At 38.5% G+C, this 133,213-nt stretch overlaps 3 protein-coding genes across 4 annotated transcripts; 1 reads left to right on the top strand and 2 right to left on the bottom strand.

The window, feature by feature from the left end:
* Nucleotides 1-16,164: 16,164 nt before the first annotated feature.
* VPS50 (VPS50 subunit of EARP/GARPII complex) lies at nucleotides 16,165-97,182 on the bottom strand. Of its 2 annotated transcripts, XM_088533462.1 has the most exons (29): nucleotides 97,111-97,182; nucleotides 93,845-93,913; nucleotides 85,396-85,518; nucleotides 84,814-84,885; nucleotides 81,462-81,515; nucleotides 78,369-78,439; nucleotides 77,883-78,000; nucleotides 77,759-77,794; nucleotides 74,945-75,027; nucleotides 69,354-69,396; nucleotides 66,321-66,419; nucleotides 63,517-63,657; nucleotides 58,226-58,361; nucleotides 54,493-54,590; nucleotides 53,367-53,461; nucleotides 52,566-52,664; nucleotides 50,244-50,334; nucleotides 48,590-48,766; nucleotides 45,319-45,437; nucleotides 43,962-44,068; nucleotides 38,961-39,082; nucleotides 37,985-38,041; nucleotides 35,208-35,288; nucleotides 23,906-24,054; nucleotides 22,836-22,932; nucleotides 22,530-22,688; nucleotides 20,653-20,774; nucleotides 18,123-18,312; nucleotides 16,165-16,903 (listed from the first exon to the last, which is right to left on the bottom strand). In XM_088533462.1, the coding sequence occupies exons 1-29, from the start codon at nucleotides 97,141-97,143 to the stop codon at nucleotides 16,784-16,786; spliced, it is 2,961 nt and encodes a 986-aa protein (XP_088389588.1). In that variant the 5' UTR covers nucleotides 97,144-97,182; the 3' UTR covers nucleotides 16,165-16,783. The 2 variants fall into 2 exon arrangements, with proteins under 2 accessions (XP_088389588.1, XP_088389589.1); XM_088533463.1 differs by lacking the exon at nucleotides 37,985-38,041.
* A 2,850-nt stretch (nucleotides 97,183-100,032) lies between these two features.
* HEPACAM2 (HEPACAM family member 2) lies at nucleotides 100,033-127,254 on the top strand. Its single transcript, XM_088533517.1, is given in 10 exon segments — nucleotides 100,033-100,054; nucleotides 100,057-100,101; nucleotides 105,191-105,541; nucleotides 106,245-106,529; nucleotides 111,317-111,613; nucleotides 123,810-123,935; nucleotides 124,020-124,044; nucleotides 124,169-124,206; nucleotides 125,592-125,665; nucleotides 127,138-127,254. Coding segments are annotated over 10 exon segments (1,380 nt in total).
* On the bottom strand, nucleotides 117,199-121,644 carry LOC148592836 (uncharacterized). Its single transcript, XM_088533516.1, has 2 exons — nucleotides 120,985-121,644; nucleotides 117,199-117,279 (listed from the first exon to the last, which is right to left on the bottom strand). Exons 1-2 carry the CDS (start codon nucleotides 121,642-121,644, stop codon nucleotides 117,199-117,201), a joined length of 741 nt encoding a protein of 246 aa, XP_088389642.1.
* Nucleotides 127,255-133,213: the final 5,959 nt, after the last annotated feature.

Below are 133,213 nucleotides of genomic sequence, written 5' to 3'. Positions count from 1 at the left end.
TGTCTGTATTAAAGTCCAACGCTCCCAGGAAAGGCAACTCCATTTTAGACACAGAAATGATGCATTTCCAACCCAAGCTGTCTCTTACCAGCCCTCCTCTTCAACACATAGTCCTGTAAGTTGAGACAGCATCTCAAAATATCAAAATGTCTAATTTGAGACCTTCCTCGGAAGCTGCAAGAGCAGCACCAAGTTTTCATTTGACTGGCTGTGAAAATGAAGAGAAATTCTCCACATTTTCCTTGAAACAGTGCTCTTAATCCACTGCTGGTCTCTTTTGTATCTATCTAACATAAAATATCTAAGGTATATACAAGATAAAAGATATGTAGCAGATATGAACATATATAAGATATATATATAAAAGATATATACAAGAACCAACAAATTGAAAGGTAGAATATTCAAGCCCAGCCAAAAGAATACTTTCCGCATTTATTTAGCTAAAACCTCAGGATTCCTTGTCATAATGAGGTCAAAAAAATAGCCATAGGCAAAAGAGAAATGAATATTTATACAGATAATGAAATATGGCTTTCAGTGGTTAATATTATCTCATTTTTAAAGGAACACAAACTCAGCAAACATTATCTAACATTGCTGTAGGGAAACCCTTTATCTTCCTCCAGAGATGTGACACTCATGTCTCTCAGAAATACAGTGTGGTTAATTGTACAGTATGAGTCTGTATGAATACCCTTCCTTCTGCATCAAGAAAGAGATATCTAGATTTCCATTTTGCTTCAAGGAACTGTAGCATTTTTTTCTTTTGGGAGAGATGTTTTCCTTTTAAGAGCTCATAGAGTTAGGAATCAACTGCAAATTTTCTCTGGAAATATCTTAGAAAACAGAAGACACACCTTTGGTCACCTCACCAAGAAGCATCACTCGTTTTCTTTTAGGGTAGTTCCAAAGGGGATGCACAAATTAAGTTTGGTTTAAATTATAATGATTATCACTTATGCCATTTTTGCACTCCACATTTCCCTTAATGGGAGTCACAGTTCCCATAGTTTCTTTATGGGAACTACGAATGTTGTGAATCATTAAAAATGTCAATTATTTTTACTAAGGTAGGATCAGTAACTAATGATCTTAACTAATGACAGGAGTATTTCTACCTTCAATGTGAATTTCAGTGTCTCAGAAACTGTGCAGTTGTAGTATTGCAAGTAAATACACCTCGCAATTCTTTAAATAGGAATACTATTTCTTCAGGCATTGTAAAATATTCTGGCTGAATACATACAGTACACTAAACTATGAAAGGAATAAGGAATATGTTAATGGCATTATTAAGACTAGTAAAAGCATCACTAACTATAAAACTTGCTATAGTTCTTTGAGCTGCACTTAAAGCATCCAAGTTCAAGGTGTAGAACCTGAAAACGCATTCAGTCCTGAAGATACATTATGACAGGCTGCTATATTTTTTGCCAGAAAATAACTTAAAAAGCTTAAATTTCTTCCAGTAATTATGTGCACAATATCCCAGATAAGCAGATAAGCAGCAAACTTTCCCCAGGCTCCAGGGCTATGACACACAGTGCAGTGCAGAAGAACCTCTCAGAGTTAAGGCTGTGATCATCACCTTGCATCTCCTTTGTCCTCCAGCTCTGGATATTTTATTCTAAAAGTGAAATATGTCTCACCCTGGATTTTTTTCTATGTCTCACCCTGAAATAGGGGCTGTGCCACTGGCTTCCATGCCTCTGGCATTGGTACCACTTTGGACCTCGATTTTAAGAGGCACAGCAGAAAACCAAGAACTCCATGATTCAGAGCCAAGCAAAACCAATGGAAAAATGCCTGTTGACATATTCAAGCTTTGGATCAGGTCCTTATTTGTTCATCTTTGAATGACTGTGGTTCCAGAACATGGATTATGGGTTAAACATGTCTGACAGTTTGTTTTAGATAACTTGATTTTAATTTTGTGCTGAGTCAGTCTGTAATTCATACTTCAGAAGTAAATGTTTTTACTATGTTTAGATTGTTTGGACTTATGTCATTTGCCTTTGGTTTTATATTAAATGTAGCTAACATCTCTTTGCTTAGTCTGTAATCTGACAGATGTTATTTGATCAAAACTGAATGGAAGAATGTGGGCTAGAAGTGTTCCACCAAGTAATACAGACACCTAAAAATCAACATTTTAGAATATTATTGAAAATGAAAAGATGCAATGCCCCACTCAGCAAACCAAACCCCAGCTAGATGGATGACAATTGGCTCATAATTTAAATAATATTTACTGATTTTTTTTCTGCTTGTTCAAGTTTTTCTACCGAGATGCAGATTTACCAAGGAGGAGGTATTAAAAAGGCTACCATGCACCTTCCCAGCCTACCCATCCTCCTCTATCAGCTGGGGACAAATAGGACAAATATCCACTCCACAAAAGATGTATTTGCATTCACCTAGCTATGGTTCCCCACTCATACTGTCCCCTTGCCCTTCTTACATCAACAAGAGTCCTGATGGTACAAAACCGAGCTAATCCCTGCACAACCTCCTAAAATCAGAGCAAGAGACATGCCATGAAGTCCAGTCTGTTTTTTTGCTTGCCCAAATAATTAAATATAACAGTTAGTGAAAAGTTTTGGTCATTTGTTCTCTTACCAGATAAAGGGAGCTGGGCATCTTCAAACACTGAGGGGTTGAAAAGAACCATCCTAAAATATGTGCAGACTGAAAAGAAAGGGAGGGAACTTCCGGCAAATGCAAGCATTTGCAAAGGAAAGAACTCACCATGCACACAATAAAAGATAAAAAATAGACCTTTTGCTGAGCCACAGAAATTATGAACTAAAATTTGCCACAGAAAAGTGGCACATGTTTGCAGCATGGAACATGGAGGTGTTTCATTTGCTGTGCTGATCACACCCCTAACTATACTTGAGACATCAGGGCCTGATTTCTCTTGTTGCCTGGAAAAAATAGATGAGGAAAGTTTTAAAATGGCTTCAACTTCCAGGTGCAAAATGAAAAACTTTTAACAAGGTCCATGAATGGCAAACTATAAATGACAACGACCAGCATAAAGCCAAGGAGGGCAGCAGTGCATATGCAGTATGAGAAGAGAAATGGCTCTGTTTTGCAGAAATTGTCTCTCTTACTTCTGGCTAAATTGAAGAAGGTTACGTTTTTGTATCTGGAAAGTGACCTGCGGAAATTATTATCAAAATGCAGTGTGTGAGTCCATTTGCCACGGTAAGCACTTTAATGGAAGGTATTTTAGAGGACAATGTAAACAGCGAGGGCCTGACTCTGATGCTGCTGCCCTCATTTTTGAGTTTAAAGGACCTACATCTGATTTTTGCCCACAAGAACTTCAGTTAGCCCTTCGCCTGCATACTACTACTTCCTACTACATTAGGAAACCTCTTGTGTTACTCACACTATAAAACAGTGATCACCTATCTCCTTTAGCTAGACGCATAAATGTGTCTGTAGTGCTGTTCTTTTCTTGCAGAGCACGTTTTCACTGAACTGGCTCTTTGCACAGGTCTAGACACCCAAAGGTGTTTAAGTATTTGACCATTTGTCTCCATTAAGGTTCTTCAGACTGTGTCTTACTTGTCCTTGGACCCTGAGAGCCCCATTGGTGGTCTTGCACGGAGCACAGACCTCTGAGTTTTATCCTCAGAGCCCAGCCTTTTTCCCTGTCTTTTCACTGCTCTCTAGCCTCGTTCTCTGCCTAGAGGGGCTCTTGGGGGTCCTATATGGACATATGGCATGATCTAGGCAAAACTCATAACACAGAACTAGGGACTCCACAATGCACAGCTATGCTGAAGATCCAGATCACTGCCTCTGCTCTTGTTCAGGTTTACCTCCTGGCTCATGGCAGTTCCCTTGTTTTCCTGGGTGTATTTTAGTGGTGTTGCACGTTGCTAACATATTTTGCAGTGAAATGTTTTGAAGACACATTGTTAGATCTAACACATTCTCACTTCAGTGATTCAGCACAGTACCTAAATGAGTGCTAAAGCTCATTGCTTGAACGGCTCCACTCCTTCAGCACACTTTTCTTGGGGAAAGGCAAAAGCAAACATGTAAGCACTTTGCTGCTATTCCTCTTTATGCTGAACTTTTTTTTCATAAAATGGAAATAGGAAGGAACAATATGCTCTCAAATAATATAATGAGGGAAACATGATATGAAACATTCAAATCTTACACAAATGTAGGTGTAGGAAGTAGCTTGCATAAAGTAACAAAATACTTTTAAAGTAGTTTACACTTTTGAATTTTAGCTTGTAAGGAACCATATTTTTTATTTGAGAAATAAACAATATGAAGCTACACTAGACTTCAGTATATTCTGGAGAAAGAAAGATCCCCACGGATCTGCTGCTTTAGCTTTTGTTGTTTGATGTCTTTACCAAGCCCCAGCTCCCAGGGCTAGTTTCTCTCTCTGTGGCCCCACAGGCAGCTTTACTCTTAAATCCAACAAAAGACACATTATGAGCGGAAACATAAATCACATCATTGGGATCTGTTTATTTTTGGTGAATATCTCAAAACACCCAAACAACATAAGAGAGAAATGGAAGCAAAGGGGTAAACATCCCTTAACATAATATTATATATGATATTATACATACATAATATTATACAATATTATTATATATTATACATGTACAAATTTACTCTCAAATTGCAGACTGACCTGGAATTAAATTACAAGATGCTGAATACTATCAATCTGTACCCAAAAGAGGAAAAAAACACCTGTGTGTGAAATAGGTAAAATACCACCTTGATACAGAGGTCACAGTATAAGGTACATCACTCTTAGAAAATTATATAATGCCAACCTACTTAATATCAAAAAATACTTTATACCAACCTATTCCAGACCTGAATAAACATGCTGTTAGGAACAAACTGGAACCCCAAGGAACACGCCATGGCAATATTCCCATTTTCAGTGGCACTGGCAACAAATTTTTGCAACAGAATTTCTCCCTTTGGAAGTCTAAATTATGTTAGTGAGAAATCTGCAGATGCGAAGACTGAGATTCTTCAGTACTGCTTTCTCCACCTAGCACTAATCAGTGCTGCATTCAGAGCCAAGTCTTTATTAAAATGCTATCTGAAAAGAATGGCTTGTATACAGGAGGCTTGCTTTTTTATTTCTTTCAAAAAAGCACCGGGGGAAAATGAAACTGTATGGGGGAAATCATTTATCTGCATTTCAGTAAAAGCTAGCACCACCATTTTTATGGTAGATTTTGAAGCTAAGTAGCAAAATCACAAGTACCTGGAATGCATTTGACTGGAACTGATTGCTTTTCTCTGCTGAAAGGGACTGCTCACCACAAGTGACATGTGAGTAGAGAGATCATTGCACAGAGAGCAGAGCACGCAGTCCCTACCCATCTGACACCTAATTATCCTTCAATATATCATGCACAATTAAGACCATCTCAAGAGTTACAAAAACTATTTATTCTGGTGTGCCTGAAGTTCACAGCTGAGTCTGTCTAAGCCCTATAATGTAGCTTTCTATACAACCAAGCTGTTCTCAATGTATTATACTAAGACTGAAAAGCAGAGTTCAGATATTTCAGACCAGTAGATGTAGATTTTGCCATTACTGCTTACAGGCTTTGTACTGATCTGGCACTGCAGAATCTCAGGGTCTGTCTTGGCCTGAGCTGATTTTAGCTCAGCAAATGCCTACTAGTCAGGTAGCATGGCCTAAATTTGCTTTAGTTGTGATGTAGTTTATAGTTCTAGCAAGCAGCTATTCTGTGAGCATTGAACTGTCTATGAACTGCTCAGAATTATGTTGGTGAGGAAGAGGGCAGATGCAGGATGATATTTTAAGTTCCAGAGGGCTAATACAAATCACACTGGTCAGTCAGGGGCCTCCACAGGAGTGCAATTTTGCATTGTTCAGGTAAAACCAGTTCTAGAGACAGCAAAGAGAATAGAAACACTGAATAGTTGGGGATCAATGAACTGAAAAAGCAAATTTCTTAGCACCCAGTTGTGCTAAGAAAACAGGTGAAAATAAAATCAAGGCGAACAGAAGCAATGTGGAGGATTTCTTACCCCACTAGATTCCTATAGGAAACATAGAAGAAAAAATGAATACGCTTTTCTTCCCAGCAGACACCACAGGATGCTGCAGCTCACTGTCACCGCCCCGACAGGCGCTGTGAGACTGCTGCCCTGGGATGCAGAGGAGCTCTTGAAGGATCAGCATAACTCCAAGCACTCTAGCAAGCACTTTTAACATTTTAACTGCATCACTGAGGGCTTTCAGTATTAATTTGAATATATGGATTATGAATATACAGTATTATAGCTGAAATAATAATCAGTGTTACTATTATACTCCAGAAACTTTTCATTAGATGAACAACAAATTCCTGGTTTCACATATAAGAGTGTGTTCTGTTTTTGCCTATAAAAGAATGATGCTGACATCTACAATCATGTGTCAGGACTTGCAGGGTTCAGGTTCCACCTTTGTAGCATCATGCTACATGGGACATGAATTTCCACGCCAGAATCATTTATGATTCTTTATTACAATCAACAGCAAGAGCATATTCACATACTTGAGTGACAGAAGAGCCAAATCATAGAATCACAGAATGCTTAAGATTGGAAGGGACCTCTAGAGGTCATCTAGTCTAACCCTCCTGCACACGCAGGGTCACCTAGAGCACGTGGCACAGGACTGCGTCCAAGGGGGTTTTGAAGATCTCCAGAGAAGGAGATTCCACAACCTCTCTGGGCAGCCTGTTCCAGTGCTCTGTCACCCTCACTGTTAAAAAAAATTTCCTTAAGTTCATGTGGAACTTTTGGTGTTTCAGTTTGTGGCCATTACCTCTAGTTCTGTCAGTGGCCACCAGTGAAGAGAGGCCAGCACCATCCTCCTCACTGCCTCCCTTGAGGTACTTATAGACACTGATTAGATCCCCTCTCAGCCTTCTCTTCTCCAGGCTGAACAGGCCCAGCTCCCTCAGCCTCTCCTCAGAGGGCAGATGTTCCAGGCCCCTGATCATCCTTGTGGCCCTGTGCTGGACTCTCTCCAGCAGCTCCACATCCCTGTTGTACTGTGGAGCCCAGAACTGGACACAATACTCCAGATGTGGCCTCACCAGGGCTGAGTAGAGGGGCAGGATCACCTCCCTCGACCTGCTGGAGACGCTCTTCTTAATGCACCCCAGGATCCCATTGGCCTTCTTGGCCACAAGGGCACACTGCTGCCTCATGGTCAACTTGTCGTCCACCATGACACTCAGGTCCCTCTCCGCAGAGCTGCTCTCCAGAAGGTCGGTCCTCAGCCTGTACTGGTGTCTCGGGTTATTAGTCCCTAAGTGAAGGACCTTGCACTTGTCTTTGTTGAATTTCATAAGATTTCTCACTGCCCAGTTATCCAGTCTGTCCAGGTCCCTTTGGATGGCAGCGCAGCCCTCTGCGACTATCGGATACTCCTCCCAGTTTGGTATCATCAAGGCTCAGAGAGTCTGAGTACAAGCTAAACACTCTTTGCTCCAAGCAAAATCCTCTTTTGAAGCACAATGTGGAAACTTTTTTGCCTGCACTACATTTTGCATGGTAGCTCATAAAGGGGACAAAGTCCACAGCAATCTTGTGATGCTTATGACTACCACTGGGCATACCTGAAGCAGTGAAGAACCGTGCTGAATATTAGAAGTCCATGAATTCTTGTAGAGGTCCTAGGCACTTTTTTATCTTTAAAAGATAAGGTATAGAGCATCCCACCACTCTAGGAAGAGTGAATGAGTGGCAGGAAAGGATTCAACCAGAGATGATCTTTCTGAGACCTCTTCCGAGCTGCAGTTGAGCAAAGCCCTGCTCTCCACCCCAGCCAGTGTCTCTGCACACAAGAGCTTTGGCAGAGTCAGCGCAGGAAGAGCAGCCACTTGTCCCTTCGAGTTGATGCAGCTGTGCCCAAGTGCAGGAAGGTGCAGGCAGGGAGGCTGATACCCAGCGGGCAGACCCAGCATTTGGCTGCAGGCACCGGGAGCAAAAACACCAGGGAAAGGGAGCTGGGAGCTGGGGAAACAGAGGGAGCAGAAGGAAGATGGCAGAAGAAATTGAGCTTAATGATGAAAGAAAAATGGTAGTCCTTTCAAGCTGCTATTAACAAATAGTCATTCATGGGTCTTATCACATGTTAATACTTGTTCCCTCTTGCCTTTATTATTCAGATTTTGCTCCTCATGCTCCAAAGAACAGTACACAATTTTTTACAATGAAAATTTGATATTTCAAAGAGATCGTTTTAACCACAATGGCAAAATAAAGGAAAGGAGGAATCTGAAGCTCTAATACATGCAAGGTGGACCCAGGTATCAAGAAACAGCCGAAGGCCCCAGACAGGTGCAGGGGTTGCTGAAGCTGCTGTCCTGGGACTGCCTGGGGGTCAGGCAGTGCTCGTGCCCCACACCCTCCCCACAGCATCCTCAGCTATTTCAGATATAAGTTGTCTGGAGCACGAGTAGACAGCACAAGACAAATTCCTGTGGTCTCCAGGAACTGTTCTAATAATCAGAGTGTGTAAAGCCCAGCAAGGCATGCATAAATCTAACTGCTGGGTAGGTCCGAATCAATAAACAAAATGTTTTCTTTGGCCATGATTTGTCATATACATTACGTACTTAATTAAGTAAATGGCTTTAAGATTTGACACTGAGCGTATCAGACTCATATCAGTCCCTTTTGTCATACAAAAGAAACATCAGGCTCTAACCACAGGAGTGCATTATTTTTTCTCCACAGATTTGTATCTTTACAGCGCTGTTCCTCCACACGATGCTGGTCATTTTTCTCTTTTCAGAAGAAATCAAGCTCTAGCCTCACTGATGCTGTGAGTTTCTCCTCCCCTTCAAGAGGATTTGGGAGACGGCTGCAGACACCCTCTCGCTGCATTAATCTGCCTTGCTGCTTCTCTTAGTTCTTCCCTACTCCTCCATCTAGCCCCAGTGTGAATAAACACCTCAATGGCTTTGCAGGAATTAGGAAATTAAAGTACTATGGAAGAGCTAAATACTGCAACAGATGCTACTAAGGGTTTAAAAATATCAGATCAATGCTATGAAATCTAAGGAATATGCTATTTTTTAACCTGCAATTAAAAGTAATAAATAAATAAATAAATAAATAAATAAAAAGGAAAAAAAGGAAAAAGGAGAAATTAAAAATGAAATACAAAACCTAAAATTTTTGAAAACAGCTTTAGAACAATTAATAAGAAATTAAAATAGAAGCATGAAATCAAAGAAACAAAAGCAGCAAGTTATTTTTGTACATCTTGAAGTCCTCTTGATCCTGTCATTTCCTCCCAGAATTAAAGATCATTTTGAAATATAGACCACATTCTCTTCCAAGATAAAAGCTAGGACTAATTGCCCTCTGTGAAAATATCTCCACAGAGGAAGAGGAGCACAGGTTACTGGGCAGTGCTAGATACCTTCTTCTCTTTTGACTTTGCTAAAAATAGAGCCATAGAAATGTGCTCAGTAGCCCAAAGGACAAGCACAGGGTTAAATCTGAGCCTTCAGATTGGTGCACTAAGAAAATCCATGTTGAAGGTAGAGAACCAAATGAAGCTTCTCTTCCCCACAACCCATCACATAAGCTGAAAAAAAGGAATAGCAAAGGAAAAAAAAAAAAAGAAAGAAAGAAAATGTATAGTCTGTTTTAAATCAATGACCTGAGGTAATTGTTCTCTTTGACTCTCTTTGAGCACGGATTAGGAATGAACAACGCCTTCAGCACAGAGTTCCCGTCCCGCAATAGGTCCTCAATACTTGTAGGTCTCTATGGAGTAAAAACAGCATTCGATTTCCTATGGAAAACAGCATTTCTTTCTGACCTTCTTAACAGTTTTAATTTTTAAGGCTTGTTTCAGTTGCTTTCATATGTTTCTAAACTTTCAGTAGATTGCCAATAATACGAGCACTTACAAAGCCCCTTCCTCACTTATTCCCCTTCATCTCTCAAGAGTTTTTCTCATCAGTGAGAATTCCATAGAGTCATTACTATCACTTATTTGGGTCTCCTGAATCACACAGGCCACAGTATCTCACTATACAATCCCTTCATTGAGCCTTTTAACAATTAGTTAAAATTAAAAAAAAAAAGTCTCTTTAAGGAAACCTGATGATCTCTTTTTCAAGATTTCACGAAACAGAGACTCTCACCCCTTCCTTTAGTCTGTTTTCTTCTTGCTGGTCATGCTAACTCCTTCAATGTGAACTTTTCTTACAAGATAACTGTCTGGTTTTAGCTTCCAGCCAACATTGTTTATTTCTGAATTGGATTAAATGCTGCAGCATTTAGGATGCTCTCCATTTCCCGTACTGTTAGACCTTGCTCAGGTTTCCTCTTAGCCCTCTTCGGTTAAAGTCAAGAGGTTGAATCATTAAGGGACAGGACACCAGGCACAGAATTCCAGCAATGGTCTCATTGCTGCTGCTTGCAAGGGCAACAGCACTGTCTAATCCTACTTGAAAATCCATTTTTTTGTACAAGCAGAACTGTTTGGGATGTTTGTGTTTGGGATATTAGTGTAAATATATACTATTGTGCTGTAACAAACAGCACCGTTTGCAAAGGCAGTGGAATGTGCACAGTTTCAGGCAAGTTCACGGTTGGGGAGCGTGGCTGAGTCAGAGCAGAGCATCTGACACAGCGGACTGAAGAATTAGTCTGTCTTCTTTGTCCATGAGCTATTGTAGGAAACAAAATAAAGGCGATTCGTCAAAGTAATCCTTTCTCTTTTGAGGTTATCTTGCTCTTACAGACTGCAATGGCAGTAATGAAATCGACAGTCTTCCTCCAGAGCAAAATGCAGCCTTTTCCTAGCACTTTGTGGCATCAGTGTATTTCCTTCCCTCTACACGTAATTACTTGGATCAGTACCATTTTCAGAAAAATAGACATTCTAAAGAACAGGCAATGCATATGCACCCATTCTGCAAGTGATTTTTAACTCATACCAAGATGGGTATCTAATTCACGGTGAAGAACTGAAGTTGGCAATTTTTTTAATTTCAAAATAAAAGGAAATTTTGACTGCTTAAATAAAATACCTCCTGGGCCTTTCAGAAGAAACTATTCAAAGTATTCTTCATTTTCCTTTATATAGGTTTGAAAGAGAAATAATGATTCAAGATGAATACTGGAAAGTAGATAGTAGGGTAATTTACGAGAGCAGAAGAGAGAAACCAGAAGGACTATAGTTCCCTCTGCATGGCCTGTGAGTGAGAGAGAGGCCATGTTGCTCACTAGGCCTCCTCCTCTCCTTACTTTGGGATAGATCTATGGGGACATCCTGTCAAACAGGAAATTATTCTCCCTTTTTCTCATCCCACTGTATGCAAGTCTGGAACCTCCTTACAACAAAACTATCAAGTCAATATGAGAAGTTTTCCGTTTTGCTGCTTTTTCCCAACTTGTTCCCCAATCCTTTGCCTCTCTCTGGCCCAGGTGTGTATTGGAAATATTGTCCCTGAAAACTCACGATACTGTTTTGACTGATAGCCTGACAGCTCCAGGTATGTTGGACCAAACTGATACCCTCAGTCTGCCCTGCACCAGCAGCGACATGAAGATGCTTTTGTAGCTACAAGCCAAGTCCCAGTGTGTGCTAAGTAGCCCCTGGCAATTCCCCAGAGCATTTCATTTAAGATGAAACAAATTTGCACCTTTGCTTATACTTGTGTCCTCTCATCCATGCCTCGGGAGCAGAGCACAACACTTCAGAGTAACGGCCACATTATTTAAGCCCTGCTAATGTAACAGGCCCCTGCTTTTCCTTGCAATTCACTGAGATAGTTACTGAGACAGAGCAGAACCTCAAAGAGCCCAAGACTGGCCTGACCTTTGGCTACCGCAGGTCCATGGAGTATTAGTAGATGTACAATCCACAGGTTTGCCCTAGATCCAGGGCAGCTGGTAATTGCAGAAGTTTCTTCAAGATATCCAGAAAAAATACGTATGCATCACCCAAAGAACAGCCTCTATTGCAGAAATTTTGAGCAACACAGAGACAGCATCAGTAACCACCTCTTTTCCTCTCAAAATAAAGGCTCTGTGAATATTTGGAAGCAAAACTGTTAAATAATACAGAGACACAGGACAACTCAGGATTGTGGTGTGTGAAGCAGGGAAGGGAAGTGTTAACAGCATCATAGCCGTACCAATGGCATTACCATTCACTGCAGCAGTTCGAAATAGAACCCATTATAAAACAACCCTGAACATTCAGCTGTTGCATCATTGGGGCTGCTTAAATATTCACACAGCTCTAGAGGAGACAGATGTTGGCAGCTCAGGGCCAGGAAGCAGCTCCTGGTCAAACTCATCTACATCACTGACATTTTCCTAAGCTTAAAAATAGTTATGAAAACTGACAGGTGCTTAGTACTGTGCTAATACTTTATCCAGCAATGACAATTCTAAAATTTATTAAAATTTAATATTTTGAGGGATCAGCAATCTGTCCCAGGGAGCCACATATTAATCATACTGACACACTGTACCTGTTTGGTCTGATCCTGCCTGTCCTCCGACCCCTGTTTCACGTGTTTGGCGCAGGCATTTCCCCAGGCTGGCACCAAGCACAGCCACCCGGGACCTCTGCGTATGGGCAGGAGCTCCCCTATGCTCCAGCAACAGCATCTAAGCAGATACTCGCAGTATTTTCACAGACTAGACCTCTCAGTCAATAGACTTGCCCAACCACTCGATACCAAATGCACGTGTATGAGGCACAAAGATTCAGCAGCAGTGGGTGTAACGACTTAATTATTATTATGAAAACCAAGTTCTTAATTCAGGCCTTGATTATTATCCTGTCACCACTGGGCATCAGCTACTCACACAACGAAACACCCCTACAGCAACAAACCGGGCTTAAAGATCAGTTAGTAACTGAAGTGGTCTCAAAGAAACCAGTTATTACCTGCTTACCATTAAAGTGCTGCCAACTATTAACACGGCCCTCGCGTTCAGTGTCAGACTGTATCATTGTGTTCCAAGTGTGTATATGCATGTATACGTATATGTACAGGCAGGAATTGCAAAGTGAACCGCTTTTATGGTGCATATGCTCCATTAAATCCTGCAGCACTCAGGAGATGATCCTGCAAGTTGATCTCATTTTCATTCTTATACAAGGATACCTTATACGTTAAGACTGAGGTGAGATTTCTATTTTATTCTTCACTGAAATGCAGGGCATGTAGCTAATTAAAATTTAGCCATAGTATTACCCCCCAACACACAGAATAAAAAGAGGAGGTTATTCATCTTCTCTTTAGCTTCTAAGATTCGTGCCTTATCATACAGCATGTCTCCTCCCCTCTGAGGAGAAAGAGCTCTGGCAGTGAAGAAACATCCCCTTCCAAAACATCCTTAAATAGACAGCAAGAAAGAAAACATTGTGGCTTACGAAAGGCTTTATTTCCATCCTCGCACCATAGTCAGAGTGTCTGATACAATGTTTAGTTTTTATGCTATGCTCTTTCAAGCACTGGCTAAAAATAAAGTAGATGCCATACACCATAGATCTGCACTTTTTCACCACCTCTATTTGAATCATTTGCAATATAGCAGGTGCCTGCTGGCATTTGGCAACAGCCATCACATGATCACATCTGATCACCCTTCGCCTCTTTCTCCCTAAAGGGGCAGGGAAGAAAGAAGGAATAGCCAAGCAGTTTTTTTTACACATGTGCAGACTTTCACCCAAAAGGAAGAAACAAAGGACCCCAGGGCAGTGAATAACCTGGAATTTAACTACTCATCTACAACATGGACAGTTCGCTACACTCGGATGAGACACCAGCTTCTGATGTCAGGCTGCGCTACGCATTACTCCATCACTTGAACCAGCGCTGGCTCCAAGATGCTCTTTCCTGTCAACAAGTCTCTGCTTTGAATAATCATCATTATTTCACCAGAGCAAGGACCTGAATCTTACATCATGGTCACAATACCTGATCAAATCTCATCCTGTTTTTGTCCCAAGAGATGGCTTCTCTGTAGAACAGATGTGTCTGACAGTAGCTGACTGTACCAAAGCCAGTTGTACACTCATCAGGGCAGGTATCCACTTGGCCTAACCAAGGACTTGAAAAAATTCACCTGGCTCTGCTCCAGCTGAGTTTGGTGAGTATCACTCTACTTGTTGTCTGGGAAAAAGGATTTTCAAATTCTTTATTAGGCTAAAGAAGTACTGACCAGTGAATTGTACCTCTCTGTGGTGCTGGTCAACCTTCTCAGGGACTGAAGGAGGTATCTTCCCTTATTAGAGTATTTCCTAACTTTCCTTTAAGAGATAAGGGATGTTTTAGGCCATATTCTCCTCCTATTTTAGCAGAAGCAGTGTAACAGATGTCTCTTATTCCATAGGAAAACGAGGAGGTAGAGAGATGGCCACATCAATGGCTTGTGAATAATTCTCATACTAGAGGATGGAAGCGCACAAACAGATCTGTAATTCTTCATTCAGTTGAATGGTTTTGGTCTTGGTAATCAGTGAGAAACAAGCAATATGCAGGCCATGTAGTTACACACAGCTTAGCAGGCATCACCAGTCCTGGTCAGGGTAGGTTCTTTTGGACAACAACAACTGCTGAAGAATACAAGAAAGGAGTTTAAACAATTATTGCACAGGTTCAACACCACATCTTACATGTTCTTTTATTTGAGGGATAATTTAAAAATGTAAAAAGTAAAATACAAATATACTGTAAAACAAATTTCCCCGACTATGATTCATGCAAATGCTAATCTTCTTTGGTTCTGCACCCCAATCAATGCTTTAACTCCTACATTTAGCTAAGCAATTGAATTACAGCAACCTCGTCAGCTAGGGACAGATTAAGCAGGTACTCATTCACCAGAACTACGGTAAAGACATTTAAATTTGTTACTTAATCCATGAGAATGAAATTGGAACAGATTTTACAGCGAGAGTCTCTGACGCAGCTCTGCTTTCTCCAGGAGCTCTTGTTCAAGACCTGACTTTAGGGCAGCTGCACTGACGTAAGTGTCCATGCTTGCAAAATGAGCTAGACTTTTCTTTTTTTGAATCTCCTTTTAAACAGAGCAAAAGTGATTCACCTTCCCCATACACTTTAGAAGTCTACTAACCAAGTTTTGAATGGAACTCGGAATAACAATGTGGTCAGTACAAAATGGACCCAAACTTTGGTTCATGTCTTGTTTCCTTTCAGATATGGATGAGCAAGGAAACTGAATGCTACCCAGGCAAAACGCAAATTCTGTCACTCTTCCAAAATAGTACACAGATGGCTTTCACTGAACCCTGGTGTGCAGGCTTTAGTTCTGGAGAAACTGAACTGTAGAAAAGAGCAATAATTGGGGTTCCATGGGGCACTTTTCTGTTTTTGGGTGCTGCTCTCCTTTAGGAAGTGCTAATGCTATCGTATTCAAACTGAAGGTGCAGAAAAAAGCATAAACCTGAAACTGAAATTTTCATGTTGCATATGTTAATGCATTGTAATATGTAAATTAAATGTATTCTCTCATTGCTAGCCTGATCCCCTTTAATGTCTGTAAACTGCCAAAATTCTATTCTGCAGTAAGAAAACTGAAACATTTTATGACTCAAAAGATGCCCAGAGACAGAACAGATCTTGAGAGAATTAAAAGAGCCTTAACCAATATTAAAGTGTTTGCTCTGTTTAGTTCAGAGTGTTTGGGGATGTTTTCTGCTTCTGCCACTACAACATCTGAGCAAGTCTCCAAGCATCTTTTGAAAACCAGCTCTGCAAAGAAGGTAAAAGGCCCTTGAAGGGCAGATTCCTCAGCTGAAGTCTGACCTGAAAACTTCAGTAAAGTCTCTGATGCTCTGACAAAACAATCTTTAGCACAAATCCCCTGCTAAGCAATTCTGATTCACTAAGGATCACTCAGGAAGTTCTCAGCAGTGCAGCAAATAGTAAGATTACCTTGGTAGTAGCCCAAAATATCAGCCAAAATTCATCATTTCTACTCACTGGCATTATTTCTGGGGAAGAAGGAAGACTGGCCAGGGGATCGAAAGAAAGTGACATGAAAGAACATGACTCATTTCCATTGCAAATGACAGTTTGCATTGCTGCATTACACAAATAAAGGCTCACAGATCAAAACATATTAGTGTACAATATTTATTACCTTCTTATAATCAGAAGTCAATTATTTTGATCTGACTAAATTAATTCTGAAATAAACATACATTTTAAAATACATACAAAGATGAGAGGCTTTAACATTAGAATATTTAACTGAAGTGCATTCTTAATCCACATGCAAAATCCATCATTCAAAGATATTGTACATTTTCTTTCACTTTACATCGGTCCATAATAAAGCACAAAGTGTAAGGACAAAAGCAGAGAAAAAAAACAAGAATCACATTTTCAAGTAGCCCTTTTATTAAAAAGAGCATCAATTATATATTAGGCCAATGTGTTTCTCTGATTTTGATTTACAGTATACAGTTTTGCAAAATATACAGCCCACCAATGATACATGAAGAGTAGCCCTTTACTAAGGGCAAGTAACAAAAGAAACACGAGATACCACAGAAAAAAAATCTACATATTAAAAAGTCATATTTTAGAATATTATGCCAATTTAGAACATTTCCAATGCTGGTAAGAAAGGTGATGCACAAAGTTTTTTAAGAGAAAGCCATCCTTAGTCCATGAGAGATGTGTTTGCATACTCACATGAACAGAAAAAGGTTCAAGTCACAAGTACTTTTCTCCAGTTATCTTTTAGGTCTGTCTATATCATCAATAGCAGCTAGCAGCTTCTGTCTTGCCTTTTTGTTGATGTGGGATCCCAGACAAACATTCACCAGATTGGTCAACTGCTTCGTGGAGTATTCCTGGCCAAATAAAAGCAGAACGTATTATGGCAAACAACGAAAATTCCAGACAAACTACAGGTACAAAAAACACACACAGACATAAACTCTGTGGACTTCTCAACTGATAGAAGTAATCAGTACACAGGGAGATATTTTAAATGACAGTTAAGCCAGGGCTGGATAGTTTTCATAGTTGAGTCAGGCAGGGACAAAACACTATTTTGCTACATGGCAGGTAATAATGGAAAAGGTCTACAACTCCAGCAGCCTTGGACTGCGTTCACAGAAACTTAATTCTGCGAATACTGGCGTATCTAAAACCATTCAGGATGTATTTTCCACTCTTTTGGAGATGTGGTATGAAATATATATACAAATGAGGTAAGCACTCAGCATAAAATTATTTTTCCTAAACAAACTGTGACAAAAGTTGATGATGATGATTTTTTTGACTTCTCATTTCCAGTAAGCTTCTAAATACTTCTCTCTTCAGGATCTTTAAACAACATCAATTTTCACTACACGATAAAAAAAAAAGAAATGGTAAAAAAAAATGCTAACAGAAGAACTCTTAAAACCTGTCAAAACACTGCATTTGCCTGTTCAACCTCTATACTTAACACTACCCAAAATGCTGCTTCCACCTGTGGCTTTAAACAAGAGCTTTCAATGTTGGCCACCAAACAGCTCAATCTCTTTGATGGCTCCAGGTGCAACAAGAAAAATAGTATGAAGGAAGCATTTCTTACATCCCTTTTTAGCTATGTTTAAAGTAATCCCAAATTACAGATTTCAAAATGCTCCACTTTAACAGGTGTAAAAACAATACAAAGAAATTTGTTTATTTATACTAAATTATTACTTTACTGGAGGAAGACAAAGTGACATAGCACACTGCATCTCAATGGCACAGAGAGCTCTAGTTCTCCAGATCTTTTTGACACTACAGGTAGATTTGCCTTGGCTTACTCACCCTCCCCGTTATCAGGTTCTGAATCTGTACAAATACAAAATAGCTTCAACTGATAATAAATACAAATGTACAAATATACACAAGATATATGTTCATATTATATCCCATACAGACTGTATTATATTATATCCCATACATATTGTATTATATCATACAAATATATACATATGAATATATTCACTCTTAACACATGCAAATAGTGATGATATGGAGTTAATAGCATCTCCCTGACAGACAGTAAACAAATGACCCTTCAGTTCTTACCCTATGTTCTTTGATCCAGCGCTCCATGTCATTTTCTGTTAGGTAGTATGCTTTAATGTAGGTCTCCACAAATTCTTTATCTGGAATAGGTCTAATATCTGTTAGCTTTTCTAGTTTCATTAAGAATTGCTGAAAGTCCAGTTGCATCAAGGCACGTCCTTCATTGCTGCATTTCTTAACATTGGCATAACTGCAAAGAGGAATGAATTAGATGGTAACAACTAGAATGAAATAAAAATGAATCTCATTCTTCAAACCTGTTTAACTCAGTTCTTCAAACACTCAGGAGGAACCTAATTGTAGCTTTAAATTAAAAGCTGACAAGAAATCACAGGATCACAGAATGGTTGAGGTTGGAAGGGGCCTCTAGAGATCATCTAGTCCAACCCCCTGCTCCAGCAGGGACACGTAGAGCACGTGGCACAGGGTGGCATCCAGGCGGGTTTGGAAGATCTCCAGAGAAGGAGACTCCACAGCCTCTCTGGGCAACCTGTTCCAGGGTTCTATCACTCTCACAGTGAAGAAGTTCTTCCTCACATGGAGATGGAACTTCCTGTGTTTCAATTGGTATCCATTACCCCTTGTCCTGTCCTAAATCCTTTTAGGGGGTCCGCTGCAAAGTTATTATTTGCATCACCTTTTAGCCCCACTCATAGAGCACTGCCCCACTGTAACCAGAAGAAAAAAAAAAAAAAAAAAAAAAGGAAAAAGGACAGAAAAACCTACACTAAACAACTTACAAACAGAAGTGGGTTAAAAGAACAAGCCAGTACGTCAGGCAGTGAACTGATCATCATTATAGCACACTCAAAGGCAGCTCACATGGCAGCTTTAGGAAAGGTCACCAAGAACTTGCTGAAACTGTGAAACTGAAGCATTGGAGAAAAACAGAAAACTATCTGTTCAAAAACACAACCACCAGAGGATACACAGGGCAGCACTGGCTAGTCGCTGACGAAGGATGATGTTTTAATACCAGCCGCGGGTGGACTGACAGACTGGCGGGTCGTAGGTCTGAGTTCAAATGACAGGAGACAGTAGTTGAGCTTAGAGAAGGGTAATGCCAGGAAGGATTACAGTGAGGTGGTAGGCAACAAATGAGGAAAACAATCTCTGCAGGTTTTGAAATGGGAAAGAGATTGCATTTACTAAGATGGACAGGCAAAGACTGCAGTAACTCAGACGCTACAGCTCAGCTGCAGGCAGAGAATAAAAAAACTTGAGTTTGGGCCACAGCGTCTTGATAGATTTAAGCCAGCCCATCCACTGGCTGCTGCCAGGACAATCCTATCCCAGAGTCACCACTCCTCCTGTACATCAATGCAAGAACAAGATTTGTCTTCCATTTGTTTATGTAACAAATTTGTTCATTTGTTTATGATCCTAATTATTATACAGTCTCAAAATTGTAACAACAGATGCCTTGCTATACAAAAGAAGAGGGGGAAAAAAGTTTGAAGGGGCCAACAATTTCTTTTATTCTAATTCATTTGATTTGAGACATGATGGAAAAATAGAAAAGATTTCATAAAGGCATGATATTTGCATAGGGCATATGCCATACTAAGGAATTCCACAGCTAGCAGAAAGTCATGGTTGGATCTGATCTTCCCTAAGATAACCCTGGTATCTCAGAGAGTGTAGAAGGAGAGAAGAGAAATGGACCTGAGGGGATAAATAAATACATAAATAAATAAATGCTCTACAACTGTAGTGAAAGCTGGTGGTCCCTAATAGAGAGCTAACAGATGGAGGAGGAGGAGGATGTTGCTGCAGTTCTGGACTTGAATCATCATCAGCAGAATGGGACAGAAATAATTTGCACAGAAATGTGGAAGGAGTGGATGAGAGCACATATTTAATGATGCAAAAGGAAGGTGTGATGAGAGCGAGGGCAGGTAGCAAGGGGACCAGAACAGAAGCACAAATGCAATTTTTAAAGGCAAGTTTCAGGATACAATGCTGACTCTGAAAATCCTGGAACACTGATGAAGAGGGAGTGATGACCTAGATGCAGCAGTCCCTGACCAAAAGGCTCAAGTCTCTGTTTACCAAACCAACTAGAACACCTCTCTGCTCCTGATCAGACAGAAGAATTTCTATTTTACATCTACTGTAATGTAAATTTTAGAGTTGCCCCCCACCCCCTATCTTTCTTCCTGGCAAAAATAAAAGCCATGATCACAGAGATGTTGACAACTACACTTTCTTAGCTGCACACTTGAAAGAAGTAATTTAAAGGCAGAAGATTCTCTGAAAGAGAACTATGCAGTTTTGAATACTTCAATAAAATTCTGAGATAATGTACTCTTCGACAGTCCCCAGGTACACAACAAGGCACTTTAAGATTCATGCTTAAAGCTTCAGTGAAATAAACCTCTGATGGCTCTGTTAAGCCTTGGTATCATTTGGGTTTCCTGAACTCACCAGAATATTAGAATCTGTGAAATTAGAACTTTTAATTCCCTGAAGTTAACACTGTCATTAGGAATATATTTACCCAAGATGGAGGCTCTCAGGAACTACCTACCCTTCCACAAGGGTTCTGTTGGCCAAGCGTATGCAGTGCTCCCACAGGATGTTTGAGACCGGCAGTGGGATACGGACTCTTTTGGACACCTCATTCAGCCTTCTGTTGTATTCTTCAAATTCCTGATGAAATATCAAAGATTATTTCCTTATTATAAGAGGCCCTAGCGGGAAAATAAAACGGGGGAGAGGGGGAAGCAAACCAGAAAATGTACATGAAAGAGCAATGAAAAAAGAGAGCAAAGTAGAGAAACTTAGTAAGTACAAGCTACAGAGACAGGCTTAATGTGTAAAGTAGAAGACAAACCACTTTCTGCTTTACCAATCATATCACCTCAGTAATTTTATTTTAAAATACCACTCTATTCCACAGAGATGCAATTCTCTCAAAATTTAATGTCTCTGAAAATTAACAAAGTATTTATCCTTCAAATATAGTTTTCATTGTCTCACTCCCTAAATTCACCTTTAATTTTTAGAAAGCCAAAATATAGCCACTGAGGAAAATCTAGTGATGGTGTCTGTATTTCTCTACATTCCTGCCCCATCCAGCTTTCAAAGAGAAACTCAGAAATATTCTAGCTACTTTTCATTCCTCAATCTTTCAAACTAGACAGTTTCCAGGTGATTTAAAAGCAGGTAAAAACCCTGTGAAAATAACAATAAACAACAAAGTTAACAAGCTTAACAGCTCAGCAGCATACAGCTTAGCTAGATAACAACGCAGTCTGAGGGAGGGCTCCTGTTGCTACCTGAAACATCAGTAGGCTGGATGAACTTGAACCTTTACTATGAGTGACAACCTAGTCATTAATTACGGCTGTGTCACTGTAGTGATTTTGCAACTTATACAAAATGAAATAGAAGTCTCCTGGCAGTCTCCAGAATAATGCATCTATCATAAAAACAGTATGTTTGTTCAATAAAGTGCTTTCATTCCAAGACTGTTGATAATGAATTTTTGAGGGGAAAAAAAAAAAAAAAAAAAAAAAAAAGAAGAGCAAGAAGAAACCATTCAGAATGGAACAGAATGGAATTTCAGTAGCCAATTTAAACTGGTATCCAACCAAAATAATTGGCACTTATCAAACAGGTTTTCTGAAAGATGAATTTGGCAACAGAAGCCAGGGTACCAAAATGCCTCGCTTGAATTGGCATGAAACTCACCCTTGTGAGAATGAAATTCTTGAATAACCTCCTTTCCCCAATTTACCCACTTCTTTATGCACTAGGATTAAGTGTGGGATTTTGTATGCGTGTTCATATGGCTAAATTACATTAAACATTTTGCTTACATCTGACACACTTGGAGATCCAGGCCACTCAGTAAAACACTAATTATTAAGTAGCAATCTAAAACTTATACATAGCAAATATTATTAGATGTACAACAGAGAGGTCAAAATGGTTTTAATGGTATTCACTCTTGCTGTCCTGAAGCAAATTCATCAGCAGTTGCACATTCACAGAAGGGAAAAACTACTATCACACAGACCAAATGCCATGAGTACAAACTCTTTAAAGCTTTTTACAGAAGGGTAATCACGGCAATGCAGTTAATACATCCTCTATCAGGTTCTCCCTTCTTTGCACATACTAGCTCAAAACAAAGGACAGTTTTGAGACAGAACAGAACATTCACATCACAAAAGAAGTTAAGGGTCTGTGTGCTGCATTTCAGTTCTTGAGATTAAGATTTTCGGGCTTTCTGTAAATACTACAATTATACCATTCTAAGGACTGTCATATGCATCATTAAGCCATATATGATATTATATAAGAAGGGATTCTCCGAAAAATTGGTTCCCTGTGCGATAGTATTACAGCAATTTGATGTTTATTTGAGCTGTAGCACACCATTTCCCAGAAAGTATTCACCTTTAAAAGAGCATCTACATATATATTGTGCTGTGACATGATTTCCTTCACATCCCATTTCACAGTGGCCATGAGAAGCAGCATCTGTTCATAATCAATGGCTTTAGCAGCGACAATCCAATAAACTGGTTTGCGTAGTTCACTGGCAGTTGACACAGTCTGAAACAGAATATAAATAAAATTCAATTCAGTAAATTTCTGGCTAATATCAGCAATATTTAACAACAGTGTACAAGCATGCACACCATACTGTACAAGTTTCAAAGTTTCTTTCTAAAAATTAGCTGTGAATTGCACAATTCTGACCTGAGAATAGAACTGCTGAAGAAAAGGTTTCTTGGCAGCTGGCATCACTGCATCAAGGTGAGGCTGAAGAAACTCAAACTGCTCAGCCAAAAATACCCTTTGAAAGAAAAGAAATTTCACCATAAGCAGAATGCAGTATCTTTTTCTCTATGGTTAATATTTACAAATTTTAAATGTTGCAAACGAAAATGCTTTAATGAAGAGACTGTGGCTTGAATAAAATCAATTAAAACTCCTGTGCAACTCAGGAAATACTGGAGAAGTCTGCTCAAAAGCCTAAGAAAGCCAGTGGGAAATTGTTCCATAACTTCCATATTGTTGGGCAATCAACACTAACATTAATTAATCCATGTCAGGATTCCAATATCAACATTTCTTAATTAGGTATTTATTAGGCAGTCTTTTAAATCTCAATTTCTACCTCATGGGGCAGGATTTGTCATTAACAAAGTAATATATTTCTAACCAAGCTAAAACGAATGCCAGAGAAAATGAGCTCCTTAGAAATGTTTTTCTACACAAGACAAGATTAAAGATTAGAAGATCCTCCTAAAAATGAATTTCAGTCTGGTCTTATTGTTATTCTGGTGCTTACTGTTATTCTGATCAAATAAAAATCACTTTTTACAAGATTTTTTTCACTTCTTTCAGTGTAATCTCTTCTTCACAGGTAAACTTCCATGCACTGGAAAGGACATCTGAAACCAGTATGAACTTATCAGTACTGAGTCTCAGCTGTCAATATTTGAGTACTTACTAAAAGGTTTAAATGAATCGTGCAGATTAAATACTCCACTAGCTTTCTTAATACCTCCTCCCTGATAGATTTATTCTTGCACTGTCACAAATTACTGGCCAAAGTACTTAAAAATGTTACTGCACTTGCAGGTGGTCAGGGCCTACAATCTATTGAATAAAAAACAACCCCCCTTTCACTCATTTTTAAAGAAAAGCATTCAGAAAAAGGATTTTTTGACCTCCCAAGAAGACTTCAGTTTGTAACCACAATCTTTTAAACAATCCACAGCTTCAAGTGGCCACAAAAATATGCTGTACAGCAAAGAACTTACAAGGATTCTGTGGCTACCACTCTCTCTGCCAAACCATATAGCGAATTGCCAGATGTCAAAACTACGAGATGACTGAGATGTGGGCTCGGCACCTTCTCCTTTCTCTCTTCAGCAGCTGTGAGAGTTCCAGTGGGATCAGCAGAGACCTCCTAAAGCAAAGAATTTACCAAACAAATTGAAAAAGCTAGAATGGCTCAGCTGAGCAGTTTCAGGTGACAGATAAAGTGAAGGAACAGTCTAAGATGTGATTTAAATCAAGCCTGTTTTAATGGAGATCTCAGTGGTCCCTATTTGAACACTCTTTGGTGTTCAAATAGCTGAAAAGACAGTTCAACTAGAACGGTATCTATCTCCGAAAAAAAGAATAAACTTACAGCTTAATAGCCCATACAAGCTTTAACCCAGCTGCTGACTGGGAGAGAAACTTCTCACCTTTGGTGACAAGCTGTCCATGCAGACAGCAATCACACAGATAGACAAATGAGAGGAATATTACTTGTACGTGGGCTTTACTGCTTCTGTGAGCTCTAGCTGACTGGGACTAAATACAGCTCACGCTTTTAAACAACCTTAACTTCTTACCCTATCCTGCAGATACCTCAGCTGCAGAAAGTAAGAAAACATTAATTACTCATATAATGTTTACTGCTTACACACACATATCTGTACATGTACATATGTATACATTATGCACATATTCATATACAGATATAATAAACAAAAATCCAAAGTCTGAACAAGGAATTACCTCTTCCAGATGATCATGCCTTAGAAAAGGTTGAGGGAACACTGTTATACGGACATAGGCTACCAAGTTCACAAAAGATAAAATACATAATGCTATGTGAGCACACGGAGAGCACTCCCTGACCACTCAGCACAAACCCATCTGTGCTAGCAGACACACAAAAGCCATCAGTCTCCAAGGCAATGTAGAAAAAGGTCCCAGCACAGACTTTTAATGCCAGGACAAGTTTTTTTTGCTGCAATGCAGCACAGTGCTCATCAGTGCTTCCTTCTTACCATGCAAGTGCTCAGTCTGCTTGCAAGGCAGACAACTCTCCTGCTGTACAGGAAATCCAGCTAAGTGACTGAGAACTCTAGGTCTGAGGCACACCGCTCTGTAAAAACTTAACATGGGTTATAAAATGCCAAATGCTACAATATGGAATAGATATAAAGGCAGGCATGGCATATCAATGTTTTCTTAAATAAGAGCCTTTTATCTCCTGGAAGAAATCAAAGGCTAGTCAGCTGCTAAACTAGCCATCAGCCTGTTTGTACAGAATGGAAATAATTTTGGTCAACACAACATTGACAAAACAGTGTTTTAAACAAACAGACACACACACACGTTTCTTCAAACTCCAGATATATAGTTTCCCAGTTTATGTATTTTGAAGCAAGGAAAGAAAATGTAAATAGCATGACAACAATAATGTTTAAGCCATTGCATATATGGTTGAACTCCAAAATCAGATTTGCAGCATTTTCAGATTGCTGTAAAACTGAATGAAGCCAAAACCACAATAATTTACAGGGCATTTTCCCCCAAAATTAGAGATAGAAATAAACTGAGGGAAAATTGTGGTTAAAGGAGCAGGGGGAGCAGGAAGAAAAACAGATTTAAACTGACCATAGGGGTCAGGAAAGGCACCACAACAGAGAAGACTGTAATGAGTAACATGAGAGATAATAGAATAATTGTAATGCACATTTTTTCAGATACTTTTACCCAAGAAAGGGAGCACACTTAGCACCAGAAATTCTGGTGGAATTAATTCATTCTAAACGTGAGGATTGAGATCATTTTTTCCTGTAATGCGATTGCTCAAGGCGACAGGGACCTGGATTTGCTAACTCAGAGGAGCTCTTGCAGTTCTATGGCTCCAGAAGATGGCAAACACAAACATGAATACAGGCTGCAGAAGATGGCACAAACTGTGGAATGGGAAAGCAGCGTTCTGACTTCTGAATAGTGAGCACGAAGAAAGCACTTCCAGACGTCAGAATAATTCTGTAGTAAGTCACAAAGCACTAAGTTGCAAAGCAGATAAAGTCCATGAAGGACCCTTCTTGGAAATGTTGAGATTAAAACCAAAAATTGCTCACTGAGCATCATCATGAATCAACAATCTGTAGCACTAAAATAAGTAAATAAATGAGAAGATAAGGCTTCTGGGAGATGATCAGGGCTAGTGCTATCACATAAGGCTGCACCGAGAATAGAAATGGTCATAATGGCTTTCCACAACTCCAGATGTTTCCTGAAAAATGAGTTTTCTTTACTCTGAGCTGCGCTGATATTCAGTTGGATAGCCCTGCAATTAAACTAGACAAACATTCAATCCAGCAAAGTTAGTACTTGGGAAAGTCTCATAGGAAAGCTAACCAATTGGATAAAAAGGTCTGGTCATTTGCCAAAACAGAAGTAATGTCTTTGAGGTAGGAATCTTGCCCAATTAGCTTGAAAGATGCCTCGCACATCCACGAGGATAATGCAAACAGGCAGAAATATCTAAACTTGTGGGCACCACTATCAAAAATACTCACTGAGCCTAAGGCATCATTAACATATTCAAAGTGCACTCCTTATCTGTCTTTTTTTTTTTCCCCATTTCATGTCGTTACCCAAAATAAATAATGAAACAGAGATCACTACTAGAAGCCTTGACATTTTTACTGAAGTAAACCAAAGAAATCCCAAGCCACCAAACAACTCTCTATTCCTAAGAGTAACACTGAGTCAATGATAAAGATTTGAAGAAACTACATTTTTCTGGAATATCATTACAGATTTCCAGAATCATTACAAATTTCAATGCAAAAGAACTACTGTTTAATCTTTACACACAGAGTCATTTTGACAAAATAGGTCTGTAAATAACATAACAAGTACCTCTGTTTCTTTCCAAGTCCAGATTATAAAACATGTAAAAGCAAATAATACTAAGGACCTAAGTTTATACTGATTTTGAGTTAACATTATCTGACACTTCAGTATCAGAATAAGTTTTATACATTTTTAACATATTTGCTCTCTCTGGCGTTTCCATGGATGTAAATATCTCGTGACCCTTTTAAAGGCAGAAAACTTGCACACGTGTTGCACAAAGGCACAAGGCACTTATCAGAAAGTGGCTGTGAGAGATGCTTAGGTTCAACTAAGGAGTCAAACTCTGGTTCACATACAGTGGCCAAACAGTATGACTTAACTTTTATTCTCATTACCAGGTCTAACAAACCGATACTGCAAAAACACGTTAATAGTAATAAGTAAAAACAGTAAAGACAGTGTGCAAATACCTAAGGGAAAAGAAAAAGCACAAGATTATACTGGAAAAGTGAAACACAATGCACGTGTGTTTTACTGCTGTCTTCAGGAACAAAGGTGATCAGATGATGGAAAACAATAAAGGAGCAAATCTTCAGGATGGAACACGGCACATTAAAACTATTAAAACAAAAAAACAAAACAACACGCCCACAGATGTTTTCCAATGGACAGGATTTGTTAAAGGCCAGTAAAGACGATCTGCAAGACAATCCCAAAATGACAGCAACTACCTTTGAACACAAAAAAAGCAGGCAAAATCCTAAGAAAAACACAAGTAGGCAAAATAGCACCAAGCTCTAGAGGAGATTGTATACATGAGGAAATTAAATAGCAAATTAAATAGTCCAATTTCAAGAAAGCAAAGTCAAATCACGCCAGGAATGCGCAGCAGTACCTAAGAGCAGACATGCAGGGAGCAATACCAGAGCAGAACAAACTCGCTTTGCTTCTCTGTGCATCAGTGTAGCAGGTCTTCCTGACACACCAGCACTGGGATACATCTCAGCTGCATGGCCTGTACAACATCCTCATAAATTAACTAGGCCCAATATAGATATGATGAAACTGCTATGTATGTGTGGAATTCATAAATGTACAAACTATTTTCTTCCTCCTAGCCATATAGGAACAAACACGGTGATTGTACAGTCTCTAGTTTAAATAGTAGATTTCATTAGTAGCATGAAACTCACCTGAACTAGAAACAGCTCAGCTGTGCCAGGCACCATAGCACAGGTTAAACAACATTCCTGGCAGACACCTTGCAGCAGGCTTAATCTCTTCAGCCTCCTCTAGTCTAACTCCCTCATATTGTAATAAAAAAAAGAATTGAGCTTTCTAATGCTACCTGACTGGAATACACAGGTGACAATTATTCATATAAACTGTTTTGCTACAAAGGGCTGATAACAGCAGGATACAAAAACCTGTTAAAGCAAGCACAGGACTGCTGTACCTGCTACCAATAATATGCTGCTAACAATAATATGAGCTATGGAGTGTGATTTAGGAAAAGCATTTATCTCATGTAACATTTACCTTTGGAATAAATTTCATCTAGAATTGTTTTTTCAGATGGAAAAATATGTTGAAACAGCAGTTCAAGTAGGACTGAATCTAGGGCTGAAAGTAGATATACACTGGATGCACCTCTCAGATCTCTCTCTAGTATTTCCTGTACTAGAGCTTATGTGTTTCAAACTGAGATCCATGGTGCTCTGTCCAGCTTTGTACAAAGTCATTTAATCCATGCAAAAGCTGTCCTAGCACTGCAGTATGGGGGCAGAGCAGTGTTACAGCTCCACAGTATACAGGAGATTTTAGAAAGAAGCATTCCAGGTTCTTCTTTCCCAAATCTGTTTAGTTCACTTCAAGTGAAAGTTAATTTCAGAGCCTTCTGGAACCAACAATAAATCAAGTCATCCTTTTGCTATGGCATCATTGCAATTTATTGAGGAAATGCTTGAGGGTAAAGAAAACAATCTAATAGTAATAATAGCAGGACCTAAAAGACTTAGTTTGAAATGTCAATATCAATGAACAGAGAGCAGAGGGGACATATATAATGAAAATAGATGGAAATTAAGCTGTAGTACTTATTCTCAAATTGTTATATGAGAAGACTCAAGTAATTGCCACAGAGCCCATTATAAATCTATATTCTGAACATGGAACATAACCTGCCCTGCATATTCTTTTGCTGTCCCAATAGAAGAGTGAGATACAAATGCACCCACACAGGATCTTCCACTTGAAATGACCAACATAAATGTTATTTTAGTGAGCACACACAGGGAGACTATTGATTTCAGGCTAGTGAATAAACGAGCCAGCCGGAATCTCTCGTTACACAATGGGTTGGAGTACAAAAATGTGGATGATGATAAAATAACATTTCCTCAGCATAATGAAAGGAGTCAAGGCAAATATTTATTAGCCTGGAGTCTTTAAAAATATATGGTAAATTGTCAGCAAGGGTCTCATATCCAAGTGATGTAATTTCACGGTGTATTCCCTGTGCTGTATATAATAACAATTTGGTCATTATACCTTGGCAGATAACTGCTTACTCTGAAGAACTTCACTAATAAATAATAACAATAAAAACGTGTGTATAAAGAACAACTTACTGCTTAAACCTCCACATCTCAAACCCTAGGCAGAACCTAGTGACAAACATATATTAAACCTTTCAACTTAATGGGAAAAAGGGACTCTAAACTAATTGAGTTAGAAGTAGCAACTATCTAAGCTAATTATCCAAGTTACAAGTTTGACACACATTTTGCAAGAGATTTTGCTTTTTTCTTTTTATTTTAAAGGGGCTTGATCTCTTAATGAACTCAGAATTATGTATTTATTTCAAAGTTACCAAAATATCTTGTGGCTGATTATTCGCAACCAAGATCTTAAAATCAGGCTTCACCGTATCTAGTACTTTTTGCATAAAAGTTCAGTATTAGAATTACACTTTAATATGCATATGAAAGAGCAAAAATCATTCTGATTTTGCCCTGAGCAAATAGCTCTAAATAGCTCTAAATCCTACAGAGGAAATTCTGAACTTAAAGGAACTTAATGGAGCTTCAATATCAGAGTATCCTGCAAGCGCTCGGGTAATTGCCAGTCTACAGCCACGATGGCTGGCTCTGGAGTGCCAGCACCTCTACTAAGAACTTGATGTGCACTGATGGAGGAGAAACAAGGAGACCCCAGATGTCTACTCCAGAGAGACTCCAGCCTTACAAGATAACTCCATCAGCTCTTTATGAAACTGTAATTGATAGTTTCTGCAACATCATGACCACAGAGAACAGCAAGAAAATAAACACTGATCAAACTAAAACCGCTCACTGCACTCAAAAGCTGCCTGAAAACAGCTGCCCTAACTCCTAGTTAATTGCTAAAGATAAAATAAAATGATCCCTCAAAATAATAAATAATAAAAGTCAGACCTTCTTAAGTTACATGCGAGCAATAGTTCTTGGAACTATGTTGAAAATGACAGGTAAAAGCCAACTGTAAGTGCACACTGCATTCAAGGATAACATTGCTTTTGAATATAAATGTGCTACAGTTTTAAAATTACACTTTTCAGAACTCCTATTATTTTTTAAATTTAAAGATGAGTATTTTCTTGCTTATAAAACAGATTATCTTGACTACCTGGCCCCTAAGGAACCTAAGTCAAACACTAAACAGCAATTTTTTGGCATTAAAAAATTACCAACAACTAGCAAGTTTATCTACTACCTCATAGGCCTGTATCTGCAAGCATTGCACACTGTTAGATAACTGTAAAAATGAACAATTAAATGTACATCTAGAAATAAACACAAAGTGATCCTCTGTAAAAATCACACCCATTGCTCCGTCCACAAGAATCTAAACCACTGTTTTACAAAAGGGTAAGCTGATTACTCTGGATGCATGTGTTTTACTGCAGTACTTATCTAAAGATGTATTTTCAGTAAGGGCTGCTGCTAGTTCTCATTTGACAATCAAACTCTGAAGAGACACTTCTTCTAGTATTAGAAATCAGCTCAAGTTTTGGGTATCCAGCAGAAAAAAACAGTCTAAAATTTGATGGTTCAGTGACTGCCCAAAGGGAGATGAGCAACCACCAGGAACCAGAAAGCTGAGTCAAAGAAATAAGCTGCAAGAGCCCAGGTTCTGGTCCCTTGACAAGCAATTCACACAACACCTTAAATATTGTCTTTATATAAGCGGTACCAAGCTTTTCAAAGACAAAAATCTAAAACATGCCTTTCCTTCTTTCCCCTCCTTTTGTTTTTTTTTTTTTCCTTTTTTCTCTTTTTTTTTTTTAATTAAAGAAAAACGTTGCTTCTGTTCCAGTCTCAGACACTGGTCTTCACCAGGGCTTTTTGGAGCAAGATTCTGTGCTAGGCACTATTAAGAAACCAATTCAACCACCTTGACTCTCCAGGGCTTAGCGCTGGCATCAAACAGGACCTAGCAGGTTGCATGTCCACAGCAAGTAATGCGCTACTGGGCAGGTACTCATCTAAATCTCTGCTCCTGGAACAAGTGCAACTGAACCTTGCCATTCCACAGCATGCTCGTGGTTAGCTGGGTCCAGGTCAGGATGGGCTGGAAAGTCAGGCATTAGGAAAAAAAATTACCTTCCTCATGTTGTTCCTGATTTGTACAGCTCAAGAACTCCCCCATTTTTTATCTCTGTCATCAATTTCTAATCTCCTGTTATTGCTAGGAGTGTATAAGGGAAAGAGCCCAAAAGCAGAAGACAGGATCTAAAATGCATTAAACTTTATACCAGTGATATCTTCCATCTGTTCTTCTGTATATTGCATTGCAATGCACGTATACTCTCCTGCAGAGAATTATTTTCCGCTGCTCTAAGATAAAGTGACTCTGACCAACTTCATTGTCAATCTCAAATTCATACAACAAAGCAGTAGAAGACTGCAAGTATGAGCAATACAGTGAAATATTTCTGAGCATGTCATGTTTACCTGCCTCAAATATTTTACTTTGAAAGTAGAGCAATCACTTAAGGTAGGTGTTTGCATACACAGGCTATTCAGAAACAATACTTAGGTTACAGTACTTCTGCGATCAAGTCATATTTCCTGAGCAGAAGTTGTTTAGGAGATGAATAAAGCAGGTAATTAGAAGTTTTCCTTCCAAATCAACCATCATCTTTGACCACAGTCTGATTTATGTCATGTACCTACTCTAGGGTAACTTACTTGTCTTGGTGGATTAATATGATCATCATTACTCTTGCAAACAGTACTCTTGCACACTCCTGTTAGAAGCAACTAACACAAGAACTGAATATGCAGAGACATCTCTATGCATCCGGCTCTGGGGAACTGTCGGAGACACAAGCAGCTCAGAACCAGCCCCCTGTTTCGGTATGTTTGCACTAATCCTAACAACACCTTATAGCGAGGCTGAAACCACAGGAGTTTTTCCTCCCTATTTCACTGCTCATCTTTGTTTTTTTTCCTTTAATACTTCCTCCTAGTATGCATGAAACAGTCTATACAATCCTATTTACAGACAAACGAATTACTAGCTCTATTGCTGTTGCTTTTCAATTCAAATTCAAAATGAAGTATTAAATTCAAGCTTGTGAAGACTAATTCGATTTCAAATCTGTAAATGCTTTTGGAGAACTTTTCAGAGAACTTTAGTTAAGAAGCAATAACCTTCCTTTCTCCTTTGCTGTAAAGAAGGCTGCAGATTGGATGCAGCAGTTTTGAGGAAGAAATTTGAGTGCAACTGGTTTGAAATCAAAAAAATACAGAGAGGGTAATTTTGCTGATACTACATAATATCTCCAAATTAAAAAAATGCTTGTGTATCAAATGAGGGATGAGGGCACACTTATATCATAATGAAGTGAGAGTTTCTGAGATTATTGTGTTTTGTTTTTTACATTAATATTTTTTTTCTATCAGTGCACGAACAGCATATGGACAGTGAATACCATATATCAATCGAGTTGCCACGTTATTGCTTGTGGTGAATAGCAGAGCTGAACACACGTTCCCGTCTCTGCTATTCCCTGCTCTCAGCCTAGAACATCCATCTCAACTACCCGTGGCCTGCTGTATTTTACAGGGCAAAGGTGCCTTTGCTATAAGGCAGTGCATGTGTGATAGAGAGCAGAAGTGATTCAGAGAGGGTCCCCTAGAGCAGTGCTCAGCAGAAGGCAGGGGCACGTGTTGTGCATGGAGAGATGCAGGGAAGAGGAGAGGAGTCGTGTTAAACGGCTACATCTTCCTGCTCCGGAGCCATGAGTCTCAAGCCCAACTCTCTTTCTCAGTGCTCAAAATGAAAACCGAGATCTGTTTCCCCCAATTTCACTTTTCTTTCTCCTTCACAAAGGCATCTTAAAATTCAGCCATATCATATCAGGTGTCTGGTATAAAATAGATAATTGATGAATTAACTGAATTAATTAATGCCAGTTCAACCCCAAACAGGAATGACAAAGTTTACAGAACACTATCAAGGCAGTTTTATTTATCTGGGGAGATGTGATCTGTATCGTCCAGCTTTTCTCTTTCACCTTACAGAAAATATATAATGAATAGGCCTTCATCCTCCTGGCATATCAAGAAAACAAGAGACCAAATTCCAAGAGGATTGGCAGGACCGTAAGTATTCCAGCCTAAATCACCAAGGACTCCTGGCAATGGACTTCAGAGACCAAGCTTCACAGGTAAATGAAATTCTGCCAGGACGTAAATCACATTTTAAAAATAAAAATCTTATTAGGACTCTCCATGTGAAAATAAAGTAGTGAGAGCAGCTGCCCTTGGGAACTGAAATATGGCAGGATGGATAGCCCTTAGCAAAGCCATCACACACCAAAACCAAAATTCCTGACATGGCATGAGAGCGAACCCCGCAATGAAGCACCAAGAGCATTTTCAGAAAGCAACTGGCAATAAGCTATGCAGAGAACTCAGCCAAGAGCAATCCATGCAATCACAAAATATTCATTTTATGACACGGGTAAAATTAATCCTGACCTTCACAAATTATTAAAAATTAGCAATAAAAAAAAATATCCAGAAGTCTTCCTTCTCAATAAATCAAACAGAAAATATATGGACCTCCTAAGTTCATAAAACATCAACAGGCTTCATGAAATGCCTTTAAGCTAATAAAGTTATCTAAGATTTCTTCCTCCTTTCAAGTCTTACTCAACTTACATATGCATTAATTTCAAATGACTCTAAAACTATCTGGAATAGCACTGTTAGAGAAAAGGAATTATGCTATTTTCCCCAATTAACCCCAACAAACTATTCAAAAATTTCCTCATCTGAAAGAAATTCAAAACACTGACACTTTTAAAACTTTTTCTGTAGTTCTGACAGTGTTTTGCATTTAAGAACTTGCCATTTTTAAATGACCTTAAGCTCCTTTGTTACAAGGTCGTCTTAGAACTACTCTTTTTGCCTCTGAGATCAATGTCAAGATCCTTCTGGTATCACAGAGGACCAGGGTTATTATTTACCTTATGCTCCCTCTACTGACTCTACAAAAAAAATGGCCCCTAAATCCTCTAAAAAGCTGTTCTAACAAAGTCATTTAGAATGTAACTGTTCTTCAAGGAGTTAAAAAGGCATATAATATAACTCTGAGGAATGCCAGCTCCTGGTGGAAGTCAGCAGAGTCACTTAGAAGATTCTGTCTTAGAAGATAAATCCTTCTGTATGGTAGAACCCCTGTTATTAATCATTTTAATCACTGAATATACCACTAGAGAGGCCATTTATGATACTCTTAGGAAAATTCTCCAAGTTTTATATTTAGGTTGAGAAGAAAACCTACTAAATTCAGTTTTTGTACTATTTAATGTTCCTTTATTAGCTTTCCTCCTCCGCTGAATGCACATCCTACCTGAAATTTTGTTTACCCTTTGTAATGTGCTTTGAGGAAATAGTAATCTATCAGTCTGACACATCACCATATTTCCTTCTCCCTTTTTGAAATAACCCATAAAGAGACCAATGAGATATAATTTGTAAAAAAAAAAAAAAAAAAAAAAGAAAGAAAAAATCCACTCAATTCAGAAATAACAAAGAGCTTAGCATACTACTACTACAATCTTACAAAGCAGATAAGCTTCACGACAACATAGTGCCTTCTTTTATTACATAAAACATAATATCTTATAGAATTAAAATACAGCATTTCGTGATTACATGTAGTAAAAGTTTTATTACCGGAGCATAATTACATTGCGGAAGAAAGTGAATTTTGTATTAGTATTCTTGTGTATAAGGAACCAGAGTCTTCATACAATAACGATGTCCAAAACACACAATGAAATTAAGTCTTTGTCAGAGCTGGCACCAAGTGTGGGGATAGACAAAACCAGTACACCAAATGCAGTGTACTTCCTAGAGTTTCAACACAGATGTTTGTTCTGCTGAGCATGAACAAAATGCAGGTACTCACGAGATCAATCAGGCTCTCCTGGATTCGGTTCAGCGTGGTGCGTAACCTGCTGCTACTGAGGCCCAGGCCTGTTGATTCAAACTGGAAGAAATATATCCTATTTAAGTTTGGAAAGGAAAAAACGTTGGTTCAAGCTGCACAGCAATACAATAAAACTTCGGTTTGTAAATACTGGTTACAATTTACTCACAGCAAAGTTTCAGCACATAATTGCAACCATACAAATATAAAAAGAAAGTCGACAGAGGTCACTGCACTTAACACAGCACTTAACGGAAAGAATGACCTGAGTGCATTTCATGAAGATGACACTTCACTGTTCATACCAATAAGTAATCAGCATCCTTTATGGTTATAATTCTGTGCATTTGGTCTCTTAATTCTCCCATTCCGGAGACCAGCCTGAAAGTCTCCCACTGGATCAAACCACCCAAGTCAAATGTCCCTGGCTTCTCCCTCTCGAGCGATACAATTATTTGTAAATCCTCGTTAACTACCTAAATTGCATATGCAACATTATATGTTTATCTTCATGTAACAATCATCACACAATGTTTATCTCCTAAGAAACGTGCCATCTTCATGCTCATGGCTCAGAAGTGTTATGGCGCACATGTTCAGCTGGGATAAATCAATCTAGCAACAGGGATTTCCATGTAATTGCAATGACTTATCCCAGCCAAGGGTCTGATTCAGCATATTTAACTAACACAATTATTTATCTTCTACTTCAAATTACAAAAAAATATAAAGAACAAACTAACAAAACAAAGGAAGTGGAAATGGGTCAAGTAAGAAACACACATTTATGTCCAGGCTCTCAAGGTCTGGAATACAATTCTGGTATGTGATTCACACCAAAAAAACATATTTTGCTAACAATATTTAGAGCACTGCAGTCCATTGAATTAGACTTCCTTTAAAAACACTGAACTATGAAGAAGGTTAGTGTCTTCTCCCCCTCATTCCTTTATATGGAAGAAAAAAGGAATAATTTAGTTTCCTATTTACTGTATCTCACTTCAATGACCTAAGACTGACATCTACCCTAATTTTCTTCCAAATTCTATGAAAATTTATGTTTGAACTAAATTCCTCTTGGAAGTGCCAAGCCTCTTCCACTGAGGGTCTAAAACCTGATCTAGAAGACATGAATTCCTACCATAGGACCTATAGTAAACAAAAAAGAAGTGTTCACACTTGTTTTCTGGTGAATAAAACTATTTTACAAAAATAACTTGTATTTTTCTTCACATCTTAACTATAAAAATATCAGATGTGAGATGCCTTTTATTTTGCAGAAGAACAGGGGAAAGCCAAATCTTTTCTTCTTTTAAAAAATTCACTCTAAACTTCCAGTTATTTTCTTCCTCCTTGGGGTATTAAGGTATCAAGTATTCAAACATGGTCTGTGAATTCAAGATTGCCTATTCCCCTTGTTAAGGCACAAACAATAAAGAAAAACTTTTTTTCATAAGAAAAAAAAAAAGCATAAACTTTTCCTAAGAAGAAAACCCTTTCTATAAGAAAATATATTCAGAATTAAAAATGTATTTGCAGATTTCAGTCATTATATCTCATTTTAAAAAGATTTGTTTCTGTACCACCAAAACTCCATAGCTTAGTCTGCCTGCAATCTATTGCTCTTCATATTTTTCAATTCCTAACTTACAATAGTTATAAGTAACTTTCAATTAGTTACTTTGATAGATTTAAAAGGGAATTTTGCATTTGAAACATATACAAAAGTAATGTAAATTTAAATTCCCATAAAATAAAACATTGAGAACTCCAGACTGATCACACGATTAAGCGTAGCCTGAAGTGTGAAACGTGCGTAAGAAATAAAAATTTCCTTAGTATTTTTTTCTTCAAGGACAGAATTTTATGACTTCATGTGAAATACCTCAATGCAGTACTAAACCTTCTTACTTCTTGAAAGTTTTTGTTATTCCTATAGGTAAAATAACAGACACCTTAATTCTACAAATTGATGACCTAGCAAGCCATGCTTAATGGGAAACCAAAATATCAAAGAATTGAAAGAAAAATTTTACTAATCAGCAATTCCACATGACTCTAACTAAAAAGTGCTTTCTGTAAAAATCTGACCCATTAATTTTATAAATATTATAATGTCTTGTCAAAAAAGAAATCCCTCAAATTTATTCTGCTAAGTAAAGACTATTCTGTAGCATGTTCACAAATGCCTTGCACTTTTCTGAGTAGTTATTAAATGTATTATATTTTCCTATTAAGTCGTTCTATAACTTGAAAACAGGAGAAAAAACAGCCTTAATTTGCATCGCAGAAATGAAAATGGTATTAAATGAGAGATTTTGGTGACAGGGATGTGAAGCTGTTACTAGTGAAGAATGCCAAATACTAAATGCATAGGGGAATCATCCTAAAATGTTCTGGAAAGAGTAATGACTTGTCAATACTAAGTTCTGAATCTTGTTTTTCAGTGAATTGACCATGAACTGTGGACAATTAATCACTTTCCTTATATATGCGCTAATGCTGGATGCATTTAAATGTAATAGATGCTTTTTAAAAATGTCAGTGGTCTAAATCACATACCATCAACCATCTCTGATTTTAAAAAGTTTAGAAAGACTATGGGAGATGAGGACATTAAAGCAGCATTACAAAAGGGTTTATTACATTCATAGACCCTTTGTAAGCTTTATGTTTCCTATGTAAAAATCATCTGTCAAAACAAAAACTAGATGTGCTACAAAAACATCACAGTTGTATCCATCTGCTGTGTTTACCTGCCTAGCACTGTGTTGTTCTCTGTTAGAAGCAGAAAGTGAAGAACTCGCTACGGGCTTTAAAAAACACAAAACAGAAGGTGCAAAAATAATATGAATACCAGAACACCTTATTAAGTCTAAGAAAATCAATTATCTTAAAAAAAAAAAAAAACCACCCAGCTTCGAAACACAAATATATTGCAAATATACTTGTCCCACCAAAGAGAGCAGCTCAAAACCATTCTGAAACGTATGCTGAAAACCCAATCCGACTTGCCAACAGATGATGATGAATTTGGAACTACATGAGATTACTGCTTATGGAGTAATTTAGGTGCCAAAGAAGGAGAAAGTTTCTACACGCGTATTTTCAAAAATACTTTAAGACATTTCTGCTGAAAGTTGATCTATGTTATGTAGAGACTTTGCCAACCAGCATTTATTTCAACTACAGGATCATCCTCCAAAAGAGAAAACAAATTGATTTCATTAATGTAGTTAGTTTGACAGTAGAATACTAGATGTGGGACAGTGCGCTTCAAACCTCTTAAACTTGAGCTGCTACTCAATACAGGCCCCCTTCTCCTTGTCCTCCTCCTGCTACTCTTATCTGAGCTAGAGAAACACATATAAAAAATAAACAGCTCTTCAGGCACCAAGTCACCACCCTTTTTCTGCCCACTCTCTTGCTCCCCAGTTTGTGCCTCTATTTTTGATAGTGCCTGTTGTCTTCTCTCCTTTCAAGCTGGAAAAAGATTACAGAATGTGCTCAAAACAACAGGATTCTCATCCCGGTGATAATGATGCTTCCGGTACTTATTCCCCCGAACACGGATCTAATCAGCCTTTTCTTACTCCTGCATTCAAATCCAAGCTGATGCCACAGTTTTTCCGGTGGGAATATATATTTGATAGTATTTTAAGTAAAGAGATGCCCTGTATTATTATTCTGTGCATACAGTGACAATCTGAAACAAATTATGTTTCTACCTACCATGTCATTTCGGCCAAAAAATGTATAGACTGCATATAGATAGTAATCAAAGAGCTGGGACATGAAGTGGATCACATCAAATGCAATGGGTTTCAGAATATTCATCATCTGCATGTATTTCCCTTAAAAAAAAAAAAAAGGCAGTAGGTCAGTTTTCTCAGCAGAGGTGCTACAAAAACAGCAGCGAGTTTGACAAATCCAAAACAAGCTTTACGGAGTTTATCATTTATCCTTGAATATTGAGTATAGCAACTTAGGAATATTTTAGAAATTAGGAGGTTTAAAAACAAAGTGAGATACAATGACTGAAACTATATGTGTATGTTAACATGTATCTAAGTGACTTAAATCATTCTTGTACCAAAATTAAAAAAAAATGACACACTAGTTCCTTCAAAAATTTCATTTTTTTCAATAATAACCACCCATAAATATCCCTCTTAGGGATAAAGAATAAGTTCTCGATTTATAACAAAAGTTATCAGAGATGACTGGAAAGTAAAGAAACTGGGTGGAACAAACTGGAGGATGTCAGTGTCACAGAGCCATGAAGAGGGCTGATGAGAATTAAGGATGTAGCAGGCAAGTGATTTTAGCAGAGAAGGTTCTACTGTATTTAGCATTATAGATTGGGAAAATTGAACAGTTCTCAAAGGAGAATCAAAGAGCTTATTTTGCCCTGCAAAAGTGACATAGAAAACTTTCTATAAATCTGCTTGAAACTAGTGGTTCTCCTTCCTAATATATAAGCGAAAGGATGCTACCACAAGATAGAATGAGTATAAATTCATCAAGATCAAACTGAGACTGAAAATTTAGAGGACAGTTATTCTGTAGTAGGTTTACAAAAAGGCAGTTGAAGTAAGAAGTGCAACTAGTTTGAAACGTGCACCTGGCGTGTTTCTAGAGGGACAGAAGATGTCCTGATAAACAAATTGTATTACAGTCCAACCAATTTTAGAAGGAACTGGACCACTCTTTGTTTATTAAGCTTCACCTTATTAATTTTCTATTTCAGTATTTGTCTCTGAATGTCCTAGCGTAGGGCTTGGCACATCCAGGCTAAAGAATAAATCCTCCTCTTCCTTTATGCTCCCTTTATGCTTCCCCCTATGCTCCTCTACACTATTCCAACCTCAGTGTCTGCCATGCAGCTGCTTGCAGTTTTAGAGCCTGAACTTTCCTAGGCCCAGCAGCAAGGAACACAACCCACAGGCTAGCCAAAACCTGACATGCCTTTTGTCCTGTTAGAGTTTAAGAACCAGAAGGAATATATAACTACCTTTGGGTTATTATAGTAACAGATGGCAATTTCTGGAAGAAACTGCAAGCGCAGCTCATTCAGTATGTTGGACGTAACAGACAATTTACCAAAACGTAACATTCCACACACATTTTGAAGTGACAGGTTTGGAAAAAAATTGTACAAGGGTGTCAAAATCATTTCTTTTTCCTGTAGTCAACAATACTGTTTTTCAAAGATAATATTGTGTTTGGCAAATGAATTTATTAATTGAGACAGATGATGATGCTTCATGCAAACAAACGGAGCAACAAAGCAACAAAATAGGTGTTGTTAGAAGGTTATTTGAATTTTTTAAAACATTTACTTGTCCCCTTCAGTAAAGATTACATTAATTTGACAAATACATGATACAGCTAATCGCTATAGGCAGAATCAAGCAATAACTTGACATGATTACTTTACAGGTGTCTATATAGCTTAGACTGCCTGCTTGAGTACTGTGCATCAAAGCTCCACTTTGCTAAAAGGTACAATTACACTTTTTTTAAAGCATATATTTTGGTGTGTGTGTTTTTTCTTGAAGATTTGGCACTGTTACAATATTTAGTATCTGGCAATAACTGGTTAACTGGTTACTAATTGCGTGCTTATTAATGCTTGATCTACAGGGTAGTAGTATACCTGTATACCAGCATTACGAAAAAACTGAAAAGCAGATTCAGAAAGTTCTGCTTGTTTTCCAAAAGGGAAGAATTAATGTAGCAAATCCCAGGACAGATCAGTGTGAATATTTAGAGATGTTTGGAAAAGGATGACACACTATGAAACCAGATGTCATCTTCATATGTGCTGTCTCAATACTCTGTATTACTACACGCTGATTTTTTCCACTTGCTCTTTGTTCTAAACTGGTTTTCCAAAATGCATGCAAACCATACACATAAGGATGCTGTGCCATATTCTGAACAGTTGTATTTCCAAATATCTGTGCTGCTGGCATAAATACTCAAGGTAGTCTCTTGGGCACAATCCTGTGCTCTTCCAAAGGGGTACACACTATGCATCACCCAAGTGCTGTCTTTGTAAAATCTTTTGATGCCAAGAACATTTCTCTCTGACTACATCACTCAGCATCTCAAGACAAGCGTTCCAAGAACATTTCCTCCTAGCTGCTTTCTCTAGTAGCATGCCAGCTTCGAACTTCTATAGGTTGTTCCTTAGTTCCACTAAAGCTCTTGCTGGGGGTGCAGAAGGGTGTGTGAGAACATTTCCAAACAGGAGTAATAGCCTAAACCCATGCTCTGCTAGAAATCCCCAAGAAATAACTGAAAATACTGTTCAGATTTTTAGCGGCTCAAAGTAGCTAGACTTTCTAGAGGTTCTCTCTAACAGTGTGCTTTATTTTATTTTGTTTTTCTTTAAAGTAGGTAGCATTGCTTGCACTTCTTTTGCTCTCAAACACAGTACGTACACTAGAAGACTAAGCTATATAAAACTGACCACTAAAAACAAAAAGGTATCACTACCTCCTTAAAATTAAATATTTGAATTTCAATATATCTATGGTCATACATAAAACTCCTTTCCCTAGACATTTAACAGAGTTTATTCTTCCTTTGTATTTTATGTCAACATACTAGGGTCAGATCACTTGTTGTTGTTGTTTCTTCTTTCTTTCAAAATCTTCTTTTACTCGACTGAGCAAATCAAATCCTCATGTTCACCTCACTCCAGACTTTCAAACCTCTTTTCCTTTATGATTTGTTTTTAACCAAGTTCAGTGAGCTGATCCAGCTCAACCAACAATCACATTGATGCAACATAAAGAAGGCAGGAATGACAGCAACAAAACACAGCACGGATAAAAGCATGGACATTACTGCCACCAACGCAAATCTCTGTTAAATTACAGCCTTATTATCAAGGAACAGAACTTTTAGGACTACAGGCTTTCTGCTGCCTAGGACATATCTATAATATTTCCTGCAGTTGCGTACAGCCCTGCTTATTTTTATGAGACTCCACATTGTTGGTACCGCATATGCAATTCACTTTGCCCAACTTTTGTCTTGTTTTAGATCTAAAAATCAGACACCTAGCCCAAACTGGTTGCCCAAATTTCCTGTGCAGAATGAAACAGCTCCAGACGACTAACGCTACAAGAGCGATGCTGAGATATGCATACAAAGATACCTAGGGCAGGAAATAAAATCTATTATCCTCCAGAGTTGCCTAGTTCTCTCCAATGACAGTGATGGGATCCTAGATAATGAGTTTAGATTATACTCCTTCACATGGGTGAAATTAGGCAGTGCAAATATCACGCTATTTTCCTAGCCAAGCTCCTAAAAGAGTTTGAGCTGAAGCATCCGTGGCATTCGCAGAAGAGACATCTGTTAAAAGATGTGGTGAGCATCCTGCCCCAGTGTAATAACCAGTCGAGCCATGGGTTGTATACCGGTGATTGAGAAGTGGCAAGTAAAGACATATTTAAGAGGGAAAGGAGTCATCCAAACAATTGTAGATCCATTAGTCTAATTTGCAGGATGTAGGTCATTAGATCCAGTTTTGAAGATGATATGGCAGTGACAGAAACATAAATATGGACGTAAATCTAAGATAAAGCAAATCATGGATCTACCAAAGGTGACCTGCACCAGACCAAGATATACTCTCTTTAGAGAAGCTATTTGATTATCTGGACAAGAGTGATACCGCAAATTTAATTTATCTGGACTTTAGTCAAAGTATTCATTTTATAATCTTGCCCAATAATAAGCAAAGCTGGAGATATTTTCGAAATGAGAAAGGGATCACAGAGGAAAAAAGAGTGTGCTGAAAGGGGAAATATCTGAAAAAGCTATAGTGGAGATCCCAACTATTGGCCGCTTCTCACATTTTCATGAATATCTCTGGCACAAAAATAACTGTGTGATAATGCAAAAAATAAGGAAGCATCATCAAAAGAGAAAAGGACTGACATTTCATACAGGAAGAACTGAAGGACCTTGATGACTGATGCAATAAAAATTGGACGAAATTCAGCACCACAAAATGCGAAGCTGTGCATTTGGGGACCAATTAAAAAGACCCACATTTTTCTGCTATAAACTAGAAGCTCGTCACTTGAAGTAAAATGGAAAAAAATGAAGGACCAGCTGGAAGTGTAAGCTCATTACAGAAGGACTGATCTGCCAGCACAATGAAGCTGTGAGAAATCTGAAGAGGTGCAAAAGGAAAAAAAAAAAAAACGTACTTCAGATCAGGAAGCCGTGACACAACGTAGCAAGATCTCACCCAAGTACTGCCCATGATTTTGATAAGCTTGTAACAAGAACAGTAAAAGAACTGAGCAAGTAGGGGACCTTAACCTTGAAGGATAAATACAGAGGATAGGAAAACAAAGGCTGAAAAGATAAAGGATTACTTTATATAAAAACAGCAGGGTAGGTTGCTCAGGGAATTGTCCAGTTGAGCCTTGTCCAGAAGCTTCCCAGGCAACTAGGCCTCTTTAAATAAATTGTTTAATCTACCAGGATACATTAGCAACATAAAGCACTGATCTATTCCTTTTCTATGTCCACTAATTTTAAGTATTCAGTATATTAGACTATCTAATAAAAATATTTTAAGTATTTTATTAGTAAGTTATAAACACTTTCGGAGAATGGAATTAAGAGTCCAGGTATAAGTGCTGTAATGCATAGGTTTGCATTAAAATAAAAACCATATATTCCTACAATTGTTCTACTTACCAACAAGTCTTATTACATTCAACGTAGTATTAGTTAGGATAGGTGCATTCACTTTATTGAGATTATAATCTGATCTCTTTCTGGTCCTCAGGGTTTCTCGAGAAACACTTTAAAGAAAACAAAACAATGTGACTGTCTAGGATATGCAAAAATATACCAATGAAAAATCATGTAACTGAAGAAAAAACACATTCCACTTTCCCCCTTCACAAGATGGTATGTCTCTCAGATATTATTTTTCAATTCATTTATTGATGCCAAAGGATAACTGGGTTAGGACTCAAGCATTTAAAAAGAGAAGCCTGGTCTAGCTTGCTGAAAATAGTGCGAGAGAAAATAATTTGAGGTCTTGAAGTTCTGCAGGTCTCTATCTGGCTTCAACAACTGTTTTTATCACTGTGCCTCAGGTTCACTGTTTATGGAGTAAATAAAATGAAAGAAGTGCAAGTCATCAAGAACAAGGGGCGGATTAGTGAGCCACAGGCGAAAAGGATTGTCTGTAAATAGAAATAACCGGAAGTTGACTCCAGGAAAACATTAATATTGAATCTAGGAAAATATTAAAATTGAATCTAGGAGAAACTCTACCATGCCTCAAAATGGTATTTTTTCCAAAAATTCAGCATATTTGAACAATTCTACAGAAAATAACTACAGACACTGACTGCAGTTTGCCTGCATCACCTATTGAACTTCCTTGAAATTAAGGAGTTTGTGGCATAACTTAGGTGATGTTTTTCTAGTTCTCCTACAGACCTCTACATATAAATAATGTTTGCCTAGTTCAGAAAGTTGGATCTAGTGTTTAACTTGTGCAGTGCCCTAAAAATAGATCTGTAGGTCAGGCCCTTTTCAATGGCGAAGAGTTGGCTTTTGTTTTTCCTTCTCAAAATGAAACAGAACTTAGAAACTCCAAATGTCTGCCTGCAATCTACGGCAGAATTTAAGATATTACCTGTAAAAGACTCTTTTCTACAAAAGCAGAAGCCCAAACCCCCAGTCATTCCTTTGCAACAGAAATTCACACATGCACAGAGACCTTCACTTAACACCTCATGCTCACTAATCAGTTTTCTACTACCTGCTACAGAGAGTCCTAATCATCCTTCAAAACCTTGCCTTCCAAAGTTGTTTTTATTTTCCCTGCAATAGCGAGGAATAGTTTAAAGCTCTCTTCAATTCTGGAGATTTAACTGCTAGGACCTTCTAACTATGCAGGGATCACAACAATTTTTTGATTATTATTCCATTATCACAGAACAGAGATTAGACAGGAAATGAACTAATTAATTAGGCAGGGATCAGAAGCATGTAAATAAGTAGCACAAAAGATCAAGTACTCGCACAGCCTACTTACCTCTTCACAGGAGCATCTCCTGTCTGCTCATCCACATAATCTCTTTTCAGCTCTTCAGGAACATCACTGTCACTATCGTACTCCTGATATGCACTTTTTTCTTGCTCATCTGATTCATACTGTAAAATGAATGCATTGACTGCCATTACTTTCTTTATAATAACTGCCACCCTTTAAAGGAGAATTTTGGTCACTGCTTGACTTTTATCCTCATTGGAATAAACACAGGCTGACAGGTTGCTTACAATGTTCATTAAAGAACATAACGGGCAAATTATATAAACATAACAGCTAAATTACACAAAGACATATGTAAGTGTATTTCTAAACAAACTTCTATTCTCAGATGTCATGTAAGAATAAATACGTGCATCATCCTGTTCCTCCAGATAGTGATACTTTTTTTTGCATTGACTCTTTATCAAATACTCCTCAAATATCTGAATTTTTATTATTTGTCTTTGCAATTTGAAAAAAAAAAATATCCCAAGAACTACATTATTGTTTCACAATTAAAAAAAAAATTCTCTACCTGAGAATCTTCCACTCAGCCTATTAGAGAGCAGAATAGAACTGCTTTTCTGCCCTTATGTAAAGCAGAGTTCAAAGTAATTACTGTTCAAGTGCTGCTACAAAAATATGATTATTTCTCATGGCTACTAGATAGGGACCGCATACTTTCTTTTTCCCCCCCACAATTTTAATGCATATATTTGCTTCACCTGTATGCTGTTCTACTTACAGAAACAGCAAGAGCAAAGAGCAAATCTGTCCATTCTATGTGTGATACAAACTTTGTACTATACATGACGCAACAAAGAGGCACAGAAAAGAAGGCATAGGTTTGTACAACCCATTTGATGTACCTTACCTAGCTGTACAAATAGGAACAATGCATTCTATCATTTTAAGAAATTAAGGCTTTAAATAAGTTGTATCAGTGGAATAAAATCAGTAGAGGCTATGCTGATTTTTTTCAAGAGTTATTAAGTTTTAATTGCTTAATATAACAGCCAAGTAGGGCGTTTTTGAGGTAGAGGGGCTGAACACACACTTGTCATGTGACGGTTTTTGATTTAGGGATTTTTGCTATTGGTTGTGGGGTATTTTTTATTTGGTTTAAAAACACATCCTATATATAATTAAAAGCACATGATCTTGATATTTGAAATACTTATGTAATTACCAATGAAACAACTATTTCCTCTTTGGTAGAGGAAAAGCTCATGCATCATTTGCTTAACTCGTTACAGATGCTGCAGAACTTACTTCCAGAATAAATCCTCTGAAAAATGTGATTGCACAGTTAAACTAACCATGCATACCTGCCCTCAAATGAGGCACTTTATCCCACTGAGAAACAAGAGTTGATTTTAATGACACCATTTAGAAGAGTAGGAAGCTTAAGTAGTTACAGACACTTTAACTGTGGCCTTAGCCACGGTTTTAATTTTCTGGTACTTTTTTTCTCTACTCAACTGTTAAATGGAGGGAAAGTTGCTTGAAATAAATGAATTGCAGTAATGAAAGCTTTTATGCCTTTTAATATCTAGGAAAAAAATGAGCACCACAGACTACAGAATATATAATTCAATATAGGATTCCCATGGTAGGCATTTATAACTGCATCACTATCAGTTATAATTAGTTTTACTACTAATTACTAATTAATTTACTACTAATAATTAGTTTTACTTTCTATTAGTTGCTACAATTAGTAATACTTAACCACAATTCCTTTAAAAATGTGTTCTTTATTGCACTGTCTAGGTGCTTTCGACATTGTATTCAATTATTTATAAAAGTCTTCCACAAGCTTTGTTTGGTAAAGCATTTATCAGAGGAAAACAAATGCTTTCTGCTCTATGATGAGAGCCAGTTTCTCAGTTCCTGCACAACTATCAGCACACTAAGCACATCCATCTGGCTCCCGACACATCTACACTTGGAGACAGGCCACAGAGCTCTGCATTTTAACTTTTCTCCCCTACTGCAGTCAAATGAAAACTACTACTGAAGCAGCTTAGGTTATATATTTATTAATTCATTTATATTTTTGATTTATTTATATTTTTATTAATGTGTTCATATTTTAAAAGGGAACTGTCCTTAGGGTTGATTACAGACAAAAGAGAGTTATAGTTTAACTAACTTGGATGAAACAGTAGCAGAAAGAATTACAATCACTAATAAACCTGCTGTGATTCAGTTAAAACCTAGTGACACTGAAATAATATATTGACTACCAATCAGTAAAAGTTAGTAGCTCTTACATATCTAGTGTCTTAATTTTGAGTTTTAAATGAGTTTTACAGAGAAACATATTTATTAGGAACCCTAAATCTGCTAAGCTGTAAATTTGAGATAAAACTATTGTATATTTTAAAATGTAGATAGGTAATTCATACCTATTAAATACTGTCTTTAAACTGAAGAGATCTTATAAATTCATTTCTGAATATGCAATCTGCCAATATATTTTCAAGGTGCTAAAAGGAATTCGGTTATCCTGTGGCTACTACTAAAAATTATTTCACAAATATTTTGGTAACCAGCCCAAACAAGCACGCCGGACAGTGATAAGAATTATCAAAGCCCAAGTGTTAAAGTAGCTGTATCACAAGTAAGACATTTTACCATTTTACGGAACTATAGAAAACGGACAAGAAGTGTCTCACTGAACCTTGAGAAATATAAATAAGATGGCTGGATCTACAACCTTACTTTTAGTTCTCCTGAATGGCAACAATTATGCTGTTAAAAAGATTTCCATATTCTTAAAAAGAAACCCTGCCAAACCTACTCAGTTGCTTATACTCTTGTCATTCCATTTTCAGTGTTATTTAGGAACAAATAAAACTGTAAAACCTTTGCCCAAAGTAACATCAACTTAGAATGCTACATCACCAGAAACTAATCAGTCAAGAAAGTTGAAACATAAAACAAATATAAAAAAATTATCCTCTATTACCTAACAAATTATTTTTGTTTTTATTTAAAGCTTTAAGAAACAAACGTAATTATTTTCAAGATTTCTTTCCACACACCGGCCCTTTGAAACAGCCCGAACCCCTGCAGAACACACTTCAGTTTTAAGCAGGAAGCCTGGCTTTCTGGCACTGTTGTAAAATGTGAAGCAACCCAGAGGAGTACACCGAGATCTTACATAGCATTTCAGTTGATGAAACCTCATATTAAGATATCACTGGTGAACAGTATAAATGAGTATGTAGTGGGAGCTCAGTCTGCTTCTTCCTGAGGTGTCCCTTACCCCGTTGGACGCCAGCACGTCCTCCGTCTCGTCGTCCTTGCTGTCGGCCTGGATTTCGAAGGGGTTCCCCCCGCTGCAGTACTGCTCAAACAGGGTTGCTGCTGCTGCCAGCGCGGAGGGGGGCTGCTTGCTGGGCGACACAGATGGCGAGCGCGGCTGCTCCATGAACTTGAACTCCTATTAACACAAGGAAAGTGCAGCTTTAATCACCACCAGCTTCAGTATCCTTATGACTAAGACTATAAATTCCCACCTTAACAACAAACTTCTGAACAACCACGCTTACACAGCATTTTTTAGCCATCAAAAAATATACTTTTTGTACACCCAGCAGTTAACCTTGAATATGGTGTTTTACACAGCTCGTCTTTCTTTTTTTTTAACAGCTACCACCTACAATAAGCAATGTCACCTGCACCCTGAAAGTGTTCATTTTCCAAAATGTAGTGTTTTTGTTTGTTTTTACAGAAATATAGCATAATATTTTCATAAGGAACAAAACAAGACCTAAAAATCTAATAAAAAATCTATGCTTCCTTACACAACTTAATTTGTAGTTTACTGAAGATTTTTTTTTTTAATACTTGATTTTTAAAAAGTTATTTCATACTTTTCAAAATATATTACCCATTAAATTTCTGAGGATTAGGTGAGCGCACATATACTTTCAGAGTCGAGATAATGAGCAGGGCACACGAGAGCATTTGTTTCTAAAAACCTGAACTTGCACTACTCAACTGACAGAATTTTTTAACTATTAAAATATTTCTACTATTTATCTTGGCGAAAATATGTATTAGCACTCACCTACGTATCTGATTAACAAAACATATGGAGCTAAACGGACAGCAATTTTAGGTTTCAATTGATTTAAAGCGACTCATGTACTTTCTGCATTTTCCTGCTGCTCAAGTCTCATTTCTCCATTAAAAATGTTCCTTCTTTTCCTACTGGATTATAGGTCCTCCTCCCCTCCTTGCTACCTCTGCCCCCAAACCTTTTTGCCTGCTTTTACAGCTAACTCTATGGAAGCTGCAAAATTATTTTTTGCTTGGCCTTGCTCAGCTATATTCATTTTGGACTTCAGCAGTGACTTTATGTATCCATGTCTCAGATATCTCCATGTCTCAGAACAAGTGAAACATACTCAGCACAGGTTAAACTTTACACCCATCACTTGTCCCTTTCAGGGGAGCTTAGTCACAGAAATCATCTCCAACTTTTTGCAATTCAGCCCACATGACCTACATTTCCTTAAACACACCAAAACTAGTGCAAACTAGTACAAACATCTTACTCTCAAATAAATAATTTAAAATTGAAAGACTCCCATTTTTCTGCTACAGTACCATTTAATTATTTCCCTTGACATATCTGACATATTAGCAGCAGATTACTACGTGAAAAGTAATAAAGGCTAATATTATGCTTACAATTCTTGCATCTTATGTAAATCTCCCTCTGCCTAAAACAGAGATGTTACTTTTCAAAAGCATGTGATCAAAAGCATTATCTGAAGATGAAATATATGCCTTCTAATCAACCATTAAAAACATTAATTTAATAGCTCATCCACCTTATTACTTCTCAAAATACCTGCACTCTGAGTTGTTAAAATACCCATATATTTGTATGTGTTATTTGTGGAACGTACATGAAGCTGCAAAATACTAAAACTTGATTTAACAGGGCAAAGTTCCCAAGTTTCATTCTCCAAAAACATTCTCAGTTCTTCAAGGCGGGTTCTGAAATACAAATGAATACTGTTAATCAGCAGTAAGAGCAAAACAGAGTAGACCGAATTATTTAACAAAATATCTTCAAGAATTACACAAGTCACACCAGAAAATGGATACTTAACTTATTCAAGTGGCAAACCACTTGAAAGCTGCGTAATTTTATAACATCTCTGGAAAAATTTTCAAAGAATGCTGACCTCTGAAACTTGGAAACAACTTTTTGCCTCAAAACCATTCAGAAATATAGATGAATGTTTGATTGTGCAGTACTATGCAACAGCAATGGTTGTAAATCCCCTAAATTGAATTTATTTTGTATCTTTACTTTGATATTAACACACACACACACACAAAAAAAAGGGAAATATAATCAATTGCTTCTCTGCATTGCCTCTGGAATGTTTTCGATCACCACAAAAACCTCAATTTACCTGTAAACACTAACATCTTTATTTAAAATCTTTTTGCCGTGTAAGCAGGAACTGATATGAAAGGGCAACAATAAGGGCTTATTGCTGTTGTCTGTTCTTCTTAATATATATTTTACTATTTTGTTTAATGTGTAGCTGTTGATAAATCATGCACTGGGATCTATTCAGGCAGTGAAACTTTTCAAAAATACCACTATTTTAATCACCAAAACAAAAATTTTTGCACTCAGAAGTACACTCAGTGTTGTGGATTATGCCTACATTTTTATGTATGTATTTAAATTTACCAGCTAAATGCAAACAGACTTAAAGTCTGACTTTCAGAGGCACTGAATACGTACATAGCCTGTAAATCTTCCCCCAATAAAGCCAGCAGGAACAACAAGTAAAGTAGCTCTGAAAAACAAGAGCTACAATTAAATCCTTTAGGAAAAACCTTTCAAACATAAGCAGGATCTCCCTGGTCAAAATAGTATTTACTTAACCAAGTAGAGTATTAGATCAGAAAGCAGAGGCCTAACAAGATCAAAATAGCTTTTCCAAGCAGATGAAAGCTGCTAGAAAAGCAGCATGCAGCAGGCGAGGAGGAGGGAATTTGAGAGCGCTTCATTCTGAGGTGTCCTGAACAGCTTGGGCCATAAGAAAGCACAGCTGCAAGCTCAGTCTCCAGAGGTTACACAGTTCAGAGTTCCAAAATGTTTTCCAAGAAATAAAGGTAAGCAGTATCTCATCTTAATTACTTCATTGCCTCACAAGAGGCAATATGTATCCAATTAAGGCTCAAACTTTTCAGGCAACTGAAACTGAGGTCTTCATCAAATTTCTGAAAAGAAATCCTATACGCAAAGTGACAGAAGAAAGGCCAAGCCACATCCTTAGCATCTAAATTTAGAAACTTTTTAATTTACTCCTGTCATAATTTTCATACTTTACAAATGTTAAAGTTTCAGACCAAATAGGTTTCGATGTGTTAATTTGCTCTGCTATAACAGCTCCCATACAACGGGACAGCTCAAGACTGGGTCTGTAAAAAGCACTCAGAGCATGGAAGACTGTTCTATTTCTTCCTGTATCTATCTAGTTATTTACATACAGAAAGAAGATAAATGTTAGATAACTAGACAGAAAGGCTTGTCAACCATCCAAACCAAAACCCTTGGGAAATTAAGGCAATAAAAAAAAAAACAGAATAGTCTTGAAAGTGTCAGCTGTGCTGCCACAAACATGTATCATATCTGAGGCCAGAGACCAGTCCAAAGTAGACTTGACTGAAACATAATCAGGCACTGCCAATGAAAAGAATTATGAAAATGTGACTCAAAAGCATGGACACATTTCTACATAACTTGATATGAGAGACAAAACCACATACCTAAAGTACCTCAGAACCACACACGTTCAACTCCTTTTATGTAAGGCATAGAAAAAGAAATTTATAATATTTTTTGCCAAAACAATACAGACTTCAGAAGCATTCATCATCTTCAGAAAGAACTGTATTAGGTATTCAAGAAGACAGTTAAGAGCAGTCTGAAAAAACTACTGAAATTCCAAACAACGCTTTTCATCTTTATCCAACTTGCTTGCTGTACAATTGCAGTTTTCCATAAATACAGCAGAAGCAAAGGCTTCTCCAAAGAATTGAAGTGTTCAAGTCCTCTTCTCATCATGAAGCATATCCCACTATATGACTCTAATCTGCAAACCTCAGTGCAGACATCTTATGCAGTGCCTCTGGAAACCATTTAAAACTAAAAGCGACAAAGAGTCATTAAACTCATCCAACTTCATATACAGTACTCTCACCTGTGGTATGTTTTGAAATAGTTAACACTTTGTTTTCTGATAGATTCTTGTAAAACTTCAGACTTACTGCCACAAAATTCTTCTCCAACTTGCATCAGCCTATAATGAGAAAACATAGTTTAGAATATATCTATTCAGAATAGCCTGAGCAATACTGAAAAAAAAATCTAACACAGTAATATTCTTCTTCCAAGCAGAATCTCAAGTCTCAATTATTACCAAGTGAGTGCACTAATCTCCATAAAAAGCACAAGAGCAATGTTAAGTTGCAAAGGCCACACTCATTCCATGAAAGTCCATGTCACACTCCCCCTCCATATCATGAGACCCTACACACATAGGAACCAAGAGCCATAAGCAAAGCAAAGCAAAGCATATGACTGTTGGGTCACAACAGGTTACACAAGGTTATCCATCATTTCACTACCAAAAGTATCAAAAACTGTATAACACTCTCTGGGTTAGCAATGCCATAACCTTTTGCTGCTGTTGACATTAAAGCTGTTGCGTATGTTGAAATGTTGAAGTTGGCTAATACTGAAATCATATCAGAGCCAACTTGACCAGCAAAGCACTTTGTTTCCACTCCACTTCAAACACATCCTTGGAGCAGGAAGCAAAACCAGAGATTGACATTCATGCACAGAGTCCCACACAAAGAGGAAACGCTCCTCACACTGTACCAGAAGGTAGGAAAAAAGTTGGCATCAGGGTGTAAACATCAGCTTTAGTTAACCATGCTGTCTTAGAGGTCAAGTTGGTCCACATGTAGTAACTGGCCTTATGAGCACATCAGTGTACCTGCTGATAATATCAAGCACAAATATGAAGTCGTCATATTTGAAGCTAGACAGATCTGTTCCCAGGAGATAAGTTTTCACTTTCAGCTGAACATCCTGCAAAGCAAACATTTTAAAATAAACATTGAATCCTTCTTAAATGTCCACGCAAAAGTATGAGTTCTTGTATAAGTAATACTCTCAAAACAGAAAGTAAAGGCACAAGGCTCAAACGCCTGGTTCATTAGTACTTCTTCGTTTGTCTGCATTGTTAATTTCCTTTTGAGATTTATGGCAGAACTCTGCAATGTAAATAATTCTCTGTTGACTTCCTTAGCTAGTAATGTAATCCATTTCTTTTAACACACCGTGATTCAATGTCAGTCCTAGGCTCTTTACAACCATTGGAATAAAATGGACCTTTTGTATACATTTCTGTTAAGTAAAAAGATTACAGCTTTATCATTTGAAATTTGGGATCAAATCAAACTGATCTAGCAATCAAACTAGCAATGTTACAAAACCACGCAAGTTCACAAGACTTCAAGTTCTCCCTAGCTCTGGCTATACCAGAATGGCTATAGAAGATCACTTTTAGCTCTGAATTTCAGTACCATTTTCAGTTTTCTATTTACTCAGACTTTTTTTTTCTCCATTTTTCCCTTTCCACAGCTCCCACAAGCTAAAACAGGCTGTGAATAGTTCAGAGATGCTACAATTGTAAAGGAGGAGGGGCCTATAATATCCTTACATTCTTGGCAAACCCTAATGAACATTAGCAATGGGGAACTAAAAGGTGTGCAGCCAGCTTCATCAGCAGAACCCAATCCAGGTATCAGACGATAGAAATTAATTTCAAGAGGCCTGAACCAAGCGGGAAAACAAGCAGCATGACTGTGCTGTGAGAAGCACACGGGTAAAAGAAGAAAGCAGATTGCTGAGAATCACATTACTATGATTTGGTGTCTTGACTGGGTTCATATGCAAAGCGACCAAGTAGTAACTGAGTCATGGAAAAGAAGTTTCCATGGTTTCAAAACAAATCACTTAAAATCCCTTGAGAGATCTCCTTAAAAAGACTGTCCTGAAAATAACTCTATTTTATAGTAGGAGGAAAAAAAATACATTTAAGACAGCCAAAAACAAACCTGCCATATTCGTGAAAGCCCGTGTTCCAATTTCTTTTTTACATAGCTGCGGTCAAAACTGCTCTCCTCAGTTCCAATCACATTGTTGCCATCTGAAACTGCAGTTGGAAGGTATTAGAGATATTTCCAAAGGCCTTGAAATGAATTCTATTTTTTTAGCCACAATGAAACTTTTGCCTTAGCCATTTTCATAATACCCATTATGAACCCTCCAGAACTCCATTGCTCTGAACTTTTGAAAGGAACAGGGTACATACAGTATATACTAAAGCAAACCAACGTATGTAAGTGACATATCCCATTCAATAATATCAAAGTAAGCTGAGAGAGTAATTGATATTTGTAACTCAAATAAAAAAGATAAACATTAAAGCGAGCACTGGTTATCCTCAGCCACAAGATTCTCCAAGATACTCCAGCCCTATAGACAAGAACCATGAAAAACCGTAAAAACAGGATTTTTTTTTTTAAATTTGCTCCACAGTAAATTCTGGATGCAGCTCTGAAGACACACTCTGGAATTTTTTTCATCAACTCTGCACGTAAGGCAGTATGCTCCTGTTTTGTTTTTTTCTTTTTCACTCCCTCTCATCCTACGCCTATGTACAACTATACATGCCTCAGCTTTTAAAAAAAGCCTTCAAACATACAATGTGTGGTGTGCAATCCTCATTCTCCCCATGGAAGAATTGTGTTTTTATTTCTATATAAAAAGTGGTAATATTTTATGTAATTTGTGACCACACATTTACAGGTATGCTTGAAGTCTACAATGGCATTTAGTATCCTGCAATTTGCTCCAGTCCACGCCAGACCCCATGATAGCTCTGTCTTAGCAGGCTGTACGCACAACCTTTCCCAAGGATGAGTGGAAGAAATATGTATTAAGTTCTTTACCTACAGATTAAATCTCCTCAGTATCAAACACCCAAAGCACTCAGCAATTTGACATGAAAGACGGACTTTTTAGCTGTAGAAAATATTATACTAGAGTAATGCTAAGAGTATAGCCCTCCCCTCCACCCCATTCCCCGCCCCATCATTCAAAAGGTTGGAAACAGGGAAGAATTAAGATTGTCTGCAAAATCATAGTCCTGCTGTGCGGCTCAGACCTGTTTTCTTCATCTCTTCTGCAACCCTCCAGCTGGCTTTCGGTGCTTGAAGACTATTCCCTGCCTTATTCCTAGACAACCTGATCTCATGTCTCCTACCTCCATGCCCTGGCTCTGAGCCACTCCTTTACCTGACTCCTGATCCCAGCACCTACTCTCATAAAAACCTCCTCACAGCCCCACGCTGTCACTCTGCTTTTGTACCAGGCTATCTCCTCTCTGTTGCACACCCCTCCCACGAACAGGAGGCAGAAAATCACGGGGACCTAGAGGAGTGCTGCAAGGTAACTGGAAAGCAGGCTGGGGGCATCTTGCTTAGCCCAGGCGGCAGCACACACTCAGATGTAGATGGAGATTAGTTTTCCCCTAGAAATCCTCAATGCATTTCTCTTGCTGTTGAAAAATTAGCATTTGCACATGAAAGAGAAGGTGAATGAAAACAGATCCTTAGGGTATCAAGGGAAAGACAGTTCTGATGATGAGCTCGATAGCAAGTCTCTGCCTGTAACTTGATCCTATTTGGAAAGCAATGTCCAACAGACTCTCTAAACAGACATAAAATCTCTTGGCGTTAGGCTATAATACTTGAGAGGTGGAATCTTCCTTAACCTATAGGACTTCACAGTCATGTAGACACATCATTATGATACTTATCACACACTCCAGGAGTTTCATCTCTGCACTCCTGGTTATGATGGGGAACATGTGAATGCTACCAGGAACAATCTTCAAGCCAAACTGAAATGAATCTGTCCATGGGGCTAGATATCATAAACATAGAAACAATACAATACCATACATATAGACAGAAGATTAAAAGGTCTGGTATTTTCAACTGAATAATTCTTCCTCTCGGTTAAAAACATTAAAAAAGCGGAATTTCAAATTCCGGGTTATATTAAGGATACGATTAAATTTCTTCCAAGCAGCGAAACTGGATTCAATTCCTTCCTCTTAAAGTAATTGGGATTACTTCTGCAAGCAGACTCTCAGAATTTACCCTAGTTATTCAAAATGAGCAAAGAAAAGGTATTTGATGCAAAAACAAAACTCAAATGTAATTCTACACTGAATCTACTGTTGCAGGGTACTGAAAAATTTTCGCTATGAAAGAAAAGTCATAAAACAAATATTAGTCAGTTCATACATATATTATAATTTAATATCTGTAGCTAAATATGCTCCTCTCCTGAAGGCAATAATCCTGACAAATATATTTTTCCAAGACTGATTTATTATGTAAGATTAAACAAAATATAAACAGAGAGAATAACTCAACCAGAGACAAACTAATCAGATTTATCCTTTCTCTGAGTATCTGAGGAAATAAAAACAGCTACTTTAGTCGCTGCATACTCTTCAGGGGCTTCTGTGACCTCCTCTCCTGTACACTCAGGCAGACAGAAGCCAAGCCTAAACCTTTGACATAGTGTCAAGATTCAGACAAGAGTCCTTGCCTCAACTGAAGCATCATTTATTCCCTCACTGCCACTTTGTGAGAATGGCTGGATACACAAATCCACATGGATACTACTGTTCAACAATAGCCCCAAGGATGTTTTCTGTAGTAACCTTCTGGTGCTCCAGTATTAAGTTTATTAAGAGGCCTCGCTCCATTCATTTACTGGACTGTGCAGCAGCTAATTTCACACATACAGAAACATATAAAGCTATCATAGAGTCATTGAATACCAAGAATTGGACAAAGATCCACCAGCACTTCAGATTTTTGCTTTGAGGAATTTCAAATGGCAGAATATATAAATATTCATGACTTCACGTAACGATAACAATCAAGAGCATCCCAGAGTTATTTTTCCAGATGTCCATTTTGAACCTATTTCTTTAAAATCAGTAAAAGGCAGCCATCAGTAAAAAACAAAACTTTCTTTTTGTTTAATCTTTGCCAGATAGGGAAGAAAAAAATATATTTGTCATCTAAATTCATTCTTTGAATATCAACCAGATCTTGCAAAGACTTCTATGCTGTATTATAAATGGAATGTTTTGAAATGGTTGGGATGAAAATGGCATCTCTCATCATTCTCTTTCTGCTTTTCAGTTAAACTATTACAGTTATTCTTGATCTATTAACATTGTTACCAACCTCTGTCATCAGGATTATAGAGTTAGGAGTTTAAAATGCTATAGTAATCAAGCTATTTTATTTATTTTTAAATCTTCTGTTAAACCAGTCTTAAGAAAACATGCCCATTACATTAATTTCACACAAAGTATTACAAAATGTGAAAATCCAACTCATCGGGACAGGGCCCTGCACAACCCAGCTCAACTCTGAAGTTTGCCCTGCTTTGAATAGGGAGGACAAATTGACCTACAGAAATCCCTTTCAAAATTTTCTTTGATTCTGTACTACAAAAATAAAAATATGCTTTGACCACGACTAACTGTACAAAAAAAATTTCTAATGAGCAAGTCTTCTTTTCAGAAGGGCAAAGTTCATCTTCACATCTGTAACAGGCATCAAAGCCCAAGGACGTACGACACACATGATGGAGATGAAGTGCAACATCCTTTCCACAACCCACGCAGCACTACTTCTGGATAAGTTACACTTATCTGAGCACATCAGAGGTTCTACTTGCAAAAGAGTCTCTTACCAGAGGACACGGTTCCTGCCTCGTCTTGGTCGTGCTCCTCGTGCCACTGCATCGTTCGGTAGTAGCTGAGCATGACTTCCCAGAGCGCCTTGCAGAGGTCGGCCAGGCAGGGAATGTAGCTGTCCGAGGTGATGTGCTGCACAAGAACAAACGCCAAAGGGAAACCACTTGCAACTGAGCTCCTTTTCTATTTTTTTTTTTCAGAGGAAAAAATAAACCATATAAAAGCTGCCCTATCTATACAGCTGAGCTGCTTAATCTACAAGTTTTCTTTTTAAAAATATTTGAGAGCTGCCCAACCCCTGATGTCAGCCAGCGTATCAAATACAGTCTAGAAGTGCAAAGCCCAATTGTTGGCATCTCATTTCTGACCGACTCATGTAATTATCCCTCTTATCTCCATGCAATAGAGAATTTAAAACAGAAACAAAACTGTTCTAATAGTCAGTATCTCTCACGAGCAAAGAGGGTGCAGCCACCCCTGAGATGTACAGGGACTACTTCAATTCAATAATACCAATATCTGGATTTCAGCAGTACGTAATAGTCATTGCTGCTTGATGCCCCATTTTACTGTTGGACAAGAGAAGTTTGGAAGAAGAAAAAAAAAAAAAAAAGAGAAAGATTGACATGACACTTGCCCTACCTCCCCAAAGAGCCAGCTATAAATATACATATTCACGGGACAAAGATAATCAATATTACTAAGAAGATAAATATAGAGTGGAAATTCCTCACATGAAACTGCCAGATAAAGGGATGCATTTGCAGATGGGTCTTGCTGGGTAAAGAAAGGCATGGGAAATACATTGCTCCTGGTTATCACTGTCCCACCTTCTGCCAAGAAGTGCAGCCTCACAGCTGTGCAGACTCAGTCCATTTGGGGCAATGCAATTTCAGTTACATCATTCTCTAAATGACACCAGAGTGGTCTGGAAGTTAACACTTCAAATTAACAGCTTTGCAGATTAGCGTTAAATAGCCTTCTGCAAGGCTAAAAAGAGCTTTTATCATGTGGAAATCTCCATTCAACAAACAGTGTCAGATTGTTTTTTTCCTTCATTAATGTTTTCCTGACATTTAAGAACTAGTGGACCTACTCAGGATGGCCAAGGAGCGGGGCTTGGATTAGATGATCCCCTGAGGTCCCTTCCAACCTCCACTGTTCTGGGATTCTGGGAATTCTGCCTGACAATGAACAGTTCTATAAATTTGACATAGAGGCCCTGCTTGCTAACCCAAGGGTACATATAAGAAGATATAAAAGCATTAGTTATGACACAACGCTTCACAGAACGAGAGCTTCCTTAACTATAGTGGCGTGAACGCAACCACTGCCGTAACCAGCCAAAAGAAACTGTACAGGAGGCAAAACCCCAGTCAAATCTATCACCCCTCCCAACTGTCTGCTCAATCACTGATGCAGCTGGGGCTGAGTACTGTGTGCCCCTCCTCACCAAAGAACTGCACCAAAACCTTAATAACCAAATGGATATTAAGTTTAATTGATAATAAACATTCCTCCTAAATGCAGATGCACCACTGAAGTCCTTCACACTTTTCAGCTTTTGAATTAAAATATATATATATATATGTGTGCATATATATATATATATATACACACACACACATACATGAAGTACACATCTATGTTTTCTATTCAGTCATACTCTCTTGTTTCCTAAACCTACATATACTCCTGTTCAAGCCATTCATCTTCTCCTACACTTTGCTTATGATTAAGCACTCACAAAAAACATTCTTTAGCATTAATAGGTGTCACTAGCAAAAGTCTCTGAAGACCTAATACTAATCATTATGCTTTTATAATCATTACCAGATTCTTTTAAAGAAACTGTTATTCTGGGTCTCTCCCCCATGAAACCAGAGTATATAAATTAGGCATCCTGGATACACCAGAAGAAAACAGATAAAAACTCTTCCCTGTTATTAAAAACACAAAAACAAGCAAACAAAAAAAAAAAACTACAAGACAAACTAAGAGTGGCACTTTTTCCTAAAACGAAACCTACACCTTTCACTTGAGAGTAGATCTGCACTGATTGCATTAATCGCAGGCACTACATACCTTTGCTAAACGAGGAACAAATTAGGGGAAGTTTATCATTTAAACAATAATCCCTCCTGCCATTTCAACACCTGTTTCAATAATTTCCTCTGCCAACTGGGTAGGTAATGGCACTGTTACTGTTTTAAAGAAACACCTCATTTTCACTTGTAGAGGAAAACAACAGTTTGGACCACTCAACTATAGGAATACAGTAACAGCCTTTTCAAAGCTATATTCCTTTGCTCTAAAGAAATATTTCCTAGTTCTTTAAATATTTTAATACTACTCCCAAAATAAGGAATTACACATTACCAAAATGATATTTCATTTACTTTTCTAGAGGCTGGTAGATATAAGGTAAATGCATTTAATAGATCTACCAATATATCGGTAGGTATAAAATAAAAACTGAGGTTCTCCAGACCACTGGACTTAAAGATATGTTGAATTCAAGGTGGTTAACAAGCATATACAAGAAAGGATCATCTATTAAATCTCAAGATAGCTCCATTTAGATTAAGGATATAAATTTAAGAAAAATTAACTCCTTATGTTAGAATTAAAATAGAAGACAAAAAAAAAGAAAGGTTAAAGATGAAACAGCAGAACTCTACCCTGCTTCAGGACTTAATTCAAAAGTAGAAAATACATAGAATTTGAGGTATGGTGAATTGCTAGGACAAGAGAAGCTCAACAAGGAAGCAATGACTCAAACAGCATAGGCATATAATAAATAAATAACACAGACAAACAAAAAAAAATCCCTACACTCCACACGCACAAAAATACATATGAGTTAATGAACTAAATGGCTTCATTTAAAAAGATTTTTTGGGAAACACAGGAGGAGGTCTACCCGAAAAGGAAGACTAATTTTATATGACTTCTGGTGTTTAATGAGGGTAAGCACTCCACAGCCACTTGTACATTAAGAGCATCCTGGCTTGACAGTGGGTTGATTGCAAAGGGTCCTAACTCAAACTAGATAGAAAATAAGGCTGCTATTTTAGTCTTAATATTTTATTCTCTCACAATTAAATATAACAGGCGAAAGACTAGGGGTTTTTTTCCTCTGTAGGAAGTTGGAGATGGAACTGCTGTGATATTCAGTGCGTTGATTTTCAAAGATGCACTGCAACCTGGTTACTGTACAGGTCCCACTTATCTTAAATGAGAAAAATACCCTATAAGCTGTTTCGCATCAATAACAGCATTTCAGAAGCACCAGACCCTAAAGGTTGTATAAATCAAGGGTGTGAAAAAGAAGAAGAAAAAAAAGTTGCTTTTGAAAATTAGATCTGAAAATCTTAGAATACCGAGTCCATTAGGGGAAAAGGAAGCCTGAACACGCAGCTTACAATCTTGTGCCAAGTCTATTTATTTTTTTTCTCTCTCCATCATAAGACTGCAATTGCTGCATCACAGAGTATCTGCAAGATCTGGGCAATATCAGCACCCAGAGGCAGAAATGATGAAAAAAAACATACAGTTTCCTACAAATCCTGGATAATTGAATTGAAGCTAATACCTGATATCTGTCCTTACCTTATAATTTCCCTTTGTAGCCAGTCCCTAAATACTTAATTGTTACAAACACACTAAAGAAATTTCACTAAGTTTAAAGGAAATTACTGCAGTATTTGTCTTATGCATCTCATGAGGGTTTTGCAGAAGTAAAAATAAGGAGAAAATACAACAAGGTAATAATGTTACTAAAGCCATGGTGAATCAGAAAATGTAAACTTTCCTGTAATATGAGAAATCCTTGAACACTCTGAAGAGCAGGGATCACACAATTCATAATTTATAAAATGGGAGAAGGAGCTCATAGCACTGTTCCCAAATATAAACATTTGGGCTTAATGTAATAAACATTAACAAACCATGGCAAATAAAAGGGTTTTTTTTTTTTTTAGAAGTATAAAGGAGAAAAACTTGCTAGAACTGTACTTCAAAAACTGTAAAAAATGAAAATAAAAACCTCCTCAAAATTTAGAGCAGACTAAAGAGAAAACTGCAGAATGGTGAACGGAAATCAGTGGGTTTTTTCAACTATTTTTTTTTCTCAATGAAGTGCAATACCTGGAATTTTACTAATTTGGTTCATTAACAGCTATGTCAATTACTCCCAATAAATTAATTTTGCATGGCCCACTTTCCCTCATATAAAGGCTCTTGGATTCTGCAAGTCTTTGAAGTAAAAAGGGAGAGTGCCTTTAAAATAAAGTGATTTGCAGTGCAGAGGCATCGTTTACTAGTTGAAGCTGTGTAATCCCAGGAGATCCAAGACATGACAGAAGAGAAGATTGATCAGAATATTAACTTTAATCTCCATGTGACTCTACTTTGAATTAATAAATTGTGACTGATACAGGCAAGATATGGAGTTGATAAAATATGAAAGTATTTGATGGTTTAGTCTGTGATTGAATTATGCTTCATAAAGGACTCTCAACATTGATTTAAAACTTAACATTTTCTATGTTAGGACCACCTAAAATATCCCATACTCTCTCCCTCCACTCTCCCAGATTTTACGAAAAATTTCTCAGGGTGTAGCAGTAAGAACACAGGTGAAGGAAACTGAAGAATGAACAAAACATGCTACTCAATAGAGCATTTTTTTCTAAGAACAAAACTTAAGGAAAAAAAAAACAAAATACATAGATGCAAGAAGCAACATTTAAAATCTATATTAAAGTCATGGTTATAGTCAGTCCACAATGAGACCATCACCAGACTTCAGCCATCTTCACACGATAACTGTCCTTTACTTTGATACCAAGAGCACAATAAACCTAATACAAATTTAGAAATAATGGGAAGTCTCTAATTCGGTAAATATCATTACATTAAGTCTTACTTGAAAATAATATATTACTGAAATTGGGAGCCTAAGTCTAAAGCTACAATAAATTTCAACAAATTTCATGGCTTATACTGATCCCAGCAACTTCTTTCAACTTCTTTCTTGAAGTAATAGTCTCCTGTTCACATCCTAAAATTTATTTTGTATTTATTTAGAAGGTACGTGCACTAATATCAGAGCACGAAGAATCAGATTAATCAAAGTAACATTACACAGTGAATAACCTTTCTCGCAATTATCCTATAAATTAAGAAACTGTAGTTTTTTACTGACTGAGTACTTAGTAGTGTAAAAGTATCAGTGTGGAAAAATTCAGATTCAAAAATATACACATAGGCAAAAATCACATACTGTACAGAGATCTTTATACTGTAGCTTCTGAAACTTGGTGTCTGTGTTTCCTGCACAGAGCTCCACATATCCAAGGACTACTTGAAACACGGTGTTGTGAATGGCTTGAGTGAAGTGCATATGTAGTTGATCCATTGCTGTCTGAAAGAAAAGGAAGGAAACAAAATCAAACAGTCAAGATTCAACTCGTCATACGTCACAGCCTTGTCCCTCAATGGGAGGACTTCGCAGTGGGCTGCACGCCAGGATCTCCCCTCGAGCAAGGGGCTCTCTCAAGGAGGCTCCCTGGGGCTGAGAGATCCTTGCCACATTCTAACAGATTCGTGGTAAGTGGCTATAATGTGCTCTCCCTTTGAACTTGTTAACTTTACTGACGTAACTGTGCACAAAATCCCTTAGTCATAAACAGTCGACCAGGCCTGGGACTAGGATGGGATCCGGCCGCACCCAGACTCCTCTCAGGAGGAGTTTGGAAAGCGAGCGGGTCCAATCTGAACCTGGTGACTCAACAGGAGGGTCTCCTTGATAATTCTGTGTGTATCTTGAACCCCCATGCAATAAATAACATGTGACCTTGCCACAGAACTGCGTGAAACGACTTTCCATATCAATAAAACCTAGTACTATTTCTTTCCCCCAAGTGAAGTGCAGTTGTACCACCCGCCTCCCCCGTAACTCGTTCTGTGACACCCAGCCTCCCTCCACTACTACTGACCAGGTTTCTGGCTTCATCACTAGTAAAATGTCACAATCACAATCAGGAATGCATCAAAAAGCAATTGGTTAAGATCAATGCTATTTTCCCTCCAAGAAACACTTCCAACTAAAAGAATATTCCCTTTTTACTTAGCACCTAAAAGCACAATTAAAATTCTTTCATATATTCATACAGATTTAATATATTCATTTGGCATGACCAGTTTTTTTTCCTTGAAGGACATACAGGCATGTATATCACACCAATAAATTTGTCCTTACAGAACTCATGCCCACAATAAGAGCTAAATATAAAGTTTGTTTAGTAAAACCTTCTTTCAGAAGAATAAAGAATAAAAAGTAACAAAATGATAATTTAAGCTTTTCCATAATCAAGCCCAAGTTTCAGGTCAGGCTGTTTCCTGAATTTATCCTTTTGAAAAAATTGTACACAGTTCATTTCAGACACCCCGCATCTTCTCCCTATTTCAAAAAAACACATTCAATACAATATATATGATAATTATTAAATATTATTAAAAATATGTAAAGTCACATGTATAACACAATCAGTATATATGCTGTAAAAGAATTGATGAAAAAGTAGTTGATATTCTATAGTGGTAGGTATTGGGTCCTACAGATTTGAAAACGTTCTGTTTCACTACTTGCTACTTGATATTCTTCTCAGCTATTAACAAGACAACTTCATTTTTGCCATAAGAAATGAACAAGCAATTCTGCTTCTATCCAATTCAGAACACAATTGCAAATAATCATTGTTTTACCCACTACTCTAAACTTGAATTAGTCAGACAAAGAAAACAGAATGACAAATGCAAACGAGAAGAGATTGAGTGCTGGAGTTTTTCCTGTGAATTTGTTTAATGAGAAGGAAATGGGAGAGACTTCAATCATGATACAATTAAATTTTGTTGCAGAGCAAGTTCAAAATGCACCTTTTAGTAACAATGACAGGAAAGGCAAAAACAAGCCATGCTACCATGGAGAGAAAGAGCAGCTAAAAATCCCCATGAAGTGAAAAATAATACTGATCTTATGCTTTGTTCAGAAACTGTTTCTCTACAACAACAATCTGCCTTTCTCAGCATATAGATTTCCTTTTAAAGTTTCTCATTCAATACATAGATCTCATATAAGGTAGTAGAAAGGAAAAGCATAATGAATCTTCTTGACATTAGTTTGCAATCTTCAGGCCCTTCAACAATTTTACACGTTTTCCAAGCAGGGCAAGAAATCAATTTCTCTTCCATCGAAAAGATTCACTGTTATTACAGTGACGCCACAGAATATGAGCCCTGCTTCACCAGAATGGTTCTAATTAGGAAGAAAGAGCCAACTAAAACTCTCTGGAGGAAAAGGCAGCATAGCACTGCTCTCCTGGTATCATCATGCCTATAGCCTCAACTTCTTGTCCAAAATGGTCGCTGACAAGAACTGCCACCAGGGCCTCCTCTTCTCCAACCCCCTTTGCCACCACAGCATCCAGGTAGCAGCTGCCCCACCAAGTACCTGCTGCGGAATGCCAAGGGGTCTCTCCTCAGAAACCACCCAAAGCCTCAAGACAGGCATCAAAAGAGAACTACATCCTACAGAAGAGTTCAGACCTACTGCTACTTACAATAAAAGCTGCAAGTTCACAGAGGTGTGGACTAGGACATGTCCACACTATACCCCTGATGTGCTGTGCTACATCTTACTGCCAGAAAAACAAAACAGAAAAACCCACTCCTTTCATCTTCAAAGTTCTTGGTTTCGGTCACATTCAGATACAACACAAAACGTGACTGCACACATAGACTTTGCAAGCTTGACGCTGTACATGACTCAGTAATGAGGACCTAGCTGAAATAAAAAAGAAAAAGCACTCACATGTCCAAATGCAGCACAAGTTAACATTATAAACACAGTACAAATACAAATTTGTTACAGATAAGCCACATCTAACAGTGTATGTTGTAGTATAAAACAATATAAATGTAAATGCAGTATTAAATGTTAAAAACTATAAATATCAATTTCCACATTTCACATTGTTCCCCCATGACTTATTTCTACGTGCCGTGACACAGAACACGAGGACTAACCTGTGTTTTCCCAAGTAACCTGTAAGCCTGCTGAACCTTGGTATAATGACTGACGTCAAAGTTCTTGCATATTTTGGAGAGTGCTACGTCCAATTGTTCCTATGTAAACAAAGACAAAAATGTGTCAAACACTTAAAAACTAGCTAAATTATACACTCACAAATTAGTAAAGGGCGCTTGTTTAAGCAATGCTGACAGTAACGTCCATGATATAGCGAGGGCTGTACACTATACCTCTATTTTCAGGTGCTCAAATGTGACTCTTTCAGACTGAAGTACTGCAAGCTGCGATTCTATTCTGTCAGCCAAATGGCTCCACCGTTCCCAAAAACAAAGGTGACAAAGTGGCATTTGCTCCAAGAAGATCAAATACCATAAGATGAGAGCTCCTGGACTTATAACTTGGTGGAACCAGTTCACTCCTGCTAAGGAAAATCCGCACTAGACCAAGTTACAAAAACTGCAGAGGAGGAAAGAAAACTCTCCATAGGGGTTCCACCTTAAACAAGTCATTCATTGAGGCTTCAGAAGCCTCAGACCGTGGGCAAATGGGAATAACGTTACCTGGCTAACAAGTTGATCGTGAAAAAGAACAGATCACCTAGGGCATAGTATACCAGCACAACAAACAGCCACAGGAAAAAAGTTAAAAAAAAAATCAAATAACATACACACATGCACACATGAAATTATTAGTTTTGTCATCAGAGCACTGTCCGAACAAAAACACCTAACAGTTTTGCAATAAATGATGTTCATCCACTGAATGAGAAAATAAAGTAGGTCCAAGTATTTAATAACTAGTTAATAGGTTTCTGAGAATTTGCCTGTACAACTTAATAACATAATTTGCACTTTGTTCCTGTAAAATATTCAAGGAGAGACAGCTTAACTCCAGTTATTTTCAATCAGCAATGCAAGAAAAGAATCCAGGAATCAATATGAACCTAGCAGACATTTTTTTCTCTTTGCTAGTCGCTAAAACCACTTCAGTTACTAACTTCACTTCACTTATTAACTACTCATCTGGCAATGTAATCTTGCTCCTGCAAGCAGAATCCACGCTCAATAAGCTAGTTTAGTCATTACCAACTTATAATTTATTCTGCTGAAAAATATTCTTGGTATTACTTGATTAAAATTAAAATCCACAGATATTTTGTGGTTCAAGATTTGGTTCTCTAAGTCAGTATTTTCTTTGAGGATGAAAAAGGAGACTAGAGTACAATCAGAAACTACGCATTTATCTTTCTAAGCAAAATGGTAAAAGGACACAAAGCTGAAGAGTCAGAATTGCTTTAAAAGGTTAACATACACTAATTTCAAAATATTATATTTTTTCTTCCCTTATTTCATGCAGAACAGCTGCACAAAGACAAAACAAGGATATCACACTGATCAAAGAGTTCTTAATCAGAGTACGCTCATCCTTTCACACATACTTTTCTGTGATCCTTTCTACTACAACCATCTTGAATATTATTTGTAACACAGTTTACGAGTAATATTGATGTAAAAAAATGTAAAGTACCCGGGGCAAAAAAATGGATCTAAGCATTCAACTACTGAGAAGAGTAATTAAAATATTACCTAGTGGAATACAAGTCTATATGAATTGGAGTATATATTTGCACAAGATCACTCTATGAATGTCAATATGACCTGACACTAACTTCTCCTGTATATTTGGTGCTAATCAATTCCACTAGAAAACATACTTTTGAGGAAGGGAAAAAATCGTTTCTACAAATTCTCAAGTAATAAACGTCTCGGGTACAACTATTGAACTAGCTCTGACTTGCTTACACCAATGAACACAGCTCATTTTACTTGATTTTTGTGCAGGCAGAATTTGTTCTGCACAGCTGTAACTGAAAGGAAGTGCAGATGCATGTCTCCTTTTAAGCAACATCAGCATTTGCTCCTAAGGAATAAATGGCAAGTAAATTAAAGGAATGAGAATGAAACCCAAGTGATAAAATAATCTTGGAAAAAATGAGTTTAATGGCTAGCATGGGTGAGATTACGGGATGAAATCAGTCATATTATATTTTTGAACCAGCCACAGACTGAGTAGAGGCACTTATCAGTGATACAATAAAAGATAGAAAGCTTTGCAAGGGAGTGAAAGGGCAGAAGCAGAAATAAAGGAAATTTTTTAAAATTCCAATTGTACATGGGATTAAATGACAAGGTAGAGTAATACCTGCACTAATCTGACTTCCAAAGAGCACACAAGTAGAGGAGCAAAGATCTGCTGGAATAGTTCATCTAGTTTCCTTCATGGTGTTGTACTATACATGTACATGTGCTACTTACACATTATACACTTTTACATTAACAGATTTCTTAGAGTTTGCCACGCTCAAGATCAAAATTATTTAGTAATAGAATTAAGAAAAAAGAAATTCTTCTTGATAAGGCTGTTCCAGAATCCTATTGTTCAAGAAAGGCTATTTTTTAAACCATCTAAATCCAGCTAGAAACTTACCATTGTACACTCATTTGTTTTGTGATGATATTGCCTACAAATTTAAGCTAATTCTATACCTTTATGGGATTGTTGCAGTTATTCAAGTCTCTCTTGTTAAGCCTCAGCATTGGTCCTGCCCGGAAGGTTGCTGACCTCTAAAACTTCCAGTGAAACTCATCTCCTGCAGAGCTTAGCCACGCTATGGGCAGGAGGTTTGCTGCTCATGGTTACTTTTCACAAGTATTTAGAAGGAGTATACCGAATTAACAGGAGTTTATGGACTGAAAACCACTGTGCACCTCCAGTATTTCAAATGCTACGTGCCTGCTGTATTGGACTGCTTTATCACTAAGCTCTGGCACCATAGGCGAGCTGGTCTCAAGTTCGATACCATATTATACAGCATTTAATATTTCGTCGCAAAATGTTGAGTAAATGGCAATGATTACAGCAGACCAAAGAAAATATACTCTACCCGCTAATAACATTGCATTAAAACATTTGAATATCTAAACATTAAGTTACTAACATATGCTGAACATCAAATTATTAATTCTTACCTCTATTTGTTCCAAAGTGTCAAGCAGTTTTGAATTCAACTCACTATTAATGAAAAAAAGAAAAGTTTAAAATCAAACTGCCAATCATATTAAAGTTTCTTGTTTATAAAAAAGCACATTTTCTTCCTACCAAGTCACAACACAGTCATCATGTACCACTAATCTGCCATTATTGTGTCAGATTAGCACCACCAAACTGCTCTTGCTATTGAAGGGCACTTATTTGCGTTTGCAGTACTCTTCACACTTGAAACTACCTTATATTGACAGCAGGGTAAAAAAGTCCCAGGCAGCACCCCATCCCTGCTAGCATCTACCCAGCTGTTCAAAGTTCACAGTCCCCAAGAAACTGCTGCTCTAAATGTTTTGATTCTGCACTCAGGTCTAAAGAAAAACACACCCCAAAAGGTCAGGGCTGTCAGGGCTTTGTAAACTATGGTAGAGTCGTTTTTATTCATTGCTCCGGATCCTTTATAGAAAGTATAGGAAAAATGATTATTCAACTCGCAAAGAAAAACAAGTCAGAGCTTAAACCTATACAACTCTCAGAAAATCTTTTTAAGACCATCAATTCATTTGTCTGAGCAGTATTTGTTATAGAAAGACTAACAAGAATAGCTACCATCAGAGAAGCTATTTTGGGCAAAGAAACGCACAATGGTTCCTTCCCAACAATTAGCTTTTAAGATTTTGGAACACCAGCTGGAAAAAGGCACAAAATATGGCTAATACCTTTGTTTGGAAGGGTAGAAACAACACAAATAATAGCCAGGATTTTCTGTTCAGCATGGACAGGAAATAGGTTTGATGGAATAACAATACCTATATCAGACAACTTTTGTGCTCTGAATCTTCTCCCATAGGGCCTAGAGTAACTATGAAGAGATTCTAGCTGCCTAACTTAGCTCTCTCCATTTAAGTGATACACCCATTTTTTGTTCTGTTATATATCTTGGACAAAAACAATTTAAAGAATGGTTTAAATAAGGAAAAAAACTTTAAAAGAAAGCTGTTATTAACCTCCAAATCTGGTACTCAAGAATTTGTTGTTCCGTATGCAGAAGACCTCCCAGCAGACTGCCTCCCAAAACAGCTTCACACTGCTCAACTAAACTCCAGGAGCACTTCGTGTTATTCCAGTAAGCATCAGAGTACACAAAGAAACACCCCTGTTTCCACCTTTAGAATTAGGCAGAGCATACACTATCACCTCCAGTGTATAATAATCTAGCCTACATCAACTAGTCTAAAATACAGAAGCTACTGACATTAATGAAAAAACATGTAACTCATAGATGAACTGTGCATAGACTGAACAAATTAAGCAGCTGTACTAGCATAAATACTGTGAAAATTTACAAAGCCCTAAAGAGCAGGAGGTATCACAGAAACACAAGACTACATTTGCTTCCCGAAACAATTGCTTTCACATGAACATGCTGCTGCTAATCTCGTGTTTCTTTATCTTTTCTAATTAGAGACACACCTGGATTTTTCAGCTCTGCTGGGCACTTACATGTCCATGCACATGAAGAACTTCCTCAACTACTGAAATGTAGGGCTGAAAATCTTTCCAGGCCCCTGAAGCCAAGACTTCATTATTGCTGGTGATCCCATTTGCTTGATTTCATTTGCACACTAGTATAGCTCCTTATAAAAACCAGCTACTTACTGCCACTACTCTTACAGGCAAGTCTCAGCTTGCAATTACTGCAGCAGTACAGCACAGTTTCTCTCGGGGCAGCACATCCATTTACACCCTTTTTGAAAAATCCTGAAGTGTAACTGCAACATGTGCTGAACATGTTACATGTCATTATTATGGTTTTCCATCTGGAAGATCTCAAACATCCTTACACAATCAGATGGTTTCCTCCAGCAGGGATTAGTTTTACTCCTAGCTATAATGGGAATGAAGCCAAGCTGAATAAAACATGGAAAGGTTCAGTCTACAGTGTCTCAGAAAAGCAAAAGTCACCCTGATTCAGACTGAGCACTGAAAGACTCCAGTTGGCTCCATGCTTAATTTCATGCAAGTGGTACACTAACAACTTCACAAAGATCCATTTATTAGCAAGTTTATTTTGTGGCATCCTCTTTCAGGTTTCAACAATTTAGTTTTGGGGTTGTTTTTCTTTCTTCCTTTCTCCCCATCTACCAAAAAATAGATGGGAACTTTGGGACAGAAAGGAAGAATCAACTACAGAATGACTTAGACAAAGCATGAGAAGATTAGGTAATTTTTAAAAGAGGAGAAGGACAATAAGAGAGAAAAAACAGCATAATTTTTCAATAGCTTGTGCCACTTTGCCAGTGTGTCAGACACTCCAGTCAGTTTACTTTAAAACATATTTCACTCTTTCATAGTTAATATAATAAATGCCCAATACAGATGTTTGCTCTATGTAAGAACATAAAGAGTCCCAAAGATACAAAACTCCTCAGCTAGGACAGTGACCACAAAAATCATACATTCACACGAGGAACCTGAAAAACAGAAATACTGCTTCACCACGTCCCTATCTCTTGAAGCTATTAAAACAAAACAACAAAAGAAGGGCTTGTTGGCATGATAGATCACCTGGGGACATGGGAGATCTGGACAGACAGGGATCTGAGCTGTCACTGCACAGTTCCTAGCAAAACAACCAAGATCTAAGCTGTTGTGGAACGATCCATGTTTCCTTTCCTTCAGGAGATGAAGGACTGGAGGAATTAAAATGATCTTACTCTACATGAAACATAACCAAAGTAAAACTGCCACAAGTTTCTTGGCCATACTTATGAGACCAACCATGACTGTGTATCCCTCGTTCAGGTATTCAAGTAAGCAGTGATATGTGCAAGTGATTCCAAGATGAGGGCCTAAAGTTACGGAGGCCAAACTGCAAGACGGAAACAGGACCAGAAAATTTCATAAGAAATGTTGCTCTCATCAAGTTTTGAACAGACCTGTAGAAATGCCTTGTCTAGCTAAAACGGAATGCGTTTTCTAAGCCACAATTATTCAACTAGTGCTTGGACATAATGGCACATCATTATTACAAAAGTCCATTTACCATAATTGAGACTTTAATTCGAGGCATTCATTTCATTCATAAAAAACCTATTAGAAGTGATTTTTTTGCATCATCTTCCCATACAAATCTGAATTAGCACATTTTTAGAAGGTACATCCACTGCAATACAGAGGAAGGAACATTTAGACCCAAATGCAATAGTCAAAGTGGTCCTATTACCTGAGATTACATTTTCCTAAGGGTTTTTTCAAGGGAGCCTACTCACATCAGAACTAATCAACAAGTAGAATGGAAAAGACTTCTTCCTAAACAAAAGTGGACCACGATGCAAGCAAGAAATGCAGCACCAGTACTGATCTGCCCCGGGGGCAAAGCAGTAGAAAACAAAGGCAGCTACAGAAAGTCCAGCCTGCTGTTTTAAAGGAGCATAAGCAGCCACTCTTAAAATTAAAGCAGCGCAGAGAAGCTAAAGAACCTGTCTTTTTAGGTTACGCTTGTACAGAACTAGTAAAATCCACACACTTGACAGAAAGATTGAATGTCATTCCACTCAGTAAACAGCTATTCCCAACTCCCATCATCATTTAATAGGACAAATCTACAGAATGATTGCAGGAAGCGGTGCACTGATCGTTGTCATAGGGACAATCCAAGTGATGTGAAGATTCCATGGGAAGACACAGAGGTGATGGCTCCTAATGGCTCCAGACCATATGGAAAGAGCATTTTTAAGATGTCAGCACTTGCACAACTTCCTGGACAGCTTCTTTGCTGTGAGACTAAATACAAATGCTGGGAACATTTATTCATTACTAACAAGTATTCCATCTTCCCACAGACTTCTGGAAGTAAAACAGTACACAGGGACAGAAATCTATGTAATGAGGCTCACGTTTACAGTCGACGACTTTTTGCTCTTTCACTGCAAATCAGTAACCTATCCCAAAGCAAAGCAGCAGCATAAGACCTGGAGCCATAAACAGAACATATATTGAACAATAACTTACACTTATGACTTCAACCACAACTGTGGAAGCTCTCAGAGCAAATCAGCTTTATCAACACACAAAAACAGAACTGATTAAACGTCTACATGGCTATGAAAATCAAAGGACAGTTTTACCACGCACAGTGTGTGAACAGATTTTTCTATCATTCTTTATTTCAAAGGACTGTTTTCTTTGGATGCAATGACATCCTTCTAAGAGCAATAATAAAGCCAACGTTCATAGCTATTTTCTGTGACTCTTCGCAGTATGTTAGGATAGTTAAAATAGCACAACTTCAAAATACTTGAAAAAAGTACAAACAGCATGATAGTACTTTAAAAGATAGTACTTTAAAATAGTACTAACTTTCACATTATTTATATAAAAGCAAGTTTAATCAAAAAGACTGTTAACTTATATCTCTAAACAGCAAGTTTTTCCAAACAAACATTGAAAAGAATCTAAGAGTTCAAGCTGCCTTTTCAAGGTGAATGTTACTAATTTCTCCAAAAGAAGAAAATGCAGGAGATTCACAGAATGAATGAGATTTCTGCTTGCATCCACAGAACAACTGGAACAAACCGCGAGGAGAGCTGACGAACGAATGAAAGCCCCGTTGATGAGACCCAGGTAAGGTTCATCTCTCCAGAGAAGGCAGAGTCAGGCAGAGCAGAAAATTGTTCAGGAGCCATTCGCTTCTCAAGAGTTGAATTGTGAAGGACAGAGATACCACCACGTCATTTTTCTTCTTTTGCATGAATAAAAATATCTTTCCTTCCCTACTATAGAGGAAAGGGATTCAAATTTTTAATTGAGGGGGAGTTGTTTCAAGTTTTGGCAAGGGTTTACTGTATATTCAATCTACATCCAGTTTTATGGAATTAAGAAGAATGCAAGAAACAGTTTTTAAACCTGATTCTTCAAAGTAGATAAAACTCATTTCCAAGATAAAATTTCTAATTTTATACAATTATTTTCTTGCACCTTCTGATTCCAAGGCAACGATACCTCAAAAGCAAAACTGAAATGGGAATCAAAGGTTACATATAATTATTTTGAAGTTGGCACAAACCACGCATTGTTATAGATTTTACCCTTGGGAAGTAAGAGAACATTCTGACAGGAGTTCAAATGATGCTAAAATTCATATACAAATTTTTAAAAATCTAATTAAAAATAACAAAAAAGAACATCTAATCTAGTCTATATATAATGATCATCACAATCCATGAAATATCAGAATTCCTTTCATTTGACTCCTATATTGTTGTTTGAGCTTAAAGTTTATCCCAACCTCTGATTTCTCCTTAAAAAACATGCCTTTCTAGGCCAGAAACTGCAGATACACGAATTAGTTCCAGTTCTGAAAGCAAATTCTCCACTGCGGCATGAAACTCTGCATAAGTTGATTTCCTTGCCAAGAAGTAGGGTAGATTACCGCCCTCCAAACTACCTAGCTATGGTTAGATTCATTCTAGTACATAAAGTTCTGCTTCAGAAACTGAGAATTAATCATCACTGTTTTATAACATTTGCAAATAAATGTCACCCAGAAGCTGAAATCAGCACAGTGCCACCTTACCTTATACAACTGTAGTGTTTGAAAGTGCTGGCTGCTTTCTGACATTCCAAGCACAGCTGGATAGCTCCTGGATAGTCCTCTTCCTTAGGATAAAATACAGTGGAAAGCTAATGTCACTTTTGAGGTGAAAACTGAAACATTCATTATTGTTAAGCATGTATAAATACGAAGAACAAAATAATTCACCTGTGCAGTATGAAACTAAAAGGACATTACTGAGGTTGTGTTGCAGAACTTAAACTCCATGCTTAAGCAATTTTAAATTAGAAAGTAAGAGCATGTTAATAAGTCTACACGTGTTGCGTTATCTTACACAACTGACTCCATTTCGTTTATGCATTTGTACAAAATATTTCAGAAAGCTCTTACTACAAAATAACAATATTTTCCCAGTTAACTCTCACATGTTTGTTAATTCAATATGACCTAAAAGAGGCAAAGAGGCAAGTTCAGGCACAAGCAGCGTGCAGGCATACTTCACAAAATGATAGAAAGAGAAAACGGAGAAACTCCTCTATTAAACACATTCTATTTAGTTTGACACATTCTAAGGAGAATTGGATATGAATGTAAGGCAACTAGCTCAAAGATCGTAGGAAAAGAGGAACATACTTAAATACAGAAAAATTGCACCAAGTTATAAGAAGAATATTCTATATTGCACAGAAATATACCAGAAAGTACAGGAAGATGCTCGGACCAAAAAAAAAAAAAAAAAAGAGGACAGGAAAACAAACAAACAAACAAAAACACTCAAATCCTCACCCAAACATAAAGCCACAATTATCTTCCCAACAAAACACAGGCAATCTCATCTCCTGAGTATAATTACTATTTTAGTCTTCTATTGTGCCAGAAAGGTTTCGGGAAGAAGGAAAACCTGCTCTAACAGCTCAAAGCACCCCCTCACACACACACTTTTTTTTTCTTTTTTTTTTCCCCCTTCCAATTACACACATTATGTGCTTCAGAGAGCTCAAACGCAAAGCTGTTACAGAAATTTCAAAGTCATTGAGTGAAGAGTGAAAACACGAGGGCAATTTATATTCAGCTGCTATTGTTAAGGGATTTTCTGAAATGAAGTTGTTTTTAACAGAAACATTCTAATGCAGATCAAGTTTAGTTACAAAAAACACCAGCCATTAGATGAAAACAGAACAGTAAATTGGCCTAAAATGACTGATGCATTTCCAGCTCTTTGCTTCTCTCTCCACTGGAGACCTGGCACTCCATCCCTCAGGTCTAGTGAAAGGGTGAAGGCTCCACAGGCCAGCTCAGCACAACGCAGGCACATCCTCTTTCCAAGCCAGCTCTATTCAGATTATCTCCCTCTGGGCACAATGGTCTCTTGGTGAAGACAACCAAGAATTTACTCACACACTTTACATCAAGGTGCTCATCACACACGAATGTGACCTTTGGGACCACACTCACATATTGGCCTCTCGCCTCAGAAAGGCCACTTGCACAACACTTATTATTAACGTATTCCAGATGCACTTGACCTCTGTAAGTTACTACGGCTTCCTGTCTGGTCTGTTTTAATTGGGAACACCATCAAAATGTTCTTCTCGGAATGGTTCCTAGCAGCCTTCATACGTATTTCAAGCTACTACTTTCCTCTGGAGTAAAGACAAATATTTGGCCAACCTATGGGATACATTATTTGGGAGTTCTAAAACTCCACTTCTCTAGAAAGAAGAATTCAAGTCTTGATTTTTTTTAATATTTAATATGCTTTTTAATATTATGGTAACCTGATGTTAGGGTATGTGTGTGGATGTAACATCCACACCTCTGTCTAAAGACAACTCCTACCAGTAGGGAATGCAGAGCTGACTTTCCATGCAGCACAGAAAGGCACGGAAATGGCAAGCTCACTTCCCAGGGCTTCCTGAGCAAAGGACAATGTTTATGTTGCCTTGGCTGAATTAATATGCTGTTGATAAAGAATAGTTAAATGTAATGAGATAAGTTATACCACCCAAGATTGAACTAGATTCAAAGAACATAAAAGTTAAAGCATGAAAAGTCAACCCCCAAAAAGGAATAACTAGGGATTATCATAATGATGTTCTATCTAATATCAACCATAAATATTTGCAAATGAGCAATTCAGAATTGATTAAAAATTGATTAAAAATCTAACTGCTAATAAGTTCACAAAATTGACTTTTGTACAATCTAATCACCTTGAGACAAGGTCTAGTCTCTGTTCTACCCCCTCTGCTACATTGCTGGGCAGTAAAGATACTGCAGAAACAGGATTTTAGTGACCTGGCCTGAATGCTGCAATGTCTCCTGTAACTGAATCTTAAAGAGTTAATCCACCAAATATGGAAAGAAGCACCCATACTTAAAAATAAAATACTAAGTAGGGAGCCTGTATATCAACTTTTACAGTGATACACTAGGAGTATTTTATCCAAACAAAACATATTAACAGTCAGTTAAATCTCAACTTTCTTTTCTTCCAAATATCAAGATTTCTGGCCAACACCAGAAAAAGAATATGTGGGTGTGTGGGGAGGAAAGGAGACTTCACAACACTCTTACTGAATTAATGCCAGCTTCAGCACTCAGATCTAAAGAGAAGATTGAGTCTTTGACAAAAAAAAAATTCCTACTATTTAGGCTGACACTAAGTATTTCTCACATTTAAAACCTGAACAGCAGGAAAAAAAATACTTTTCTCCTCACACACACAACATAGTTTGTCTGAAACAGGAAAGAAGGCGGAGACAGAATTAAAATAACTGACAAAAGTAGATTTACAGTAGCTTCGAAATAGGGCAGGAACTGGCTGGAACTTACCTCCAACATTTCACTTAAACGCACATCAGTTCTTTGCTAAAACAAACAAACAAACAAAAAAGAATTTAATTACATAGAAATTAGGAAAAGTATTTTACCATTAAACCAAAACAATTATACATACCAATGTTTTTATTGTTCGCAGAGATTTCAGAAGTCCAACAAGTAGCTGCCGCTTCCTTTGATTTGCAAGGAGCCCCAGACTAGCTTGTGTAAAGCCCTCCTTAGCCATATTTAAGTGCCTGTAGAAGTTGCCAGTGAACACGACACTTTCAGTAACACGTAAAATAAAGCTCATTTCAAATACACTTTATCTAGGTACCTCCAAATACACGCTAGAAAAAATATTATTGGCATTGTTAGGAAAATCCAGAGCTTGTAATGATATCAATGGCCTATCCCAAAAGGTCAATTCAGCTCTTCACTGAGAATTGCAAGAAAAGAAGCAACTGCTATTTATTTGTTTTAATATCCTTAACTACTTTTGTTAATTCCTTTCAGCATATAATCAAGAAATACTAACAGCAAACAAGTTTCCAGAGTTTATGAACACCTTTAAACCCCTTCTTCCCCCCCTTTCAATTTTGGCCATGAATGAATGGCAAGCTACCTTCTTCCATTTGTGCAAATGACAGCCGCTACCTCAAGGCCTGTCTGCAATGAAGTGACACGTTCAAGCTCCTGCAGATAGAAAACAAGTTAAAACAAGCTAAGGTTTGCAGTATATTAGCAAAGACCAGTGATTAGCAGGATTTATTGAAATATTTTTCTTCAGTAATTTTGTCCATTTACTTGATATATTATTTATTTGTCATTTTATAGATACTAAACATTAAAATGCAAGAAAATCTTCTTTTGAAGAGACATACTTGAAATCTGTTTCAGTGGGATCCTCTGCATCTATTTGTCCTATGTTGACAGACAGCATATTTAGCATGAGAGACTCTATACCATTAATAGAATGCACCATAATGGAACAACCAAAGCTTCAAAGATAGAAGCATAAGGCTTAATTTGCATTAACACGCTGGAGTTTAGTATGAAAAAAATCACACAGCAATTTCTTGTTTAGAACAACTTGTGTTCCAGCAATTTAATGGATGTCACTTCTTAATGAACCTTAATTGTATCCTGTTGAATTTCAGCTGAAAACTCTTTAGCACAGGCAGCATGACTTGCTTGATTTTGACATTGTGAAGAACATAGTATAATTTGAATATAATGCAATAATAATCTAGCTTTGAATATAATAATCTAGCTTATTATATACATATTAGGATTGTTTTTGTTAGGAACTGCATTGCAAAAATGTGAACATTCACCCCATGTTAAAGGAAAAAAAAAATACTGCTAGTCATGCTAAAACACATCAAGAACCTTCCAGAGGGACAGGACAGACTTACTTTGAAAATTAAACTGCATATTTAAAAATACAACAAGCTAAAACTACTTTAAAGTTAATTCAGCTTAATATCATCTCCTGGTCAAAGTTTCCAGAGATATAAGCAAATCCAATAAATCACTGGGCTGGATCTGTCAATAAAATAGTTCTTCCTTGATGTTACCAATTTACCTTTGGAAAAAATAGAGCTTAGCTACTTATTTGCATCATACCTCAAGAAACCAAATTCAAACATTACTGTCCTCAGCATCTACAATATCCTTTTCATAAAAAAAAAAAAAAAAACTACTACGAATAGCTGTGGCATTTGCAAAAGACTATTGCTTCCTCTTTCACAAGGAAACCTTCCTCGTAAGGCATCGTTCCATTCAAATTTTGGCTCTTGCAAAGATTCTTTAACGTTTGTTCCTTAAATGTAGCCAGATGGAGAGCCACCAGGAGGCTGTGCAGCGTAAGTGTCCCCAGAGAAGGAACTTCTAGTTCTGCATTTAGGACTGAATATTTTTTTTCTTTTCTGATAGCCAGACTATTTTCCACCCATTGGTTGCTCCCTTTCCTCTGAAGGGGAGGAGGAAGCTCTAAACCAACTCCCTTGGGTCTTGTGACCTACCTTTCATAGGCCATACAGGTGCCTGCTAGACCAGAAGTGGGGTACAAACCATAACTTCCACATTTCGTTGCACGGTGGTAACACCATGCCCAGGACACAGAGAATAAACTGCATCTTTTTTCTTCTATCAACCTATTACTGTAATTTGGTGTTGAATTTGACTTACCACGAAATGCATTGCCAGAGAACTCTGCTATTTAAGTCTACTGACAGGACAAGCCTGTGTCCATACATAACACGCACAGTCGTATACAGCATTCACTTAACCAGGGAAATATACACCTGAAATTTTTCTTTTAAAGATTCTCATTCACATAATGGATTTGAAGTGTTCCTTTGGAAGCACCAGAAAGCCTGCTAATATAATCACACACAGAAACATGCCTCACGAAGATATTGCTTGGATAAGAAATTCCATCTACGTCCATCTACGTTTGGCATTTAAAAATTACACTGCAAAAATGAGAAGCACATTCTCTACGAAACTACTGTGGATTGAGAGGTTACTTTCCAAGTGAAGCTACTAAGTTCACAAAATAGCAGCATTCATGCAAAAACGCTGTTAGTTCTGAACATGCACAACACCAGCGAGGTCTGGTCTGACACAGAGACCCTAGTGGTGCTGCCCACTCCACGCTGTCTTATAGACTGGACCTCAGCACGACCCAGCCTCCCACCCAATCCCTTTGACTCCAACTAAAGTATTTCTCTTCTTCCAGCTTTTTTTTCCTCCTCCAGCTGTCACAGGAGGAAGCAGGAAGTGCTCACCCCTCTGCACTCCACACCAGCTTCCTGCTATCCAGCAAAACTGCACGTGCAAGACCAGTTGGACGTCTGGGCACGGAAGGCAAGCGAGCAGAAGTTGTTTTGCCATTGGGACTAAAGAGGAAAAAGCTCCAGCTCCATGACACCCACCAGAGGTTCATGGCCAGGGGGCACCAGCCCCAGCCTGCAGCAAGAAGGTGTCGGGCGAGAAGCAGGCGGCAGGGGAGGAAAGGATGGAGCAGGAAGAAAATTAACAGAGAAGGAAGAAGATCTCCATAGAGGTAGTTTTAGCAGCGACAACACAAGACACGAACTTTGCAAGCAGAGAGAATAATTCATCCTACAAAGTAGCAAAGCAATATCTTTTCTATCCTCTTCAGCAAGGATCCTAGTGTTGCCATTAGTTGTTGAGGGCATTTCACATACCCTTGCAATGACAGACATCATCTTCTGCCAGTATTAGATACAATAAAAAAAAAACTAATCCAGCATTTTGCCTTTGAGGTCACCAAATTCAAGTACTGCTGGACTATTATAGGGAGCAAATTAAAAAGGCACCATTATGCAAGGAGCTGAGACACGGAGAACTACCTATCATGCGGTAATTCTCAGACTACTTTGATAACAATCCAGAGTGTTTCCTCCGCAGAAACCTTCTTGTCATTTCCTGGAAAGATTAGATAAAAATCAGACTGAGCTGACCAAATGTATAGGAGCATTATCACAAATAGATGGGTAGAAAAACCATCTTCTTTAGAGCATTATGATACCTGATTGTCCTATTATGTTTAGGGAGTGAGGAGAGAGAAGTCACACTCATGTTTTATTGCATGTTTCTAAAGCAGTTACACTTTGTTTGGCTCTCGGACTTCCTGGACAAACTGAGGCTCCATATCCAGTTAGAAAGTGACTATTGGTTATCTTACCTTAACATATGCAGGCTGCTTTTCAAGAATTAAGTCGGCGACTTTCTTAGATACCTTCAAAAAGAGAATATTAGAGCATATTATTAATAAACAGCCTTCTCAATAAAGTAGACAGTCCCTATGCTAAAGTTGCATAAGCAGTTTATGATTCCCTATCATATTTATTAATAACTACACCACAAAATACTAAAAGTCCTAAAAATGGCACTCAGCTTTCTTTGGTAGCAAGAAAGAAATACATATACATGTTTACAATTCCCTCTAGGAATTAGTTGGCATTTTCAAATTAATCCCTCACCTTTCTGCTTCTAGAATATGCTAGAAGCAAAAAGAGAAATCATATGGAACACTAGAGCTGCTTACATTCTGCTTAGCCTACTGCTACAGTACAAATTTAAGTTAACAGTACACCCTGGAAATCTAAATTAGCCCTGAGGATGCTTACCTTTCAAACAGATACTGTATTAAATAAAACCCATGCCAAACCAAGTATTCACCCTGCACACATTAAACCTTTTCTTTTTCATATAGAGAATCCGTATTTTAGAATTTTATCCACTGTACTGAACTACCAGTAACTGGAATGCTACTGAGAACTGCTGTCTGTACTGAATTTAAAATGGGAACAAAAGCCCAAGAATCAACAAATTTTAAACTTTCTTAGCATTTCTATAGATAGCACAGCTTTCTTCCACAGGGCAGCACAAGACCCAGCCACTATGCAGAGAAAAGTAAGACAAGAAAGGATATTATTAAGTAAAAAGCTACACAGGTCTGTAACATCTTGGGATTTTGAATTTTCCTTCTGTGCACAGGCTATACCCAGTGAAAATTGTTACCTTCCCTACCAACATCTCCTCCCATGCAGCCTCGTACCCGCGAGTATATCCTTCTCCTAAAGGTTTTACAAATCATGTAGTCCCCTAGTTCACATCTGATCATTTGATGCTTCAATGTAAACGGGATTCATCGAGCAGAACACAGGAATAAAAGGAGCCACATTTCATTCTCAGTTTTTGTACACCACTTTTTTTGTTGTTGTTTTACAGGTTCTCAATTGCTCATAAAGAACATTCTCAACTCTATCAAGCACCTGCCACAGACAATTTTTGTTATTTTGCTAATCTTACTGATAGTGCCTTTCTGAGCTTCTACTGTATTCTCTCTCTCTTTTGGATAAGTCATCTTCTCCAGTATGACCAAATTGTACCATCCCTTTTGGCAGCCTCTATATAATTATAATGACTTATTTTTTAATTTTCAACATTTGGAATCCAGAATAACAATTTTTAGCCATGAAATTGGCTGCAATTTTCAATCTGTGGAAGACAAAGTGTTGCATTAGGGGATCTCATATTTCTCTTCCTTAATCAGATAAAAAAAAAAAAAAAAAGATTCTATTTCATCTCCTGATGAAAGAAAAGCACAGCTATGGTTACCTCCCTATTAATTAAAATGGAACCAAACAGAAGTACAACTAAAAAACCCTGATTCAAATTATCTGTATCAAGATGATTACTCAGATTAAACCCAGGAAGATACACACAGCAAAGACATCTCGAGTGGGTCTGAATGCATTCAGTTAAATGGAAACTTGCAATGGAAAAGTAAAAGCTACAAGTAAACACGGAGTTCATACTGACCCCTAGGGCAAAGATGTGACCAAGATCAGTTGTAGAAAAGCACATGGTAAAAGGCAGCAAGAAGTGGAAGATCAGTCAGAACTCTTTTACTTAAGTCACTTCAGCACTGTTTATTACAGAAATTTTAAAGCTGGAATTATCTCTATTTCACTACTGTGAATTCATGTGTCAGCTACAAATGCATGTACTGGAACTGGAATACAGCTAATGAAAAAGGCAGCATTTGTTCTTTTTCGAAGCATTGATCTGAGAGGCAGCGCAACGAGCAGGAAGACTTCTTGAGTCCTGGTTCTAATGATCTCTTCACTATCAGGGTCAAGACATTTTTGGAGATCGACTAAGAACATATGTAATGCTGCAATATGATCTTACATGAAGAATACTAGTGTCCTTTAAGACAGACAGTAATTGAGATGATTTATCACAAGATAAACAGACAACACTTGAGAAAACAAAACATGTGTCAGTCTTCCACCCTGCCCCAGAAATACTACACAAGGAGTTAATGCACAGCATGCAGATGAATGTTAGCAATTCCCAAAGAGGAAAATAAACCCCAACGACAATCCTTTCTACAGCAGAACCACATTCAGACTAGGTTAAGGGAAGTGCAAAGGAGGCCCAAGCAAGGAAAGGCTGCAGGAAGGCTGGGGGGACAGCAGGAGGAACAGCACACGCGGTCCTTGCCAGAATATTTGGCTTTGAGCTGTTTGCAGCTGCGTGTACAACAGCCAAGACCCTGACACCAGGCATGGGAATTACTCAGCATGTCTCTCTGATGCACTCCGAGCCTTGAGTGTGCTTCCCAGCAAAACTAGGTCACCACCAGATGTCCTCTTAAGACTTTTCTCTGAAGAAAACAGCTATTTCAATCTTCTCTCTGTTTTTCTTTCCTTCTGCCTTTTAAAGGATACCCATTTGTTCAACAGATACTATAAAAGTTTTGTAAGCAGAGGTTTATTCCAGGAAAAGCTGTCCTAGAAGACAGAAGAAGCTGTCCATGTAGAAGGTCCAGTATTTTCCTTCTGTACATTTCCTTCATTTAAGGACAAAACTAGGCTTATTAATTCCAGCTATTCCCCAAATGCCTCACCTAATATTTTAATATAACATATCATACTGTTCACATTTAAAAGTGCACTGAATTAATGTATGAAAAAATCCGGAAATGTAATTAGTACCTTTCAGAAACTGCAGCTGATTACCCCCTATACATTATAGTTATTAGTCATGGTTATAATTAATCTTACTATATAATAATTACATATCAGTGTTCAGTAGAAATTCTTGAGGAGAATTAACAAACCAGCAAATGAAAAATAATGCAAAATATTAACTCTAAATTAAAGAGTTTAAAAAACATTATGTTTTATGTTGCCAAAAATCCTTCAAAGCAAGAGATGGCATAACACTAGTCAGTAGTGTGATGAACAAGTATTGCTCACCTTCCAGTATATTGGAAGAGCTGAACCGAGAAAGTCATTTTTTAAAGAAATAGTCAACATGTGATTCTTCAAAATGTACTTAACAACCATGACTTTATTAAATAATTTTCCATTTAAAAAGCACAGAATTTAAAATCAACACAAAGATTGCTTATCATTTCATGTGTTTAACAAATGAAATCAACTTTTTCAATTCCACTTCTTGATATACTTATTGTCAATATAACAAATGACCTGAGGGGGACATGGGAAAATTTTACTTACAGCAGCTTGCTGTTGCTTTAATTTGTCTCTGTACTGTTCCAGTTCTTGAAGATTAAGTACTGGAGGAAGCTTCTGCATGTAAGCAATAAATTTAATTCCATGACAAATAAATTCACAAAAAAAATGCAGCATCAACTAGCCACTCTATTAAAGAAACATTCTTTTTGCCTCTCTAGTCTAATTTGCATTCAAATGATGGGTAATGAAATAAATGAGTACTAAGCTAAACATGAAAATACCATAATTATCTCAGTTCCCTTGTTTTAAGTAATATATACATATATATACATACACACACACACCCCTCTATTATGTCTCAATCTGTTAATTCTGTCTGCTAAAAAATAACTGATATATAGAACATTTTTCCCCAACTATTCTTGCCTTTTCACAATTGACTGTTCATAAAATGAAGTGTACCTTAGCCCTACGCAATCACAAAAAAAGTTCAAAGGAAAAAAAAAGCTTTTTTTAATCAAGGCAAAATATAGGAAATAAAATGAAGAAAGGATCATCAAATGAAGCTGACTTTTGACTCTCATTTGTGGTTATGCTATTGTTGATTCTTTTAAGACAACTTACCTCCAACTCATATTTCACAATATCAAAGGAATCACTGGAAAAATACACTTCTTCAATGCTGTCAATTATTTCTTGCTGAACTTGAGGATCAATTGGTTCTTCCCGTAACTCTTGGAGCTCCTCCTTCACAAAACAAAAAAGGATTTCCAGAATGTAATATTACATCCTAGCAGGAACATTTCACCAAAGCAGGTATTTTTAAAAACCCATTTATAACTTCAGTACAAGAAGCAACTAAATAAAGATTTGTCAGCTGCATCTTGTTCTTCCTGTTATAAATTCCAAGTTATCCAAAACTTTCAAAAGAACAAAGCACAGACTTCAACTTCACAGACTATCTAAACACTTCTTAAGCGATATATTTTACTTGTAACACAGGACACAAACGCACCGAGTCCATAATTTTTCTCCTGAAATATGGGGATGCTCTGCAAATTCCTGTAATAACCTAGTGGCAGCTTGACAAGCTGCTTCCACAACTCCAGCAGAGTGGGTGTGAGGAAGGGACAGGGGAACCCTGCACCCAAAGAAGGTCAAACACTCCAGTTTGACACCAAAGTTACTGTGTACAATCATACATGTATAAATAACGTCATTTTTGTTTAAAGTGCATAGGATATACAGCATGAAGGGTAAGGTGCATTTTAGGAAACGCTTTGAGATATTTTAATTGTTTTAGAGTGATCCATTATCTTACTATATTTAGAAAAAAATAAAACACTCAGCAAATTATTTTCTTAATTTAAGGGAAAAAATAAAACTACAAAAATGCAATGATAGTTTCCTAAAAGCCAGAGCGTGTTAGTTTTTGTAGAATTACCTTTGCAAACCACAGCTGGACAGCCTCGCTACAAATGATTTTGAATGTTTTGAAACAAATGTTCTGAAACACCAAAAGTTCCACAGGAACCTACGGAAAAATTTCTTAACAGTGAGGGTGACAGAGCACTGGAACAGGCTGCCCAGAGAGGTTGTGGAGTCTCCTTCTCTGTAGATCTTCAAAACCCGCTTGGATGCAGTCCTGTGCCACGTGCTCTAGGTGACCCTGCGTGTGCAGGGGGGCTGGACTAGATGATCTCTAGAGGTCCCTTCCAACCTTAAGCATTCTGTGATTCTATAAAATGCTTAACCTTCCAAGTCAGTCCCTGTAATTCACACTGATAAAAGCCCTGCTGTGAGGTACTTGGATTTTTACAATGGGAAACAGGAAGGGTCTACCTTCTTAGCACAAAATTAACTGATTTCTGTTTTCTTCTTGAATTCGTTGGGCCTTGGAGACAGGACTTTTAGAAAATTAAAGATGCCAATAACGCTCCCCTCTCCCACAGTATTGGTATTTCTATCAATAATCCAGCACCTTCTGCTCAGCACAACAGACCAAGAACCTCCCCTGCACTTCCTATATTGGACTTTGCAACCAGCCCTTCCCCCTTTCCAGAGGCCATTCCAATAGAACAGAAGGCACAACTTTTTATTAGAGGCTTTAAGGGAAAATGCCAGGTCAGGCTTTCACAAAAAGGCAAGATAAAATTCCTCAGCATGGGTACATAACCCCGACAAACTGAACCATCGAATTCAACGGTCCCATAATGACTCCCAGCCCTCTAATAAAGCAGCCGAAGCTGTCACCGGGGGGCGCAACATCAGGATTTCCAAGGGTCTAGGGTTTGTTTCATTTCCCTGGACAAGGCATCAGATTTTAGATTCATTTACAGAGGCACGAAGCTAGGACACCACCGACCGCTCAGTCCCACCGCGACCAGCGCATCCACGCGAAGCGCCACAGCGCGACGCCGCCGCCGCGGCACCGAGGGGGCCGAGGGGCACAACGAAACCAACCGCCCCCTGGGCACCCGCAGGCGCCCCCGGGATCGGGAGGCAGCAGGAGAGGGAGGCGGCGCCACTACCGCGGCTCCCGAGGGATCGGGAGGCAGCAGGAGAGGGAGGCAGCGCCACTAACGCGGCTCCCGAGAGATCGGGAGGCAGCAGGAGAGGGAGGCGGCGCCACCAACGCGGCTCCCGAGGCAGCAGGAGAGGGAGGCGGCGCCACCAACGCGGCTCCCGCGGGCTCGGGAGGCAGCGGCGGCAGCGGGCGGCGCTCGGGCGCCGCCTGGCGGGCGCGGCGCGGCGCTGCAGGGAGCGGCGGACCTCGCTCCTTCCCCGCGCAGCGCAGCGCAGCGCAGCGCAGCCCCACCGATAAGCACGCACAGAGGGAGGGACGGGGCGGGCTGTGGGGAATGAGAAGGAAAAGATTCTTGCTTTTTGTTTTTGATCTGCTGCTTTGAAGCGTCCATCGCATGGAGCACGCGTGCTGGTAGATGAGGCGCGCGCTTGGGTCCAACAGCCTGCTGCCCTTGGAACCATTTCGTTTATAGAGAATCAATCTAGCCTAACCATATGCATTTGGATCCTTTCAATATGTATACACATTTGTTTTTTCCTTCCCTGCTGAGATTCTGAACAACTGGCTATTTACAGAGCCTCCCTCTGTAAATTACCTTAACATTTAACAGTACATTGAGTTTTATCTCCAAGAACCTAAATTAAAACTTAGGCAATAGGGTCAGCTTCATCTGTTCATTGAAGCATTGCAACTGGAATAGCCTCATTTATCATCTGGATGTTTGCCTCCCAGTTTGTGGGTGGCGTTCATTAAAATGAACTTAAATAGAAAAAAACTAGTAAGAATTCTTCAGGATCATTTGAATTTTTAAGCTATTGATACCTGCCATAGGGATGAACCAATGCATCAAACTCGGAGGTCAATGGTCATTGACATCCCCTGAACCTATACTAAAAGAAGTCAGCATAGGTACATACTATTACATAACACCACATCCAGAACAACAAGCTGGGGAGGGAAAGTTGTTTTGTTTTTTTATACTAACACTTTCATGAAAACTAATCAGTAAGCTTTTTAATCTGTGTAGAAGACAATAGCTCTCTGCACAAGCATAAAGCTGATGATGAGATGATTAGACAAATTACTAAGAAAGCAGTATCCTGTCTCAAAAAGATTGCTCATCTCAGTAATTTTCAAAAATGCCATCTAAGAAAATATTTATTAAATCAATTGGGCTTTATCACATTCTTTCTTTTTAGAAAGGCAGCCCAGAGAAAATGCCTCTCAAGGATAAACTCAAGATGCCCCATAAATTACATTATTTCCCACCTATTTTATGCCACAGTAAGTTACAGCTTCCACTCCAGGGCTGCTAGTTTCAAATAACTAACATGTGCAAGGCCAGTCTATTCACTCATGACTCAGGAAGCGAGTGTCCTTGGCTAAAATGTATTTACTGAAATGTAGTTTCTTCTTCCTTATACTTAGATATAGAAAAAAAAAGAGTAGAATGTACATGTGAAGATCAGCAGTTTCAGTGGGCCTCAGGAATGGCCAGATTCAGCACGTTAAAGTCAGTGCTCACTCTCCTTGCAGGAGCAGAAAGAGGACCTCTATAAAGTCCTGTATTTTTCTACCTCAAAACTTTTCCAACTATTGCTATTTATTTAAAAAAGAAAAAAACTTAACAGTAAGTTTATGTAAATTCAACAATTCCAAGAATACAGAAGTAGCTGTAGAAAATTGGGATGGAGTGAATCATATAGTGATAATCATGCAGTGGATTTCACCACTGCTAAAATAAATCAATTACATACATTGGAGAAAGCAGGATTAGCACATCCACAAGGTGGAACCCAGCTGCCCAGGTCAAAACACACATTCAACAGTAAGAACTCTGCAAGGAGTAACAGGGCAACACAATCATTTAGAGTTGTCAGATCACAGGCTAAACATTTTTTTTCAAGTTTTGGTCAGCCAGATACTTCTCCTGTGAAACACTTGCATCACTTGCGGTGCCAAACATGCAATTTTTCTTGTGAGTAATTTGTATCCAAAAGTTTGTACTTCCATGGAAAAGACAATTTATCTTGTCAAATTCAGCAACTTTCCTGCAGAGCACGATTAGGGCCACTCAAAGCAGAAGATCTCTCACTTAATGCCACCTAGACATAATAGTGAAGGTTAATGGGAGTGTAGGGAAGGAGAGAACTCAGATTTGACAGCTTTGCAGAAGCCATGGCCAAGCAGAGCAGTGTTTGCATCCACACATTTCTAAACACATTTTTGCCTTCCTGTTTTATGCAACCATAAGATTACAGGTACAGCAACCTACAGCAATTACCTGAACTGCCTTTCAGGAGGTTCATTTCATTGCAGGCTCTTCTGAAAGGCAGGTTGGGAAGTTTTAGATGAGCTGCCCGGCTATTCTCCCAAGCGTCTCACTCCCAGCTCTCCCTTCTGCTCTACACCCCCTGCAACACCAAGAACAAGACTGCCAAAGCAGCAGCACTTGCACAGAGCTGAGAGAAACACCTTCTGCATCCCAGGCACAAGCAGCCAAAAGATTTGGAAGCAAAGACATTGCAAAAACTTACGACCAAGACTGCCTTAATGGACACTTCTTAGAGAAAAAATATTTTAAAAGTTTCTAACCTAATTAGAAGCTGAAGGTCTGTGTTAGGCTATACACCTCTACATTATTCAGAAGACAAATATGCTCGGTCCTCATTTGGAGGCAACTTCCCTATCTTTGTCCATGTTCTTTCTGCTGATGACAAACACGGTGTGAATTTATAACCCTCCATTCTGCGCTCTGCTACACCCGTGCTCAAAGAAAAGCTCAGCCTCAACTCCAAGAGGAGGGCTACAGCGTCACAGCTCTGCTCAGTATTGCACCATAATGAAACAAGCGTGTACAAAACCAATTTTAAATATTATAAATATGCATGCTATGCCTCATGATATTATTTATATGTATGTTTATTTATATATGTAAATTTATATAGCCACATGTAAAATAAAGACTCAAAACAAAACTTTTTTTTTTTTTTGGGTGCTTGCTGATCCACAGCTACAGAATGAAGGGCCACAGGAAGGTTTGTGGGAGTCCCTTATCTTTCACAACACAGACCCATTAAATTCCTTTGATCTTTCCTTCTCCAATGCAACTACAGAGTACCTATTACAAACCTTCACTCTACCAAAGTAAACATGCACTATGAAGCAGTTTCATGAAGGGAATCTTCATGAAAAGGGAACAACAAAGGCTGATCCATGCAACAGGTACTAATCACACCACGCAATGCACTCCAGAAAAAGCACTCGAGGACTGCTGGGGAAAAGGAAAAACACCAAATAAAAAAATCATACTTTTATATAGTTTGAAATGCATACTGTCCATAGGAAATGCATTAAAAAAAACCCACAGCATTATTTACCGCCATAAGCTGCAAAGAGTCAACTAATATTTGCATACTGAAGCTGAGCTGATTAACATCAAGATAAACATAACCTTATTCAAAGTCATCTCTTTATCAACCTTACAACATTGCTTTCAAGAATACAAATTTCCCATCCTACCCTTACATGACAGTATCTACTAAGCAAAACGTACCGGCTTGGGAAAGAACAAAGTGGAAAATAGCGGTGCCGTAGAAGTCAGTACTGCAGTTCTTGATTTCAACTATTTTCAACAAAGAATCTGCCCAGAATTAGGACTCCCCAGGACTATGAAACAGGGCACAAATGAAGTAGGGCACCTTGGTCAAAAACACCCCTGCAGACAGCATCGCTGCAGGTAAACCTCTCTTCCAGAAAGCTTGCCTTCAACCCCAGATTTCTGTGCCTGTATCACAGCCGTGAGCTGCTCTACGCTTGTACGGCGGCGTGACTCGGCTCTGCGCCCCAAACTGGACAAGGCAGCAGGGGAACTGCTCGTCTTTGTGCGACTGAGGCAGGCTGGAATTTTGCAAGGCAGTTGCAGAACCTGTTGGCGCGCTGGCTGATGTGAGCGTGTACGTTCAGAGGCACTCGGTAACACAGCCGGGTAACAAATCATTTACTCGTTAAAAGCACACAAAGGAAACCAGGGGAACTCGCACGGAGAGGGAACACAGGCAGCACTTCCTCACGCTTTGCAGCAAGCACCGCTCAGCAGAGCGGGACCTTCACGCAGCAGGGCCCAGCAGGACCTGGCCAAGACTCTCCTCAGGGGATGCAACTTCAACAGACTCCTTCCCTGGTCCCCAACAATCCCCTTCTGACCTTCTCACTAGTTTGCCATTCCCCTTTTCAAAAAAGAGACTTTTGTCCCTAGAATTGGCATTACCTACCAATGGCCTGTGCGCTTTCCAGTATTCCATGCAGACTCTGCGGTCTTTCATTCTATGCATATTTCGAAAGCTTTAATCCAGCTTTTGAAACTTTAGGCAGCACTTGCCCTAAATCAATTTGGTGACACCACTCCAAAGGTGGAAGCATGATGAAAAAAAGCTGCAACATAATCATTTCATAATCAGAGGATTATTTGATTGGCAAGACTAGGACTTTTGCTATTCGAGATATGAAAAAAAAACGCTATTTCAGCTTGCCAGCAGGGAGCAGCAGCTTCACACATTTGCTTTGGCAATGGTGTCTTTTCCTTAATGCTCTTCACCTTTGTATTCAAAAGGCAATTCTCTTCACCGATCTTGTCCATTATTATAAAATTCATAATTACTTATAAAATAATTATTGAGAGGCTTTAGCTCATACCCAGCAAAGCTGCCTCATCCTGTAATTATAACATAATTTTGATTTGCGACATCAGTACGCTGCCATGGCATGAAATACAGTTTTAGTTCAAAAAAAGTATCTAAATCTAAGGACTCCAGGACTTTCAGTTTCTTTGCATAAAACTGAAACCTAAGCTCTGTGACAGTAACTCACACCATAAGCACAACCAATATCTCCCCTCTCTCAAAAGAGAAATTCCTGTTCAAGATGGGATGTCAAAATTTAGGCTCACAGGGACAAAAGACTTATTACAGTGTCTCATCTAACCTAATGTGAAGAGTAAAATCCTACAATAAAGGATTCCGCGATACACATTCCTCAAATAAATTCAGAACAGCATTCCAAATATACTGGTTAGTTTAAACACTACTCACCTAAAATATTTCAGGAAGGAAAAAAACGCCTTAGAAGACAGAAACTACAACAATTTCAGATAAAAGATGGAAGGGAAGGCAGTTTTCAAGTTTCCTACTTGGCATGAAAGAAAATGATAGGCTAATTTAAGAGTGATGCAAGGGAATTACCCCTTTTTGTGGATCTTGCAATATAGCTGGTAATTTATAAATTAAAAAAAAAATAGGCAACAAGTTTTAATGCTGATGTAATCTCTCCAAGCACAGAATTTCTAACAATTTTAATGAGATGCTGTTTACAGAATAGTTGCAGATTATGTTCTGGTATTACTAAGGTTTGACAGCATACAACTGCTATAAGCTTAATATTGCCCTCTGCCATAAACATATGAAAAAGTGTGAATTAAAAAGTACTTGTTATCTTATTGTTAATTGATAAAAAGTATAGCCTTACTAGACACATAACATAATTTACTATAGATTGAAAATCTGAGAAGTATACTCTACACAGCCTGAGACTGGATGCTCGGTGAGTTACAGAGTGAGAGGAATGCGCACTTCTGAAATCTAAACCATTAGAATGAGACAGGTCTTTCATCACTGCAATTTAATACATTCACTCTTTGAAATTATATATTAACCACTTGTTTAATAGAACATTATCCCAATTCAGATACCGATATTTCATCTTTTTAAACACATGGTAATATTGATTTTCTGGTCTACCACAGCACAAGCATCATATTACACACTACTTTTACACAAGGCAGCACAGGATTTTTTTTTTTTTTTTTGTAACTGTTACAAAGTAAGGCGTCCAAATTCAATTTAAGCCAGCAGATCAAGTTACTGATTGGTAAAGGTAGAGCCCAAACTACTGAATAATAAACATCATCCATATTAAGTCTTGTGAATCATGCAGTCAAACCAACAGGACAGCAGGGGTTGCCAAAAAATTGTGACAAGACTCTCCCTCCCCTCCCAGGAGAGAGGGAATTGTGAAGCAAAAGTGGGATGGCATCAAGCAGTGAGACAAAATAAAAAGCTATAATATTTAAAAATCAACTTGAAGTTAACTATATATTCTGCAAATGAAAACTGTGAAATACACACATGGCACTAAATCCATGACTGATTACCAAGACTAATATTACACAAGCTACCTTATTTTCCAGAGTGACAGAAAGTAAAAGGCTATTTCATTTTCTTCATTACGGGAGATATCCTAAATAGAATTAAGATCAGGAATCCCAAGGAGGACTCAAAAGCTCCAAGAAGGAAATGCTGTCACATCATTTTGACTCAGCGCACTGTTTAGCCTCACAACTATAGTCACTTTCAGAAATACTTTGTAAGATTTTTCAGCAAGAAATAAAACTGTCAAGGAGAACAGCAGCAAATTAGTATTTTAAAAAGTGTTATCTAAATATACAATGAAAAATCAAAACAAACAAACAAAAAATAACATGTATCATACCTTACTAGGGATCCGAAAGCTTTCAATAGGACTGATGTCATGAACACTCTCTTGAGGACTCCTTAGACCCTTTAAAAGAATTTGAATGGTCAGTTAGGACTCATATCAAACTGCAGAAGTCTTGGTTCATGGTGAAGGAAATACATCTTTAGGAAGGGAAGAAAAAAGCCCATTAATCAATTACCCTTCCAACCTTAGGTCAGTGTAAGGCCTTATTCTATAAGCATTTAAATAAGACTATTCAAGTTTAAATTACTCAAACGGCTATGCACTTAAATCTCTATGCTACAACATGCACCTTCTCTCAGTAAAGTTCACTGAAAAAAAAATACATATATTCATGTACTTCATATTACATCCTCCTGTCAGCTCCCAGATCTGTCATCTTACGTTTATGGGTTTGGGACACGTTTGTACTTTTAACATACTCAGCTCCACTAACTTGATGGGTTGTGGATTCATATAAAGCTTCATGCAAGTTAAGTGCCACTTCTCTACAACATAATTAGATTTGTATGATGGGAAAGTTTTCGATAAACTTTTAGGACTGGTTTTCTTTATTCATAGCAAAATTGAAAAAGATGCCAAATCCGCATTGTATAAAAATTATTCCTTACAATACTCAAATTCACATAAACAGAATATGTTCTAGTAAGACTTCAGGTCTCTACAGGCAGTATCGATTATTTAGGGAGTACGGGTTTACTGACTGTTCAGCACAATTTTGCAAAGTAGTACCACAGCACATGCTTCTTAGCATGTTTCCTGTTACTTCTTGCTAGAAAGCTAAGTTTTTACTAAAATCAGAAACAAGGAGGAAGAGGTGAAATTACGTCTTCGGGTTTCAAACCCCGTTCTGACTCCAGCTTTCCTTGAGCCTCCAGGCAATTCATACAAGCCCTGATTTTTAGACAGACCTATCTTCTATCCTCCCCAACTGACACAGATAATACAATTTTTAGGTCCTTTCAAATTTTTCAAAAAATAAACAAAAAAAATCAGTGCCTACACTTGGGTACCTACACTTTTTTAAAATGAAAGGAGCTACACAAGTATTAGGTAACCTCCAAAAAGACACCAGCTACTAAAAATCAGTGTACAATGAGAGAAGTTTCATTTTAATTGACAGAGGTAAGACAATCCGTTAAAAGCGATAAAGAGTTTTAGAGGCTCATCACTTTTGTGTTAACTACTACACTTGAAAATTGCTTCACCTTCCTACTATGTAAATCCTTTTCTTTTCGGTTTTGGATTCTCGGGCTTTCTTACATTTAAAAAAAAAAAAAAAAAAAAAAAAACTCCCTTCAAACATATATCAAATATTTTCAGTTGATGTAAACTTATTCCATAGAATCATTATAGTTGGAAAAGACCTTTAAGATTATCAAGACGAACCATAAGCCCTTCACCACCACCCCTGCTAACCCATGTCCCCAGGTGCCTCATCTGCACGTTCCTTGAACACTGCCAGGGACGGGGACTCCAGCACTGCCCTGGGCAGCCTGTCCCAGTGCTTCACCATTCTTTGCCTGTAGAAATTCTTCCTAATGTCTAACCTGAACCTCCCCTGGAGCAACTTCAGGCCGTTCCCTCTTCTCCTCTCCATAGCTATTCAGGTAGCTGCAGAGAGTGATAACGTCTCCCTGAGCCTCCTCTTCTCCAGGCTAAATAGCCACAGCTCCCTCAGCCGCTTCTCACAAGGTCTCTGCTCCAGCCCCTTCACCATGTGGGGACGCACGCTCCAGCACCTCCACGTCCTTCTTGTAGTGGGGGCCCAAACCTGAGCACAGTATTCGAGGTGCAGCCTCCCCAGCGCCGAGTACAGCGGGACAATCCCTTCCCTGGTCCTGCTGGCTGCACTGTTCCTGATACAAGCCAGGAGGCTGTTGGCTGCCTTGGGCACCTGGGCACACTGCTGGCTCATGTTCAGCGGCTGTCCACCAGCACCCCCAGATCCTTTTCTCACAAGCAGCTCTCCAGCCACTCTGCCTCACGGGGTTGTTGTGACCGAAATGCAGGAGCCGGCACTTGGCCTTGTTGAACCTCAAGTTGGCCTCAGCCCAGAACCTAAACTGCCACGAAGCAAAGAATTGGATTCACAGCCATAAGGGTAGGAGATAATGATTCATGTTCCCATTGCTAATTCACTGAGCAAGAGTTGTGTCTGTAGCTAATGCTCAGCTTATTCCTCAAACAGCAACAACTCATTTACAGCAGGCCGAGAACCGATCACTTAACATTGTGCTGATACTTTTGTGCAGTGATTTCATTCCACTAATATCAAAAACTACTGGCACACCAAAGAACCAGAACATAAAAGAAAACCCTAAAAGGCAACAGGATAAGAAACCTCAGAGCAGAGATGTCTGAACTCAGTGAAGCCTGGAGGTAGAAATGAACAAACCACATCCAAAACAATGACGCAAGAAATCCTTTCAGCAGGAAGCAGACTTCAAAGTGATCAGCTGCTCTTGGTCAAGGAATGAACTGATAAGGAGTCCTCAAGCACAGACCCATAACGTCCTAAGAGAAAGCTCATTATCTGTCCCTGTATGACATCAAGGGAAGCAGGGAAAAGCAGGTTTGCATGATGATCTCCATTTGTAAACCCTGTCTCCAGCATACAGATTATACCTTTGAAAATATAGCTTAAAAGCAAATGAAGTTCAGCACTGACTCTCCCACCATTTTCTAAACCTACCTACAATATTAGGTGGGGAGCAGGGCAGTTTTAAGTAATTTTTTAAGGTCTCAAATTTAGACCCATGAGTCAGCACGCATTGTTTCAGACATACTTGGCATGTCTCAATGACTCAAAGCTTCTAGAACACCCTTTTCATTAAAAAGGAAAAAAAAAAAAAAAAAAGTGTTTCAGAAACACAGACCCAAACATGAATGACATCCCGTAAGCCTTCCAGCCCCCACAAATACATAAATGCTTCCCTAGCACCTAAAAGCTGGGTCTGTGTTTCAGCCCCAGACATTTACTGACAGACAGAGCTAAGGTACAGTGCCATGCTCGACTGCTCTGGGCCCATATGGGGGGAAAGGAAGCTGATAGAGGAGACTTGGGCAATACTTAATGGAATATGGACGTTATACATCGCATACGTGAATTCTACGAAGGCACAAACTACTGTGTTTGGTTCCAGCCCATGATTAAGAAGAGGAAAACGGAGGCCGAAGGGGATGCGAGCACCCCAGAGAGGCGCCGCCACAAGCCCCGCAGCCCCCACGAGCCGCCCGGCGCCGCCCCAGCCGCTCACCTGGCGGGTCATGAGCGACTTGATCTTCTGCATCACGACGATGACAATGATGATGCTGCCGCCTCAAACCGCGGGCTCCTTCCTTGCCGCCCGGCCCGGGGAAGCCATGTTGCGCGGCACGTGACCTGGCGCGCCCGCTGCACCCCGGGACGGGTAGTCCCGCGGCGGCGCCGCGGCCTGCGCGCGCCCAGCGAGCGCCGCACCGGCAACTACGATTCCCGTCAGCCCCCGCGCCGGGCGCGGCGGCGGCGGGAGGGCGCGCGGCGCCCCCTGCTGCCAGTGGTCGCGGCCGTTGGTCCCGCCCGCGGCAGGGAGCGGTTTTGGGGGAAAAAAAGAGGAAATCAGCGCTTTGCTTCTGCTGCCGGCTGCGTGAACGCCCCGCGAGGCGGAAGCCATCGCGGTGATCTGCCTCGCCGCCTGCGTTATGTCGCGGTACAGATATGCTGAGAGCACCACGTCTTGGGAAGCAGTTACCTGAAACGAGAAGTAAAATGTCAGTGACAAATAAAAGGGAAAAGCCAAAAAGCAGAGTGTGACAGTGGCTGTGACCTGCCTGGGATTACGACCTGGTGGGATTACGCATAGCCACAGTGACTCGTGTGTCTGTGCACCGAGTTCAGTCATATATAGCTCACCTATAGGTAAAAAAAAAAAAAAAAAAAAAAAAAAAAAATCTTTGCTTTGCTAGGGAGGACACTGAGGATACCTGTATCCAGGGCAGCCTAACTCTGGAGAAGGTTGCCTTCCCCTTTGGAGATGCCAGAGTCTGACACATAGATCAGCCCAGCACGTACTTCTTAATAGCATCATTTAGCAACAGCTGCCTAAGTACCTGTTGCTGATATGTCTGATGGAAATGGGTGTATTTCTGCCTGTATTAGATGGCAGAATGATGAAAATTAACATAAAAACCAGTGGTTCCCTTTTTCTCGAGCGAGAATTACTGGTTCTGGCTACCATTGAAGTTAACATTTTTAGTTATTTCTGTACAAAACCTCAAATGAGTTGAGCACATTAAAAAGCGATTTATTTGTTACAAAATAAGATTAGCTGAAACATGAAATCATTCAGAATATTATTGCTACAAATAATGTTGCTTTAATGCGACTTTAATCCAGTTGCTTCTGTTAAAAGGATTTTTTTGAGGTTTAATTTGCATTAAGTCTAAATGCTATTTAACAAGCAGCACAAACTAGAATTCTATAGAAAAAAAATGTACATTTCTGCTTACATTTTGTTATTCAGTATAAAAAATATCAACATAACATGTTAATTACATTAGGATGCTGGAAATACTGGGACACATTTACTTAAAAATATAACTGTGCTAATCTGTTTTATTTTTCTAAATTTTCTTAGCCCACATAGTGCTTTTAAAAGACTCAGAATGACTTTATCTGAGTGAAAACTCCCATTCATTTCAGTTAGACATTATTTGGAACCCATAACCAATATTTTATTGCCGTTTGAAACCAAATAGATAACCTTTTCTAAGTCAGCTTTTATAATAAGTTAAAACCTGACATGCACAGCCTACAGCCAAGCAGGTTAAACACAGATTATAGCCAGCAGCATTCGGGAGGAGCAGAAGAGGAGACACTTGAAGCCCTTGGGAGTGCACAAAATGGCCTCTGCATCTAATCATTGCTGTTGGGCAGTGACATTATTTCTGCCGGGATCACTGCATGACTTTGATAAGCTGGGATAACTCGTATTTCTTCCATTTGACCATATAAAGTTGCTAAAAATTGTGGAAGGTTCTGGAAAGTTTCAGCTCCTCCTAACTTAAGTGGAACTGGAGTGTTCAGTCCTTCCAGCGGTTGCATAGCACCTTGCAGGAGCCCTGCTCTTAACACCAGCACAGGCACATAGTGAGAGAGGGACAGTTCCTTGCAACCTGTCCCTCCTCCACAAGGCAGGATACACTACAGCCTCGTACTTATTAATCCATAATAGTCTGCCCAAGGGCCGGACAGTGAAAACTTTAAGTGCGTTTTTCTATGGATAAACCATCTCTGTCGATGCAAATATTTGCTGTTGCAAACTATCATTGCACACGCACCTCCAGGAGGGCTGCTGGTTTGCTGCTGATTAGATTTGTACAGTGAGTGGCAGCCTTGGACAAAATCCAAAGCATGCAGTAATTTTAATATTCATTTAAACTGGTGTAAGCTAGTGCAGAATAAACAGTAACAAGCAGCTAAATCAACAGCTTTATCATGTTGTTCACTTATCTAGAGGATACCCTTCACATTACATCTATGTTTAGAGAAAGGGAACAAAACCATCTCTGAGCATGTTAAGGAAAAACCTCGAAAAAGTTACAGGAAACAAGCACTAGGAAGAGGGAAGATTTTACATTTTCCTGGCTACTATGCTGCGTTTTGTTGTTGATCTTTCCCAGTTTTAGACAAGCCTCTGTAATAGGTGATAATATTTTTATAACTGAAAATGAGACCTTGTCACTGGAAAAGATGTTATCTGGAAAACAAAGTATGAATACTGGCATATAATTTGATATAAGTATATATAATTTGAAATAATCATCTAACAGCACAGTTTATTTATGTGTGACTATTGCTGTGTGACTATATGATGTTAATACCTATATAACTTGTACATTATGAACATTTATTTAAGTTAATTCAGAGTGTTTCATATTCTGCACCTCGTTTATTATATCCTGTGTCCTGTTTGCTCTGGGGAAGGGTTATGATAAAGTCAGAGGCAATGAAGATGGGCACTAATCTAACAGGTGCTCCACTCCCTTTGTTCTTTGTATACACATATTCAAATGACACAGGCAGGGGACAGGATAGGGCCTGTTAACTCATTGCTGATTTTCCTAGCAAATAAACCAGCAGCTGCTGGTCCAAGCGCTGGCTTAACACTGAGAAGAAGGTGGGATTTGTATGGGACAGGATGCTTTCATGGAGCCCTTTAGCAACTTATTTCGCGACTTACCGTGCAAAATATATTTTCTACTTGTAGGTAAGAAACAGTATGAATGATATTTGACTGTCGTTGTGGAAATGTGACTAGTTTTCCTATTCTTAAGCCTAAAGACACTTCTATTATGTTGTCAGTTGTTTTATTTTAAGTAGTCTTAACAGGTTTTAATCAGAAAATGCCACCATTTTGTGAGTAGAACTAGAAACTTTTATAAACTCTTAAAATTTAGCACTATACATATCTGTAAATAAAAGATCGACGTTGAAAGTATACATATATATACATGTGTCACATCATGTTTTATTAAAATATACATTTTGCATTCTTTTAACAAGTACAGCTTGACAGGTTCAGAACCAAAGCTGATTATTAATGTCACTCATCTCTTTAAAAATGCATTATTATGTTGTATTGGTGCTGACTTATTTTCAGTTCTTATTATGATGCCTTATTGCTAAGATGTAAAATTTCTATTAAATATTTAATTGTATTTGGTATTAAAGCTAATTGAATTTTTTGGTCAGCTGAAGACGTCTTTCCATTAACAGTACTTTTGCTCAGTATAGTTTTCATAAGTGTACACGTTATCCTTTCGTTTGATTAAAAAGAAAACAGAAGTTTATGCATTTTTATAGCAATTTCCTTTGATTAAGTGTTAGGTAAAGTTATATTTCTACAACTCCTGTAATACCCTTTTGCTATCGGTTGGACTCAATGATCTTGAAGATCTTTTCCAACCACAATGATTCCATGATTCCTTGATTCTATACTTATTTTTTTGTACATATCAACAGAAGGAATATGTAGTTTTACAAATATATTACATCCTGTGTTAGTTGATGTGTAAGGACATTTTTTCTTTTATCCTTTTTTGAACCATAGACAGAAGCCTGTTTTCCTTGATTTTGAGTTAAAACACTTTGTAAAGACTTTTGATTTCAAAACAACTACAGTTTTACATGAAGATTATCAGATTTCTTCTTTAAAACTCAAAATTTTTGATAAGAATATGATGCCTCAGTTCTTCCTTTCATAAATGGAGGCAGAAGAATAGAAGCTCCTGCTCCACCTGCTCCATTATATATCTCTCTTTTTTTTTCATAAATCAATGTATTTGCAAGAGTTGTAAAAAGTATTCCAGTGATTTAATGGTAATTTACACCAAGTGCACGAAGAGCTAAATGAACGCTCATGTGCAAAGCAGTTGAGAATCCAAATTCACTTTGACAAGGGGACGTGTGTGTTAAATTCAGAGAATGATAAAACCTCGCTAAGCAGGTTTTGGTTTATGCAGTAAACTCTAAAGTTATGTCATAGTTTTTATTTAAACTAAAGCTGCAGCCCTTGTTTTATGTCAACGGTTCTGTTGTGCTTGCTAATACTGGTGATAGCAAGAGATCACAGCTCCAGATGGAGGTCATTTTGGCACAATGCGCTTTGCTTGCAGTCATTCTATGAAAACTAGTCATAGGAATTGCATCCTGATGGAAAAAAAATGTACATTATATTTAGAAATCTATAGTGATGAGTTTAAATAATATGGAACATATGCCTATGGGAATATTACTGTTTGCACCAAGTTGGGCCACATTGACCTGATTTCACTATTACATTAACTCAAGAATTAGTCATTAAGATTCTTCAGTTTTAATTTCATTAAAAGTCAAAATGTGTGGAATGAGGTTGATGATCCAGACTGCAGGGGATCTCTATTAATGCCACAAGCCACCTGGTGCTCCTGCCATAAAACGGGAGCCTTTTAGAGGGAGCATGAACTGGTGAGGACGTCTCCAAGCGGCAGCCTCTCCCTCCCCACAGCCTTCCCAGCGCAGGGAGCTGCCACCTGCAGACGGCTCTTCCTGCCTCCCTCAGCGGGCTGCAAAACCCCCACTTGCTCCCAAGCCACTCCGCAGTGGAATACAGCCCGCCGGCTGGGAACGGGGAGGACAGCCCTTCTCTTCTGGCCTTTGCTAACAGAGTTTCCTTAGCTGCAATTCAAAATGTTTTCCGAAGCTGTTAAATGGGACCACTTTTCTCCATGAATCACCAGGAACCAAGTTAAGGTTAATTTCCTGCTTCTTTTGTATGTTTTTAACTGGAAAGCAGTGACATTTTCCAGGAAGAATTCTCTTTATTTTAATATGAAAAGGGTTGAGATTCATTTACGATGATAGCTTTTATACTGGTGATCCCCATTATCCCTGTGCCTACTACACCTGCTTTTTTTTCTGCCAATTTTCTGTCCACACAAATCTGTGAGAAATATGTTTTGCATAATTTCTGATTACTATGGCAGCCGTCACCAGCTTCTTGCGCACAGTGCAATCAGTGCTACATAACCCCCCAGCTGAGCAATTTCATGCAGAGCGAGTGAGAAACGATGCAGCCAGATCTTTTCAATTGGTCATTTAAAGATTTCCCCATATTTGGGATTTACAGGTATTGATATAAAGAGTTTTAAAAGTCCAAAGGTACTAGGCAGGTTAACATGTTAACATATCCATCCTGTACCTCCTCCACTTGCATCTATGTGTCTCTTTTCCAATGCTTCCTCCCCTGTGCGGTGTTTCTCCCTGCTGAGCTGCTCCTACACATTTCTCTCCACAACAATGTCCATGCAGTCTTTAATATCTGCCCTTTTCCTGTTTATTCCCAGAGAAAAAGGCTTTGCCAGGCTTTTGATCAGGGGATTTCACTGCCTTTACATGCATCACCCCTAGAGTATTCCGCCAAGGAGCTGCACCAAGCTGGCTCCGTTTGGTTTCCCTGCTGGAAACCATCTTTGGTAGCTGAAATAAAACTGCTCAGCTTCATGAAATGTGTTCAGGTAGGAAGCAAGAATCAGGATCCTGCTACAAAGTGACTTTTTTGTGGAGTATATCTGGCTTTGTATTGACTGTAAAGCTTAATAGATGGCAAACTGACAGAACATGACCAGAGATTTCTGAGTAAATACATGTTCTTCCTGAAATAGAGTTAGTATCCCAGAGATCTGTGTTATTTTTTCTGCTTGTTTGTTTAGTGTAGAAGCTCAGAGAACATTACTGGCCACCCAAGACCAAGTCCTCTCCCACACCATATCTTTTTGTGTTCTCTGCTTCTTCTCATGCCCTTCAAGAATATCTCTGATATAAATTGCTGGCATTATATAACTCTCTGCTGCATCTGTTATTCCTACCCATGACCTGCCCTAATCCACACTTACACAGCACTCTTTTATTTGCCATTAGCTCTATTAGCTCAAGCAGTAAACAGCTGTGCAGTGAAATTTGAAGATTCCAACCCAAAAGACAGCACATACAGATGTCATATTATTCTACCAAGTTGATGTTTTTATATCCGTTCTGTAATATAAGCTAAGAAATTAGACACAGATGAACCCTTAACAAACTTCTTTTTGTCATGAAGATAAATACTGTGAAGCTAGGATATGCAAAAAACAAAATCATTATGCATTATATTAATCTTTTAATAGTGCAGTTACATAACATTTTTCTCACATAGCTCCCCGTGCCCCACTTTTCTCCAAAAGGTGATATGTAATTCAGCAGGAGAGTTACTTTATTGCAGATATTGGGAGGTGTGTGAAGAATAAAGCACTAAGTAGCAGGAGGACAAGGGACGATGCACAGTGAAGCTGCTGGATGTTGCTCTATCCAAAGCATTCTTGCAGTCTGCAGCGAGTTCCTGGGCAGTGCTGGACACATTACTTAAACCAGCCTTTTTACAGGTAGTTATTAATAGGAGGTTGCCTGTTTCTAGCACTTGAAGTGTGCTTTGCAGTAATGTTAAGTGATCAAAGCAACAACTGAAGTCAATAGGAAATGTATCTCGAAGATAGAAAATGCTGTTTGTATGTGTTTTGAAAAACTCAGGCCTTCATGTCTCAAATTGGCAATCCAAAATCAGTGGATATCTTTGCTGTTAATTTTCTTTATGCTTCAATTTCTTGTCTGCAAACTCTTACCAATTACACAGTGCTGTGAAACCAATTCATTAATGCCAGTGTTTCACGCTATTGCTATACTTATATATAAGTATATATATATAGAGAGAGAGAGCGTGGTGGAAAAGTTCACATAGAAATTTATCACTCAGTCTTAAGAGCAAAATTTTCATAATGTGCTATAAATCTAAAGTTGGCACAATGAAAGCTGATTATAAAATAAAGCATGGGAAAGCTAACAAGGAGCTGAACTGGTGGCTATTTTACACCCTTAGAAGGCAGGATTCTTGGAGAATGGGGTTAATCATGAAACACAACATTTTGCTTTTGTGGATATTAGCAGCAAACTGCTGTTTCCTACAATTGAAATATTTCACTTTTGTGGTCTCATAATGTTTCTGGAATATAGTCTTAAGTGTATAATGCACATAACCATAGTAACTGCATGCAATTTATTTGAAACGGCTACTTGTTAAACTCTTCAGTCAGTTTCTCAGGACAGATATAATCTAGTAAGATACTAGCTCAAGTGGAAAACAGCTGTGCAGTGAAATTTGAAAATTATAACGCAAAAGACATGATATACAGATGCCATATTATGCTACTAAATTGATTTTTATATTCATTTGTGTTAACCTAGGAAATTGGACACGTGTGAGAAAATAATATAATATTATAATATAACATAGTATATATTACATACTGAATATAATAATATATGGAATATCATGTATAATTATATAAGATAATACTATAAGAGAATATATGATAAAATATAATAATAGTAATACAAGATAAAACAGTCCAAGACAGTTAGACAATGTAAGCTGTAGAAACTGGAACAATTTTGAAGTGAAAATACTTAAAGCTAAAAGGTGAATGTACCTTTTCTCATTTTTGTCACGCTTTTTTTTTAAAAGTCTTCTGCCCAAGGATCATAACTATCCCTTCCAACTTTGGCTTTCCAAAAATGTTGGTGCTGGAGCTATATATCTAGATCAAACTCCACTGAAGTCAATGAGAGTTTTCCCCTCTCTTCCCTGAGAGTTGAGTCATAGCCACTTAAAAAGTATAAGCCATAATTCTATTCTTTTTCTATGAGAATTTCTCGTTTTAATTGTCTAGCATTCCCATTTGTGGTTTGGCTTTGTTTATTATTTCACTGTTTCTTTTTTTATACAGGTGCTTGTTCTGCCTTAAAGTTAACAGTACCATCTCATACTATCCATGGTATCGAGGGGCAACCCCTGCATCTTATTGTTAACTACAATTTCAACACTACAGCTTCTGAAGTCCAGATTATTTGGCTGTTTGAGAGGCCTCAAACTAATCCAAAATACTTGCTTGGTTCTGTAAATCAGAGAGTAGTTCCAGACTTGGAATATCAGCACAAATTTACCCTCATACCACCAAATGCATCCCTGATGATCAATCCATTACATATCAGTGATGAGGGCAATTACATTGTAAAGGTCAATGTCCGTGGAAATAGGACAATAGCTGCCAGTCAAAAGATTCAAGTAGCTGTTGATGGTAAGTTAGTAAAATATAGTATCTTCATTTTGCAAATAAAATTGCAATAGTTTTGAAGTACCAGTACTTAGAATCCAGCTACAGTGGTATATAATTAATCCAGCTGTGCATGAGTAACAATTAAGTTACATTATTTTCTACAAAGGCTGGAGCAATGGCAGAATATTTCATCTTTAAACAAAGTCAGTACATTGACTAATATTGTCATAAGTAATTGAAGGAGTATAGAAATCAATAACTAATAAGAAATTAGACAGACCGATAAGAAATGTTTTAACAGCCTGCACTGTGCTATCAGTCAGGAGGACACATTAATGTGAATCATCAGTCCTGAGCAAGCTACACTGACTTGCAGTAACACTGAGCAAGTCACGTAGTGTGGGCACTTGCACTCTTCCATTCCTGTGGCTAATGTCAGAAGGTGGACGCAACAGGATACGTGATTCAAGCCTTTGTTATATTACCAGTAACAGAAGTTCTAGCTTTATTTAAGTATATAGAACAATTTTTGCAGTCGTTACCTGAGAATTTGGCCATATTTAACATATTTCACAAACAAAAATTGGCATATGAATACTTCCCAGAGAACATCATGATTACTATTTGTATAATCTTGACAGTGAGGTAATATAGTGAAGTAATACAGTGAAGTAATATAGTGGCTAGTCACTTTTATAACTCTTCATATCTGTTTACTCTACAGTTCCTGTTGCAAAGCCGATCGTACATACAGAACCATCTTCAGGGGTAGTGGAGCTTGTAGGGAACATAACATTAAAATGCACTGTGGGAAAAGGTACAAGGGTAGTCTACCAGTGGATGAAAAATGGCAAGCGTCTCCATGCTGGCCCTAATTACACCTTCTCATCAAACAATGCTACACTTTTAATTCTTCCTGTTGTAAAAGAAGACATTGGGAATTACAGCTGTTTGGCGTCCAACCCTGTCAGTGCAATGGAAAGTGAGATAATTGCACCAACCATATATTGTAAGTATCTTAAATATTCCTAACTACCTTTGTACCTCCTCCTTTGGCTGGAGAGAGTACCTCTAACTATGGCAGGGAGGCAGTTGAGTCAACATTATAGGTAGGTTTGTAGTCAAAACAATTTTGTTTGTGATAGCTGTAGCTTCTTACAATCATTTTGAATCAAGACTTCTTTAATACTTTCATTAATGATGTTAGCATAAAAACTGGGTACATGTCAATGAGGTTCACCTGCAACATAAAACTGGGAGGACTGAATGAATGTGAAAAACTGATAGAACTGTTATGAAATTCACTACTGAAAAATACACGATTGTGCAGCTAGAGAATAAAAACATGAATTTCTTCTGGCAACATGGAGTTTTGTCTGGAAATAGCTGAGGCAGAGAACTTGGGGGATTAAACTGATTACAAAACGTTTGTGAACTGACAGTTGGATTCAGCAGCCGAAAAAATGCATGTAATTTCAGGGTGTGTGGGCAAAGCACTTCCAGTAAATAAGGGGAATACTAATGCCACATGAGATGAGAGCTTGTGTATAATACTGTGATTTTGTAAAATAAAAGCTGAAAGGAGAAGCATTTTTTTTCCAAGGCAAGCAGTAGGCATGAGGGAGAATAAAAAGAGTTGTGTAGAGAATGATGTTGGCAGACAAATGAAACCTAAACTAGCTATTAGTACATTTTGACCAGAAACTAGATGTTGTCTTAACTACGTAGCAATGAGGTTCTGCAAAACCTCTGCAAATTGCTTTTACCATGAATTTGACAAATTCATGTATGAGATTCTGTGATATGATTGCTTACTTCAGTGGAAGATTGAATTCAGTGGTGCAAAAAGTCCAATCCTAAGTTCCAGAGCTTTTCTTTCTTTAACTCTGTCATAAGATTAGATGCCGATTCCTATTCGGAGATGCTCATGGTTTTGGTTCCAAACTGTTCATTATTTTACTCTTCCTGTTCACTATCTATCTGCTTGGGTTTCTAAAGGGAGAGCACATTTAAACTGCAATGGCTTAATATTCTAAGAGAAATAAGTTTTGTAGATAGTTTGAACGCAGCAGTATAGGTAAAATCCAAGAAAGTATGCTTGGTGTCTACATTGGTGCCAATCAGCTGTTTTTGTTTCTCATGTGATGAGAGATTGGTGTGCCCCAAAAACCTTTTTTCTCCCTCTGTATTAGTCTAGTGAAAGAAATTAACTCTTTCTGCAAGAGTACCTTATTCTTCAACATGCCTAAAAAGAAGATTCTCAATTCAGATTTAATTTTATCTTTATGAAAGATAACTCTTTGGACAATATACTTGATATATCTACAAGATATGTAAGGGTGAGAATAAGAGAAGTATCAGAGAAGAATCTAACAACCCAATTTCAGGCCCCTAACAACACATTTTTGCTTTGTTCATAATTTTAAACCTGAAGAAACGTTATCAGAAAACATTGCAATACTGAAAGTCTGCAATACCTGCAGTACTACCTCTGTCCAAATCACTAATGGGTGTGAGGATCCTGCTTCTTGGGCTATATTGAGGCCCATAATTCAGATCTACCCCTGCCAGCAGAGGCAGTTTGTCTTCCATCAAGCAGTTGCCAATAGCAGTCCAGGACAGGCCCCAGGATCTCTATGTACCATATGCCATTGCTGCAGGGGAGTTACTGGAAGTGGTAAAAAGAGGTCACTCACAATAAATACCTGCCATCTGCTTGGAAACTAACAGCCTCATGGTGATAGGAGCAATTGGAAATACTCCCACAGAGCACTAAATTGTTACTCAGAACAGGTGATTTATTACTTTACAAGTCATTTAGTTAACTGGCCTTCCTGAGACAAGAGACTTGGTTCTGCTGGCAGTGATACTGTAAAGGTGAAGTAGAACTGTATGATCTATGAAGCAGGTATTCATGTTTTCACTGAGAATCACAAGTGTTTTGTTTTGTTCTTTATTTCTCATTAATGTTACTGCACTCCTTCATTTACTCTAATGGCAGTGTACCACAGAACATTATTATTCCAATAACTTGATCCAGAAATAAATTGTTTCAAGGCTGGAAGAAACTATCATAGAAGCTGTAACAGAATCTGCTCTATTGCAATGACAGAGTTGAATTTACTGGTTAAGTGGGATTTCCTTCCTTTGGACTTCCAAAAAAAACGGAATACATTTAGTGCTAGAGAGGCAACTGTCAATCATCTGCTTTTTCAGAACCATCCTCAAGAATGACAATATCCTTTAATGAAGCAACAGATGCCTCCCAGCTCCCTAACTGCTGTATTACAGTGTATTACAGTGGACAGAAGCCTAAAAGGAGGCAAAAGTCTGACTCAGGCAAGGCAGGAGGGTTACCTAGTGCTTGTGCTGATTTCATCAAGGAATCCTGCTTTTCAGACCTTGCCAAGACCTCACTTGTTTGTTTTTTTTTTTTTCCTTTTTTTTTTTTAAAAAAAAAAAAAAAAAAACTTTTTCAGACCTACTTCCCCAGCCGATGTGCGTCACTGGTTATAATAATAATGGTTTCTTTTGATATGCAGCTTTCCTACCTAAGTGTAATTAGGCTGTTAGTGCTGTTTACTCTTGCTGCACTGTCATGCTATTAATGGAAAAGCAGAAGCCAATTCTGACTCCATTGCAGTGAGGGAGCATGGGAGACCAGTCAGGCTTCCTACTGTTAATTTCTGTTCACATATATCAATGCTCATGTTATCAATGAAAATAAAAGCTAACAGCAGAAAGAAAAGTTGTGTAGGAGGAACACAAAAAGTAAAAAAGTGTGTTCCTTCCTATAAATGATGCAGGAGTGGTTTTGCTTTCCTTTATGAAAAAGCCACTGCTTCGAATGGCATCCAAAAGAAGTGAGATACATCTCTGCTAGCAGTAAGTCCCAGCGAGAGGCCGGGGTATTGGTGCACCTCCCCATGCAGGTAAAGGCTCGGTCAGGAATCAGCTGCATTTCGTAGGGACAGCTCTGCAAGCTCCCCACGTATTTATTACTGTGTGATGAAGTGACTCGCGGCTACAGGAGAGCTAGTGACTCAGGAACTACAGATCCTGTGAACAACAGAGAGCTCTGCGTCTATATTGCCCCTTGCAATGTAGTTTGGAGCTGTCCTGATTCATATAGTGAATCTGTTTTGCATTTTCCAGCTAAATATTGGGGATGAAGATAGCCTGTTCTTAAAATGAGGTTGGAGAAAGCTTGCCACTAAGAAATAAGTAGAGAAAATAGAAAGTTTGACAAGATTACACTGTGAAATCTGAGCCTTAAGTAAAAAAGGAACTAAAATGTGCTTGTGGTGTGATAAACTACACTCTCTTTGAGAACCTTCATAAATGGAGAGGGAAAAATGCACACAGAAAATAGTGGTGTTTGCCTGTGTATTGTTGAAAAACGAATCAATCTCAAAAATAAGGCAAGCACGGAATAAATACGTGTGTGCTTTAAGAGCTAATGTCAGCCTGAATTTCCTGGTAAGAAATGGAGCGGCAGAAAATTTCACATTCAGAATCAACTATATTATTTCCGCGCTTCCAGCAATCATAGGAAGGTGGAGTATTAATTGACAGTGCCATCTAAAATACATATACTATACATACACTATCAGTCTTTTTGCTATATTATTCATGACTCCTGTTCACTTTGCATATTTTCTTCTGGCTTCTTGTGGCATCTGTTAATATTAGATTTGTGCATTTTTAATTATGCATGTAAGCCCTTAAGGGATTATCAACATTAAAGTGATCAGTTCTTTGGATTGGAAAAGATAATTTAACGGAGCACATTGCAATTATCATAGTCTCTACATTATTTTGTATGCTCAGATCCTTGTAAAAATAGATTTTAAAATGTGCTATAGTCTCTACATTATTTTCTATACTCATATCATTGTAAAAGTAGATTTTAAAATGTGAAGATGTTAAAAATAGAATCTCAAATGATCTATTAAAAATAGTACAGGAAATATTGTCATACTTAATCATATATTCATATAATTCAAATAATCATATATTATTTCCATTCCAAATTTTCCTATGACAATACCCTGAAAATACTTACTTGAGTAACTTTCTGAATAACAAACATATAGCTGTTGGACAGTAATTGTCTCCACTCATTATATTCTCTGCAGACACGTATCTTTCCTTAGACACAAAGGCTTTCTCTTGAAAGAAACTGAAATGGGGAAAGGTTAAATTATATTTTAACAGTCATTTATGGAAAACAATTCCTCAAATTATCTATAGTCATTTATATGGAAATTGAGATAAAGAAACAGTATTTGAAGCTATCTATGGCATGTCCCTTTTGGTCTTATACCTGTAATGTAATTCCACAAGTAATTATTATACTGCAAAGTGTTGCAGAAGATGTGTATATATTTCAAGATTAATTTGCTCAGTTTTAAATGTCCAGAGAAATGAATTATGCCAGTAAGTATGACATTTAAATATAAAGGGTCAAAAATGCCCATGGAAAAGAATTGCTTCTTTACTTTGTGGCTCTTTCAACTGCTCTTCACTTATCTTTATTTTTATCATACTAAACAATACTTAGGTCTGTACTGTTTCCCTAAACAGCAATTAGATCAATATTAAGTGGATGTAGTCTGAGATTAGCTTAGTACGGATCATGTTATTGTACTAAAGACCTTTTACCTGAAATAATTGAATATAATGACAGCCATTTTAAAAGCTAGTCTAATTTTAAAAAAACTGTACTAAAAATCCGACTTTAAATATTTACTTTGTTTTTAATTTTTCCACTGTGCTTTTTTTTCTTCAATGCAGATGGACCTTATGGACTTAGAGTTAAATCAGATAAAGGTCTGAAGGTAGGGGCAGTGTTTACAGTTGACATAGGAGAAGCTATACAGTTTGATTGCTCAGCAGACTCAAATCCACCAAATACTTATTCATGGATTCAGAGGGCTGACAATACTACCCATGTAATCAAATATGGACCCTATCTGGAAGTTATATCTGATAAAGTGGCCCAGAAGACGATAGATTACATGTGCTGTGCTTTTAACAACATGACCGGAAAACGAGACGAAACTCACTTCACTGTGGTTGTTACTTCTGTAGGTAAGAACGTTAATTAATTGCTAAGCAAATGCAGTATTTGAGCATAGTGTTGACCCCAGAAGGAGGAAGTATTCTTACAGAATTTATTACAGAATTATGAGAAGTGAATACTGATGACAAAAAAGTAAAAGGGATTTGGGCTGTTCATATACCATGTGAGTGTCATGGCTAAGATGTTAGAGTTTTGTGGGAGTTGGGCACTCCAGCATGTTTGGCCATTTGGAGCTTTATCCCTTAAGCAGAAATACCTTCTCAATATGCAAACCTCATCAGGACCAATTAACACAGGAGATTATATATTTCTTACTCTATTTTTTTTTTTTTTACTCTGCGCCTTTAAAAATGATAAATGGAGAATATGATGCATCTGTTGCATGCCAAGTTACGCTTTTCCTACCATGGGCAGATTTTGTCCCTGTCTCCTTCCTAGGAATTGGGAGTCCTGGGGCTGCTAGGTGAGCGGTACATGAGATAGGTTCAAGCACATATCACTGACCAAAGTAATCAGGCAGAGACCAACAGCAACAAGGGTCCTTTAATACTTTTTCAGTGTGATTAGCAATGATAAGAATCTTAGTTTAGTGTGTGATAATAAAATAGGTTGTATTTTCAGTGCTGCTGAACGGTTTTATTACAATATGCATGTAAACACTTCCATTTTTTAGAATCTGAGTTTACTGCTAAGCCCTGCTAAATCCATGTATCCTTTATTTCCTATACATTAAAAGTTAAGTTCCTGCACAAAATTGTGCCTGTATTAAATAGCAGCAAAGTATTATTTTTTTTTGAAAGTCTCCAAGAAAAGCACACAGTAAAGAGCAAGATCTTGAGGACATCTAGTATCATTAAGGATCAACAGATGTATTTTCAGATAAGGAATGTATCCTACTGATGTGCAACCAGATCTCATCCACTGCCTTTTAGAAAATTAAACCAAGCAATTTTGCTTGTTCAGAACAAAGAGCTCGGCCATTCGTTAGTGAGATAAACAAGGAGAGCAGATGGCCATTGTTCAAGCCCACTTACGTAACTGCCGCAAATCCATGGCCTTGGATACACTGGCAGGACGACGGGTTATAGTTTTACAGTGAGAATTCTGCACTTTAAAACTAAACCCTGCAGTTAGTGGAGAAAGCAAACACAAAGAGAGCTGCTATGTGCCGTGAGAAATGAAAATATTGCTTCTGCTGATAGTTAACCTAAGTTATGATTTGAATGTGGATATGCATCAGTCCTGTCAAAGTAATATATTAATCTAAGATTTCCTTTCAAAACCTATTTGAAATCCATGGCTTTGTATTTTCAGAAATATACATTTTCTAATTAAAATTATTTCACCTAAATAGAGCTTTTTAGAAACATTCTATGTATTTTAAGCCCAGAAGTCCATAAGTCTTGCTGAAAAAACTGCAGTTCAAGGGTATCTCAGCAGAAAGTCTGAGCAAAGGAAAAGTGATGTGAATATATTTGGATCTCAATACACATGAACATAATTTATTAACTTATGATGGGATTTTAGCAACAATCAGACTGTCAGAGGTCTGAAAATCTTTAGAAAAAAATGCAGCAGTTCAGTTATCAATTCCCACTATACAGCTCTTACAGCTAGCCAGATTTCTCTCCCATCTAGCACAAACTTCTAGAAAGAAGGATGAATATCAATGTGTTTCAAAAGAGGAATAGACACAGCAGGAAGGAGACCTGCATACAGCCATGTGTACAATAGGGCTGTGTTAGTTTGAGGAGTTAAAAATCATGTTGTCTAAACCTTAATTTCTGTGACTAGCCACTGGAGGGTGCTGTCTTCAGCCTTCAATTATCTGGAAATGACATTAACAGAAAGCTGAATGGATCAACCTAGGAAATCATAGAATCGTAGAATCAAATGAGATAAAAGATCCAGTCTGGACTATTCCAATTATAATTCCACTGTGTCTCCAGCAGCCCCAGAGAGAGAAGGGAGCATCTACTAACCGAAGATCGGCTCTTCTATCGAGGAGTAAAGCACAGCGCACCACAGGGGCCTACAGTAGTGTGCCACATCTCCAAGGCCACACTGAAACCATGCCCATCTTTTCTGGGTTACCTTATGTCAGCAACTCCTTCCCAGCTAGATCCAAGCTGAAAACAAAACCAATGCCCAATTTTCTAATGAGAAATTAATGGTAGAGTAAACCAGACAAAAAGACGTCGTACATTGACACATACCAGGCCAAAGTTCTAGTGAAAACAAAGTTAGGTTCATAGGTAGTCGTGTTTTTGGTACTGTGGCTGAGATGAGAAGGCCCTGTTCTTCTGTTCACTGAATCTTCTGATGTTCAGATCTTGGGAAGCATTTTGAAAAACAGAAAGATTGCAGCTACTAAATAAAACACTATCTTTCATCTACACCAAGAGTTAACGGATGTAGATCCTGCAGCAGCCAAGCATCAGTAACTGAAATAAAGAAAACACCACTGTACCTACTGCACTTGGGCATATCCTTAAACTAACTCACCAGTTCCCATTTATATAACATTCACCAGTAACTGTTTGGATAACAGAAGAATATGTTTAGGCTGATGGTTTGAAACAATTTTAAACAGCTTTTTCATATACCGTGTGTGTTGAAAATGTTGCAGTTTGAAAGCCGCAGTGGTAGTGGTGGTGGGGGAGGGAAGGAGATATCAAAAAAAGTATCGGATTCACAAACAGTCTGTGGACTGTAGGTCCGATCGCCTTCCTAGGAGCGAATCGAGTTCCCAAATAGTGTGATCCACTATAAGCTCGACCCTGGCAGTATCGGATTCACGAACAGTCCGTGGACCGTAGGTCCGATCGCCTTCCTAAGAGCGAATCGAGTTCCCAAATAGTGTCACCAACTATAAGCTCGACTCTGGCAGTATCGGATTCACGAACAGTCTGTCAACTGTAGGTCCGATCGCCTCCCCCCAAACCAGTAGTCGAGTTCACAAACAGTATGATTTATTCAAATGCAACATTTACAAAGCAGGTTTCGGATGTCAGTACAGGAAATTCTCTACTAAAGTGTGGGATTTTTAGCTAGCTCTGATGTACAAATGTGCAATCATCACTCACCCCAGAAGATGGGAGAGGGCTCTCAGTCTCGAGTCTCCTCAGGCGGCATCCCAGCGTGAGGGGAGGGAAGGGGGATCAGCCTGTCGACTGAGCCAGGAGTTACGATGGTTTCTTCCCTCCTGACTTTCATCCTTAGTTCACCTTTTATACTTTTCTTTACATTCAGGTGGAGCTTGAGTGACTAGAGTCATACTTAATATTGTTATTGATTGGTGAAAAAGTTTCTCGCTTTCATTTAAAGGTACAGTCCACCGAAAATCTAGAGCGCATGCTCAGTGAGGGGTGGTCGTACCTCGGAGGCGGGTAACTTTTGGGATGGAAGTATGGTTTTCACATTATAATGAGCAAAGTTCATCATTTGCCACCTTTGCTGGCTCAGCACCGGACATGTTATCGTATATCTCCCATTAGACAGCCACTGTGCGGCTTATCAGCAGCCCATCACAGGGAGTGCAACAGAGTTTGGCCGCGGAGCCTTCACCCCGCTCCATCCTCCGTTACTCCCTTTTGCAGCTGCGAGGAGGGCAGATTGCGTTGCCCAGGGAACCGTGGAGGAGCAGAGTCCGTGCATACCAACCATCCTGGAAGTGGCAACTGTGTAGCACCCCAAGCAGGCCTCTGTAATGCCAGAGCTGTATTAGGCCCTAGTTTTCCTCTCAGTTCCTGCTTTCAAACAATTCTTCCACAAACACTTCTTCCACACTATCCACCCCGTGACTATAGTCACTCAAGCTTCACATGAAGTTGTTTAGGTGTTAATATTACATGCCCTAAACATGATGCAGTTAAGCGAGTGATTGCACATTGGTACATTAGATGGGGGAAGTTACAGAAAAGCCAGGGAGTCTAGTTCTACAAATATATATATATACAGAAAATATTGCAGTTACAATAGTAAGTAATGCTTATAACAAACTTTGTATCCACCCCGTGACTCCAGTTACCATTGTATATTGGAATTTAGTCTCAAATTAGAGTCTTAGTACTTGGGACATCAATTGGGTCATCCACCTGTAAAGGGGTATAAGCGGTGAACTGAATCATCTTTACGTTAATAGCTTTCATTATAGTAGATTTTACACAGGATATTGTTATACTTAGGATAATTATCATCACAATGAACATCACCACATATTCTATCAAACTTTGGATCCAACGAGTGACACCAAAGCCAAACCAACTAAACACCTTCGCCAGCCAGGTAGTGTTCATTGATTCCCGGAGTTCATGGGTGTCTTTCGCCACCTGTCGTATCTTCTCTAATTGGATATCAAGGTCCTGTGTAACATTAGGGATATAAATGCAGCAGTCGGTACTGGAGAGGTTTAGGTAGCCATAAAGTCCATTTTGGTGTAACAGCATCACGTCCAGTGCCATCCGGTTCTGAAGAGTCTTGTTTTTTGATGTGGCTTGTAATTGACGATTGACTAGTATCAGTGGCATTAGCTAATTTTTCTACTTGATAGGCTAGCTTACTTAACCATAATCACATTTGCAAGACCAAATCCAAAAAAAAAAAAAAAACAGTCCTTCCATCTAAGACAGATCCTGGGAAGAGCCTGAAAACTAAACTTTGGTTTCTTCTTTCTTATGTTCCACAGAGCCCTTTTTTTTTTTTTTTTTTTTTTTTTTTTCTCTTTGATGCCAATACATCTCCTCCCCAAACATCTTTTAACATGCACATACCTTCTCCAACATTCTGTAACACATCTAACCATACCTGTGCTAAATATTTAGCCCTCCTTTATTATTTACTGTGTGCAAACTGGAGCTCCCAGGACCCAGGTCATGATGGGAAGACTCTGGTTTCTTCTCAGTCCTGCCATCCCTCTACATGTCCTGACAGTTCTATTTTTACTGGTTTTGCTTGAGCCATTCAGTGGGGTCAGAGAAGAGCCCTGCTCCACATGGGGCACAATGTTGGGAGGCCCAAGATAATCCAGCCCATAAGGTGGTATACATATTGCCATCACTGCAGGCCCAGATCAAACCAGCTGGAGCGTCACCAGAAGCTATACGGCAATCATTACGAGGCACAAAGTCTTCACTTACTGATTTATATTTTATGCTGTGATTATGGCACAGACAGCCTATTTTTAGGGAAATGTAAACTGGCCAATAGTGTCTGACCCAATCGTGTTGTTCCCAATTGGAGCAATTTATCACATTTTGGCAATACCACAATGCTGGCTGGTTTGATACTGAGCCAAAAGAAAATCCTGGGCCAAATGGTACTACAGATTTGGGTAGAGGCAAGCAAGCGGTAATACTAGATTCATTGAGAGCAGTTGCAAACCCCTTTATTAAAGTTTAGGGCTAAGTTATCTGTCAGGGGCGGATAAGGTTTGTGCGTTGTCACTATGAGTATCTCCTTGATTCCAGTGCACTAAACATACCAAGCCAAAGCATATCTTCCCAACGCAAGTTGGAAATATCATATTTGCTAATCCTAACTACAGCTCTATAACCCTATTACAAATATCTGATTAACAACACTATGCATGAAACTAACAATCCTGATGGATACTCAAGATAGGAGAGTCCTTGGTTCCAGGTACAATTGTCCAGCATTCCGGGTTTTTCACATCCTGGAAAACAAAAGGAAGAATGCTCGGTCTCTGCCTTGACCGGCACAAATTGGATTGTTATTGATTTTGCAAGCATAAACAAGCAATTATATTTGGTCAGAAGTCGGGAATGATCCACCGACTGCTTATGCGGTGTGTCTTCCCACTAGCATCAGTGGCTTCCCAGGCACATAGTCCTCGAGGTTTAGCCAAAATTAAAGGAACAACCCCAATAGAGGGCAATTTTGCCATCACGGGCTGTCCCACCTGCATTTGAATAGGTGTATGCTTTTGTGACCTTGAGGGCTCTGATAAGGTGGGAGCAGGTGGTCCTGTGGGACAGAAAGCTTGTATTTTGGGGCTTCCATAAGTTCCCCATCTGTTATTTACTGTGTAGACTGCTTGGGATAGCTGCAGATCCCAGTTAGGCTGTGACACTTTTGCATGTTTCTTAATCATGCCATTGACTCTTTCCACTATACCATTAGCTTGGGGATAATAGGGAGTGTGAAACACCCATTTTATTCCTTCTTGTTTTGCCCAATCTTGCACTACAGTAGCAGTGAAGTGACTGCCATTATCACTTTGTAGACACTCTGGTGCTGGGAGGCTACTAAACCAGTCCTGCAGGATTTTCACAGTATTCTCACCAGTGGCTGCACTTACTGCCATGGCCATGGTTAGTCTGGATACTACTTCCACGCCTACCAGGATGTATTTTCGACCACGAGCAGGTCTTAATGGTCCTACATAATCGATTTGCCAGGTGCTCCATAAGACTTTGTTTCTTTGAATGTGCTGAGGGGGAGCTTGATTAGGATGATTCATTTTCAGTCGGAGTTGACATTGAGGGCAAGCTGATATGATTTCACTAACTAATGCTACTGACACAGGCCATCCCCGTGCCACACATTCGTGATATAGATCATATTTCCCCGAATGTCCCCTTTTTACATGCAACCATTCGATTAGCCTTTGCCACTCATCTCCTTCAGCAGCTACTATTTGCACTTGCGCTAACCTATCGACTTCCTCATTCCACTTAGTTGCGGGTGCACTAGTTTTTGCATGTGCCTTTACCCATCCTATTTCTAAAGGTCGGTGTCTGCTTACTTCCAAAAGTCTCTGCCAGTCACTTGTCCTCCACACTGGTACACGATTTACCTCCCAATTATTTGCTTCCCATTGACATATCCATTCTGTTGCTCCCTTAAATGTGGCATAGGAATCAGTATAAATTACCTCAGCTCCATTTTCCACAGCTAACAGCAGGGCTCGGAGTTCCCCGACCTGGGCGCTACCGTCACCCTCCTCAGTTACTGACCGTCCTGAGCTTATTTCCAGGGCTGCTGCCTTATAATTCCACCCCGTGCTTGTTCTTCGGGCAGAGGCATCAGTAAACCACACTCCATCCTTTTTAGAGGATACAGTGAATTCTGGAGCTACCTTAATAGGTGAAGGCTTATAAGGAAGACATAATGTTGTAATGTCTGAGCTTACTGGCTGTTGTAATTTGGAGGTCTTAGTTGGTCCTTCTTTTAGTGCTAGCAAGTGGCTTATTCCTTCTAGATAAGCATACCATTTGCGGATCGTTCCCTTCTGTGCGACACCTTCAGGAGGGGGGGCGCCTTTAAGAATAGGACTTAACAATGGAAAAGGCCCCTGAACGATGATATCCTGTGAGGTTCGTAGTTTTTCTGCCTCTTTCACTGCACGAACTAAGGAGAGAAGTCCCTTTTCCCACTCAGAATAACGCTGCTCTGTCTCTTTAAAGGAGGTAGACGAGAAAAGCAGGGGTCGTGAAGGACCTGAAGCTCCTTTTTGAAAGATGCCGCAATAGGAGGCATGTTCAGAGAAACCCCATTCAGCCCGAAAAGGGTCCACTGGATTTAGGGGGCCTAACCTTTGATTGATAACTAATTCATCCTTTAGGGTTTTAATAGCTTCTGCATGGATCGGAGTCCAATCCCACGGTTTGTTCTTTCTCAGCAAATCATACAGAGGACGGGCAATTACAGAGAACCCAGGAACATGTTTCCTCCAATATCCTAGTGTTCCCATTAGTTGTTGTAGTTCCTTCTTGTTTTGGGGTAGGCGTCCCTTTTCGATCTCTGTTAATGTATCGTCGGGCACAGCTACAGCTCCTGATACCCACAAAGCCCCCAGGAATTTAACTTCTTGTGCTGGGCCTTGACATTTGGATGGTGGTACCTCCATGTCATGGTCTGTTAATAGTTGCCAAACAGTTTGAGCAGTTTCTCGTACACATTCTTTGTTGTTTCCACCTATTAGTATATCATCTATATATTGATAAATGCATATTTCAGGGGGTTTCTTTACTGTGGCTAGAAGCTTTGCGAGCGCATTATGTGCAATAGTGGGTGAGTGTTTATATCCCTGTGGCAATCGATTAAAGGTGTATTGTACACCATCCCATGTAAATGCAAACTGTGGCTTATCTTTATCTTCTAAGGGTACCATAAAGAACATATCTTTGATATCTAGGGTGGCCATCCAGGGGTGTGCAGCTGATCGTATAGCCATGACAATCTCAGCTATGCTAGGGACTGCCGCTGTTAGTGGGCCGGTGTTATGATTAAGTTTTCGATAATCAATTGTCATTCTCCACTTGCCATCTGGCTTCTTGACAGGCCACACCGGGGAGTTATACGGAGAATGTGTTCGGCCAATTATGCCTCGCTTTTCTAAGTCCACAATTACTTCAGTTATTCCCTTCTTTGCAGCTGCAGGCAAAGGGTACTGGGGAACATTGGTCACATGAGATGGGGGCAGGGCATGGGTTACTTCCAGCACTCCTACCGTTATGCTTTCCTGCTCCTTTCCTCCAAAATTCCAAACACTACCATTAGGCAGATACCATCGCTTTCCTCTAAGCACATCGTATCCTAGAATGTTCCCAGGGTGTGAACTTAGTACCACATCCACAGCTGTCATCCTCTTTTCCCCAGGCAACCATAATTGTGTCCTAGCAAGTGGGCATTTTTCTTTAGCACCTGTTACTCCACTAATTACAATATATTTTTGAGAGGGTTTAATTCCTAATGATTCTGCTTGCAACTTGTTCAGAACACTAATTTGTGCTCCAGTATCAATCAAAAATTCTAGACTAAGTTTTTTTGGACCAACAGGAATTGATATATAGGGTTCTTTGTTTTTGGACCATTGAAAAATATGTATCATGCGGGTTGGGCGGCCCGAATCCCAATCCGCATTGCTTAGTTTTTTTGATCTCCTAAACTCTTCACTTAGAGGCGCAAAGGGATTGTTTGTTCTGTCAGAGGTGGGGGGAGAGGGGGAGTTCTTGTCTTGTCTGCTTGGAGGAGGAGATTCAGTTGCTCTGCGTTCCAGGATTTCAACCAATTTTCTGATGCAGCTAGTGGATTGCCCCTGCAGCATAGCGCGGGGCACTCCTAAAGCTAATGCTTGTCGCCATAAATCATTGCGCAGAGTGCTGTTAATTTGATTTACTGATGCTGGCAGACCCTGAAAGGGTTCCAGTTTATGTTTCGGGTATGGTCGACCCTCCAATTTTCTTGTGTGAAATACCTTCCTAGCTCTCCCTGATTGTTCTGATAGAGGCTCAGGGTCTGACCATGCCATCTCTCGTCCATAACTCACCATGTCATGTAACAGCTCTGCCCAAGTAGGGACGTGTGCAGGGGGGGCGTGAAGGTTCTGATCATTATGCTGTTGAGCCCGTATGACCCTTTCCTTTAAATTTTGCATATATATCTTTGCTGTGTCAGGCAGACCCTTAATAAGGGGCCTTAGGTGGACTGGGTCTACCGGAGCCATTAACGGAACATCAAAGCGTCCTCGGTCATACATTGCCTGAATACAAGCAGCTTTCTGCATTGCCTCTGATAAGCCAGACAGCCCCCTAACTTTGATTATTAGTGGCTCGTCTCTTTCTCTGGGGTCTATTCCCCCTGCCCAGTAAGCAACTCGAGCAGTAATAGATCGATTATCATCTGGGAACCCCTCATCTAGAAACACTCCTGGTCCCCAGAAGCCTAAAGATTCTTCTCTGTCTAACAATATTCTGTCGCCACCTGAAAGGGAAACTCTCCACAAGTATTCAGTTTCGGTTTCCCCAGGCTTTCTTGAAAATTTAGTCTGCAGTTCTCCTAATTCTGAACCTGAATAAGGAGTAGTCCGAACTGTGGTGCGGGGATTCCGACCTCGGGGACCTTCAGATGTTTCGGTCTTTATCAGCGGCCGAACAGCCACTAATTCTGAGGATTCTTCTTGTATCTCTTTATCTGAATCTCCCCATATGTCCCCGTCCCAGTCCTCAGGCTCAGTGTTAGTAATTAACTTTCTGATTTGCCGCATATTAGGGGGTCGGGGTGCCTGCATCAGCATTGTTTCAATTCGCTGCTCCAGTAACTGGGTACGTCTCTTTTCCTTCTCTAATTCATACTGCAAATGTTGAATTTCTGAATTCTTACTTTGATAATCTAATTTCAATTTCTGAAATATTTTATAGTCCTTCTGCGCCTGAATTAAGCAACCGCCCAGAATAGCACAAATAACACCCTTGCCTCTGCCATCCTTAAACTTAGCATGGCATTCCTCCATTCTTTGCAAAACCTTTTCAGGATCTGACCAATTATCTCTGGCCCAATCTTCCCCACCTTCTGAGGGACCACATTTCTGTCTCCGTAGGAATTCCTTTATCGACATCCTGCCGACTACGCCAATTTTGTGTTGAAAATGTTGCAGTTTGAAAGCCGCAGTGGTAGTGGTGGTGGGGGAGGGAAGGAGATATCAAAAAAAGTATCGGATTCACAAACAGTCTGTGGACTGTAGGTCCGATCGCCTTCCTAGGAGCGAATCGAGTTCCCAAATAGTGTGATCCACTATAAGCTCGACCCTGGCAGTATCGGATTCACGAACAGTCCGTGGACCGTAGGTCCGATCGCCTTCCTAAGAGCGAATCGAGTTCCCAAATAGTGTCACCAACTATAAGCTCGACTCTGGCAGTATCGGATTCACGAACAGTCTGTCAACTGTAGGTCCGATCGCCTCCCCCCAAACCAGTAGTCGAGTTCACAAACAGTATGATTTATTCAAATGCAACATTTACAAAGCAGGTTTCGGATGTCAGTACAGGAAATTCTCTACTAAAGTGTGGGATTTTTAGCTAGCTCTGATGTACAAATGTGCAATCATCACTCACCCCAGAAGATGGGAGAGGGCTCTCAGTCTCGAGTCTCCTCAGGCGGCATCCCAGCGTGAGGGGAGGGAAGGGGGATCAGCCTGTCGACTGAGCCAGGAGTTACGATGGTTTCTTCCCTCCTGACTTTCATCCTTAGTTCACCTTTTATACTTTTCTTTACATTCAGGTGGAGCTTGAGTGACTAGAGTCATACTTAATATTGTTATTGATTGGTGAAAAAGTTTCTCGCTTTCATTTAAAGGTACAGTCCACCGAAAATCTAGAGCGCATGCTCAGTGAGGGGTGGTCGTACCTCGGAGGCGGGTAACTTTTGGGATGGAAGTATGGTTTTCACATTATAATGAGCAAAGTTCATCATTTGCCACCTTTGCTGGCTCAGCACCGGACATGTTATCGTATATCTCCCATTAGACAGCCACTGTGCGGCTTATCAGCAGCCCATCACAGGGAGTGCAACAGAGTTTGGCCGCGGAGCCTTCACCCCGCTCCATCCTCCGTTACTCCCTTTTGCAGCTGCGAGGAGGGCAGATTGCGTTGCCCAGGGAACCGTGGAGGAGCAGAGTCCGTGCATACCAACCATCCTGGAAGTGGCAACTGTGTAGCACCCCAAGCAGGCCTCTGTAATGCCAGAGCTGTATTAGGCCCTAGTTTTCCTCTCAGTTCCTGCTTTCAAACAATTCTTCCACAAACACTTCTTCCACACCGTGTTATAACCAAAACAATTTGACTTGTTTTGGATTTGTTTGTTTCTTTTTTAGAACTTAGTTGTAAGAAGAGGAAAATTTTTTCACCTCATGAATTCTTGACATGTCTCTTGATCTCAAGAAGATAGGCACAATGGAACTCCATATACTCTAATGATAACCTGTATAGAAAGTGGTTTGCAGTTTAATCCACAGTAATGGGATCAAGAGAGCTGATCTCTAATTCCAATTCTACAGAGCACTCCATACAGGCTTGGTCAGCTGCTTTTGGTTTAATAAAGTTTCTGTGCTTAAGAGTAGAATATTCATCTACTTTTTTCTGATGCTGTAAGATTCAGTTTAGTAACTCTCTTAGTTTACTGTGCTTCATTTAGCTTCAGGTACTAATGTATTTTGGGCTCATCTCTAAAACATGCATCATTATTTCTTCAGTTTAAGTGTTTTGTAGGAAAAAAAAATCATTACCAATTCAAAACAACCAAAATTGTGTATCTATTTTTCGTAAATATATAGTATAGAGTGTGTGTATATAGTATACAGTTTTTACTAGCTTCAAATGAATTTCAAGATTCACTTTTTTGTGTCATAATAGCCTATTATACAGAGCAGGAGATTAAATGCAGTACTCATCTTCTTTGACACAGGATTGGAGAAGCTGGCCCAGAAAGGAAAATCTTTGTCATCCCTTGCAGTAATAACTGGAATTTCATTACTTTTGATCCTAATTATGACTTTTCTATTCATATGGAAAAGATATCAGCCATATAAAGGTATGTAAAGAATAAGCACCCTCCAGTTATTCTTTTACAGTATTAGAACAAAAAGAATGATTTTTCTTTATCCCTTTGTTTCAGTGATACAACAGAAGCTGCACAGCAGGTATGAAAATAAATCATTTGTAGATTCTGAAGTCCTTTCCACCAAAAGAATTACATTTTTTTAATATTAATTTTCTTTCCTTCACCATTGATATCAATCTCAATATCATGTTTCTGTTTTCCAGGCCAGAGACTGATTATAGAAAGGCACAGACATTTGCAGGTAATTCTTATGAAAGATATGTGAATATAAGGTCAAATTCCATTTCTCCTAAAGCGAGCATCTCTGGATACAAAAAGAAAGAAGGAAAGGAAATATATGTTTTGAACACATATTTTAAACACCTGTGTTAGCTGACTTACAATAAAAGCAAAATGAAGATAGGTCAGCATGGATGTTGCTCATGTCTGGAGTTCACAGCAATATGTACACAGCTTGAATTCAAGCTGTTAATGCAAGTTAAAACCCTATTTGCCTGTATTCCTGCTGTTCTGATCAAGATTAAATAAATTAATATTGTTATGGTATAGCAGTGAGACACAATATACCATGGAAGAGTCACACTTCTAAATGCTCATGGTGCCAAGCAATGCCAAAATTATGAAACGATAATGTGGCATCATGCTTCATGTACTTTAGCCTCAATCCCATTCTGTCCTACCCCTCTCTGAGTCATCTAGTCCTAGTGTGTTTTTGTCACTGCTTCCTTTCCCTTCATAACCTTTCCCATGTAATCATGGGAAGGAGAGACTTGAGACCTGTCCATCCTGCATAGGGATGACACTTTTCTTCCCATCCCTTCTCTGACATCAGAGTGCACCATAGCTGTTACAAGTGAGAAGAAAGAGAAGTTTATGGAGCTTAGTAAGGGAAGAAAAATTTACTCTGGTAGATAGAGGTGGTCTTGTAACACACCACCACGTGTTACAAAAGGAGAGAATACCAATGCTATAGGCTGTACCATGGAGCAAAGTCCCGAGAGACTACCAAGAGTCTCAAATCTCCTGGATGGTGGCAAGTTAAGGAGGGTAGAGAAAGAGACCTCTGCTCAAACCACAGATTGTGTCTTAAGTCCTAGATGCAATTTGCCGACTGGTTTAATACTGTTATAACTGTAACATGATCCCTTTTTTAATCTTAGTGTTTTAAAACACTCAGATAATACTGCCCTACACTGATGTGGAGACATATCTTGAGCTTATGAACTAGGCCCCTTGTCTATGAGGAACGAAAGCAGTTCAATGTCCTGGTCGTGGAATGGGCCTTGGTTAGCTGCATTTTTAGTTCTCCAACAAGGAAAGTCTCAATGGCTCTACCAGAACTGTTAATGAAGCTAGTAATGACGTTAGCCTTGCTGCTGTTTAGTCTGAGGTGTTGAGGACTGCCAAGCACTGTGCAAACCAGCTGTGCAGCTGCCCAGCCTTCTTCCAAGGCAGACACAGTTTAGGTTCTCGGCAGGGGAATGATTTAACACAGATCAGGAAAGTTATCATCAGATGTTTAAAAATTAGGCCAAATGAGTTTGCCCATCCATGCTTAAGCTGTCTTTTCTGGATTCATATTACATGTTGATACATCTTTTAGTATTTTGTTTGTTTTAACTTTAGGACATGAAAGTGCTTCAGATGACTTTGGAATATATGAGTTTGTTGCTATTCCTGCTCTTGCTGGTGGATCTAGGGTATGTGAAACTTAATAGTTTCTTTTTTATTCTTTAAAGAGTACTTAATATCTGTGCTAGAATCCTTTTTTCAGTTTGTTCTTGTTGCTCTTTAGAGGTATTTATATAGCACCATAGTCATCACTAGTGTTTACTCAATATTTACTCTTCCTTAATTACGTTACTAATTCAATACTGGTGTCAACATGCAACAGGGAACTAACCAAGCCCTGTCAGATTGTTCCCAAAGGCAGCAATCTTAGTTCGGTTACCCTGTATTCAAAGAACACGGCTAGAGCTGCTTAGATAGTTAACAGGGAAACACTTATGTCAGACAAGCAAATTATTTACTGAGATGCCATTTTCCCCCTTGGCCCTAATCTTGCTCAATCAACACACTCTCCACCTTTGACAATGCAGAAAGGGGTACTTACTTAAATTTTTGGCTGTAAAAATGTGCCAACTAATTCTTAGTTATATTTGACAATGTTTCCTGTATTGAGGAGAAAGAAATAGAACAGGGATTCTGCTAGCAGAAAACAAATCCTGCTACATGTGTTATTCCCTCCATGTTGTGATTCTCAGATACCACCCTGTTAGCAGCTGATGGTTCTTCTGATATTCCTAGCGCTGAGCATATCACCAAGTCACACCCTTACTCAATATCCTCCACAATCAGGGTCCTGGTGAGTCAAGTGGTGAGTGTTGCCCAGAACAGATGAAAATGGATGTAAAATCAGTGAAATCCAATCTCAGGTGACATTTCAAGAAATAGACAAAACTCCACTGGTTTAAGTTCAGTCACTCAGATATATGGCATTGCAGATAAAGTCACTAGTTGACCCACAGATTCATTTTAGTTAGCAGAAAAAGGAAAAAGTAAGAAAGAAGAGATTATGAAGAACTGGAGGCTGGGTATAGGCATAAAGATTGAGAAAATCCCGTATGGATGGGAGACTGTATGTTGTATTGACATAAAAACAAAGTTGTATGCACTGATGTCATTATTACCCCATTTATGGAAATTTCTTGAAGTTCTTCAGGTCTTGCTTTTTTTGTTTGTTTGTTTGTTTCTGATAGTCCTCTAGCTTTTACCTGCTGGAGTGGGGTTTATGCTGAAATAATCCCCTGAATATTTCTTTCTTTTTCACTGTCTATTCTCCGACTTATATCTCAGTTAAATATTCCTTCCTTGCCTTGTGATACTTAAACATAAGTTATGTGCTATATTAAATGCAAGACCTTCATCCTAAATCTTTTAGGATCCTAATTGAATTTAAGTATATCACCTTACTGTAAATGCGATGAAAACTTCTCCTTAAGTAAAGTGTGAACCACTAGAGATGGACTGTTAAATCCACACACACAAAAAAATGCTGATGGAAAAAAGAGGATGTGGGATTAAAAGAATGAGAAGTCACACCATCAGTTTTGTTTTTGTTGAATATTGTCCTGTTTGTAATTACAGAAGAAATATTGCTTTTTACTTTTAGGTTTCAAGTCAAACTGTTCCTGGCTCTGACTTCATTTCAGGCCAGGATATGCTTAGTACAGTTTATGAAGTTATTCAACATATTCCTGAGCAGCAGCAACAAGAGCACCAACAGTAAGTTAAAGACTGTGTAAACTCATGCAGTAACTCAAAGACAAATACTTCTGGGTATGACAGAACAAGTTACATTTTGGCATCTGAGGTCTGGTATCTGATGTCTGATTCCAAGAAGGGAAGGCAAGAAAAAGCATGTAAGCCACATCTGTTTCCCCATGGTTTCCTACATAATCCTTCAATTTTCCTCAAGACTCCAAGATGCTGTTTCATCATACTAGTTTTCCCTAATCCTGAAATAAGATAAAAAAAAACAAATAAGATCTTCAAACACAGGATTTCAAATTAAAATTCCCAAATTCTTTAAGAGAGTAACTACAATCTCATGAACACGGATACCTCAGCAGTTCCCACTGAGTAGTTTAAATCCTCCATCCAAACCTGCCATCCATGTGCCAAGTAAAGTTAGGGGTTGTTTTTTCTCTTGCAGTGTTGAAACTGGTCAGCTGATCAATAACCAGCAGTGGCATTCAATGATCAGTTAACCATTAGCAGACAATACTTAGTTATCTTATTAACCAATATAGTAAGTTGGATCTTAATTAATGATTTAGAGCTAAAGCGTCTTTATTATTCATCTGCATTAGCGTCTTTAGTATTCATCTGCAATACCCTGTATTTAAGCACGATGAGTTTGCCTAGGCTAAGTTAAATACCAGACAGACAACAATGTTCGCTTATACAGCTAGTGTTTGGTAGCTGTGTTTGTATTTAGATCACCTACTTCCTAGCACCTCTTGGCAATACAAAGTGAATACCTTACAAAAGCTTTTGTAGCTGCAATATCGCTGTTATAAATTTATTTCTGAGTATCAACAGTATTTCTTACAAATTAAGAACAGCACTCAATCACATTTTCCATGTTTTTTAGTGTGCATGTTTCTTTTGTAGTTGAAACGGGAAACTTGTACAAATATACTAATCAATTGGCTGAGTAATCACAATGTTTATGTGACTGAATTAGCATGCAGTACTTACTACTACTAAAAATTTTGTGTATATTACATCTTCAATTCTGTCTCCAAATTATGTATGCAAGCATGCTTGTAAAAGCAAACTGACTAGTGGGAAATAATAAGGAATTCCTAATGCTATTTTTGTTCTGCTGACAGTTACTGCCTTTGTACCTAAATATGAATCTTTAAAACAGATATAAAAAATAACATTCAAAATGTGCATTTTCTTATTTTTGTCCTCTTATATGTCTCCCATTTCAGCTTTCCAAATGACGAATGACCTCACTAAGAAAAGAGTAAGTTTAAAGTAGAGGTAGCATGAGCTTTGTGAAAGTTCGGTTTTCAGCTCAAACTTCACAAAACATACTTTTTCTTTAGTGGTACCCTGGGCAACGGGTTTATGTCATAACCAATGATGTGAATAATGTGCATAACCAGTATGCAAATGCATAACCACATGTTGATACTTCATTCATACAACAAGTTTTAAACAAAGAAATACAGAAACATCATTTTTCACTGACAAAACTAAGATGAGTTATCCCAAACATTGAAATGAATAAACTAACTGGATCAGAAATACTGCTTTCTTGATTTTTCCAGTTCCTGGCCTGCAGCAAAGGAACATCTGTAGTGAACAAATAAGAACATTTCAGCCAGTATTTGTATTTGCGGGTGGATGCTTCCACATTCAATATAAGGAAAGAGCAAAATATCACACACAAAACAGGGAATGTAGCTAAGAAAGTATTTATAAACTCCAGTAGTGCAAAGTAATAACTGTTTATATCCCATAGGGGTGATATGTAGCTACGTGTAGAGTCACATGTAGAGATGTTGCTGGGACGAATGACACAAAAATTGCCAGCATGCCAGAATTTCTCTTTGTGAGAATCAGTCAGACAGGTTCTGAGCAAAGTGACCATTTTGTTCATATTCCTAGTGGTTCTGACTGCAACTGCTGTGATTTCATACATTTACTACAATTAATGCAAAAGCAAAAAAAGACAAAAAAAGGATGCATAGTTTAATGCCCATATTTAGAGTCTGAGAATCTTTCAAATTCTCTTTGAATTTAACTTCTGCAGTGTTAGGTTACATTCTGTCTCTTGGTATTAGAAATCCCACTGAGGGTACTGGCAAATTCTCTGATTAGTTGGTGGCTAACACTCTGACTAAGAAATATGCATGTATCAGTTTCAAAGTTCACCTTGAGGATAGTTTTTCCTACGCTTTTCCTTATATTCTTATCAGCATTTTCATCCACCCACATACACATATGTATATACTTCTGATGCCCTAAGTAATTTTAAAAAGTTGAGGGTGTACCCTGTTCCTAAAAGCAATGGGTAAGAATACTGCAAGTATTCTTGCAGTAATTAAACTCTCCTCCATTTGGACTGAAGGAATGATAATCTAATTGCAGTCAATAGATGAGGTGACATGATAGCTCGGTTTGCACATTTACAATCTCCTGGTGGCATTAGTCACTGTTTATGATATTCTTTTGCAGTTTGACCTCCCCTGCTCCTCCAAGAATCAAAAGGAAAACACAAAATCAGATTTTGAGGAAATTGTTCTGTTCCATCTCTGCGCTAGACAGTCATAAGTTGTTACATACTTATTCAAAAATTTCATGACCCTTGCACATTTTTTAAACTAAATATAAAGCTTTATTTTAAATATAAAACATAGTGTGCTGGATTTCTTTTGCATGTAGAGGAAATTGGAAAATGACAGCAAAAGTTAATGAGGAAGATGGTTTAACTAAGAGTTACAATGACTGTTCATGAGAGTTCTTAAGTCTTCTGAGGGCAGAAATTGTTTATAAAAGATTGCTTTTGCTTCAAATGAAGATAAATTTTATAATATCTCCCTTTCCTCTCATGCATACTGTTTTGCTCAGATCAAGCATTACCATTTCACAAGTTTCTGTTCTGCCAAACGCTGTGGTGAAGACTCATCCTTTCCCAGGTGTTTCAGCACTGGATCTGTACTGTGTAATACCCGGACTCAGGCTATCATTGCTAGTGTGCATTAACAGGTGCTCAAGCACAGTTTTGTTGATAATTGTATATACTGTACGAAAAACTTGTATGTAAAAGGTGTATTGCAGATATATTCATAGAATTTTCATTCTTGTTAAAGAACTGTTTTACTTTTGTTTTTAGAAACTATTCATATATTTGCTACAGTGCTTTTAATGTAATATTGCAGACAACAGTTATCAATTCTGTTCTTTCCTAGATGTATATGAAGACACAGAAACAGGAAACCACACGATCTGAAAAGCCCAAATTTGATTTCCTTTTCTCTATTATATATTGAAAGGAAATGCCAGCAGCTCTACAAATGGCAAAGACTTATTCTAGTCTTTTTTACGAAATAGCAACTTACCTTCAGTTATTCCCAATTGCCTATCCTTTTTTGGGGAAGAATATCTTTAATTAATATCTTATTGAAAAATATATATTTTTTTCATTCTTTGTATCTTTTCCCTATTCTTGGTTATAAAAACACCTTAAAATTGAAGTATAACACCTGTATTTTTATTGTAATGATGGGTGAGAGAAATATAAAGAAATGAGGCCCAAGATGCCTCCTATGCTTGTCCTATATAAAAAAATGTACATGGGATTTTTAAAAGAGGTGCTCTTCATCTTGGCAAGAAAAGTAATAAATGAAATATGTTAAACTGCAAAACACATTAGAGGTTTAAAATAAAATCAATATTTTAAGTTTTTTAAAGTAACATTGCTTTTAATTTACCAATTCATAAACTAATAATTCATAAACTAATCTGTCAGGCTAATCTGTAAAAATGTACATATGTATATTATTCATAGCATTTTTATTAAATTCTCTTTGCATTTGAACTGCATTTTATACTTGTTGCTACTAAGACTGTTTTTCTGTGACTAGAAGAGCAAATAATATATGGATAATCCCTGCAAGCTACAGAAGGTTTAGACTATCTATACATTCAAGATCATAATTCTCCAGTTTCAATGAAACCAATCTTACTGTCTTTAAACAGACAGTATGCTACAAGTTCCTTCATAAATACAGTAACTCTCTTTCAGGACGTGCTGTTGGTATTTAAATCCTGCAGGGAAGTGTAATATTATTTCCACAGAGGTAGATGGCTTCAGTTAGCTTCAACCAGGGAAAAGAGAATTTTGAGCTGAGTTAGAGCACACAAAAGAAAGAAAGAAAGAAAAAAAGATACTTCAGTAAAAGCTAATTGTGCAGGAGATCATTTGGCTGAGATACATGTTCCAGTAGCAGGATTGAATGGCAGGTGATGTGAAGGCACAGAGCATGTCTACCCTTTATGACAACTGATATGGGATTGTTTAAAGCATTAAAGTGCCTCCCTAATCTGTATTTACTAAACATTCTTCCCATTCTTTGAAGAAGAGAAAAAATAACATTTCTTTCTGTACATATTCTGATCTCTAGATCTGGAAAGGAAAAGGAAAGGGCAGATTCACCTTTCCATCGAAGGCGAAGAGCCCTTAGCACTTTGCAGTGACGGCTGGTGCTTCCCAGATTGCAGAGAGGCGCTGAGGGGATCTCAGAGCTAATGTGGGCTCCAGATTCCTTCCCTCAGAAATAACCCTCTGACATGAAGGTGTCAGGCAGAGGCTGAAAAGTAGAAACATTTGTACAGAGCTCTTTGAAGCACGGAGGTTGCCTGGAGGATCAGGAAGGCAAGCTGGCCACCCCCACAAATGCCTCCACCTTCCACTCCAAGCTGACTTCATCTGCGTGCTTCAAATCGGGACAGACCTTTGCAATGTGCAAACCCTGAATTTCCCCCTCTCCTTCCTTTTCCTCTTCTTGCTGGAGTGGATGGAATATTTTAATTGCCTTAAAATCATCATACAGATTTCTCAAGTGCTCATCACCAATACAGCTTGCAACCTCTTGAAATCCCTGTGGGAACATAGGGCAAAAAATGCAAGTTTTTTTTTTTTTTTTTTAATGGCAAAACTGTGTTATCAGTTCTGGAGGCTCTGTATTTAAATTGCCAGAAGTGTAAATTGTTTCGTCTACTTTCCTGACAAACAAAAATAGAGCAGTTCAATCTCAGTTCCATTCTTCCTTATTAAAAGATGAATTCAGGAATACTTGGCCTGTATCTAAGTGTGTTGAAAGGCTCCCAATGCATTTGATTTCAGAATCTATACTCTTATGTCCTTTCATTGTAGATCAGCACACCCTTCTAAATTAAGGTATTTGTCAATAATATGAGTTGTCTATAGAAAATTGAAGTCTACCCCAACAGTCTCCTCAATTTCTGTAAAATACTTGCGCAATATTTTAATAAAATGATTTCAAATATGTAGCTTATAATTTCTAATAGTTCTCTGGGTTTCTGTACGGATATGGATTTTGACTGGGAAGAACATAATTAATTATTTTTACAAATAAGAAACAAGAATCTGCCTGGTGCTATGGGGGAGGTCAACTAAGAGCCCCTTGCCAGGCCTCATCCCCCACAGCTCGGAGCCCAGCGGCAGAGCCCCCTCAGGGTCGCTCTGCCCACAGCTCCGCCACTGCCCTCTCATTTCCTCTCTGGACATTGCTACAACCTCTGGGTAAAAATGTGCATGAATCTGTGTGGAGGTCATCGCAGCCAAAGTCATATTTCCCACCTAAAAGTAAAATTTACCAAAACAAAACAAAACAAAAGGCAGCAAAATGGAAGGGAAAAAGAAGAAAATATGATAGAAGAAAAACTCAGTGTTTGGCTTATAGAATTCTTCTAAGTAGCACAGCAGAACTAGCTCTGCAAATAAAATCATGCTTTTCCACAAGATGAGAGAGCAAACACAGGCAAGTTGCCTTCTCGTATTACATTGATCTCTTTTTTTTGTTGTTTGTTTCACTTGTCTTGTGTATTACTGCCTCTTCAACAAAACCACACTGCTGGTTCCAATTCCTGCTGAAACTGTGTCTTTTTTTCTTTACTATTCCATCACGATTCATACAGTGCAATTA

The sequence above is a fragment of the Tinamus guttatus genome, unplaced genomic scaffold, assembly GCF_059628265.1.
Source record: "Tinamus guttatus ecotype Peru unplaced genomic scaffold, ASM5962826v1 Tinamus_guttatus_pri_ptg000503l, whole genome shotgun sequence".
Classification (NCBI taxonomy): Eukaryota; Metazoa; Chordata; class Aves; order Tinamiformes; family Tinamidae; genus Tinamus; species Tinamus guttatus.
Note: the sequence above shows the minus strand (reverse complement) of the source record. Positions and strands in the feature narration are given on the sequence as shown.

What these genes read in the sequence shown, in the direction of transcription:
- VPS50 (XM_088533462.1), bottom strand. Translation starts at nt 97,143, where the DNA reads ATGCAGAAGATCAAGTCGCTCATGACCCGCCAG. An exon ending in TAAAGCAACAGCAAGCTGCT is followed by an intron (nt 81,516 to 84,813) that starts GTAAGTAAAATT and finishes CTCTTTTTGAAG; the next exon opens with GTATCTAAGAAAGTCGCCGA. An exon ending in TTCAGCAGTTCTATTCTCAG is followed by an intron (nt 22,689 to 22,835) that starts GTCAGAATTGTG and finishes ATTCTGTTTCAG; the next exon opens with ACTGTGTCAACTGCCAGTGA.
- LOC148592836 (XM_088533516.1), bottom strand. Translation starts at nt 121,644, where the DNA reads ATGCTGATGCAGGCACCCCGACCCCCTAATATGCGGCAAATCAGAAAG. An exon ending in TGCAAAATTTAAAGGAAAGG is followed by an intron (nt 117,280 to 120,984) that starts GTCATACGGGCT and finishes TTTGTTTTCCAG; the next exon opens with GATGTGAAAAACCCGGAATG.